A 121,896-nucleotide genomic window follows, 5' to 3' on the forward strand; every position below is an offset into this window, starting at 1 on the left:
TGTTATAAATCTCCTCTGCGCCTTCTTCACAGCCCTGGAAGGTACCGAGTGGAGGGAATGTTCCATGAGACCAGCCGGCCTGCCTGGATCTGACCTGCCCAGAGGAGCCCTGGGCTTTAGATCATGGAGACCATCCTTCGCCTCCCTTCTCCAGAACTTTCGAACCACTTCTGGGATATGTGGCAGACAAGGTCAGGGTTCTCTGTGTTCACAACAATTTTTTGTGTGTCCTGAAGTGGAAAGATATTTTATGACATGGCAGAGCAACTGCTTGTTCTAAGGGTGATTCATGAGCAACCCAACAACCCCATAGCGTGTGTCCTGGCCAAGATAGGGGGAAAGAGATTTTGAAAAATGTCCTGGAGGCCAGAGAGCGGCTGTACGGCTCTGTAGGGCTAGGTGCACTTCCTGCACAAGCACGAGGGCCTGAGGGGGACCTGACACTGCCTGAGTTTGAATCTCCGGATCCCACGTACAACATCCGGGCGGGGCCACTGGAAGTGCAACCCCAGTACTGGGGAGAGCTGTGATCCGAGAGCCAGCCAAGCCCGCGCGCTCCAGAACCAGAACTGGGGAGAGCCGTGATCCGAGAGCCAGCCAAGCCCGCGCTCCAGGACCAGAACTGGGGAGAGCCGCGATCCGAGAGCCAGCCAAGCCCGCGCGCTCCAGAACCAGAACTGGGGAGAGCCGCGATCCGAGAGCCAGCCAAGCCCGCGCGCTCCAGAACCAGAACTGGGGAGAGCCGCGATCCGAGAGCCAGCCAAGCCCGCGCGCTCCAGAACCAGAACTGGGGAGAGCCGCGATCCGAGAGCCAGCCAAGCCCGCGCGCTCCAGAACCAGAACTGGGGAGAGCCGCGATCCGAGAGCCAGCCAAGCCCGCGCGCTCCAGAACCAGAACTGGGGAGAGCCGCGATCCGAGAGCCAGCCAAGCCCGCGCGCTCCAGAACCAGAACTGGGGAGAGCTGCGATCCGAGAGCCAGCCAAGCCCGCGCGCTCCAGAACCAGAACTGGGGAGAGCCGCGATCCGAGAGCCAGCCAAGCCCGCGCGCTCCAGAACCATGAGACTCAGGCTCAAAAGCAAGACCAGGCGGAAGAGCTGCGGAGACAGGACCTGAAGTAACACTGCCGAGTGTGGGCACGTGGCCTCCACCCCAGACAATGCATGGGCACCACAAGGGCACAGATGTGTGCACACCACACACACACACACACACACACACACACACACACACAGGGAGAACACACAGCAGGGCACTGTGGAACTTACTGAGTTGCTGTCCAGTCTCTCAGACCCTCATGGCTCTCATCCAGAGTGGCACCTTCCCCCAGATTCTGAAAATGCCCTGATACCTCACTTCCTTTTTGTCCTGTCATTGGTCACTTCCTGGGAGGGAATGTGCTTTCCTCAAGCTTGTCTGCTGTGGTTTCCAGTGCTCTGCATACAGTGCGCTCTTCCCTGGGCAGCCCGTGTCCTTGTTAGGCAACTGTCCCTGCCACAAAGTTCTTCAAGAAGTCTGTTGCCCCTTTTTTTTTCTGACTTTCAAAAACAACTTTCTCTTTGTCTTGCTACACAAATTCAACATTTCTCAGTCATTTCTCCTCTGTGCCTCAGAACTCTTGTCATTCATTGCATTCTAGGTACGTGTCACCCGTGATCTTTTTGCACAGGTTGATTCCGACCTGGGTAGCCTCCACCTGGTTCATGCATGGCTTGTGGAAGATTAGACGTTAGGACGTTAAGGTTCGTTCTAAGGATTTTAGCCAGTGTATGAGGCTTTCAGTAGCATACAGCATCTTGAACCTGTGTTCTTGAAAACTGGCTAATCTCTCCACTTATTTCTGGTGGATTTGCAGCATTTTCTGTCTTTCAAAGAGTCTCTGGTAAGAAGGTCAGACTTCACAAACGACTGCTCACAGTGGTTATGACGCCATGGCTCCTTCTTGAAACTCAGCCTACATTTTACTACGCTCTGTGTGGTTTCAGTGTGAAACGTCCCTGGGCTGATGGGCTTGAACAATGTTTCCCAGCTCGCAGCACTCTCTGGGGAGGTTGAGGGCTTTGGGAAGTGGAGCTCTGCGGGGCAGGCCTCGAGGGCAAAGCCCCGGCCCACTTCCTGACTGTTCTGGGCTGCTCCGTGACTGTGAGGACACTGTGACCAGCCACTTCTCCGTCCCCTAGCCATGCCTTCCCCACCATGCTGGACTCTATCCCTTTTCAAATTGTGAACCAAAAATGAATTCTTTCTTCCTTAAGTTGCTTTTGTCTGATATTTTATCACAATCACAAGGAGAACCAGTATGTTACAAAATATGGGAAGATGTTTGCTGAAATCATTGCAATCATGACTAGTGTGGTTTCCTTATCGATCCACGTGGCGACAATGTCAACAATGGAGCTGAATCTGGTGTCGGTACTAAGCTATCATGGCTGCATGCCCAGCAGTTTTCTTTTCTAACCAGCAAAGAACATCTCCTGAACGCTTGTCACTGGCACCTTCCCTGACTACCTGTCGGAGCCTCTTTCATCTTGGTAAGGTCCCAGAGAGTTTTTTTAAAAAGATTTATTTTTATTTTTTATTTATTTATTAGAGACAGAGAGGAAGAAAGAGAGAAAGGGCACACCAGAGCCTCTAGCCACTGCAAATGAACTCCAGACACATGCACTATCATGTGCATCTGGCTTCTGTGGGACCTGGAAAATCGAACCTGGGTACTTAGGCTGTGCAGTCATGCCCCTTAACTGCTAAGCCATCTCCAGTCCCCAGAGAGCTTTTTGTTGACTATCAAATAATTTATCTGAACTCACTCCCTCAGGTCCTGTCGGCTGTTCTCAAAGACAATGCCTCCATTTTAATGCTAGTTCTCTGTATGTTAACCCAAGAGAGTGAGAAAAGGAAATTTGGGGGCTATAGTTACCAGGGTCATCTCACCTTGTCTCCTGGGGGAGTGGCTTCCTCTGCAAAATTAACACTGCCAGCTAGACAAGTGCTCTTCCATTGAGCTCCACCTGACAGTCTTTGTCCTCTCCACATCTGACACCCTGAGCTCTCCCCCACCGTTAACCCCACACTCCAATGCAGGCACACCTGCCACAAGAGTGCGTGCTCACTGTGTTCAGACCTTGCTTCTTCTACCCAGTGTTGAGAATGGCTTCCAAGTGTCAGGGAGAATAGAAGGCAGGGAGAGAGGGGAAGAGATTAGCTGTTGGCACCAACATACAGTCACATAGGAGAAAGGCTTGGTGGGTGTACCACTGCTCAGAGAGAGTGATATACTAACAGATGTCACAGCCCCTTCAAATAAAAGGCAACAACGGGGCTGGAGAGATTGCCCCATGGTTAAAGCGCTGGTTAGCAAAGCCTGCTGGTTTGAGTTCAGTTCCCCAGTACCCACATAAAGCCAGATACACAAAGTAGTGCATGTGTCTGGAGTTCGTTTGCAGCAGCTGGAGACCTTCGTCTGCCGATACGCTCTCTCTGTGGCTCAAATAAACACAAAGAATTTTTAAATGCAACAATGAAGGACTTGTAAAAAAGGCATTGTAAATACTTAGGTAGATAAATCTATTCTAATTTGAGCATTATGCATGTATTAAAATATCATGTTACCCCATTAGTTTGAAAAAATTTTATATAAGAAGGAAGGAAAGAAGGAAGGAAGGAAGGGAAAAAGGAAGGAGGGGAAGGAAGGCAATGACTTCAAGGGATTTTTACCTTCAAAGCTCTTTATTTACTGAAGCTGTGCTGAATCAGGTTAGGCTAGCGGGACTTAAACGCGTCCACCACTTCTTTTCCTTCTCTGCTTTCCCAGCATGCCTCTTGTCGGCACCAAGCAAAGGCTTGTTATCCATTCACTGAGCAGAGCCTTTGAGGCCCTACTGTGTGCAGTCTGAGACAAGCACGTGCAATTCAGAGCGGGAGAGCCACGGACGGCGTCTCTGCCCTGGGGGAGGCTACTGCAGCTAGGACAACTGGATTTGCACACGCCAGAAACGACAGCGTACAGTGAGGGGAGGTCATGGGAGAAACAGGGTAATTCAGCCTGGAGTCAGAGTGATGGATGAGGCAGGTGACACGGGACAGGCATTCACCTGAAGGCACCGCACTTAGTCCCTGGATGCTCCCAACGTCCAGGATTCTGTCTGCATCCAGCATGTAGTCACACCCGGGGCCGCCTCGGCCCGTGTTTATCTACAGAACACTTACCTGACTGTGGTCTCCTTTTGGTTTTGTACGGAAGACGTCTGTAGCATTTCTATCCTGCTGCTGGAGCTGCCAGCTCTACCCACGAAGTTTCCCCCTTCCTCTTCAAAACACCAGCTATGCCCAGAAAGCCTGAAGTCGCCTGCTATAATTAGAATTTCTGGCTTTTCTCCCAAGGACACTGGAGGAAACACACTGGGCTCAGAAGTGTGTTTTTTGATGACCATCACCAAGGCCTCATTTATGTGGTCAGCAGATCAATGCAGTGCACTGTGCTCCCTCTGCTTCTGGAGGGTCAAGGGTCATGTGTCTTGGCCCGGCTCAGCCTGGCTGCAGAGGCCCAGGGCCCTCCAAGCTCAGAGAGCCAGGAGTAAAGAAGGTGAGGGGCTGCTGAGGAGAGAAATTAGCTCAGGCTGGTCCTGGTGGGCTCCCTCCTGCTTGGGGAGAAGCCACTGTGTTCTCAGGGCCCAGGAGCCCCTGTCTTTCCCCCTGACCCGGGCCCTACCGAGCAAGGTCTCCTCCTCTTCCTTCTCCCTCCTCTTCTTTGAAATAGGGTCTCACCATGTAACCAAGGCTAGCTTACAAGTGCTAATGATCTGAAGAGCTTAGTCACTATGATACTTGACCTGAGAATGAAGCTCACAGAGTATTATGATGGTGTTAATTACTGTCTTTTAATTTTTTTCCATACATTGTCTCCTGTTATAACCCAGACTGTCCTCAAATTCACAATCCTCCTGCCTCAGCCTCCCAAGTGCTAGCATTATAGGTGCGAGCTACTTTGCCTTGTTAATGGACAAGGCAAACTTCGCTCACAGGGATGGCTGGATGGCCACTCTGTCGTCGACCAGGCATCCTGTCCCCTATTTCCTCATTCCAGGCCACCCCAGGACCTGCGCCTCCAGAAGTCGCCCGGCTGACAGCGTTTCAGCCAGAGCGCCAGGGGACACATTTGCCAACGTGGAAACTTTCCCATTTGCATTCTCCCTAAACATTTGACAAGAATTAAAATTTCCCCCACGGGCACCAATTTCACATATTGAAACCAAACTTTTTCCTTCTTATAGTCTCTGCCTGTCCCAGTCTCGGATTCAAAGGAATGACTTCCTCTGAAGTAAAACCACTTGAGCTCCCCAGCGTGGTAAACGCCGCCCACCCCGGTTTAAATTAGGGGCTGCTGCGCCGGCAGCTCCGTGTTTACTGTTCTGAATGTGTTTCAGACCTGTCACAAGTCATATCCTACCATGGTACCCGGGGCCTGGCCAGGGCAAAGCTTGTTTTCTCTGGAAAAATAATAAAACGTGGAGCAGGGTGCTTTTAAAATGGCTTCTGTTTCACAATTGAAGCTGAGCTTTCTGTGAAGATGTGATTACCCATTAGAAGTTCAAGGTAGGCGAAAGGGATCGAGAGACAAGGGAACAGGGGGCGAAGGTGAAAGGACACAGAGAAGACCAGTGTTAGAGGCACGCAGTGTCCTCTGCCTCGTCGGCTGGGGTCACCCAGCCCTCAAAGTCTGACAGCATGGCACCCCCGAGCTATGGCAGAATCCAGGCCGCCCCCCACGCAGCTCATGGTCTCCCTTCGTGCCGGCAGGGACCGGCATGGCCAAGCACATGTCGGTCATGGAGCCCAGCTGTCCCTGGATGTCAGCAGCTTGTGTCATTTTAAAGACAGGGAGGGCTCCGGGACATCCCAGGCATTTTGTTTTGTTTGTTTTGTTTTTTCAAGGCAGGTCTCACTCTAGCTCAGGCTGACCTGGAATTCACTATGTAGTCTCAGGCTGGCCTCGAACTCATGGCAATCCTCCTACCTCTGCCTCCCAAGTGTTGGTATTAAAGGCGTGCGCCTCCATGCCCGGCTTCATCCCAGGCAGTTTGAGGGAAGTCAGCAGCCTTCAGGAACACAGAACTGGAAATGAGGGGCCTGGGCGGGGGAAAGGAGGGCCCAGGGTGGACTGAACAGAGATCACAGCCATAAATATGCATGTCGAGTAATGTGGGTTTTCAAGCCACATGCTAAAGTGCACACACAGATATATGGTAGCGGGTGTGGGAGACTGTCTCCAAAAGAGTCGTGAGCCCAAAGACACATTTGAAATTTTCACTGGAAACACATGCGCCATTAACAAAAATGAGTGTCTCTTAGAAGAATTGAACCCGCACTTCAGCAATGAGGAAGCTGGCATTTACTCACCATCTTGACGCCTTGGCAGAGGTAGGAGTCTAGAAGCTTTGCATGCACACTTAGTCGGGTGGAGGTTGGAGGGAGGATAGGCAGAAGGGCTTTTTAAATATTTAATGCTTGGTGAGAGTGCACTTACCCTGTTTGGAAAGGGGTTTACTCATTTTATCTTTAACCATGCTCTATGACACACACACAGAGACTTCTGAGATGGAAAGCATTCGTGTGCCCAGTACCCATGTCACAGAAAAGAGCATCTGACCAGTGTCACTCAGTCTGCTTGCAGCCGCAACTCTTTCATCCTTGTTTACTGCACTTTCTAGTTGGTCAATAAAAATGATGACTTATGCTAGAAATTTAAAACAACTTTGTATGCCAGCTTGTATAAGGTGCCTATTCTTTCCCCCTAGTGATGCTCCCATGACGCACCTGTATCCTTCCTCAGGATGTGCCAGGTGCCCGTGTCTTCTCCCCGGCGATGTCCCCACATTGTGTGTGCACCTCCCCCAGACTTGCGGGTCTCCCTCAGCCTTCTGAGTGCAGATCACACACCATCTTCCCGACTCTCTCAATCGCTCCCTCTGCAAATTCTAATGGCACTTGGAGTTCATTGATTTGCTCATATGTACTGAGGGTCAACCAATACTAGGATGTCAGCTCCAAAAGAAACTGGCACTGTATTGGGCATGAGGAGAAATAAATACAGTGGACAGGAATGTCCTCAAAGGGACCTCTTGGCTTCATCTGAAAAAGGCAGGGACAGCTTCCTAAAGTAAGAGGAGCCTAAGCAGGGAACTAACCGACTCATTGACGCTCCTCCTTCATTGTCAAATTGTGATTTTTGGGGGGGGTAACAATTGATATGTTATCTCATTTAATCCACGTCAACAATTCTGAACTTAATGCCGATGGCCCAAGGAACCAGGGCAGTTCTTTGAAAAGGGAAGACAGACCATCACCATCACATTCAGGGAGACTGTTTCGGACATGGTTGGCAAATATTTTGAAAAAGCACCAGACACAAGAGACCTGGGGAGGCTATTGAATGACTGTCAGGTGGTCAGTGAAGATATGGACAGTGACTGGTAGATTTGCGATGCAGGAGACACCAAAAGGCCAGACTCACCAAGGCTGGACAATTTCATTGACTGTGTTATTTCTCTAGGTGTGTGCTGGCTTCTGCGATTTCAACCTGGGATTCCACGGGCAGCCTGGCTGGTTCCAGGAACACAGAGCCCATCAAAAGCTGGAAGAGGAGGCTACTGAGAACACGTGGCCCTCTTTGGAATGCTGGGTTTCCTGTGCAGCTAGCCAGGAAAAGCGGCCAGGTTGGAGCCTGGGTCAGGACTGGGGTAGGACAACACAGGTTTGGGATGGTACAAACATCTTGGCAGCAGTCGCCTTCTCTGCTCAGACACTGCCTTTGCACTCGGTGGTGGGTTTACATCCTATAGGGTTGAGGAATGTCACAGGCTTGTGAGTTACATCTTTACAAATGTTTTACCAACACCTCTAAGGCCGAGCAAACTCTAGTCACTGCCGCATGTGTTGCCCATGTGTGCAACTGTAGAAAGTAACCAAACAATTTGGTATTGGGCTTGTCAGAATATAATCAAAAATTCTGCTAATGACTTCAGCATGAACCCTACCAACCTTCTCAGAAGCAGGGCCGCATGAGCACGGCAGCCAGTCAGGCCACTTGTCTGTGTTCCTTGGACAACCTGCACAAGCTTATCTTTCACAGCAAGGTTTTCTCATTTTTGGACCCTTTGTCCCCAGAACAGTCATCATTATTAACTTTACCAAGAGTACAGTGCTGGGGAAAGAACCATATAAAGAAATGATTTTTAATATTTTACTTTAATTTATTTATTTGACAGAAAAAGAGGGAAAGGGGGGAGGGAGAAAATGGGCACACCAGGGCCTCCAGCCACTGCAAACAAACTCCAGACGCATGCACCCACTTGTACATCTGGCTAACATGGATCCTGGGGCATCGAACCAGGGTCCTTTGGCTTTGCAGGCAAACGCCTTAACCACTAAGCCATCCCTCCAGCCCAAGAAATTTTTGATATGGGGTGGACATTCATTTTGGAGGAAGGGATAGGGTTGCCAGTTAAACTCTAGTGAATGGATTGATTTTTCTAGGCAGTAATTTCCTTGCCTAAAATCACAGCAAGCAGTTCTTCCAGACATACAATGGTGATCTAGAACCATTGCTTTAGCTCCAAGGATGCAACAAATGGGGGAACTTAAAGGAGTCCTGAGCTCAGAAAGAAAAAGTAAGAGGTTTATTAACACTGAAAACTAAAAACACTGGGCTAGAGAGATGGCTAAGGTGCTTGCCTGCTAAGCTTAAGGACCCAGGTTCAATTCCTCAGTGTCCACGTAAAACCAGAAGCACAAGATGGTGCATGTGTCTGAAGTTCATTTTCAGTGTCTGGAGGCCTTGACACACCCATTCTGCCTTTCTCTCTATTTCTCTTTCTCTCTCAAATCAACAAATAAAATTAAAAGAATAACAACATTATTCCTCTTTGATATTTCTCATGTATAATTTCAGCTCCCTTAAGAACCTGCATAGTTGTAGGGTGAGTGAAAGCATTGAAAAAGAAATTAAGTTCTCAAATAGAGAGAATGAATCACTCCTGTGTGGATAGGAGAGTACCACGATGAGAAGTCTGCATGTTTAGATTTGGTTTTTAAATGAAATACGGTAAGCCCCATTTACTATTCAGAAACCCTCATTTATAAAACAGATATCTTTTGTTATTGTTAGTGGGCAGAGGAGGTGGAAACGGGGTGGGATAAGAGTAAAAAATCCCTTTGCTTTGTTAAATAGATTCACTGTAAGTTTCCTCTAAATAACAGCCCGACTGCTGCATTTAATTTACCAAAAAAAATCAATTTTAAACAGAATTTTAGGAATAAAGCCTGTGTTATATGGTGGAAATGTTGTCGGCATTTTAAAACAGAAACAGATTGGGGTGGATTTTCAAGTAAATTTGCATTCCTTGAATAGACTTCTAGGCCAAAGGAGGGCCAGTAGCTTCAGATTGGCTGAGGGTCAGTGTGGGGACAAAGAGGAGGGGTACATGGGAGGGGTGGAGGCAGGAGTGTGGATTGGGTTAGAAACCTGGACCTGACATGGTCTAGATAGTGAGTTTTGTTGGGAGACTGGCTTCAGCCAAGGCGATGAATGAGGGTCCAGTTCAAAGTGCAGGAGACTCCCTGGCATTTCAGCAGCCAGGTAATGCCCTCTCCTCGCCCCGTTCAACTCCCAATTCAAATAATCAAAGGAATGTGCCTCAGAGAAGCCTGCATTAGTGCTTACCTGGCTTCAATAAAACGTGTATTCCAGTTTGGAAAGGGCACAGTGCAGAGGGAGAGCCGGCCCTGCGGCTCCATGCCGCTCTCCTGCAAAGACTGACAAGTGTGTCTTAAAAGGCAGATATGTAAGGGGGAAAAACAAAATAATAATAATGTTGGTCATCTGGATTGAGGAGGTTAGAATACGTTGAAGGTAATTAGGAGTTGAGGGACGTGGGGTAAAAGATCATTAGATATCTTTACAAGACGGGTGGGAGACAGGGAATCGATAGGGTGTTTTTGCTGGACTATGTGATCAGGACTATTTTTGCAGTGCTGGGGGTCCAAAGCCGCGGCCTTGCCCATGCCAGGCTGCCTACCACGGAGATGCGGCTTCCGCCCTTGGCCTTTTGAGACAAGGTCTCTCTATGTAGCCCGTGATTGGCCACAAATAAACCTCCCGCCTCTGCCTTCTCAGTGCTGGGGTTAGACTCAAATATTAGTACCATAGAACATATGGGAACAGAGAAAGGAAACATATAGTATAAATCATTAAGAAAAAGGTGTTAGTATGTTTTGTTTTGTTTTGTTTTGTTTTCCTGAGGTAGGGTCTCACTATAGCCCAGGCTGACCTAGAACTCAGTATGTAGTCTCAGGGTGGCCTCGAACTCACAGTGATCCTCCTACCTTTGCCTCCTGGGGACAAAGGCATGCACCACCATGCCTGGCTTTGCATGGGTTCTTTATAATGTGCCAGGACAAGAGAGGTGACAGTCTAAAATGTGAACACACATACTTTGGTGCTGATAAGCAGAAGGTCTGGAAAACATAGATACCCTTTCTGGCATGGTGTGTTGGTCTGGATTTGGGGTGTACCAAGGTAGGATTGTTAAACAACAGTGGAGAGAGACAATGTAGCCTATGCAAAAAAAACAAAAAAAACCAAAAAACAAAAAACAAGTCCTGTCAGCATTGGGAAGAGAAAGCTTGGGAACTCTCCAAGGTCAGGATGGTTAGCTAACACACAAGGGAGCTGACTGACCTGTCCCGTGTTAATTCATACTTCCTTCTTGGTCTCTGTTCTCCAACGAGGGCTCTGCGGGCTTGCAATAAGGCTTGGAGGGAGGTGGGCAAGGAAAGAGAACCAGGCACACGTGGGACCAGCATGCGGTGGGCATCCCACAGCTGTGCAAAGGTCGAGAGTGAGAGACACAGACCTTCAGAAACCAAACGCTCCATGACAGTGTAAGTCGCTAAAACTTGCAAAAATCTTGAAATGGGATTTCTCGCTGACCCTGGTGGGCAGGATCAGTGCTTTGGTTTCGAGATGTCAAGGAGTGGTGTGACACCTGGGATGTGGAATGTTCCTAGTATTAGAGCTAAAAAGCTACTTCCATCCAAATACAAAATAAAAAATAGAAAAAAAAATTTAAAGTCAGATCAGACAAAGCAATTATCTCAAGAAATATGTATAGGTAATTTAATACATCGCTGATACTGAAAACTTAAAACAGGGGTAATCATGAGCCCTAGGGGTGTAACGTCTACTGATGTCTGGCTAAATGTATATACTATGCTCATCAAACTGCCTAGTAAGAACTTCTCTTAATGTTCATACCCTTATATTAATGCTACTCTCACTTTTGATAGAGAACCTTCTCTTTTCAGATGGCAGTGACCTTGGGATGACTTCAGAAGGCATCTTGGTGCTGGAAAGAAGTGACAGGAGTGCTCAGCAATGCAATATCTCTATCACACCTTCCAAGGCTCAGGGTTTATTGTGGAAGAGGTGGCAGAAAGAATGTAAGAGCCAAAGGAAGGACAGGACTCCTTACAACATGCTCCCTCCAAACACAAAATGGCCTGGATATCTATGACCTCACAGTGCCTGACACTACCTAAACAAGACCATCACAATAGGAGGAAAAGATCATGACATTAAAATAAAAGAGAGACTGATTGAGAGGGGGAGGGAATATGATGGAGAATGGAGTTTCAAAGGAGAAAGTGGGGGGAGGGAGGGCATTATCATGGGATGCTGTTTATAATCATGGATGTTGTTAAGAAAAAATATTTTAAAATAAATAAATACATAAAAATAAAAATTAGTTATTTACAGAGAAAATTGGGGAAGGGGGGAGTATTGGCATGCCAGGGCTTGTCACTGCAAATGAACTCCAGACACATTCACCACTTTGTGCATCTGGCTTTACAGAGGTGCTGGGGAACTGAACCGGGCTATCTTGCTTTACAAGCAAGTGCCTTTAACCCCTGAGCAATTTCTCCAGCTCTCGTATAGATAAATTTTCTCATATTCTATGACTTGTCCTGCATGGCAGGATATTTGGCCATAGTAGCCCAAGGTTCACAGTGCAGTAACTAAAGCAATGCTGAATTCTACAACCTATAACATGCAGACACAGGCAACTCGTGTGAATCAGAATTCAGTTTTTTTTTTTTTCTGAGCTCATTTGCCAATTTCATCCCCAAAAGAAACTAATTACATGCTATTTACAAGACACATTTTATCAGTGTTTATGGGAGACTTTATAGACATGGAGAGATGGAAAAACAGAAGGATGAATGCAGCTATGACGTCCAAATACTAAAAATCCAGCCACATAGCTATAATAATACAAAACAATAGACTCTAAGGCAAGAAATGTTCTTGATAAAGTTCTAACATAATAACTTTAAATTTGTGTACCTTGTTGTGGGGGGCGGCTGGGGAGCTGACTCAGCAGTTAAAGGTACTTGCATATTAAAGAGTTCTGACATGACTTGGAATTTATGGGAGGGGACTGGGGAGATGACTCAGCAGTTAAGGGCACTTTTGCATGCAAGGCCTATTGGTCTGTTAGTCCCCAGCACCCAGGTAATGCCATACACAAAGTGGTACATGCCTCTATGGTCCCAACATGCCTATGGCACTGGGAGGTGGAACCAAGAGATGCCAAAACTCACAAGAAGGCTAGACTGATGTTGGTTTGAAGTAGCAAGAGACCTCACCTCAAAAAAGGTGGTAGAGGATCACAGACACCTTAAGGTTGTCCTCTGACTTCCAAGCATTCACTGTGGCACGTGCATGTCCACACCTCCCCCCCACACCCACATACACCCCTACACACATTTGTAGAAATAAAAAGAGAAGTTGTTAGATCCAGAAGTAGACATGGATAATCCGCAACAATAGTTGAATACTTTGACATAATCACAAGTAGAGACAAACGTGGTGACGCAAATGTGAGCCTCGTCTCCACGCACAGAGCTGCTCATCCCACAAGGACACAGCAGACATTCTTTCCAAGTTTTCACGGAGCATTTGTGAGAGCAGACCATATGTTGGACTCTATAGTCTCCAGAAGTCTCCAAAAATTTCAAAAGACTAAGCACAGAAAATGCCCTTTGGATACCATAGAATTAAACTTGAAATCAGTAATGGAAATATTAGCAGAAAATTCTTGATTTCAATAGCATATGTGTTGAAAAAATTCACAACAGCAGTTATGAGATATTTTGACTGAATAATAAGAAAGTACCTTTTCATAACTTACAAAATTCAGTTTCTGACCAAATATTTTATATTTTCAAGTGAATATCTTAGACAAGGAAAAGGTGGGGCTAGAGAGATGGCTTAGCTGTTAAGGCACTTGCCTGCAAAGCCTAAGGACCCAGGTTCGATACTCCACGTCCCATGTACGCTAGCTGCCCGAGCACTCTGTGTGAAAGCCGCACACGCACACAAGGGGGCGCCCTCGTCTGGAGCTCGACCGCAGTGGCGGAGGCCTGGGCGCCAAGGCTGTCTCTCATACAAAAGTTACGAGAAGAAAAAGGAAAGCTGAATATCAATGATGTAAAACCACTTCTCGGAAAAGCTACAAGTGAAGAACAGTTTAAGCCCAAACAGACACAAAGAAAAATGTAGCCGATGCAAGAAGCAATGACACAGAAAGTAATTAGAACAGAATAACATTTAAAACGAATCTGTCAACAAATATTGAAGCTAAACCTCCAAATACTCTGTGATTTAGCAATTCCACTTCAGGAGTATATACACAGAAAAATAATTTTGGGTTTTTTTGTTTTTTCTTAGTAGGGTCTCACTCTATCTCAGACTGACAGGGAATTCACGATGCAGTTTCTCAGGCTGGCCTCAAACTCACAGCAATCCTCCCACCTCTGCCTCCCGGGTACCCCAGCACGCCCAGCAGAAAGACAAGTTTTTATGTGGTCTGCAGGAGGACATATTGTAAAGCATATTGTAAAGCGAGAATGCTTAGTGTTTGCAAAGCAGTGCCTTTAACGGCTGGGCGGTCTCTCCAGCCCCAGGCTCTCCTCCGCCCCTCCTCCCATATGCACCTCTTACACGGGCATTGCCAGCCCCTGTGAGGCCAAGGGTCGCAAGGCCACTTTGTGTCTGAGAGTATGTTACGCGCTCCTCTCTGTCCTTCGGCTCTCCCATTCTTTCCACTGTCCCTTCCCCCATGGCCTAAGCCTTGCAGGGTATGAGAGAGATGTCTCACTTAGTGAACACTCCACTGTCACTGCTTCTCAACACTATGGCAACTTTTGAGTCACTCCATCTGAGAAGAGAAGTTTCTCTAATCAAATAGTAGTAGTTTCCCCGCTAGAGCTCATGACTTGCCCAGCCATTGGCTTTTTTTTTTTTTTTTTTTTTTTTGGTTTTTTGAGGTAGGGTCTCACTCTAGCCCAGGCTGACCTGGGATTCACTATGGAGTCTCAGGATGGCCTCAAACTCATGGCAATCCTTCTACCTCTGCCTCTGGAGTGCTGGGATTAAAGGCATGTGCCACCATGCCCAGCTACTAATAGGATTTTTCTTTAAAAACAAATCAGTCAAATTATCCTAAATTTTATTCAATGAATATAACTTTTTTAAAAATACTCTCATTTATTTACCCGAACAAAGGGCGAGAGAGAGAGAGAGAGAGAGACAGAGAGAGAGGGAGACAGAGAGAGAGAGAGAGGAGGCAGAAGGAGTGTATGGGTGCACCAGGGACTCTAGCCACGGCAAGCAAACTCCAGACGCTTGCGCCGCTTTGGGCATCTGGCTTTCCTTGGGTACTGGGGATTCAAACGCAGGATAGTAGGCATTGCAAGCAAGTTCCTTTAACCACTGAGCCATCTCTCTAGCCCAACAATAACTTTTTTAAAGGGCTAATGAAAGTAGACTTATCATAGAAATTATTACAAGTACTCTTAAACTTATAGAAAGTGTAAGTCTGGGCAGAGCACACAGGCCAAAAAACCAGAAACTGACTCGAGGCTGAGTAGGGAAAGAGTGGATTATTCAGAGAAGTGTGTTGAGCATTCGAAGAAAAAAGTGAGATTTTATTTCTTTTGGGCTGTTAATTGAGCAGAGTGCTGGCGTTCTCTGTCTAGGTTGGCGACTTTGGCACGTCTCAGTTTCTCTATAAGTGAAGAGCGGCAAGTGAGCTGTCCGCCGAGCTCCCCCTGGCTCACGCAGAGTCGTCTAAGCTGAGACGGGGCCAGCTGGCATTTGTCTTTTTTGAAGCTCAGTTGAGCAGTGGCATTTGTAAATCAAAATAGCAAGACAAAAATAGAAATAAACTTTTTTTTTTTTTTTGCCTTTCTCTCTTGAAAGAGGACAAAAGATGACAGACGGGTGTCTTCCATGCCCCTGAGGACTGTTTGTTTTCAATGGGAAATTACTCAAAATGTAAGAAGGAAATATTTTTCTGAGTAAATAGATTCGTTTACATTTTGTGGCCTGGCTGGCTAAGAAGAATCCGTGCCTTCAGCTGCCTGGACTGAAGTCCCTAGTCAGAGAGAGGGGTTTCTCTCTTCACCAGAATCCCTGTCTTTCCCAAGGGTATTCATCCTCCACCTTCTTCTGAAATTAGATATTTTAAGACACTTGGAATGCAGACAGGGAAAGGAGACTTTATTCTATTGTGATGGATAAGAAAATCATTATGAATATGCAGGCTGCTGGCGGAGAAACATCAACAGTCTCACCCAGCCATGGAAACTGTGTGCTGAAAAACCAACCAGCCAGGCAGCAAGATGTGCCCACTGGTGTAAGAGTGGCATGACTACTATGCCAGTGTAGCTCTTTCTGACGGGGTTGGGGCACTGCTACACAGAAGGCAATTCAAAGCCAGTGCTGTCAATCTGGCCCAAAGCTCAAGGCTGGGAGGTCATGGACCCTAGAGGGAACCTACGACTCTTTCGCCCAATGGACATGTTGTCAAGCTTCTTGGTCAGAGAGGAGCTTCTTTCTGGCAGTGGGCAGTGGTCAATGCAGAGACCCATTACTGGTCAAAGTGCTGAAAATAAGTGACTGTTGAGTGCTATATCATTCACTTCAGAGCCCAGGGGATATCTTGGAAGAGGAGGTGGGAAGAATGTGAGAGAGGAAGGATGAGGAGGAGTGTTGAGAAATACTGTCTTCTGGACATTATTTGGCCACTGAACTCACAAACACTCAGCATCTGTGGTTACCAGCAGATCTGCTCAAGAGTAGTCCAGGTAACACTCCCCACCGATGGCGGGGGCTTATGAGGCCCTGTCCCTGGCTGAGGAGCTTGTGACAGTTAATGGTCCCTGTCGCGGGGGGGGCTCCTCATTTTTTTACAGTGTGTAGCCATCGGTAGGTACCTCCAGCAAATAACCTCTCACTCATGCAGCAACCGTAAGTAAACTCAGTGGGTCTCTCTTCCCCACCCCCACACACAGATACAAAGGTAGGAGGGGGGGCTTGTGGGAAAGAAGGGTGTGGGAAGTGTGAATGAGTAGGGGTAAATAGGGTAATGGGATGAATATGATCAAATATACTAGGATTGGAGAGATAGCTCAGCGGTTAAGACGCTTGCCTGCAAAGCCTAACAACCTGAGTTCGATTCCCCAAAACCCACAGAAAGACAGACACACAAAGGGGCACATGTGTCTGGAGTCTATTTGCAGAGGTTGGAGGTCCTGGTGAGCCCATTCTCTCTGTCTATCTCTTTTCTCCATCCCTATCTCTCTCTGCTTGCAAATAAGTAGATAAAAATATTTAAAACATATTATATACAGGTATTAAAAAGATTTTTTTCTCTTTGTTTAAATGTCAGAGAGAGAGAGAGAGAGAGAGAGAGAATTGCCAGGGCCTCAGCCACTGCAATCAAACTCCAGACTCTTGTGCCACCTAGTGGACATGTGCAATGTTGCGCTTGCCTCATCTTTGTGAGTCTGCCTTATGTGGGATCTGGAGAGTCAAACATGGGTCCTTAGGCTTTGCAAGCAAGTGCCTCAACCACTAAGCCATCTGTCCATCCCAAGAAGAAAAAAAATTAAGTTTACAGTCCCAGCTCTTTATACACTCTTCTGCCTCCTATAGAGAATTCTGTTAGTCCAGAGCCTGGGGTTGCATAATGCACGTCTAAGTGAGGGTGGACCCAAGATGCAGCTGGATGGAGAGGGAAGTGGGCTTAAGGTCTCAAGAAACAAAGGTGGGAGAGAAGAAGGGGAAGGCTGAGCAAGATTAGAGGACAGCAGGCTGTGGCAGGGAGAGGATGTGGGTTGGGGGTGGGGCTCTGTGGCCCACAGTGATTTCTGTGGTCAATCTTGACTGGAAGCGTCCCAGAGAGAGGGTTTGGGATGATTGACTACACACCAAAAGTGTAGTTCCCTCCACATTTCCTGGCAATTTTTTCCCTCTATTTAAGTAAATGTTGGAACTGATTTCATTTATATTTTTCTGTGGAGTGTGGTTCTTTGAATCAAAATGTATGTGCTGAGGTTAGGCCAAGTGTGTTCCAGCCGTATTTGGATTAAGCCACAAAAGCCAAAGGTTCTGTCGCGCTTGGCCCTCTCCTCTCACTTCTGCTGCCAGCCTTACCTCGTCAGTTTTGCCTCACATAAGGGATTTCCTGGTCTGAGCTCACAGGTCTTTCTCTGCAATGTGCTACCCTCCGCTGGTTCCTTGAATCCCAATACAGAGGAAAAGATGCATTTTTTTTTTTTTTTCCGAGGTAGGGTCTCACTTTAGGCTCGGCTGTCCTGGAATTCACTATGTAGTCTCAGAGTGGCCTTGAACTCATGGCGATACTCCTACTTCTGCCTCCCAAGTGCTGGGATTAAAGGTATGTGCCACCATGCCTGGCCCTGAAAACGGCGTTTTTAAAATATCAATTTAGGACTGGAGACGTAGTTTAGCAGTTAAGGCCCTTGCATGTGACGCATAAGGACCCAGGTTCTATTCCCCAGGACCCATGTAAGCCAGATGCACAAGGTGGCACATGCATCTGGAGTTTGCAGTGGCTGAAGGCCCTGGCATGTCCATTCATTCTCTTTCTGTCTCTTTCTCTCTCTATCTGCCTCTCTCTCCTGAATAAATAAATAAAATAAAATATGTTTAAAATGTCAATTTAACTAACCTCCTTTCTCTCTCTTTCTCTTTCCATCTTTCTTCCCTTCCTTCCTTCTTTCCCACAATCCTTTTTCTTTCTCTTCTCTTTTGCTTCTCTTATTCATTATCTCTTTATGAGTTTCAGGATGGCCTTAAACTCACCATGCTCCTGCCTCAGCCTGGAGTTACAGGCATGTTGCCACCATGCCTGGCCAAACATCAGTTTAAAACATGCGGTCAGTATTCTCTCCACCTTGCCCTCACTTGGAGAATCCCTGAAGAAATCTTCAAACACTCATTCCTGTTACTATGACTACAGGATCCCTCATCCGCGGACATTAGGAATTCCTTTGAGGTACGTGAACTACGTAAGCGACAGCGCAAGTCCTCGGTAGTGGCTCCTCGTTTCTCTGCCTCCAAACACTGTTCTTAAAGGGAAGCATAGCAAAGCAGACCAAAAAGACACGTTGTTAGTAATGTGTTATCCACTTAGTACACACACACACACACACACACACACACACACACACACACCCCTAGTAGTGAATGCTAGGAGTGAAAAATGAAGCAGGGATCAGAAAATGTTAGGGTGGCAAAGACCATTGCAATTTTAGAGGTGAGGCTGAGAATGAAAGGCGGTCTCCCCTGAGAGGGTGGCATTGGAAAAGAGACTGGGAGGACGCAGAGGACAGCAGTCACTGAAGTTGGACAACATGTGCATCATGGCATGTGCATATTCTAACACACACAAATTAATAAGTCAACAAGGAAATGGGATTTTAAAAGAATGCCCTGGGCCTGAGAGATGGCTTAGTGGTTAAGGGGCTTGCTTCTGAAGCCTAAGGACCCATGTTGGATTTCTCTCAGATCCCAAGTAAGCCAGATACATAGAGGTGATGCAAGCACAAGGTCACACATGCACACTAGATGGCACATGCATCTGGAGTTCAATTGCAGTGGCCGAAGCCCTGGCGTCCCCATTCTCTCTCTCTCTTAAAAAAAGGAGGGGCAGCAAGGTGGGGCATGGGCTGTCTCTTCCACCCCCTGGAAACTGCTTCTGCTGGCGGGCAGACTTTCGGCAGGACAGCTGAGCTCTGAATAGGCAGAAGGAGCAACCAGCTCAGTTTTCAGAAAGCAGACCCCAAATGGGAAGAACTTCTTTCTTGGTCACTTGAGGGGTCACAAGCTGCTCGGAAACACTGGCAGTTTAGAGAGGCCCGGGGCTGGCGGCTGGGCAGCTGTGACCGTGCTAACTGCTGTAAGCGACCAAATTAACCGTGAGTTTCAGGACAAGCCTTCTCTTGGTGGGTCAAGTCTTATTACAGAGTCCAGAGTTCCAAAAGCATTCCATGAGAAAGGCTCCACTTTGCCGGTGTGATTCTGTGTGCACATGTGGATCCGTGTGATTCTGTGTGCACACGTGGATCCGTGTGATCCTGTGTGCACACGTGGATCCGTGTGATTCTGTGTGCACACGTGGATCCGGGGCACCGCTCCTCGGCTGCCTGCCTTCCCTGATGTCTCTTCTCAGCGTCTTCAAAATACGGTGGCCAGTCACACCTTTGCAATGGGGTGATGCTTACCTACTGTCTGAGCAAAGAAATGTCTTACGCCACGAAAGGCACTTGACATTTTCATTTGTCCTGTTACCACCGGCTCTGGCCCGAGGAACCTGGAGGTTCCAGGCTCTTGATGTCTTCTTCAAAGAGCTGAAAAAAGGGGCAGCCACAAATCCTGAAGCAGTAAGAAGCTGTATGAAGAGCCAAGTGAAAGTAAAAGTTCGAATACACTGCTGAGAGAGGCAAGGGGTCTGAGGGAGAAAGGACCCCAGGGACCAGTTTGTTGTTATTTTTTTTTAAAGAAATCTACAAAAAGGAGGGGTTAGTTGCCCAGGGACCTAGTTTGGGTGCTTCTCTGTTTTGGCTGACAGATATGAATTATACAACTTTATTTTTCTTCTATACATCATTTTCCATGATGTATTTTTAATTTTTTTATTTTTATTTTTATTTATTTATTTGAGAGCAACAGACAGAGAAAGAGGCAGAGAGAGAGAAAGAGAATGGGCACACCAGGGCCTCCAGCCACTGCAGACGAATTCCAGATGTGTGCGCCCCCTTGTGCATCTGGCTAATGTGGGTCCTGGGGAATTGAGCCTCGAACCGGGGTCCTTAGGCTTCACAGGCAAGCGCTTAACTGCTAAGCCATCTCTCCAGCCCAGTACTTTTAATTTTAGTCATATTTGTGTCCAGTTATGAAAAGGTATAAAATAGGGGTTTCTCTGGGGTTACCTTACTGTGTATACACCCCAGACCAGATCAGACTAGATGTCCCCTATCTTTATACTGTAGATATCTTAGAATATATTTGGATGCTGACCGCAGAGGTGCTTCTAAACATTTCTAGGGCAGAAGAGGTTTCTCCTACTGTTTGGGGCTTGATGCAAATGAGGGATCTAGGTTGGTAATGGATTGCTGGGTACATTGTTAGAAAGAGTGTTTGCTACCCAAGTTAAGCAGGTTACTGTGCTTACCTGTGTTGATTTTGATTACGAAGAAAGTGAAGCCATGAAGAAATATATCAGAACCTCACCTATTTGTCAATGAGGAGAGGCTTCTTCATTGAGCTGAATGATAGATCTTAAATCCGTAGGGCTATCTCATCAGTTTTGAAATTATGAGAGACCCGGCACTCTCTCAGTTTTAACATTTGAGAGCCTTCTCAGTCTTAACATTTTCTTCTCACTTTCTTAAATCTAGTCCAGATCAGGAAAGCTATTTCTGTCTTTAAGAACCACACAGTAAATATTTTGGTTTTGAGGGCCATATGGCCTCTGTTGTAGCTATTTAACTTTGCTGTTTGAGCACAAATTAGCAATAGACAATCTGTCCACATGGCTGTGCTCCAGTAAAACTTCATTCAGGGACACTAAAGCTTGCAAGTCATACAGTTTTCATATGTGAAACAACGCCATTGTCTTTTTCTCCTCTATTAATTAAACACCATAAAAGCCCATCTCAGCTCACTAATTTTACCAAAAAGTGGCAGCTTGCATGTAGGTCATCGCTTGCTGATCCCGGATTTCAATAATAAAAAACATATTAAAAAAGCAAACTAAGGTTTGCTTAATGGCATTTATGAATTCCCACAGTCTGCAAAGGGCTTGCCACTGGATGTGAAGTTACACATCTGAATTATACCATTATATTCTAATTTTATCTTTCCATTGTACAGATATAATAGACAAAAAGAAATTTAAAAATAGCTAATAGCTAATTTATAAGAACACAGTTAGGAAGCAGCGAGTCTTGAGGACCACACCATCACATCCACAAGCTGTGAATCTGTGGTTTCAACCACAGCAGAATCACAGATAATCAGAAAACACCGTATTTGTGCTGAACTTTTGCTTTTTTTTGCTTTTTTGTCCTTATCCCCTCAGTAATATAGTACTTGCATTATTTACATTGTGTCAGATATTTCAAGTTTAGATAATCTATAGATTATCTAAAGTATATGAGTGTGCAAAGAAATAAAACATTTTAAAAATAGGGCCAAAGGATCCAGGTTTGATTCCCCAGGATTCATGTAAGCCAGATGCACAAGGTGGCACATGAATCTGGAGTTTTGTGTGTAGTGGCTGAAGGCCCTGACATGCCCATTTTCTCTCTCTCTCTCTCTCTCACTCTTCCTCTTTTCCTCTCTCTCAAATAAATAAATAAAAGTAAAATATTTAAAATATATGTGTGTGTGAGCCGGGTGTGGTGGCGCACGCATTTAATCCCAGCAGAGGTAGGAGCATCACTGTGAGTTGGAGGCCACCCTGAGACTCCATAGGGAATTCCAGGTCAACCTCGAAAAACACACACATATATATGTGTGTGTATATATATATGTATGTATATGTATATGTATATGTATATATATGTGTGTGTGTGTGTGTGTGTAGGATATATAAAAATAATGTACCATTTTATATACAGGACTTGAGTTTTGTATCCTAGAACGTCTCCTATAAGGGACAATTGCATGTATTACCTTCATTTTAATGCAATTTCTAATGAATAATTTTTATAGTTTAATTTTTAATGATAGCAGTGTTTGTTTCTAGAGGTGTAAAAATTGGTTCCTGTAAACTGGCAAGAAGCTGCCTCATCACACCTAGTTCTGGGGACCCCCAAGAAGCACAGGTAATGGAGAGCAGTCTTGCATAGGGGTGTTCTTGCTTCCACTGTGCAGGCACGCTCTGAGGCCCACAATGTTATCCTCCATAACATCTTCTCTGAACCATCAAGACAATGTCTTTGTGAGTCCTGACCATATCGTTAGTGTCCCTTTTCTCAAGGGAAGCATGCCCCAAGTCAGGTCTATGAAATTGCTTTCCCTCAAGATCTTGAGATTCAAAATGAGAGATGGCCAGTTATTTTTCGCTGTGGCTGCAATTATAAGTTGTGCATTTCAGAGCCACTAGGATTGAGAAACAGGACTTGCAGATGAAGGAGAAGACAAGAATTACTGAGACCTACATGAAAATGACGGCTCTGAATGGTACTGACGTGGAAGGGTGTCTTTGGCTTGCCAATTTCCACTTCCAAGCCCCTCATACCCGGTACTTGGTTTATTATTTTTTGAATATATCTCTGTGTATATTTACATAGTAAAACCTTGGGAATGAGAACCCAGTCGAAACATGGAGGTCATTTATGTTTCATATACACCTTGTCTCCCTAGCCTGAGGTATGGTACATGCAATGTTTTTAATAGTTTGTACACAAAACATTTTGGATCGCAGATTAGGAGTGTTCAAACTACAGGCTGTTGTCAACTTTGAAGATGAAGAGACCGAGGTCCAAAGGAGTTAATTACTGTCCTTAAGGTTCTCAGTAAACGGGTGGCTGAGCGAGGGCCAGGCAGTGGCAGTGGCAGTGTGTGCGCTTAAATGCCACACACTGTTGCTCCTCCAGCTTTGCTGGTCTGTGGCAGGAGTTTTCATCCTTACCTAACCTGCCATAAGGAAAAGGCACAGAACAACTTATGGATGGGTTGGGAGGTGTAGAGACTGACTGACGTCTTCTGGGAAGACATTACAGACCAAGTTCAACAAAGGATACATCAAGTCATGAAAAAAAAAAAAAAATGATCCTCTTCAACATTATCCCGGGGTTGCATCTAAAAAAATTCCTTGTAAACTTATGTGGTGGTTTGATTCAGGTGTCCCCCGTACACTTGGGTGTCCTGAATGCTAGGTTCCCAGCTGATGGAGATTTGGGAATTAATGTCTCCTGGAGGCAGTGTGTTGTTGGGGGTGGCCTTATGGGTGTTATAGCCAGTGTCCCCTTGCCAGTGTTTGGCACACTCTCCTGTTCCTGTTGTCCACCTGCTGTTAGCCAGACGTGATGTCCACCCTCTGCTCACACCATCATTTTCCCTGTCATTATAGAGCTTCCCACTCAAGCCTATAAGCCAAAATAAACCTCTTTTATCCCACAAGCTGCTCTTGGTCAGGTGATTGCTCCCAGCAATGCAAACCCTAGAACATTTTTTCTGACTTATGCTAATGAAACTCTGTGTATATGAAATATGTGCAGATCGATTAATTGCCACAGAGGACGGAACATTTACTTTAAAGAGAAAACTCTCACTCTAACATAAGTAGGAGACTGTGGGCCACACTTCTGTTTTCCTTGCACAGGAGTCTTGGGTCTTCGTGCTACTGGAAGATCGTTGGTGGACGGTTTCTCTGTGGTTTGGGGGTTGCTGCTTGGGCAAAGTTGTCTGAGGTAGGTAAGTCTCGGGTTAGGTTATTTTTCCCTTCACAGCCCTCAACCACCCCTTCCTGTCAGGCTCTGTCCTTGGAGGTACGAGCACTGGGGTCTCCAAAGCACGGCTGCCCTCAGCTCTGGCTTCTGGTTGCGTTCAGTGGCCAGCACTGGGGAAGCTGGGCAGTGAGAGAAGACAGTGACGGAACAGGGGACCGTCACGACCTTCTCCCTGAAAGCATGGCTGCATTCTGTCATGGCTGCACCGGTGAGTATCACGCGTCGTGGTTCTGCCTCCATAATTGTTTTTTCTGGGCTTCTACTTATTTATGTTTTTATTTATTTATTTATTTGACAGAGAAAGAGGTGAGAGAGAGAGAGAGAATGGGCACACCAGGACGGCCAGCCACTGCAAACGAACTCCAGACACGTGTGCCCCCTTGTGCATCTGGCTAATGTGGGTCCTGGGAAATAACCTGTGTCCTTTGGCTTTGCAGGCAAATGTCTTAACTGCTAAGCCATCTCTTCATCCTTGTTTTTTTGTTTTTAAGGTAGGGTCTCACTCTAGGCCAGACCGATGTGGAATTCACTATGTAGTCTCACGGTGGCCTCCAACTCACAGTGATCCTCCTACCTCTGCCTCCCGAGTGCTGGGATTTAAGGTGTGCGCCACCATGCCTGGTTTAACCTTGCTTTTTAAATAACTTTCATTTCATTCTTTTAAGAAGGGGCCTTTTGTCTCTTTCCTGGGTCTCAATCCAATCATTCTTTCTATGGTTACAATAATGCATGTGATCTGGTCCTGCCTGCCCGCTCCCTCTCCCCCTGCCATATTGCCCTGTTCCTACTCACTGGGTGTTTTAGTTACTATTGCATCACTGTGACCAAAAAACATGACAGAAACAGCTTAAGGGGAAAGGATTCAGTTTGGATCACAGTTTCAGAGGACTTGATCCAAGGTCATTTGGCCGCATTCATTTAGATAAGACTCCATGGTGGTTGGAACATGTGCCAGAGGAAATTCTTCACTTCTTGGTCAACAGGAAGCTAAGAGGGGGAAGGCCAGGACTCCTCTGACTTGTCCAGCTTCATATATATATTTGAGAGACAGAATGGGTTCACCAGGGCCTCTGGCCACTGCAAGCCAACACCAGACCCAAGCGCCACTTTGTGCAGCTGGCTTACATGGGTACTGGGGAATTGAACCTTGGTCCTTTGACTTTCCAGGCAAGTGCCTTAACCGCTAAGCTATCTCTCCAGCTCTTGCGCAGCTTTCTTAACTTGTTCTCTGCATTACTGTCTCTGGGACCCCAGTCCACAGACTGACACTGCCTACCTTCAAGGAAAGTCTTCCCACCTCAGCAAATCGTCCTTAGCAACACCTTCACAGGCAGCCTCTCGTGCCCCTGGTTACTTTTCTAGGTGATTCCGAATGTAGCCAAATGGACAGTGAAATTGAGCCATCATAGAGGTCTTCTCCTGTTTCGCTCTTCCTTTGTTTCCTTCCTAACACACACATGCACACACACACACACACACACACCCCTACCAGGCCTTCTGTCTATTACCACTCAACTGCCTTTTTCTTGTCATGTGGGTTTGTTTCAAACATTCTCTCAGATATATATGGGAATTCCATACAGCTCACAATTCTTCCCAAACTGATCACATTCTTCCCGTCCATTCCCAGCCCTCCCAGTTCTTCAGACCCCCCCCCCCCCCAGGCCAAGTGGAAATCGTTTTCATTGTTTCTGCTTACTGTCTTCGCACATTGGAAGGTCAGTCTATTGAAGACAAGAACAACCCCACCTCTTGGCTTCTTACATCCAGCATCCAGTAGGTGTTCAGTAATTATATTTTAAGCAGCAGTGGAATTTCAGTAGTAAACCCACATCCACCTTATCGTTAACTTTGATTCGAGTGTTTTCATGAAATATTTCATGCGACCAGTAATTCAAAGAATTCCCATTCCATTTTGTTCCCAGAAAAAGCGAAAAACCCAGAGCGCTGTGAGCCCGCTGCGGACGCCTGCGGCTCCTCGCAGAGAGAGCGCGCTGCCCGGGCCAGGGCGGCGCAGAAGGCGGTGGTCTGCTGGAAGTAGCTTGAAAAGTATTTGTGAGCAGCGTTTTTCTTAGTGTGCACAGCTTACTGGGACGTAGTTATTCTAGAGGTGCCGTGCAAGGCCTGCCACGCCCCGAGCAGGCTCTCCCTGAGATAGCTCAGAACGACTTCCAAGCCCTCTGGAGGAGTGCTTTTGCTAGAGAGCACATTTCGCAGTTCCTGACTTGGCCGCATTTGCTCGGGGAGGGTCCTGCTTGTCTGCCCGTGGCCGTGAGCGGGGCTTCCTGCAAACCCGCCCGTTACGAGCAGGCTGTGTGTGGGAAAGCCGGGGTCCCGTCTGCCTCCGGTCACCGGTGGCCAGCTGACCTCCGCAACTTTACCCAGGTGTCGTTGTGAAGCACGGTCCGCCCACAGTCGTCGGCTTGGGAGTCTGTTACTGACGTGACCCTGAAAACAACATTGGGAAGGATTTCCCGAGTGTTTTCAGTGTTCTTTCCCTATTGATCCTGATGTGGCGGAGTTGATGTAACAATGTCAGACTGTGAATGGGGCCAACAATATTACCCAGGTTAACAGACTTAGCTACTGCACCCTGAGCCTGTGGCCCAAATGCATTTTCCACAGGAGCCTCAGACTCACTGCATTCCACCAGCCAGGGCTCTCCAGACACACCATTAGGCTTATATAAATTATATCATTTTTATTATATTAATGCGAGATGATGTACTTGAGGAATGGGTCATGTGATCCCAGAGGCTGAAAACATCTATGAGAGGCTTTTGAAAGCTACAGACCTGGGGGTCATGGCGACGCGGGCTGATCCAGTTTGATGGCCTCACAGCCAAGGACGCCAGTAGAGTAATTCTCCTCCTGAGGTTGAAGGGCTGGAACTGGGAGGAAGGGAGCTGGTGTAATTCCTGGAATCCAAAAGCCAGAAAGACTGAAGGCCAAGGTGAGCGTGTCCTGGCTCCAGGGCAGACAGACAGGAAATTCTTTTCTCTGCCTTTTTGTTTGATCTGACTCCCTGGTCGGCTGGATAGCGCCTCCACATTGAGGGCAGGTCTTCGCCACTTCCACTGACTCACACATTGCAGATGTACCCGGAAGTACTGCTTTCTGAGTTTGCCTGGATATTCCTTAATTCAGTCAAGTGGACACCTGGAGTTAACCACCACACTCATCCAGCCTCCCCCAACCCTGCTGACTGGTTTACATTCAGCAATCGCTCCTTAGTCCTTTTCTCATTCCTGGGCACACAACTCCACAGGACCTCAGGATCATCCAGGTTACCCCTCTTTTAACATCCCACATCTGGTCAACCCCTGAATGCCGTAACTCTGCCACTATCCAGCCTGGGGGGCTTTGTTCTCTACCAATTGACTATTGCCCATAGCCTTCTCAGTTTTTTTGGGGGGGGGGGTGGTAACTGTCTTCTCTGAACCATTCTACTTCCTGTCGCCATTGTGATTTTTGCTAAATGCAATGTGGGGCTATGACAGCTGCTCACTGGATGCCTCTTTATGCCTGGAGTCCAATCATATCAGCACAGAAGATTCTGGTAGATTACTCTGGTGTCATATCTCCCAGATTTCTCAAAAAGCTCCCACTCTGCCCCACAATTCTCTGCCCTCTTTCCCCTGCCAAGTACGTAGCGGTTGCCCTTGGCTTTCAGGCCTCTGTTCATGCACTCCCTCTACTTTTGAGGCTGTCATCCATGTGTACCACCTCTGTCCCCATTAGCGTCATCGTGCCTGCTGTCTCCCAGCGTCCTCATGACGTGCCTTCACACAGGAGTCTGGAACCACCACAGCCACGAGCTAGGTGACACGCCTCCTTTAACTGCATCTCCTGCCTGTTCTATCCACTCCTGCCTAGTCCTCATTATGTCGTGGGAGTGTCTCTTGTGCACCCGTCTTCCTCATGGGAACATGGGCTTCTTAGGACTCGTGTTGTGTCATCACAGATATGCAGAGTCCCTGGCTGTGGCAACTTTGTAGGAAATAGAAAGGATCTTGACCTTTGAGCATACCCCCGGCTTCAGACATGAGGGTGGATGGTGAGGCAGAGAAGGGATGCCCTCAAGGAGTACTTTTGGGCCTACACAGCCTACACCCCCAGACAAAGGCAGCGGCTCCCAGAGAGCTACCTTGGGGGCTGAGATCTTTTCTGAAGTGGTGTTGCACTTACCTTCTCATTGATGACATGAAACACCTGGCCCAAAGTAGCTGATGGAAGGAAAGGGTTTGTTTTGGCTTCCAGTCTCCAGGGGAAGCTTCATGATGGCAGGAGGAAGCATGGCACGAGCAGAGGCTGGGCATCACCTCTGCCACAGCAGGTGGAAACAGCAGCAGGAGAGTGAGCCGAGTTCTGGCGAGGGGGAGCTGGCTACAACACCCCTAAGCCCTCCCCCAACAACACACCTCTAATAAGGCTGCACCTCCCAAATTACCATCAGTTGGGGACCAAGCATTCAAAACACATGAGTTTATTGGAAAGTCTGACTCAAACCGACACAAGTGTTGAGGGTCTTCTTTCAAGATGTCATCTTCTAGGAGGCTACATGGATTCCGCTTGACGTGACTACAGCCATCTTGAGTTGTAACCATCATGATTGCTCCTGAGTGACCTTGTTTGGTTTCCCCACACAGTTTCCTCTGCAAACTATAAGCAGACAAAGCCAGGAGAATGACATGTGGAGCTTTTCAATCAGACACTGACACCAAGAATAGCCCTGTATGTGCATTCTTACCATAAACCAGGTACGCTCCATGTTGAATAAACCAGGTACGCTCCATCTTGAATAAACCAGGTACACTCCATCTTGAATGAACTCGCTTTTGTTCAGACCAATAAATGCCTTTATGACTTCTCACTCAAATCCCATGGATTCACCTGGTTTTGTTTACACCCAGGACCATAAGACCCTATGTAAGCCCCAACAAGCTGCACTTTGTACAGATCTCAATCTGTCTGCCTCTCTCTGATCTCATGACCCTTGGGGTTGTATCTCATGCCACGGGACTGGGTTGAGAGGAATATGTGGGCGTCAGTCGATATTGGGCACTATGAAGATGGAGCATCAAAAGCGGCTTAATCTAAATGAGGGTAGCTGGACTGGGAGTCCTGAGAAGGCAGCTGTACCACGCAGGGGTCACCTGCAGCTGCTCTGTGCTCAGAGAGGCAGGCCTGGGAGTTGATGGAGCAGCCTGGGCCCTGGAGGAGGCTCAGACGGAGTAGCTGCTGCCAGAAGAGAAGCTTGGCTGAAAGGAAAGAGGCGTCGCACTGCCAGGAGAGCCCACATCCTTTCCTCACCTGCTCCGTTATTGGAGCCTGCCAGCTTAGATTGTAAGGCACCTTCTGAAGAACATCCCAGAGGAATTCTTTCAACACACACACAGTCAGCATGGAATGCTGATTGTTCAAAAAGGAAACAAGGCCGAGGCTGTTTGCTTTGCTCCTGGCCAGCTCCGCGTCCAAGGCCGTCTCGCTCACGGGAGGCAGCGGTGGAGGCTGGGAGGAGGGGAAGGTGCCTCCAGCTCTCCCGGGCAGCCTGTTCCCCGTGGCATCGTCATCCTCACACTGGCCGGTGGGCTCCCAACCTCTGCAGGGGGCCTGGCTCACCGTCTGCCCATCTCTCAGTTCTCAAGTCTTGAGGTGGTTGCCTGTGTGGGCCACCCGCCTCCTGCATACCTCTTTACCCAGTTCTCTGTTCTATAATATCCTTCTTGAAAATATCCAGTGTTTTTGTTTTCTTGGTTGAATTCTGACTCACATAGTACCTAAGGGGAAAAACATCCCTTTAATGTAATAAAAAAACTATTCAAAATCAAACAGAACAGACTTTTTAAAGAATTTATTGCAGAAAGGAAATCCAGTGTAGGCACTATCTGCCATTTACTTCATAAAATTTAAGGAAAAGCTGGACTCTGTGAAATAGGGTGTGTCATCAAACTGACATTTTTAAAAACATGAACTGGGATAATGAAGGAATGTTATAAACTACAAGGTGAAATAAAAGACTTGAACTGATAACAGGATAGGAGTTAGCTTTCTATGTAGGCAACAAAGGTGAGATTCTGTTGAGAGTTACAAGCCAGTCAGCTCAAAGACACACCCACACCCACAAAAACCACTCAGTCAATAACCCTTGCAGATAAAACCAGTTGGGAAAGGAAATGGACAAGGTAGTCACATGTATGACCACTCCCCTGGTTAGGCTAGTGGCCTGGGCTCTGCTCCCTAGTTGGGCTAAAGGGACATGCATGGATGTATAGGGTGTGTAGGCCCCTCACTAGCTCAGACTGAAGAGGCTGGCTCACTTCAATAGATCTAGAGAGACATCACCCACAGCCAGCACCGTGCCAAGAGGCACGAACTTCTGGAGCTCCACTGATCTCCACACACCTCAGCACTGGACTCCAAGAGTGACCCCAGTGACATGCCCCCTGTAGCAGGAATCTGCCTGCTGGCGGCTCAAGAAGGAAGTTTAATCAAAAATGCCCGAGTCTATGGGGACAAACATTTTAACTACCACATCATTGCAATCAGAAAGCAAAAAGAGAGACAGAGATGACTGGAGTCCCAAAGTCTCCTTGAAGGGCACACCCCAGTGACCTAATTTCCTTTCACTACGCAATGCCTCCTATAGGGCTCACAATCTCCCACCTTCAGGCTGGTGACCAAGTCTTCACAGTGGAGCCTCTGGGGGACATTAAAGAGCCAAACCGCAGTACCTGGGCTGTACGCTAGCACCCGCACACCGTAACTCCCCTTCACTTCACAACTAAGCAGCCAGCTTGCCTTTGACATCGGGAGTGCAACCAGCCCATGGCTCTCCTAAGTGCAGTGGACAGCATGAGGCTCTCTAAGTGACACTGTTGACCACAGGTGACTAGAAAGTACCTTCACCCCTTCCTGTTACAGGAGCTCAGAGCCCGGTTTATCCCAGAGGCAACCATTTTTAATTCCTCTGAACTTCCAATAAATTAACAATGTATATAATTCCTTCATTGTGGGTGGTGGATTTTTAAAGTTAGGAGAACCAATTACAGACAATACTTTCATAGAAAAAGCATTGTGTATGGTCTGTATATCTTTGTCTTTCAACGCCTACCAAACCAAATTTGTATTTTCAAAACATCATCTCAATTTATTTTGATACAGCCAGTCATGACCAGGTTTTAAAACTACTGATTTCCTGGTTAACAGCAAAATTGAAAGACTGTACCACCTGGTGGCAGCATATCCCACTTGCAGCTCGCTCTCTCTCTCTCTCTCTCTCTCTGTGTGTGTGTGTGTGTGTGTGTACACACACATGTGTAAGAGAGAAAGAGAGACATGGAGTTAGACTAGTTATTGACTTCATTTTTATTGAGTTCATGCTATTGGACAAAAACTTAAAACTTATTATGTCATAGTTTGAATAGATGGTCCCCAATATATTCAGTGTTTTATTAGTTGTAGTTTGCATTGGTAGCCTCTTGGCTGGAGGTCACTGGGTGGATCTTAAGGTGTGGTGGTGGGTTTCAGATTTCAATCTAAAGATATTCAAAGTGTGCCTGCCTGGAGTTCCTGAAGTGTTCCGTGTGGCTTTTGGCTTGAGGTTTCTCTCTCTCTGCCTGGTCCTATAAGAGCTGGTCAGCTTCTTCTGCCATTATGGAACTTCCCTTAGGTCTGTAAACTTCAATAAATATCCCTTCCTCCATAACTGTGCCTGATGTGGAAGTTTATCTCAGCGAACCTGAAGCTGTCTGCTACAGAAGTTGGTACCAGGAGTGGGGTGAGATGAACCTGACCATGTGGATGTTGATCTTTTGGAACCTTTGTTTTGGAGGAATGGGCATGGACTTGGTGCTTGCAACTAAAGATGGCTTCTGGACTGGCAAGCCAAGTTTTATGAACTATTCTGATCAGAGTTTGAGAATGCTAAGTGCAGACTGTATTGAACTTTGATGCTTGGCTTATGAGCTTTCTAAGGGGAAGGAAAAACTGCAGAGGACTTTGTTGGAACTGGGCTACTGGCATAAGGGCTGGCTGCATCCTGCTTCCCAGGCTCAGAGAGTTTGGTCAAGGTTAAATTTGTAATGGATTGATGTGCTTGGCTAAAGATGATTGGAATGAGAGATTTAAGATTTTTAAGCTGGAAAACTTCAAGCAAGTTAAAATTACAGGCACTCAAAATGGTCTTAGGTTACTGAACCTACTATTATTGTCAAACATATTAGCAATTTTAAGGAAGATGGCCCAACTGCTTTACATTAAAACAATGGAAAGATGCCTGAGAAAAGACTATCATAGAAATGCAAACCCTTTGGGAAAGAGTTTACTGGAAAAGGAACCTGCTTTTCAAGGTTACAATTTATTTCAGCCCTGAATTAAGAATATGGCTGTGGGGCTGGAGAGATTGCTTAGTGGTTAGGCACTTGCCTGTGAAGCCTAAGGACCTCGGTTCGAGGCTCGATTCCCCAGGACCCATGTTAGCCAGATGCACAAAGGGGCACATGCATCTGGAGTTCGTTTGCAGTGGCTGAAGGCCTTGATGTGCCCATTCTCTCTCTCTCTCTCTCTCTCTCTCTCTCTGCCTCTTTCTCTCTCTGTCTGTCGCTATCAAATTAATACATAAAAATAAACAAAAAATTAAAAAAAAGAATATGGCTGTGTCCTGCACACCTGGTATTGGTTGCAGAAGCATGAAAAATGAGAGGCATGGTGTGAAATGCACATGGTTCCAGGAGCCACTGCTGGTATGTGGCATGAGGCAGGGCCTGATGTCCTGATAGGCTGAAAGAGCTTTTGGGAGATGGACAATGGTTTGCATGAAGACCTGAACACATTTTGGATATACCAAGACTATGCAAGGGCTACCATAGAGTGCACTGTTGGCCTGGGATGGAAGTTCTCCCTGGATACTCTGCCCAGTTTGAGGGGCAGAATTGGAAAATCTGGAGACTGTCAGTCTCTGGTTATATTGAACTTGAACTGCAGAAGTTTGATGATTGCTTGATGGTGGCTGAGTTTGCATTGCTTTAGTCTCTCCTTGCTATGCATTATACCAGTTGAAAATGTGTACTCTGTGCCTTTATATGTTGGAAGTATTTAACTTGTTTGATTTTATGGGACTTACTATCTTAAAGTGGTCAAGACTGTGGGGACCTTTGAAATTGAACTGAGTACAGTTTACGTTTACATTGTGTGATGGTTATGAATCTATTAGAGGCCAGGGGAGGAATGTGGTAGTTTGAATAGATGGCCTCCAATATATTCAGTGTTTTATTAGTTTGTAGTTTGCATCTGTAGCCTCTTGGCTGGAGGTCATTGGGTGGTTCTTAAGGTGTGGTGGTGGGTTTCATATTTCAATCTAAAGATATGCAAAGTGTGCCTGCCTGGAGTTCCTGAAGTATGCTGTGTGGCTTTTGGCTTGGGGCTTCTTTCTCTCTGCCTGGTCCTGTAAGAACTGTTCGGCTTCTTCTGCCATTATGGAACTTCCCCTAGATCTGTAAGCTTCAATAAATATCCCTTTCTCCCTAACTGTGCCTGATGTGGAAGTTTATCTCAGTGAAACTGAAGCTGTCTGCTACAGATTGCAAGTGTTTTGGTCAGGAAAAAGGGGGCCATTAAGTGAATTGAGCAGGAAAAGGCAAAAGAAATTCCAGCTTCCATCATGACAGGTGGCCAATACATACAATTAGAAGAAGAACAGTCTTCTCCTTGTTGAGACCACCTCCAGTTCTGCTATTCCCAAAGACCCTCCTGTTTAGGGTCATGCTGACCTCAGGACTCACCACATTAGGACACTCAGTCACACTGACACCTTGGTGAGAGTACTTTCCTTGGTTATGTGAAAACAGTCTTCCACCATGCCTCAGGAGACAAGTGTGGAAAGCACCAAAACATAGTGTCAACCTGAAAGGTACTTTGTGGCCCATAGGTTGGTCATAGCCCTGCTTGGCTCTTTCTTGTCCAATCAGCCATATTTTGATTCTTACTTACATACTCTCCTTAAGAAAGTCATGGGTTTCACACACTCATCATTCAGAAGTGGTTCTCTCCACATTAGACCCTGTGATGTCCAGACCCAGAAAGTATAACTTCTATCACATTTCCTATGTTTTAAGCTTTTTCCATGCACATTTGTATGTATGTGCACATATGCATATTCAAATACATACATATGGGTACATGTGCGTGTGTGTACATGCAAGTGGAGGCCAGAGACTGATGTCAGATGTCTCTGTCGGTTGCTCTCTGGTTTATTCCCTGAGATAGGTCTCTCACTGAACTAGGAACTCAACAACTCAGCCAGACAAGCCAGTCAGAAAGCTCCTCCTGCCTCTGCCTCCCCAGTGCTGGGATTACAGGAGCACACCACCACAACTCGGCATGTTCAGTAGGCTGCTGGGGATCCAAATTCATGTCTTCATACCTTTGTGACAAGCACTGCACTCACTGAGTCATCTCCCCAGATCAACACCTGCCGGACACTGGCCGGGCGCTGGGTTAAAGCAAACCTAAACTGTCTGACACGAAGGCCCCAGGCTGTGGACGGGTCGCAGCAGCCTCAACCCCAGTCATATCTCGGGGACCGGACCACCAGGGTAGCTCTTCCCCCAATCCTTGAGGGTTGCAGTGGGCCAGGATCCTCCCCCCATTTTGGGAGGGTCACAGTGAGCCTGGACCCTGAGATCTGCAGGAAATAAGGTCACTCCCTTTCCAAGCATGAGATACCTGGACTTTCAGATAAGACTTAGGCTTTGCCCATAACTCTGTGACCTTTGGCCAGTTGCCTAGGAAATGGCTTATCTTCAGACCCTAGATCACCTGGCCCACCATTGCCTACATGCTGGAAGAATGTCCCCATAGACTAGCAACCTTTAAATCTACCGATCCCCTTAGGGTCGTTTTCCCACCCTCAGATGCTTATAAACACATTTCACTGACAATAAACTGAGAACTGTTCACTGGAACTATCTCCCAAGAGTGTTTCTCTCGTCACACATGCACCACCTTGGTCTCCATGGTTTCTGGGGACACCTTCAGGGAAACCGCAGTTGGCCCAAAGCAAGAACCCAGGAACCCACAAACACTAATCCTGATTGTCAGCTTAACTAGACTGAGAGCTGCACAGGGAATCTGTGAAACAGACCTTACCTCTAGGCGTGTCTGTGTGGGGTTTCCAGAGACAGGTGGTGACAGTTCTGATTAACACAATGGGTTAATCAACTTGGTAGATTCAGAATTTGAGTAAGTGACGGGACTGTGGAAGGCACGGCCCAGGAGAAAGCAGGAACTGGAGTTGGTCTGTAAAGGGTATTCATTGGTCCTGACCTCTTTTCATTTCTTTTTTTCTGTTTTCTGGATGGCACAAGTGAACAGATCTCTTGTACCATGCTCCCTCTGTCATGATATTTCATCTTGCCTCGGGCTCAGAGACCTGGTGTCAGCCTTGGACTGAAATCCCTAAAACTGTGAGCCAAAATACATATTTCTTCCTTTAAAACTGCTTCTCTTAGATATTTGTCACAGCAACAGCAAGCAAAAACAAATCTAATACATAGGTCCAGGCCCTTGGCTCTAATATTCTTTTTGAGCGGCTTGAGCATTTTTGCAAAGTTAGCTCAGGAATGCACCATTCTTCCCATAAGAGCTACTTACCACTGGAGGTACAACCAGACCCTTGTACTTTCAAGAGGAAGACTTTGTGGAGTCCAACACGAACCTGCTCGTTTTCAGGCCCCAGGATACTTGAATATGGAAAAGAGGAATTTCCATAAAGTTTTCAAGCCTGGAGTTGGGTTTGCTTTGTGTGTGTGTGTGTGAGTGTGTGAATGTGGTTTTGTTTGTTTTCAGCACCAGCAGCTCTTTGAGCTTAACTTGGAAACAAAATGGCAAGTAGCTGCAGAAAGAGGAAAAAGAGAAGAAAAGGAAAGTAGAGACAGAGGGAGGCCAGGCTGCACAGGGGAGAGAGTCGAGGAGAGGCGCGGGGCTCAGCTCCGTGACCTTTGCGCTCTCCGGTGATAGTCCAGCGACGACAATGGCAGAGCTTGCTGGAGGCTCGACGTGACTTCAGCGCGGGCAACACACAGCCTGCTCTGGGTCAAGCCACCCGTAGCTTCCTTCTGGAAAGAGACGCTAAAGCCTTTCTGAAAGGCCTTAACCAGCCAGCTCAGTGGGCACACTACTCCTCCACTGCTCAGTCGCCAAAGTCTGGAACATTCTAGATAATGGTACGTATGGTGCATGGGCATGTGCAGCCTTGCAGCACACACACATTCACCTGTGGAGGCCAAAGTGGAACATTGGGTGAACTCTTCATTGCTTTCTGCTTGGTCTTCTTTGGAACCAGAGTCTCTTTTTACTAATTCTGGAGACTGGGGGACTAGGAAGACTCTCAGGTTTCTGCTCCCCTGAGGGACTGAAGTGACAGGCAGGTGTGGTCATGCCCAGCTGTTCCTCATGGGATCCGGAGATTGGAATTCGGGCAGTCCCAGGCCCCACGCTTCTGCACGTAACCACTGAGCTGTCTCTCCAGCCTTCATGCTTTGTATGCCTGAGCAGTATCATCATCTCTTTTGAAGCAATGTAATCTTTCTTATTTTGAATTCCTTTGCAAAGCTACAGACTATATAATGACATGCATGAAGCCACGGCTTCTACCCAGAATCTGACCTAAGAGCCGAGGCCTGGGTTTTGCACATCTCCCAGCACTTCAGGCGGGGAAACACAGGTCCTGCCTGCAGGGAGCCAGTCTTATGGGAGCACTCTTGCTCCTTTAAGAGCTGACCTTGTTGGCTTGGACAGACTTAGAAGGGTGACCTCGTAGTGAGGTGACTATGTGGTACAAAATTGTGCAGTGTCCATTTTAATCTTTGCCTATACCTTAAAGGAAAAGAAAATTTTCCTAATTTGTGGTTATTTACAGCATTATAAGTCAAGCAAATGCCACAAGTTGCATTTATATATACATATCTATATAGTAAATCAGCCTTAAATAGTTAACCTCTCAACACAGCTTATAAAGTACAGCTTGGCAGTTGTTAGGTAATTATGGTTGCATTGACTGTCCTTTGGGGAGCTAGGGTATCCAAAAGGCAGAGGTGGTCAAGGCTCCAGTGATCAATGGTTGGCTTGTTGGTTGAAGAGATTTTATAGCACACATTTAAGCTTAAACTGCCTGTGAGAAAGTGAACAGGAAATAGAGGTTATCACTGCTTCATGGCTACTCCATTCATTATTGACCTCAGGGGGTATCGGGACACTAGAAGTTTAGCCTGAAGCTATGTGAAAGAGGAAATCCTCTGTAGGAATGTGTTCCTGTCAGAGACAGCAGGAGAGAGTAGACCAAATCTAGTAAGGATGCAGAAAGCAGTGTCAAGGTGAAGGAGAGCTCTTGCAACATAAGCTTTGGGACAACAGAAGATTTCCCTGGAGACTTCTGGCAGTGTGAAGTTGCGCTATCCAGCCTTCAGTTCCATCTTTGATAAAACCGGGCTTGGGGGGCTGGAGAGATGGCTTAGTGGTTAAGACACTTGACTACAAAGCCTAAGGACTCAGGTTTGATTCCCAAGAACCCATGTAATCCAGATGCACATGGTGGTGCATGCATTTGGAGTTTGTTTGCAGTGGCTAGAGGTCCTGGCACGCCCACTCTATCTTCCCTCCACACCCACCCCAAATAAATAAATAATTAATAAAAAACCCAAAACTGGCCTTGAACCTAACCTAGGAAGAGAAAGAATGTCCATCAAGGGCTAGGGAGATGGCTCAGGGGTTAAAGGCAAGCAAGTAAACCTGCTGGCCTGAGTTCAATCCTCCCCAGAACCCATATAAAGCTGGATGCAAAGTGGTGTGCATGTGTGTAATACCAACACACTAACGCACTCATAGCAAAGGGAGACCGAGCCAGTAAGCTCATGAAGCACAAGGGTCCAGCTAACCCGGTGCACCAGGTAGCAAACCAGTAAGACCTTGTCTCCATAGAAGATGGCAGGGGAGAACAAAAGCGGAGGCTGTCCTTTGACCTCAGTGGAATGTGCGTGTCCCCCACAAACTGACCAACTTGGGGGAGAATCGAAGAACTGAGGCACATCACTCTAAAGATCAGTGAATCAAAGTCTAAAAGCTCCCTCAGGAGACAAAGACACAGGAAAGGGAATGAATCCCCATAGGGGGCTAACCTCATAGCCCACAGCCAAAAGAGAAATGGGGCTGAAAGACTTACTTTCCATTACTAAGCAGCAGACTCAGTGAGGTAGGCCTGATCTGGTCTGCAATTGCTGACCTGAGTCAACTGCACACAGACCTAACTTGAGAATGTTGTGTGTGAGTCACTGTGCGTGCCCGCCGTGGGACCTGCCTCCAGCACATGCACAGCAGACATGGTGAGAAGCAAGAGCATTCTGCGAGTCTGTAGCACGTGCGTACAGAGAGACCGGCAGGGGCACCGAGCCTTCCCATGCCTGCAAGAATTCTTGACCAAAGAATACTGTGATCTAGGTCAGAAGGGACACTTGGACAGTTAAAAAAAATAAAAAATAAAAAAGGAAAAAATCAAATAGAAAGCAAATGAAGAGACTTGATGCAAAAGCAGTTTTCTGAGAACATTTCTGACAAATATTACTTTCTAATCCCAAAGAAGTTAGAGAGGAAACTGACTTAGAAAAGTGAGTTCAAGGCTAGAGAGATGGCTTAGCAGTTAAGTTGCTTGTCTGTGAAGCCTAAGGACTCATGTTCAACTCTCCAGATCCCACATAAGCCAGACACACAATGGTGAGGCATGCACATGTTTGCAAATGTCCACTAGGTGGCGCAAGCATCTGGAGTTCAATTGCAGTGGCTGAGGTCCTGGTGCATCAATTCTCTGTATCTCTATCTCTCTTTTAAATTAAAAAAAAGAAAATTAAAAAGTTGAAAAAAAAAGAAAAGTGGGTTCAAGGTAGCACAGAGTCTGAAAAAATAAAAGTGAGCTTCCTGAGGACAAGAAAGAAGTAGGAGGTCATTAAAAAAAAGAAACAAAAAATGAAAATAAAACAAAGAAAATCTGATGCAGCTGAAAACAAGCATGAGAGACTAACACAGTGAACTTCACTGGAATTCTACCGCCCTTACTTACATTTCTGAGTCCCTAACACCCAGAGCAATGCCTGGCTTATACACAACAAATAATAGTGATGAGCCAAATTGGTAGTTTTGAGGAAGAAAAAGAGAAATTAGAAATTAATTTAGAGCTAAAAGTTGTTATCTGATTTTTTTTTTTTCATGTTTTAGCTCCAGGATACAAAGAATGACCCAGAATTGCCCTTAAACCTATTCTGGGGCTGGAGAGATGGCATAGCAGCAGTTAAGACATTTGCCTGTAAAGCCAAAGGACAACAGTTCAATTCCCCAGGACCCATGTAAGCCAGATGCATAAGGTGGTGCATGCATCTGGAGTTTGTTTGCAGTGGCTGGAGGCCCTAGCATGCCCATTCTCTGTCTCTCTCTCTTGCTTTCTCTCTCTGTCTCCAATTAATAAATAAAAATATATATTTAAAAACTTATTCTGATTAAGTTACTATCCTTTTAGTATATGAAGAATTGTATCTTGCCCCATCCAGGCAAGAAAAAAGGAAAAGCCATCAGAGAGTGTAATGGGGAAAGACAGGCCACACACCTGTGTAGAGGTGCCAGTGTCCTCCAGGGGCAAGACTTCTGATGGCCGAAGCAAGAGCCAGATTCACACATGGCATCAAGTACCAGAAAGGAAAGGGAAGCAAAGATAGCTTCGATCCAAAGGAACATAGCATTAATCAGATCATCTTTAAAACAAACATTTAGAGGAAATGCATTATTCAAAAGAGAGATGGCTTAGTGGCTAAGGCCCTTGCCTGCGAAGCTAAAGGACCCAGGTTTGACTCCTCAGGACCCATGTAAGACAGATACTCAAAGTGGCACATACGTTTGGAGTTTATTTGCAGTGGCTAGAGGCCCTAGCATGCCCATTCTCTATCTGCTTCTCTCTCTTAAATAAATAAAACAAAATTTTTAAAAAGATAAATCACTTGGGCTGAGGTGATGCTCAGTGGTTAAGGCTCTTACCAGCAAAGCCTAAGGACCTAGGTTCAATTGTCCAGTGCCCATGTAAAAGCCAGAAGCACAGAGTGCTGGAGGCCCTGGTGCATCATCACCCATTCTCTCTATCTTTCTCTCTTCTATCTGTCTCTGCTTGCAAATAAATAAATAGAATATTATTTAAAGCCGGGCGTGGTGGCACACACCTTTAATCCCAGCACTCGGGAGGCAGAGGTAGGAGGATCACCGTGAGACTTCGTAGTGAATTCTAGGTCAGCCTGAGCTAGAGTGAGACCCTACCTCGAAAAAAAGCAAACAAAAATATACTATTTTTAAAAACAAATCATAATAGAGACCCAATAGGGATATCATAATGAAAGGACTGCCAGTAAGCATTAAACCCAGTTTGAAAACTAAGTCATTGGTTTCAGAGAATACTTTAAATAGCATAAATATTAATGAAGTAAAGTTAGGGGAAGCATTTTGGTTTGTTTACTGAGCCAGGATCTCATGTTGCCCAGGCTGGTCTCCATCTTGCTGAGTAGCAAAGGATGACCTCACACTCCCTCCCCATCCGTCTGCTCAGCCTGGAGCGCTGGGGTTACAGGTGCGAGCCACACGCCCACAAGTTTTTAACTGATACGCGAGACTAAGAAGCACAAGAGTTCTCATTCTTCCTGCTTTAATATACACACAGCAGCTAGTACTTGCGGCGTGGGGCTCACGAACTCAAGGAGGAGAGACGAGACGGCACATCTGAGCTGTTCTGCCCCTCACAGCCCGCTCGGGCACAGTCACCCCAGGAAACCGCTGGAAGTTGTCAGGCTGAGCTAGTGGGCTTGAGCCCCATTGGGCCTTGCCAGAAGATGGAGGGTGGGAAGATGTGACGGGGAGCGGGAAGGGGAGAGGGAGGAAGGGTAGGGAAAGGGAAGGCAGGGGATGGGAGGAGAAAGAGAGAAAGAAAGGAGAAGAGAGAGGGAGATCATTTTTCTCTGCCCAGAGCAGATCTAGGGATGCTGTGGAGGGGGCATCACAGTGACCCTCTTCCTACAAGAGCAGAGAGAACGATTGACCTGTGAACACAGAGCTGGCGGGAAGGCAGCATTGGGCGGCATGCGGACATGACCCTAGCAGAGCCATGGGCCAGGGAGCTGAGCCCTGCACTTCCTTCCTTCTGAGGTCGCACAGCCTGGGATGTAGAGGGACGCCTCTTGGTGCTCTCCAGAGACGACAGGTCCATCTTCTGATCGCAGGGGCTGGAAGAGTCTGCTCCTCCCTGCCTTCAACGCCCCGGATTTCCATCACCGATCAAGACGAATCTGGGTTTCAAGTAGATGACAGTCTCCAACACGCAACCAAAACAGCAAACCTGAGACCCAAAGCCAGGATGCTCTACAGAGACAGAGCTGTTTGAGGCAAATTATCACAAACCAGACAGCAGACAAACTAATACAGAGATGCATCGGGGAGATTCCATTGCAGCATGACGTCAGACTTGCTTCTGGAGGAATTGTAAGTCTCAATGAATTTCAAAGTAGGCCCTGGCTTTTGCCACTGCTTGTTAAACCTACTTGGAGTAAGTAGAGAATACATTCTTTTTTTTTTTTTTCCTCTTTTTCTTTTCTTTTCTTTTCTTTCCTTTTTTTTTTTTCCTTTTGGTTTTTCAAGGTAAGGTCTCACTCTAGCTCACACTGACCTGGAATTCACTATATAGTCTCAGGGTGGCCTCGAACTCATGGCAATCCTCCTACCTCTGCCTCCCCAGTGCTGGGATTAAAGGCGTGTGCCATTGCTCCTGGCTGCACTTGAGTTCTCTAGTGAGGGCAAAGTCCTGCACATACGTGTGAGCACACACGCAGCCATCTGAGAAAGGCCTCACTTAAAATTGAATAAGTGGCTGGGGAGATGGCCCAGTGCATAAAGCACTTGCAACTCACGCTGCAGTACTGGAGTTCAGTCTCCCCCAGATCCCACATAGAAAGCCAGAAACTATGGTGGGCTTCAGTACTCCCTGCATGCTGATGGCAAGGTAAAAGGTGGAGGCAGGAAGATTTCCCCAAAGCTTTCAAAGAGTGCAGTAACAAACAGGGTGAAATCTCAGCCCCAGAGTGACATCCACACAGAGGAGGCCTGCCTCAAATGAGCTGGAAAGGCAAGGACTGACCTGGACACGTTGTCCACGGACTGTCCACCCCCCTGCCAACCACACTCTCATATGCAAATGAAAAATGCACACACACAAACACAAACCATTAAGAAGGACAATGGGAACCCTTGAGTAGTCATTAGCACACACTGAAACCACAAATCAAATCACAATTAACTTATTAAGTAAAGTCAATAGATTTAATAACTATTTTGCTTTCATATTAAAAAAATCAAAACCATAAGGTATCTCTGTAAATCTGCCTACTGCCTTATGGAGTGCTGAGACCTCTCATACTCTCCGTGGGAGATGTGAGTCTCTTACCACCAGGAAGGAAAGCTGTTGGGTAACATTCTTCCAAACTGAACTTAAGTGCAAAAGCCCATGTCATATTCAGCAGAAATGCATACATAAGTCCATCTAAAGGAGTGTGCAAGAATGTACTAATGATTATTCATCATAGCCCCAAATAGGAATATTCCACATGTGTAACCATAGTAGAATGCATGCATAATATGCGGCGTATTTACATAGTGATGCCGTAATGCTCCGCCATGGGCAGAACGGAGGGCTGCTATATGCAACCAGGTGGGTGGATTTCAGAAATGCAATATTGAACAAAAAAGCACATAAATAGGCTGGCTGTGGTGGTGCACACCTTTAATCCCACCCTGAGACTAACATATCAAATTCCAGGTCAGCTATGGCTAGAGTGAGGCTCTACTTTTAACCCTCCCCCCCAAAAAAGACTGACACAGAAATACAAATGCAACACTTCGCTTTTATGGGGTTTTGCAATAGAATTCTCTGGGAGCTGGAGAGATGGCTCAGTGGCTGAGAACACTTCCTGTGTACGCAGGAAGGCCTGGGAGGTGGCTGAGTCCGATCCTCAGGTCGCACACTAGCAGCTGGGTGTGGCTGGGCATGTCTGGAACCTCACGGGTACGGGGAACAGAGAGAGACAGTCACGAGGGCTTGTGAAAAGAGTGGCAGCCTCTGGGATCGGGAAGAGATGGCTCAAGTAAGTGAAAAAAAAGGGATACCTGATTCTCCTCTAAGGTAACAGGGGACAAGCACACCCTGCCCTAGGCGAGTGCATGGGGTGCACACACATGTGCATGTACCCCCCCACACACACAACACACACAACACAGTACAAAGACACACACCACAGTACACATACACACATACAAGAAAACAACTTGATCTGGGTCCTGGTTATGCAAGTTTATTCTCTTTATAAAAATTTCTTAAATTGTACACTGTGGTTTGTAAAATTTTCTTATTTTACAATTTAATAAAAACATCTAGGAAGAATTCAACATCCATTTATCATAAAATCTCTTAGTAAATCTGCCTCACGACAGACCTTTGGCGTCAGTAAACATCCTAAGCCTGATTTTTAAAAATATATTTTTACTTATTTATTTGCAAGCAGTGAGAGAAGTGAGACCGACTGAGAGAATGGGCACACCAGGGCTCCGGCTGCGGCAAACATACTCCAGATGTGTGGGCCCTTTTTGTGCAGCTGGCTTTACTTTGGTGCTGGGGAATAGAACTTGGGTCCTTAGGCTTTGCAGGCAAGGGCCGTAACTGTTGAGCCATCTCTCCAGACCCTCATAGGCCTGATTTTGTTGCTGCAAACTAAGAAGGCAAACAACATGTGCTGGCCGTTCTAACCCTCAGCTCACACTGCCTTCCAGGGCAGAGCCAGCCCACCCCCGCCAGCAGCCAGCCTGGTCCGCCTGCTCTTCCTCGCTGTTTACTGGCCTCAGGTGTGCCTTCGAGTGGGCTGAGTTTAGAGGAGAATGCATGGTTATTGCCACTGCTGGGTTACACATGGCAGCTGGGAGAAAGAGAAGGAATCCAGGCTCCAGTTGAGGCTCTCTTCAGTCATCATTAGCAGTGTGGAGGCAGACAGGGGGCAAGGGAATTCTTGTGACCCAACTGAGGGAGGCGACAGCACATGCTATATATTATTTTATTTTTTCATTTTTCCTTTTGTAATTTTTTAAAACTTTAATTAATCAATTTCTTTGTGAGAGTGATGGGGGAAAGAGGCAGACAGAGAGAGAGAGAGAGAGAGAGAGAGAGAGAGAGAGAGAGAGAGAGAGAGAGAATGGGTGCACCAGGGCCTCCAGCCACTGCAAACAAACTCCAGCTGCATGTGCCACCTTGTGCATCTTGCTCATGTGGTCTTAGGGAATTGAACTGAGGTCCTTTGGCTTTGCAGGCAAACACCTTAACTGCTAAGCCATCTCTCCAGCCCTTTCTTTTGTAATTTTATGAGAAAGAGAGAGAGAATTGAAGTGCCAGGTACTCCAGCCACTGCAATTGAACTCCAGACATGTGTGTCACTTGTGTGCATGTGCGACCTTGTGTGTTTGCATCTCCTTTGTGTCTGGCTTATGTGGGACCTGGAGAGTCAAACATGGGTCCTTAGGCTTCACAGGCAAGCGCCTTAAGTGCTAAGCCATCTCTGTAGCCCACATGCTTTATTTCTGATTGCATGCTTGCTCTCCCTCACCTTTGCTCTGTATTATGCTTTTCTGTAGGAAGTTCAACGTGATGGTCATGAACACATCTTCCTAGAAGGTCTCCCTAACTCTGAGACAACTTTCAACTTTCACCATGTCACTACCACCTCCCCGTGCTCCCAGAGTGCCAAGCAGCTCTCATCTCTCATCTTCTACCCACGTTTCCATTTCTCATAGGCAAATGCTACCTGGAGGAATTCTCTATGGGACGGTGCCTTCTGTTTTTTGAGCGCCTGTTTGCCCAGGCACTGCGGTAGACATTCAACATGCCGTGCATGATTGCAGCTCCCCAGTGAACTCCAAAGCTCGTTTTCTCCTACTCTGCTGATGAAGAAACTGAAGGAGCTTGGAGCTTGCTGTAGTGAGGGGAAGAGCTATTATCCAAGTGCCATAATGAAGTCTACTCGTTTGCATACTAACTAAAAATGTTAATTAAAATTCATGAATGCGGACTGCAGAGATGATGGCTCAGGGGGTTAAGGTGCTTGCCTATAAAGCCTAACAACCAGAGTTCCATCCCCTAGTACCCATGAAAAGCCAGCTGCACATGTGTCTGGAGTTCATTTGCAGAGGCCCCGTATACCCGTTCTCTTTCTGCCAGGCATGGTGGCACACGCCTTTAATCCCAGCACTGAGGAGGCTGAGGTAGGAGGATTGCTGTGAGTTAGAAGCCAGCCAGGCCAGAGACTACAGAGTGAATTCCAGGTTAGTCTGGGCTAAAGAGAGACCCTACCTCGAAAACCAAAACGTAAATAAATAAATAAAAAAATTCATGAATGAGCAAATGGAAAAAGGAATGAGCTACTGAAAGAAGGAAGTAAGTAAAACGTGGTTGTTATAATTATGTATCTTAACATTCAGTCACACAGCCTTTTCTTGGGGGTCTCGACATGTGGGGATCTGAGGTGATGAAATTCAACGCTGACACAGGCAGAGGTCCCACGGGGCTTCCCTCATGACCCAAAGAGGGTGGCGACGCGGGGACCCTCCCGTGCCGCTGTGTCTCCACTGGATCAGCTTTCAAAGGAAAACAAAACCCATATGATCATTGACTTCTGGAAATTAACCTTTATTTTAAATTTGTCCACAACTCCTGGCAGTTACTAATTTTAATTAAAATACAATTGGCAAAATAAAAGAAGAGAGGTAATTCTATTTCTTTATAATATAAATTATGAGTAAAGTTCTCTCAGCTGCTGGCTCAGCATTGTTCAAGACTTTTAAAGGGCTCGGGGGACTTTAAGTTCCAGAAAATGTTAAAGCAGCAAAAGAAAAAAAAAAAGTAGTTGCCATTGGAGACATTGCCCAGCGTGTGCTAACTGTAAAACCTCTGTGATGTGTTTGCAGGCTAGCCTCCAAACTCTGGCTGCACAGACATCATGTGGGTAGCTGGCCTATATTGTTTAGTGCTCATCACAGAACGAAACAAAACAAAAATTTAAAGATGGCAAAAGTGAATCATGACTAATTCAAATAAAATACAACCGGCATTCATTTATCTAATTGCAATATGTAAAAACAAAACACTTTTATTAAAATATTTTCATACCAGAATAATTTACCATAGTATGAGAAAGAATGAAGTATTTGTCTTTAGTTTTCATTCAGGTGTTCACATTTTGGCAACATTGTTTTGTATTGATTACCAAGTTTTCTTCCTGGAAAATGACTTAAGGATACAAACCGAAAGAACTGAATACTTCATCTGCTCATACAGTCATAACTTACATATATTGCTTTGCACCTCCTGTTATTGCAGACGGCAATTTAGAAAACAAAGTAAAAATATATATACAAAATATTTTTATATCAAATTATCTTCATTACACTAAATAAACCCAATCCCCACCCGAGTGCTATGTCACATGAAAGTGTCCCACAATGTCTATCAAGACTGGTTCTGTCCACATAGCAGCCAGAGAAGCTGTTGGCCTTAAAAGCATTTTGCAAAATAAAGAAAACTGTCAGTACATGGTTGCATTACTGGCTGTCATTCACACTTGCAAAAATGCTTTCCAGGCTAAAAAAAAATTACAAAATAGATTACATACTTGAAAAAAAAACACCATAAAAGAACCCAATCTTTTTACTTCTCTGTTGCACACTGTTGTATTTGGCATCCCCACTGTTTATTTAGGTATCAAGTCTTCCCAAGCTTAGTAGAATATTATCATTTGATTGAAAATGATACCCTTTCTTCTCGATAGTGATTATTTTCACTCAATGGTAGTCTAATTTAGAAACAAAATGTTCTTTCTTTCAATGCATGATTTCACTTAATTTTTACTTGAATGTCCTACTTGGCAAAATTCAGTGACTGTTCAATGTTTTGTTTTCCATATGTTTTAAATTGAAAAATCAATTTTATGCACATATATGTATATTCACACAGATACAGTTCTCTTCATTGTCTTGTTCTCATTGTAATACAAATTGTCCATAAGCAATTGTGCTTTGAAATGAACCAAATAAAAAGCTTTTAGTTATTCCAAATGAAAAAGAGTTTCCATCACAAAGAAACACTTAACCATAAAGCAAACATGATTATGTTTTAAACCTAAACTGTAGTTTAGTTTTACACAGGGAAATTCTCAGTTATTTATGTAATAAGGCTTTAAGACAATCGTCAGCAAAACTTCAGAAAAAAAGAAAATCCAAAATACTTGTCAAGGGCGTTGGGGTGTTTCCCACAACTGCTTGCAACTTTTTTTTTTTTTTTTCCTGATCACAATGTACTCACTGAAAATTTAAAATAGTTTGAAGAATGTCTTCTGAAATGTCCACATCGTGTGGAGGACTGCCCGTTTCATTTTGGAAGTTGGTAACATATCAGATTCCCAGGCAAAATACATATATATAAAGTTCCCACCGTTGTTCTGAAAAGCCCAAAGATCAATTTCCAGGACTGCAGACTTTTTTTTAAAGGATCACTTCATCTGGGCTGAACAGATTTCCAGGTTTTAGCGAGTGAGTGATGGACGGTATTTCACGGGCTCCCAGCCCTTCTGGTTTCAGTCCTGAAAGGTCTGGGGCTGCAGGAATGGGGCATGCAGACTAGAAAGCATGTGGCGTTGATTGTTGAGGCACAGCTCTCCCACTCTGCCCACGTTGGTGCTGACTCTTTGGAAGCAAGGCACTTACTGTAATGGCAATGCAGATGTTTTATACATAGTTTGAGCAACATAAAATAAGTTAACATTATTGATTAAAATGAGTTTTATAATTTATGTATCTTTTATAGAAGCAATTAAATGATATACTTAGGATAACTGAACATAAGAGGTCTCATTGGGAATCTGCATTGGCTCTCAGAAGGAGGTTTTATGAGACGGACACACAGCGTCGGCTGGACTGGCTGAGCTCTAAAATGGCTGCACGATTGGCACCTTGACCGTCTTGACTTCTGCTATGTGAGAAGACTTCTGAATGATGCAGCTGGTGGTCGCCTGCGCTTTGTCTCTTCCTTGGGCCAGATTTGTTAAGGCCATGGCTGCATTGATCTCTTTCCAGTACGTGTCACCCTCACTTGGCCCCTTTCTGTTAGCTGCGCTGAATTTAAGCAAGAGTGAAAGGAAACGATCAAATTTACTGTAGTCGGCACTGAAAATGGCATTCCTGCCAAGCATGAATGACAAATAGAAACTGTTTTGCTCACCTGCCACCTTTGCTGGAACCGATTTCCAGAGTGTCTGCAAAGAGAAGTAAAAAATCGAATAAAATTCATCACATATGCCTTTATTTTTCTTTCTTTTTTTAACCTTTTCTTTTATTTATTTTTATTTATTTATTTGAGAGTGGCAGACATACACAGAAAGAAAGAGGCAGAGAGAGAGAGAATGGGTGCGCCAGGGCCTCCAGCCACTGCAAATGAACTCCAGATGCGTACGTCACCTTGTGCATCTGGCTTATGTGGGTCCTGGGGAATCGAGCCTCGAACCAGGGTCCTTAGGCTTCACAAGCAAGCACTCAGCTGCTAAGCCATCTCTCCAGCCCCTATTTTTCTTTCTTTCTTTTTTAAATCTTAGGAGTCTTATCATTAATTGTTAAGAATAATTTTCATATGCAAAGATGTTTGAACACTACTTTAAAAATGTCAAGTAGTTTATTATATTATGAAGAGAGAGAAGGAGGGAGAGAGAGAGAGGGAGAAAGAATGAACTATGGGCAGATTAACATGCCTTACAAGGTGTCAGGTTTTTTATTTTCTGAAGCACAAAATAAAGAGGATCCTGGAAATTGTTGAGGGTACCCCAGGTTCGATATTCGACAATTCGATAAATGTTAAAGCAAAGAACAACAGAGAAGAGTGGCTCCGCGCTGCCTCTGGTTAGCTCACAAGACTCACAGACATGGCGTTCCTGACACATCAACAAGAACAGCAAGTACGGAGGCTCCCCTCCCAAAGCCTCTGGCCTCGCTCCTGAGCAAGTGACGGCGGGCCGGCTGGCATCTGCACTCCCACCCTCGGTGACCATTTGCTCTCCCGCGCCAAACAGCAAAGCCTCTCAACACCACGGAAACATAATGAAAGACAGAAACGAGTTCTTGATGTTGACAAGCAACTTGGGCTAGAGGAATACGAGGAACAGAACAGTGGACCCACTGGTGTGCGAGGTGAAGAGGGGTGACCTGCCAAAACAGCAGGCAAGAGGTGGGAGTGGGGCAGGGATCCCCTCGGTCAGCGCAGGAGGCTGAATCCAGCCCCCATCACCCCACTGCCATCACCTCCCAGTAGCTAGGGGACAAGGCAGCCCGGCGCACAGAGGAAGCACGGGGACACTGCTCAAGGTCCTCCTCTCCTCTGATGACATTTTCAAAACGGTCCTTTGCTGCCTTCATCTTTCCTTTCCTTTTCCTTTCTTCCATCCAATATCGCCCTGTACTTTTTGTCTGTGTGTTTTCTCTGTGCAGTACTGCTTGATTTCCAATCCTGAGCTCTCAAGTGTCATAAAGCAGCTTGACATGAAGTATAATATAACTTGGGCAACATGCCCCATGCCAGAGATGGATGGCCAAAAAAATAGATGCATGACTGTGCAGATAATGTGGTGAGGCATCAATGCCCCCTGTGCAGAAAGAAAGAGAAGAGGGACAGCCCACTCACAGGGAAGGCTGCAGGCGAAAATGGCTCACTGTGAGCTATTTTCACAAACCTTCACCTAAGGAGCCAAGGGACTTTAAAAAAAGAAAAAAGAAAGGCAAATAAGCAAAAAAGAAAGTGCATAAAAAAAGAAATGATGATGTTGTAAAGACCCACGCAATGTGTGTCATACCCTAAATGAAACAATAAAAAAGTTAGATTTATTTTGCAAGAGATAGATGATCAATAGATAGATGATAGATAGATAGATAGATAGATAGATAGATAGATAGATAGAGAATTGGCATGCCAGGGCTGCAGCCACTGCAATTGAACTCCAGATGCTTGCGCCACATAGTGGGCATGTGGGACCTTGCGCTTGCCTCACCTTTGTGCGTCTGGCTTATGTGGGATCTGGAGAGTTAAACATGGGTCCTCAGGCTTCATAGGTAAGTGCCTTAACCACTAAGCCATCTCTCCAGCCTAAAATATTAGTTCTTTCAGTTTCTTCTCATTGAAAACTCGGGGAGCATTTTTTAGGATTTGGAGGGCTTTGAGGAAATATTTAGATTTGTGGGAAACTGCACTGTTATTGTCTAGCGAGCTGTCAGCCATGGTATCTTCTGCGTCTGCTGGGTTGGCCTGGATGTGCAGCTCAAAGACTGCTGCATTTGATAATTTGGCCTCATAAAACCACTCATGCAAATGACAGAAAGCAATCATCATTTTTAGTCTGCAGAGCTCCAATAATCCTAATTTATAGACTACCTCCTCATGCGCCAAACACTCTTTGATGGGTTTTTCATCTGAACTTCTTGAGTGTTAGTGACTTTGAACATGGATAGCATGCCCCTGCGGGCTCCCTGAAGTCCTTCTTTGTTTAGTTCTGTTGTCTAAAACCCTTTGCTTGATTGTGACGGGAACGCAGCGCTACCAGAACAGAGAACAAGTGGAGGGCTTTGTTTTGGAGAGGGATATCCGGTAACAGTGGACGTTTGAGAGAGAAAGAGTGATGGCGGGGGGAGTGAGTTTTAGCTTTTGCTCATTTTGCCCACAAATTGCAACAATTCTGTTGCCAGAGTGAAGCAATTGGTTATGGGATATTTATTCAATGGAAAGATTTGGCAGATGCAGCATAAGTTCCATGAAGCTTGAACGACATCAGGGAGATAACAAAACACAATTTAGAAAAGCCCATGTAATTGATGCTCCGTTTCACAAGTGATGCTGGCCCCATTTATGAAGGGACCGGAACCCCATTTCCTACCTGACTAGTCAACCTGAGGGCGGTTTACTGTGCAGACACAGGGGCAGCCTATATCTGCCAAATCGTCATGAGATGCAGGACCCCAGGATGACTTGGTGGCACAGACCCTGCACAGAGGGTGCGAGAAGGCCGTGGTTCTGGCCCATGGGAGCCACGTCTCCCTCAGATGTGGAGGAGCCTGTGTGTTCTGTAGTTCCACAGCACTGGGTTTTGGCTGGAACGTTCTGTAGCCAACTCCTTGAACTTATGCCACAGAGAAACAAGTTTTCTGTCGCCAACTGTGAAATTATAAAATTCAGCCTACTCTTGAGTATATGTTGTTTTACACTTTGGTGCCTGTGAAAATACCTTTGAGATGTAAAAATTCAGACTTTCATCCCCCTTTGGCCATTCTTAATTAGTTTGACAAATCTGAACAATGTTTTAGGCAGTATGCAAGCCCGAATTCTGTCTTTTATTTCAAGGCATGTGGACACATTCAGTCAGACAGTAGAGACTGGCTCTGACCCAGGGGCAGAGTCTTCATACCATGGAACAAAGAGCCGAGCCATCTTTCATCTCTAGTCACTGCATGTCACAAAGCCCAATTACAAGGTTTCAAATCAGCCACAAAAATCTATCTCCACTTTGGCTCACTGTGTGCAGAGTTTAAGAAGTAGTCGGTCTTCAGGGGCATGTACCCCATTGCTATTGTTTGAGGGTTGCCCGGTGACTCTAGGGTGTCACACACCCACAGCCTCCTCCGGTAGATCGACAGTTCTTGTTCCCAGATGAACCCACAGAAGGAAGCCCACAGAGGGGCCTCCCTTTACTTGGAAACATTTGTGCTTTTTCAGGAAAGCAAGCTCTCTACAGATCTAGTCATTTGGGAACTGTATTTTTCTACTCATGATGCTGAGATGAAATCTGAGATGCCTCAACTATTTTAGAGACAGATATCATTTGAGGACAAACTCAGAAAATTTACAATCTACTCCTAATATTTTTTTTCTGATTTCCTTTGAAATAAAAACTTGCTGACTCTTTTCAAGTTCAACTGGTTTGTGTCTTTTCAGTCCATGATAAGGATTTAAGGAACAGGAAGAGAGTTGTTTCCACCACTGGTGGTTCTGAGGCTCAGGTCACTTCTGCCCCCAATGGCAGGTCATCTCACGGGTTCCCTCCAGAAAGTGCACCAGAGGATCCAAATACAACTAATGGGAGAAGGAAGGATTTTGAATGCTGTTGAAATAGAGGAAAAGCAACAAGCCTGAGCTTCTCTGTGCTGTAGGTTCCTTGAGACATTCATGAACACGCACAGACTCAACAGCTGCCTGACCCACGTTTGCTTGATGGCATCTCTTACTCTGCAAGTAGCCTGGCTCCGCCTCCCCAGAGTCTACAAACTCCGAAAATCAGCTATGCTGTCAATTACCATAAAAGCAACTGGTTGGCAGGGACAGCTTACTGAACCAGCCAAAAGAACATGTTTTAAGACCAAGCGGTGGGCGGGGGGGGTGGGGGAGAAAGAAAGAAAAGAAAGGGGTACGTAGTTAGGAAAATCTTGGATGCTGTAAAATCCAAACCATGTTGAAATTTGAAATGGGGCTACCCTCTTCAGCTTGGAAGTGTGTTTCCTTATAAAGTAAAAACAGAGAAACAATTATGAAAAAAAAAACAACAGTTTTATGGCCTCTTGAGATGTGCAAGATCGATCTTGACAAACGCCAGTGAGAAGAACACTGACTCTACTATGTATTCTTAAAGTAACATTTGTCACCCTATCAAGAGACAAAGTCATAGCTGAATCTTTCTTCTCCAGGATGTAGTGTTCAAATTTAATGACTAATCCTAAAGTTGGGAATGCTTTTCAAAAGTGTTCCACAAAATAGGACTCATACCACTGCAACGTAAGTGAAAATTAAGGAAGATTAAGTATGAGTCTTTTTTAAATTAAGTAATCCAAAAATCATATGACAGATGTTTTCCTAAGTTGATGGGAGAGAGTTGAAGAAAAGAGGCTCTTGGAATTATGCAAAACGTGGCAAACAAGTGAGACATCATCCGTCAGGAAGTTCTGCCAGGAGGAAGACAAGGTGGCCCGTGGGACTAGCTGGGTGGGCGGAGGAGCGACCCGCTTGTGTTTCCGCGGATCGAAGACCGTATTCACTTCACCTAGCAGAGCCGGCCGGAAGCTCGAGGAGAGACGAAAACTCTGGGGTGTCTGTGGGTGTCTGAAGCAAACCTGAGCTCCGGCTGTCTCATCACCATGCTTCCACACACATAATCTCTTTGGAAACTGTTAGTGGTGACAGCCAGGGTTTGGAGGGTTTCTGATCATAGAGGTGCAGAATCCTGAGACACAAGTCAGTTTTGGGAGTCATTCACAAGGATGGAATAACTGATAAGAAGAAGGCAGCAAGAAGAGAGGAAACTGTGTTAACGTCGGTTACTCCACACCTGCAGGATCTGAGCAAAAGTACCAAGCCACCACCTTTGGGCTAGGTGCTCCGGATCTTGACTTCCCTGTGCCGGGAGATATGGCTAGGTTCCCCCACACACCCACAGATAGCTTCCATGGTGACTCTACCTTTCATTGTGATTTTGCTCATTTTCTCTAAAACGAAAGTAATAGAGGTTCATTGTGGAAATAAGGTAGAAAATGGAAATGAAAGTGTGTTTGGGGTCAACTGATAGCAACATTTGGATATTCTGCCTTCCAGACAAATATTATTCATACGTTTTCAATGAGGTTCACTGGTTGGTACACCACTTGTAGCCCGCTGTCCTCACTGAGGTGCCCCTTGTCTCACCCCATGTGATTATAAGTGGGCAGTAATCTACTGTCAGAACCCCTCATGGCTTTGGGTTTTCCTGTGAAACAAAAACAGCTTGAAGGAATTCAAAATCCACCTCTACCTAATTTCAACTTCAATATCGAGACAAAGAAACAGAAAAGGGATGTTAAGAGAAGTAAGTGTTGTCATTCTTGACAACTACTAACATTTGCTGAAAGCCTTTCCTTTTGTCTGGTACTAGGCCAGGTACTCTACCAAAATTGTCCAGTTACATGGTGACAACGGAGTATCACCATCCTTATTCACAAATAGTGCTTGTATCTTAGAGGTTCTAAGACTTCATTAGGAACCCAGATAGAAAGCAGGAATTGTGAGACTCATTTCTGGGTCACTCAGCACTGAAGGTCATGACAGTAACTGCAGAATTCCACTATCCTAGTATTTCTGTGGGTGGAGGCCATAGTGAACGGCTCACACAGAAAGCTGGCGGAATGATACTATGCCGAACACCTGTTCACCAACATGCATGAGTCCCTGAGGTCAATCCCAGCACAAACAAAACCCAAACAAAACACACACACAAATGGATAGAGACAGATAGGGAAAGAATGGGCATGCCAGGGCCTCTAGCTGCTGCAAATGAACTCCAGACACATGTGCCACCTTGTGCATCTGGCTTACCTGGGTCCTGGGAAATTGAACCTGAGTCCTGTGGCTTTGCAGGCAAGTGCCTTCACCGCTAAGCCATCTCTCCAGCCCCCACAATCAACCCTTTTTGCTAGATTTTGCTACAACTTTAGGCAACAATCCAATAAGCTTCTTTGTTTCCTCTGTATGATATAAGCTGTGATTGAGAGATCTGTCCAAACTACAGTCCAGGGAATCAAAAGCAGCTCTCCAAAGAGCTTCCTCGGGCTTTACACAGAGATGTGATGGCTCTATAATTTCACTTCTTTAGACCAGAGTGAATTAGTAACCCCTGGACAGCTGTTATTGCATCACTTTCAGAGGAAATTTTTGTGGCGATCTTCTCTTTGGGCTATTTAGAGCTTTTAAAAAAAAAATATTTAATTTAATTATTTATTTATTTGATAGAAACAGGGACAGAGAGAATGGGTGCACCAGGGCCTCCAGCCACTACAAACGAACTCCAGACGCATGTGCCCCCCTTGTGTATCTGGCTTATGTGGGTCCTGGGGAATCGAACCTGGGTCCTTTGGCTTTGCAGGCAAGTGCCTTTACCGCTAAGCCATCCCTCCAGCCCTATTTAGAGCTTTTGAATAAGTAAATCATTCTAAATGATATCATCCCAAAAAGGAACAAAAAAGAAATCAAAACAAAAAATAGCCAGCAATTTGTCACACTACTTATCTGTGAATGACTAAACTGCTCCTTATAGCTTCCCCCCTCCAAAAGGGAGTTCCCATGTAAAACCTGGGTTTGACAGGACCCGCCTGCTTCTCAACCCTGGCTACTAACCAGGCTGCTGCCTATGGTGGGCCTGCCGTGCCAGGATTTCGAGAGCCAGCGACTGGTGGGGTGGAGGTATTTGGAAACCTTCTATAGGGTGAGGATTAGGAAATAAGACCTGGCTCATCTTTGTGGATGGATCTAGTAGTTCTCTTTTGCAGCACACTAGTCCAAATATCCATCCCAGGATCTTAAAGAATAGTGGCTTCCAAAATCATTTAAGAGTTTGAGGAAAAATCTTTCCAAAAATGGAGCCAGTGTTTCCCCTAAGCCATGGCTTCCACCATCTGGCCAGAGTCTTTTCCTTCCCGCTACCTCTCATGTGGGCTGGCTCCCGCTATGGGTAACGATGCCCAGATGTTCTGGGTCTACAAGATCCCCACCTTCAGCTGCCTTTCTGTCAATGCGTCGTCTGCTTTAGCTCAAGCCATAAAATAAAAATTAGAAACCCACACCCCTCTATGTGGGACCAACGGCCAAGAGCTCCCTGTCAGGACGGGGCACGGTGACATGTCAGAGCCCCAGTGTCGGCCACATTGCCAGCACGGCCATACCAAACACGGCGGCACCTGCCCGTGGGCCCCTGGGGCGGACCTGTCAACGTGGTGCTTGGCTTCCTGTTCCTAAGGAACTGTAGCCTTGATGGTTTTTCTTCATGTCCAGCACTGGACCTGAGGCTGTGACTCCTTGAAAATCCCCATTGTCTTTGTTTTGGCACAATGCATCTCTATTCTGCCCTTGTGTATTTGGGCTAGCAGACTAAAAGCACAGGAAGAAGGATTTGTAACTTAAAAGTAACTTCTTAGAATAAACAGAATACCATCCAATGATAATGTTTCAGTTCACTTACAGTCTTTCCCACCAAACATATTGAGTGTCGCTAATGCTAAGTTATTTTGCACAGCCCCCTCTTGCAAGACTGGTCTTCTGTGATCACAAAGGCCCCACCCTCGAATGCTTTCGGTCTGAAATTGCACTTTGAGAATTAGAAGATAGTCTATGGGAGGAAGGGGTTGGTGGGTGACCAGACGTAGGATCTGAAAGCAGTCGATCTCTTTTCTGTTCTTGGCTCCTGGTTTTTGCATGAGGCTGTTGTAGAGGGAGCCATAGAGGCATCATGGTGCAGTGGTCAGTGCCTGGGCTCTCAGGCTGGTCAGCATAGACAGACCTCACTCTATACTCAATGTGAGGGCTGGCGAAGTCTGGACTTCTTGCGTTTCTACTTTGTTGCCCATAAAATGCATGGCAGACTCACGGGAAGTTATGAGGAACACATGAAAATATTTTGTAAAACACGAGACGAGAGCTTGACATATTCATCAAACACTATAAGGGCCTTTTGTGAGTAAAAATTAACCTCTTGTCTAGATATATTTTTCTACATCTAGTACACAGAGCTAAATGCAGTCACTTGAAAACTTAGCATTGTTTCGAGATGCAATATGCAAACCATTGTGTAAGGCAAAAAATTAGAGCTGGGCAAAATCTGACTCAGATTAATGGATTAAGTGTGTGGAATTGTCATCTTCAAAGACAAAATGGTGTTTCTGTGCAAAGCATCACAACACGCCAAGACAAAGACCATTGGAGCCACATGAAAGATCCACCAACCTTGAGGATCTGGTGGTTTTATTACCACATTTTCTCAAGGGAAACCTTAGAGATGATACTCCAAATCCCTCACCCATGAAAGCTGGGTTTCCGGCCAGCGTCTTAGACAATGACTTCTCAGCCATGCACGAGTAATTTACTTCTGAATGCGTCTGTGTTGCAAAAAGTACTCATTGTCCATAAAAGTGCTGCTGCGTGCAAGCCGGGCAACTGGTTCTGAAACCCGGATGCACGTGTTGTGGTTGAATCTAGCCCTTATCTTTGTTCCTGCCTGCTGGCGGTCTCCTCTAGATTCTGTTCACAGGACAGGGGCTTTTGCTCTTAGGACAAAGTTAGCAGCTGACAACTGCAGTTCTGAAAGGCCTATGCTGTTTAGTAATGAAACAGCTGAATGGTGTTAAGCTATAAAATTCTAATATGGCTTTCTTCAGCAAAAAAGAAAAAAGAAAAGCATTTGAAATGGAAAAGATGTGCATTTGTAACAATCTGGAAACTGGCTCAAAAGTTTGGTTCTCTTTGCGTATTGCAAATACTTTGGTATCTGCAAAACCATCAAAAAGTACTTTTCCTCTGACATCTGAACCCCAGCGTATCTTTTCCCCGGGTCACATCATTGCCTTGCTACTCAAGTTACCATCTCCAGAAACGAGCCTGCAGGCGAGGAGGTCTGGATGCGGAACTTGTCTGACTCTGTTAGCACCAGGAATGACATAATAAAAAGATGACATTCACAAGCATCTTGGCTCCTTCAGGAAAATAGCGAATGACAGTTACTCTATTTACAGTTCCTCTGCTGCAGTGATTATAAAAGAAAAAAACATATATATATGCATGTTGGACACATGACGGGCACAACCGAGGACACTTGTGCATTTCAAATGTGCTTCAAAGTTCTTGGTGAACTTGAAGCTTGAAAGCGGCCTTGGTGTGTCAGTGTCCTGCATTCACGATTTTGCCTTCGGGTTCTGAAGTTGCCTGCTTTTGAGTCAGAAACGGTATTCACAGCCTCAGCAGGAGTGAAGGTGAGAAGATCCCTGCCGGCAGCGCTGGGACAGGAGGTGAGATCAGCCGCCTTGCCTATGGGAAGGCAGCTGTGGCTGGAGGGCTAGTAGCCAATACTTTAGTGGACCTCCTATGTCCCATTTTGACCAACAGGACATTGAAGAACGCTTGTCCACTCTTGAGTCTCAGCAGAAGGATCCACTCCAAGTTTGGCCCAGGGATGTCCATCCCAAACCAAGCAGACATGAAAGCCTCAGAAAAGGGGGAGAAGCCATCCTTGTTTAATCAGAACCAGGCCTGGGTTCCCAGTGGCAGATTCTCCCCCCACCAACAAGGTTCTTTCTGGCTGATTAGAGCCATGGAGGGGGGGGGGGGAGTTGACTGGTAAAGGATGAAGTGGTAGGATTTGATTCTGCTCTTGCCTATGAATTCAGTAAATATATAGTCATTACATACTACTCCTAAATACCTGTGCTTAACATTTATTTATTTATTTTTTTTGAGGTACGGTCTCACTCTAACCCAGGCCAACCTGAAATTCACTATGTAGTCTGAGGGTAGCCTCAAACTCACAGTGATCCTCCTACCTCAGTCTCCCAGTTCTGGGATTAAAGGCATGCACTACCATGCTCAGCTAATATCTGTGCTTTTAATGCATGTGTATGTGTGTGTTTGCATCAGTTAAAAATAAATTTCAATGTGCTGGGGAGATTGCTCAGTTCAGGGCACTTGCTTGCAAAGTCTACCATCCTGGGTTCACTTTCAGTACCCATTGAAGTCAGATGCACAAAGTGATGCATGTGTCTGGAGTCCATTTGCAACACCAGAAGGCCCTGGTGAGCCTATTCATTCTTTTTCTCTCTATCTCCATCCTTCCAGTCCTTCTCAAATAAATAAATAAATAAACAAGTACATAAATGTTTAAAAATATATTTCAATTAATGATAGGTTGACTAAATCCTAATACAATTATCATACTGTACCCATAAATATGTACATTTTTATTTGTGATGTATCAGTTAAAACTAATTTCAAGGGCTAGAGAGATGGCTCAGCACTTAAGGCACTTGCCTAAAATACCCAATGTCTGAGTTCAACTCCCCAGTATCCATGTAAGCCAGATTCACAAAGTGGGGCATGTATGTGGAGCTCATTTGCAGTGGGTGGAGGCGCTGGTGCACCCATTCTCTCTCTCCTTATCTCTGTCTGCTTGCAAATAAATAATGAAATTTTCATAAAATGTAAGGAGTGTGTGACTTAGACTTGCAAGTATCTCTTTGAGAGTGGGTACCAAACACATTAAATAAAACACACCAGCTGCTTTACAATAATTTGTGTAAGGCACAGAACTTGAATGAACTAGCACCATAGGGGGAAAATGAGCAGATATTAAGCAAATTATTTATGTATGCTTCGTCAACATCCCATGAGATGAGACGCCAGAGCTGGGGAGATGGCTCAAGCACGAGGACCTGAGTTCAGATCCTTAGCACTCATGTAAAAGAAGAAGACAGACCAGGCTGGTGTGGTGGCCTGGGCCTATGTCCCTCGGGCTTGCTGGCCTGCTACTTTAGCAAAACTGGTGAGCTCCAGAGTCAGTGAGAGATGTTGTTTTGAAAATAAATAAATAAATAAAAAAGAAGGTGGATGCCTGGAGAGATGGCTTAGCGGTTAAGCGCTTGCTTGTGAAGCCTAACGACCCCGGTTCGAGGCTCGATTCCCCAGGTCCCACGTTAGCCAGATGCACAAGGGGGCGCACGTGTCTGGAGTTCGTTTGCAGAGGCTGGAAGCCCTGGCGCGCCCATTCTCTCTCTCTCTCCCTGCCTCTTTCTCTTTCTGGCTGTTGCTCTCAAATAAATAAATAAATGAATAATACATATATTTTTTAAAAAGGTGGAGAGCAATTTAAGGAGCCACCCAACAGTGACCTCTGGCCTTACACACACACATACACAAAACACATGTGCACACAAACAATGTTAGTAGCACCACAACTCCTAGGCTACTGTGAAGATGGGTGAGGGGCTGAGGAGAGCGGCTAGAAGAGCCTAGAGGGAGTGTGGGCCTCAGTACTGTGATTCCCGCCACGCCAGAACTCACCCGCAAGAGCCAAGGGCTGCCCCGAGTCCACAGAGTTATCAAGCCTGCTCCTGGCTTTCTTTTTCTTTTCTTTTTTTTTTTTGGTTTTTCTAGGTAGGGTCTCACTGTAGCCCAGGCTGACCTGGAATTCACTATGGAGTCTCAGGGTGGCCTCGAACTCGCAGTGATTCTCCTTCCTCTGCCTCCCAGTGCTAGGATCAAAGGTGTGCGCCCCCACGCCCGGCCCTGGCTTTCTTTGGTCACACCTTAGGGCTCCAGCGCAGCTGGGGCGTCTTACAGAGAAGAGGATAAGACTCATGAGGGACTTCCTAGGGCCCGGATCCCATCTCTGGGGCTGGCAAATGCTGTTCAGGGTTCCTAAGGAGTTGGCCAAGGGGGACCCTAAGAGGCAAATCATTTTATGAAGTGGACTGCTTTTTAGGAAGAGGGATGTTTTTAGGGGAAAAGAAAGTTGCTGAAATTCTTGAGGCCTCACTCAACTGTAGCAACACAAGGCAATGTTCAAAATCATTGTTGGTTTCCTAGTGTTCCAGCAGGGATCAACTACTGGCCTTGAGGCTGTGCATAACACACTAAGTTCCTGATCCTATTTTGAGGCAAATAGCAGACAAAACATTTTTATAAGAATATAGTGTTCAGGAATGGGTAACTTCAGCTTTAAAAATACTCCTTACTATTGTGTCTTTACTTAAACATGGACATAATAGTACTAAAAATATTATTTGGGGGTAAGGCAATTGACTTTCCTTGCATAATTTTTGCCCAATTATAATTTTTACTATGCTGTGATATATGATTCAGAAAGTCATTAGTAACACAAGCTTCACAATAAAGGAGTCTAGGATTTTCATTATACTACAGAATGCTAAAGAAAATCAATAACTCCCCTTCCAGTTGGCAATAAAAAACTCTTTTAAGGACTTTATTTTATGTGTTGAAAATAAACATGTTATCCCGGCTCCCTACTGTGATGCCAGACCCTTTATATTTGTAAGTTTCTTATTATCTTGTTTTATCTTTCCTTTGGGTAAAAAGGTGGCAAATAGTAATACACGTGGGGTAGGTTATCAAAAGCTAATTCTTCACCCCAATTTGAGATTCTTTGCAGGATAGAATAATAAGCTTTTGTAAACTAAAGTAAACTTGGTTCTGGCTGCATGCAGTAGAATGTTCTATTCAGGCCTTTCCCCAAAGGATGGAGCACCATCTCACTGTGTGTTGATGGAGTGATAAAAAGCATTGCAAAGAGGGATGTTTTAATCTGTAATTTTCATAGCAGATCTGAGAGGCAGCTGGAACGATGTGGTTGTAAAGAGGAGCAGGGATGAGGAGAATTACATAGAGTGCAGAAGTTCAGCCTGGACTTCACTGTGAAGATGGACTGAGAGGGTCCTATAAGGGTTGTTGGTAATGTTTTTGCCTCTGAACTTGAGTGAGACGTTTGCTATGGTTTGAATGGTCCCCTCCCCCCAGAGTTCACACTGTGGAAATTTAATCTCCAATGCAACAGTTCTGGGAGGTGGGGCCTTTAAGACATGACAAGTTCACAAGGATTGATGCCATGTCTTGGGAGGGGGTTAGTTGTTGGTGGTGTGGACTTCTGATTACAAAAACAAAAGAGGAGTTGCTTGTCTTCTGGCTTTCTCACAGTCTCTTGCCCTCTTGGTTCCTGCCCCGGGATCATACAAGAAGCCCCTTAACAGATGCCAGAACCCTGATACAGAACTTTCTAGCAACCAAAACTGTAAGAAATATCCTTTTTTTCTTTACAAGTTACCCAGTCTGTGATAGTCTGTCAATCAAGTTGTCCACAGTGACCCAATCAAATCTCCTATAGGTTCCAGCAGCAGAGTCAGATGGGCCATTCTATGCTGGGATCATGACTTCCAGAGGCCTACCAGAAATCAGAAATGACAGGCTAATTCAATAAGACTCCACATAGCAATTTTAAGAAATCTAATATTCATGAGAGGCATTTCTGTGGCCATTACAAGACATTAAAAATACAGTGTTTACACACAAATCAAAGGAATTGTAAAGAAGGGAAAGATGGAGCTTGGGAGATGGATTAGCCAATGAAGTGCTTGGCATGAAAGTGCAAAGACCTTAGTCTGGATCCCTAGTTTACACATCAAAGCCCAGAACAGTGGTCTGTAATCCCAGTGTTGGGAAGGCAGAGACAGGGGACCCCTGAGACCTGCTGGGTAACAAGTCTAGCCAAATGGGTGAGATCCAAGCTCAGTGAGAGAAACCATCTCAGAAACAAAGTGGAGAGTGACTAAGGAAGAACTAGGATGTGGCCCTCTGGCTTCCTCATGCATACACACACACATGTTCACACACACCCATATGTGTGTATATATATGTGTGTGTGTGTGTGTGTGTGTGTGTATGTGTGTGTGTGTGTGTGTGTGTGTGTGTGTGTGTGTGTATATGTGAAAAAAACAGGGAGAGGAAAGAAAAGGCAAACACCCTTACGATTTTAGATTAAACACAAATGAAAACAACACAAAGGGAACCAGAAAAGGAAAATGGGGGGGGTTGGTGAGATGGCTCAGTGGATAAAGCACTTGCCATACAAGGGGACCTGAGTTCACAGCCCCAGCACCCCACTGCTGCTGGGAATGGTGCTGAATGCCTGTGACCCCAGCATCCCAGAGGCAGAGAGAGGGGGTTGCCCTCTAAAGTCAGTAGGAGGCTCTGTTTCAGTAAGTAATGTGGAGAGAGATAGGCTTCTGGCCTCCATGCACACACATGTGCACATTAAGTGTACTCACACAAATAGGAATATACACACATACACACGTACACCAGAGAGAGAGAGAGAGAGAGAAAGTAAGGACCACAAGAGCAAAGGACACAAAACACATGCAAACGGAACTCCGTGACTGTTAAGGAAGGTGAGCAGATGGACACTCTACAGTAGAACAGTCCGTACAAACCCTCCCATGCACATTTACATTTATATTCACAGGACTTACATATATAAATGTACAGCAACTGCCAAGTAAAAAGCGCTGTAGATGTCACATGCCATTGAAAGGAAATATATTTCACAAAGAAGAAGGAACTTTTTTTGTACTACTTAAAAGTCATTGATGGGCTGGAGAGATGGCTTAGTGGTTAAGCACTTGCCTGTGAAGCCCAAGGACCCCAGTTCGAGGCTCGATTCCCCAAGACCCACGTTAGCCAGATGCACAAGGGGGTGCACGCGTCTGGAGTTCATTTGCAGCAGCTGGAGGCCCTGGCTCGCCCATTCTCTCTCTCCCTCTCTCTTTCTCTGTCACTCTCAAATAAATAAATAAAAATAAACAATTTTTTTAAACAAAGTCATTGATTTAAGCCAGGTGTAGTGGCACATACTTTTAATTCTAGCACTTGGAAGGCAGAGGTAGGTAGATCACCATGAGTTCGAGGCCACCCTGAGACTTAGTGAACTCCAGGTCAGCCTGAGCTAGAGTGAAATCCTACCTCAAAAACAACAACAACAACAAGTCATTGATTTAGTAAGAAACAGTATATGTACTACTTTTTTTTTCTTTTCTTAAAAAAAAAATTAGAGAAAGCAAGACCTCAGCCACTGCAATCAAACTCCAAATGCTTTCTCCTCCTAAGTGGGCATGTGTGACCTTATACTTGCCTCACCTTTGTGTGTCTGGATTACGTGGGCTCTAGAGAGAAATTGAACATGGGTCCGCAGGCTTTGCAGGCACGCACCTTAACCACTAAGCCGTCTCTCCAGCCCTACTACTTTTTAAACTAGGAGTGATTCTCTGGCACTCTATCCTTTTTACCCTTCACCATACCTTTTGATGACTTTAGAGAGAATTGTAATTTGTAAAAAAAAAAAATTTTTATTTGACAGAGAAAGAGGGAGAAAGAGAGAGAATGGGCACGCCTGGGCCTCCAGCCACAGCAAACAAACTCCAGAAGCTTGCGCCCCCTTGTGCATCTGGCTAACGTGGGTCCTGGGGAATTGAATCTGGGTCCTCTGGCTTTGCAGGCAAGTGCCTTGACTGCTAAATCATCCCTCCAGCCCAAGAATTATAATTTTTTAAAAAAAATTATTTATTTGAGAGAAAGAGGCAGAGAGAGGGAGAGAAAAAGAGAAAGAATGAGTGCACCATGGCATCCAGCCACTGCAAATGAACTCCAGACACATGCACCACCTTATGCATCTGTCATATGTGGGTCCTAGGGAATTGAACCTGGGTCTTTGGCTTTGCAGGCAAGCTCCTTGACCACTAAATCAACTTTCCAGCCTGAAAATCGTAATATTTTTTTAAATTAAAATTTATTTGTAAGGCAAGAGAGAATGAGTATGCTAGGGCCTCGCCACTGCAAATGAACTCCAGATACATGCACCACTTTGTACATTTGGCTTTACACGGATGCTGGGGAATCAAACCCAGACTGTCATGATTTTAAGGTTCTTACCTTTAGCCACTGACTTCTCTCTCCATTCCAGAAATGTAATATTTTAAACACTTTTGTTTTATTTTATTTATTTATTTGAAAGTGACAGACAGAGAGAGAAAGAGGCAGATAAATAGAGAATGGGTGCGCCAGGGCCTCCAGCCACTGCAAATGAACTCCAGACGTTTGAGCCCCCTTGTGCATCAGGCTAACGTGGGTCCTAGGGAGTCGAGCCTCAAACCTGGATCCTTAGGCTTGACAGGCAAGTGCTTAACTGCTAAGCCATCTGTCCAGCCCAAGAAATGTAATATTTTAATGATTACTGAAATAATGCATATTATCAGCTTTAAAATAAATGGAGAGAGAGAGGTCTATGCCAAAGAAACTCCAACAGGACAGTCAGAACCAACCCATCTATCCACACATTCTGGACTTGATGGTAGAATATAGTCTACACATACTTCAAAATTAAATTTCCCAATCTCACACCCCCTGCCCCCAGACATCAGTAATACATTGTGAGTGAGCAACGAGAAGCAGACAGCAATTCTGCCTTGAGTCAGGGAATTATTCAAAAGAGCCTGGCCCTCACTCGCAGGAATAAACAGACTACATAGTCACAGAAGCACAAACACATGGTCATGTTTGTGGGTAACAACAGCCAGAAAAATCACACACTCCTTGCAAGACTACCGAGTGCTTGCAGACACGTGTCCCATTCCCAGGGGAATCTAGTAGCTCTGGTCACATCTCCACCACTTGGGAAACAAGAGGAGTCTGCACAGGCCAGCACTGGATTCAGGGCAGCAGAGCTTCTCAGGAGGAGCCAAGAGCTGTGGGGGCCTGCACCTAGAGATGCACCCCGGCACCCGGCATGACATCCCCTACTGTGCGGGCCGAAGCCCAGCTAGCGTCCTGCGGGAGTGCGCCGCTGTGCCGTGCCGCTTGGAGCAGGAGGCCTCTGTTCCAGACGTTACCAAGCCGCGAGTTCAAGCCCCCGAGCAGCGGAGTCCTCAGCATGATTGCAGAGCACACGTAGGGAAGGAGGCTTTGTAGGAGAGAAAACAATTCCTCACATGTTCCAAACGCTAAGTAACTAGGTACGTTATCCCATGGATTTTCAGTTTACTTCAGGAGGTTTATAAAAGTCATCTTGGAAGACAACTTATTAGTCAAATTGCTTGGGAAACTGTGTAAGAATGGAGAGGTCAGGAAGCAGTAAGAGGAGTCCGGGTGGGATGATGCTGAAAGCGTCCGTCCGTCTGTCCGTCAGGGAGTTACAGCAACCCCCCATGGCCCACGGCTTCTGGGGCCGCAGTTTCAGTCACCCACAGTCAACCTGCTCCAAAACAAAACGCATGAATTGGGAAGTTACAAACATGAGCACTTTTGTATGCTTCAAATGGCACATGGGTCTGAATAGGGATGCAACGTCCCCCCGACCCGCCTGGGGCACGGCTGGTCCCCGCTTCCAGCATGTCCACACCGCTAGTTGACCTGGCATCGGGCACGTGGCTGGGTGGGACCAGATCATCCCAGTCCTGGCTGGACTAATCCTGAGTTCACTTTACAACAGCGCTAGTGCCCAGGAGAAACTGTAAAATGCTTCCTTCGTGGGCAAAGGTGAGAGCTGAGGGGTGAGGGGCTAGCGGTGAGGGAGAGGGGGTGGTGGGGGGAATGGATGGCTCAGTTAGTAAGGCGCTTGCCTTGCAAGCATGAGGATCTAAATTTAATCCCCAGAAACCACGTTTCTTTGTTTGTTTGTTTTTATAAAAGCCAGGCCTGGTAGCAAGTTTACAATCCCAGCACCGGGGAGGCAGACAGAAGGCTGCCTGGGGCTCGTGGCCTTTCAGTCTAGGGTAATTGGCAAGCTCCAGGCTAGTGAAAGGATTTGTCTCAAAGACAAACAAACAAAAAAACAAAAGTGGAAAAAGTAGATGGAGCCTGAGAAACAGAACTTGAGGTTGTTTTCTGTCTTCTGCACACACACACATGCACACCTCCCATGCAAACACATATGCATCTGCTCACACACAAACCTGAAGACACACATGCACACATAGAAAGAGAAAAGGTGAAAGTGATATTTTGTTATAGCGTATTATTGTAATTATTTTTTTAAAATTTTATTTATTTATTTGAGAGCAACAGAGAGAGAAAGGGGGGAGAGAGAGAATGAATGGGCGCGCCAGGGCCTCCAGCCACTGCACATGAACTCCAGACGTGTGCGTCCCCTTGTGCATCTGGCTTACGTGGGTTCTGGGGAATAGAGCCTCAAACCAGGGTCCTTAGGCTTCACAGGCAAGTGTTTAACCGCTAAGCCATCTCTCCAGCCCTTATTGTAATTATTAATAGTTCTTTTGTTAATTTCTTACTGTGCACTTATAAATTGAACTTTTACCGTGGGTATGTAGATATAAGAGATACATTCTACATATAGAATCCATACTTTAAAAAATATTTTATTATTCGGGCATGGTCGCACATGTCTTTAATCCCAGCACTTGGGATGCACAGGTAAGAGGATCGCCATGAGTTCGAGGCCACCCTGAGACTACATAGCGAATTCCAGGTCAACCTGGACTAGAGTGAGACCCTACCTCAGAAAAAAAAAAAAAAAGTATTTTATTTATTTATCTGAGAGGCAGAGAGAAAGAGAAAGAGAGAGAGAGTGGGTGCTCCAGGGCCTTCAGCCACTGCAAGCGAACTCCAGATGCCTGTGCCACCTTGTGCATCTGGTTTACGTGGATCCTGGTGAATTGAACTAGGGTCCTTTGGCTTTGCAGACAAGCGCCTTAACCACTAAGCCTTCTCTCCAGCCCAGGGCCATGCTTTGGTCCATCTTCTGAGGGTCTCTGAACATATTGCTCATGGATAAGGGGGCACTACTGTACTTTGCAATGGGAAGCCAGAGGTCATGACTCATTGAGAAAGTACTAGTCCATGTGTTTTGTGTCCAGGAAGGCACAAAGAAAGAGAATATCAATTACCTCCCTCAAGATGTTCCCAATGGAATGCAAGCCTCTGCTTGGTGTATCTGGAGTCAGACGAACCTGTTTACTGCTAATGAATGCAAAGTGTGACTGTGTGGTCACTATAATTACTCCTCAACAATGGCATACTCAGGAAAATGCAGAGGGTTGACTCCCACTTCCTCTGATTTTTGAGGCTTGGGTTAAGTAGTACTCTGGTCTCTCTCTCTCTCTCTCTCTCTTTTTGTTTTGTTTTGTTTTGTTTTTCAAGGTAGGGTCTTGCTTTAGCCCAGCCCAAGCTGACCTGGAATTCACTATGTAGTCTCAGGCTGGCCTGGAACTCACAGCGATCCTCCTCTGCCTCCCGGAGTGCTGGGATTAAAGGTGCGCCACCATGCTCAGCCCTTCATATTTAATTATGTCAAATGGGTATGAGATTAGCAAGTAATTCAAACAGCTGTGAAAGTTAGAAATTCTTGTAAGACACTGGGCACGCAGTAAGAATGGCTCTATGATCATACCTGCTGCTGTCCCAAACTTTTGATGCCTGTGGACGACTTGGAAAGGAGCACAGCAGTTCCAAACAGCTTCCGTGCCTGAGCTGCCTGAGCCATGTTATGTCTACGATGCCGGCCTGGAAACTTCTCAAAAGGACAGGACCGCATAGTTATGGAAGCGCTAGTTTTGCGACGGTTTGGAGAAGGTCACTTCGGTTGGGTAGCAGACATAATATGCAACCCATTAGGATGGAATCTCCACTGACGGCGAGAACAGCGCGCTGAAGCCGGCCCAGGCTAACGTCGCCGCTCATCTGCTGCTCACTGTCGGCTTCAGGCTCGTCAGAGTCCCGGGCCCAGCATCATGCAGATGTGATTTGATTATATAATCGTGTTTGTTTTTTGGTATTAGGGATTCAGCCTTGGTAAGCACTCTACTACTGATTTGCACTCCAATGGGAGTGTTTCACTCTAATTGTAGAAATTTTTTTGTTTTTTTTTTGAGGTAGAGTCTCGCTTTCTAGTCCAGGCTGACCTTGAATTCATAGCAACCCACCTACCTCTGCCTCCAGAGTGCTGAGATTAAAGGCATGCGCCACCATGCCCGGCTTGCAGAAAGTTTTAAATATGAAGATCCTAACTGAAGAGAGAGAGAGTACGGCAGATGAGCTCGAGTGATGCCCTTTGAAAACTCCCGCTTCTCAAAAGCTGCCTCTCTAGGAGCTCCTATGCAGAACTAATTCACGGGCCAGGAAGAGCCAATGGGTGAAGAGCTTGCTGCGATGTTGGGGCTGCAGAAACCATGTCGAAGCCTGATGCTGGAGCAGGGCCTGTGATCTTAGTTGATGGCAAGCGGGGAGGTGGAGACAGGGGATTTTCGGGAGCTGGTAGCCAGCTGGCCTGGTGAACGAGGGAAGGGGTGGACAGCAATAGGCACGAGAGTCTGCCTCAAACAAGGCGGAAGACAAGGCCCAGTGCCCAGGATTACCTTCTGCCTTCCCCACGCATGCTACGGCATGGGCCCATCCACATTCGCTCACGTGCACACACACACACACACACACACACGAAGACACACAAATGTAAAAAAAGAACAAATTCACTAGTACAGCCTGCCTTTCATAGAGAGAAAATAACTCTCTAAGACATACATACCTAAAAGGATTCTAATTGTACCACTGTTTTCTATCCTATATTAGTGTTCCCAGTGTTTCCTGACTATGTGCAAGGATGGATGGACTATCAAATGTGCCCAACAGCTTATACATGGACTGACAAGTCCAAATTTCTTTGCACTGCCTGATGCATGGGAATGTTTGACTTCCCTTGGAATTTATTTTCCATTTGGTGTTTTGGGAAAAACATGTACAACCACATTATAATCAATTCAAACTTATCCAAGTGAAAAGCAAATGGTCTTTTTGTGCATGTCAGAAAAAATATCTTTATGCATAGATTTTTGCCTCTCTTTTCTTCTCTTTTGGTGTAATTAAGGGTCAAGGCATCTAATACAATTCATGGTAATAATAATGAAGCATTTTGCAAGTCACAAACATGTTATTTATCTTATCTCTTCATTGTGCAAGCTGGTGCGATTTTCCAAACATTTGTGGACTGGGGTAAAGCTCAATGATAGAGGACATGTCTAGTATGAGCAAGGCCCTGGGATTGGGCCCCATCAAATTTCATCTTCAACTGTGGAAATAAGACTCAGAAAAAGCTGACTGGAAGATGAAAGACCAAGGTGTCAATAAACAATAGGCCTAGAACTGGCAAGCAAATCTATCAAGTGCAATTGAATTTTCTCCGTGCTGTCTTCATTTATTTACTCACAGGTACATTGGTTCACTGAGCAGACATTCATTTATTTTTCTCTTTTTTTCCCTTTAGTAGTTATGTACATACTCACTGTGGAAATAGCCACATTGGTACCATCATTAGCCTCTTCCCTGTCCTCTCCCTTCTGAAGGGACCCTTATTGGGGACCGTGGGTCATGCATTGTGGGGGTAGCCATCAGTTATGGGGAAGAGGCAATGTCTCTGTGCATAAAGTCCCAATTTGTGACTCTAACAATCTTTCCACCCTCTTCCACGAATTTCATGAGCAAACATTTATTGAACGCAGGCCACTTTCATTGAGATCCCAGCCACCGTGATAGGCCCTAGAAATAACTACAAAAGCTGCTCATTCTCAAGCAGCTACCCATTTAGCCAGTGAATGACAGGCTCTTGGTCTAGTAAGATCTGCGGAGGCTGGAGCTATGGCAGGGGTCAGGGGTCATGAAAGAGGCTCTGAGAAGATGACGTCCTTGAGGCAGAGGGCAAACACGCCAGTAGAGCTCCCAGCAGCAAGCCTGTATACATACCCATATACCCAGCTGGTGTCAGATCTGAGTGCCAAGGCATGGAGACGATAGATACGCACACCCTGAGGCACAGAGGAGCGGGGTTTGTAAAGGGAAGGAGATATCCGTGCTCGTTCCAAGAGGAAAGAGGGGTGCTGTGGTGGTGCAATGTCACAACACCTTGGGGAATCTCTCCGATGGCTTATGTGCAGGGCTAGCTGGAAATGGACCAAGAGGGATGTGGGCAAGAGGAGGAAGGTGGGCGCTATCTTGAAAGTGCCAGGAGACACTGGGGGTCTTTTACAGAGACGTGGTCACACTCTCTTGCACTGGTGTAAGCCTGGATGCTCCGGAGGAGTAACAGGGGCTCTGGCAGGGTGTTAAGGGAGACGAGGAGAGCCCTGGACTCAGGAAGCAGCATGGGCGGAAAGGCTCTGAAGAGAGGGGACGGCTAAGTGAAGCCGCAGCTGCGAGCAGGAGGAGAGAAGCTGATTTGTCCCTCAGGCTCCCTCCTTGGAGACAGGGTGATTGGCAGTGGCAACCCCTGCCTAGGGGAGGAAAGGAGAGAGGATGGGGTTCCCTCTGAAGCAGGCAGCACAGGAAGCATTTGGTTTCTGTATCTAGAGGGGTTGAGGCACCCTGATGTCCACTCAGAAGTAAACGTGATGCTGGAGCACGTTAGGACATAGTCGGATATTTTCTTCTCAAAGTTTTCCTTTGTGGAAATCTAGCAGCTTATAGGAAAAGCTGAATGAATGAATGAGCAAACAGTTGTCCTGAAGAGTAATGTCTTACTAGATAGATCTAAACATTTTCCCATATGTTCAGCTAATATTATTCAACATTATTATTCTTTAAAAGTATAAAATAGAACATCTTGAAAGATGAATTATTTAAAAATCTATACTAGTCACATCTATCTGGCTGACTGCCAATCAGGAACTATTGAAAAGTGAGGAGTTTCAAAGCAAATCCCATCTTTTAGCAAAGCTCTCACTTAAAGCATCATCTTTTGGCATGATAATAGGAACTTTGCTTCCTCTACAAAGTGCCCTTAAAAATTTAATATTGGATTCTATTTGTGACTCATGCCTTTAATCCCAGCACTTGTGAGGACAGAGGTAGGAGTATCCCAGTGTGTTCAAGGTCAGCCTGGGACCCCAGAGTGAGTTTCAGGTCAGTCTGCCTGGGTTAGAGTGAGACCCTACTTCCAAAGGAAAAAAAAAAAGCAGATGTTTTTGGTAGCTGAAAAGAAATAAAGATGCATCATTTTTTGTTGTTGTTGTTGTTTTGTTTTGTTTTTCAAGGTAGGGTCTCACTCTAACTCAGGCTGACCTGGAATTCACTATGTAGTTTCAGGGTGGCCTTGAACTCATGGTGATCCTCCTACCTCTGCCTCCCAAGCGCTGGGATTAAAGGTGTGCGCCACCACGCCCGGCAGATGCATCATTTTTTAAGAGAAGAATTTCTACTACACACAAAAAGTCAACGACAATGCAAAGTGCCTTCCCTACTGAACACAGATGCCTCTTAAAGCATGGGTAAGTCAAGACCGTTCATTTGCTAGTGGCATTTGGAACAACAATTGCAATCTGTTGAAACGGCACAAAGACAAAAGGAGAATATGTTTTTTTTTTGTTTTTTTTTAGAGAAACTCCATTGAGTTGGATTCGACCCCAGCTTACCCTGACAGGGATAATCTTCATTTGTTCTGCATCTACATCTAAAGATTAGAATATAACAAGTTTCTAATGATCACCTGCCAATTTGAAGCAAAAGAATCCTTTGTTTCCACTGAAAGCAGACTGTAGTAAAAAGAAAAGAAAACCCGCATTCTCAAGGTCATATGCCATTGGCAAAGCTCAGAAACACAACAACAAATCTTGTAGTGCAACTTGCTTATGTTCGGCTGTGTTTACTTAGACTTAACTCGACAAAGTCTGCCTCCGATTATGCAGAGCCGTCGTCTGCCCACAGATAAAGGGAGGTTACACAAGCCCTTGGAGGGAATGGCATTTGGCCTCCATAATTTTGGAATAATTTACTATGTGTCCTCAACCTTAAAAAACCAAAATGATTCACAATATGTTTTGGGGATTGAAACATAAATATTTCATTTTACAAAGGGAGCCGTCTCCATGACCTTTATGAGATTTTCGTGATTTACTCTCAAAGCATGGGGCCACTTTGGAAGGTGTGGCAGGGCTCTGAACCAGGGAGTTTCAGGCAACATTTATTTCAGCCTTTTCAGTAACCATCAAGATTTCAAAGAATTTCTATAAACAAGCTGTCACTTAAAGAAAATAACTTTCCATCAATTTTTGCAGCACGTCTCCAGAACATGCACATGAAATAAGAGGGAGGCAAATGGTTTCCAGAGACCACGGCGTGGCGAGCTGCTTACCCTGTGGGGAGAGAGCAAGAGCTCCCCTCCCCGCTGCATCTTACCCTACATGCAAAAGTTTGCTTTCTGAGTAACGTAAACCATTTCCACTACATAGGATCTGTTCCTAATTAGCTAAGAATTTACGCTGGCCCATCACAGTTACAGTGCCTGCTGTTAGATTTATACAACAAACGATACGCGTGGCTTCCCCGTCCCCCCCAAACTGAGACCGGAGCTGGGGCTGGGATGGATCGATCCATCAATCACTGAGCACACGCGTCGCCGTTTCTGTTAGCAGCTAGCACAGGAGAGAGCACGCAAATGAGACACTCCTTGGTCTCTGAAACGTATCAAATGAGAAAAAAAAGCATAAATTGAACACAGACGGTTGTTTCCTTAGTTGTTCACTTTAATTTATCCAACTGTAGAGTTTCTTTGTACAGAAACTAATGCATTTCCTGCTCTCTCCTGCTGTACCAGTAAGTCAGATCTAGACATGAAGGCTGTCCAGTGGTTAGGGTACCACAGCTGCTCCCTCTGGTAAGCCCGTTGAGTGCTGGGTTTGCGGCTGATCCATTTAATGGCCGATTCGGTTCATGCTTTCTAGTGTGGCTTTTCCCTCTCTTACTGAATTCGCTTTGACAAGTCCTCTCTCAAGCAAATGCACACAACAGCATTACTCCCATTGGGTCAACCACTGCTCATATTTTAGTGTGAGGCTTGCCCAATGGCTGGCGTGTACCTGATGGCATCGTCCCATGGTCCCACGGTTTGTCCCCCCACCCCACCTTTCCTTTCAGAGATGACTTTTGCATACATATGTATTGATAAGAAAACACTGCATATATAAATATGGGAGTATATGAAAGATCACAGATACACATGTCCAAAAGAAGGAATGTGTTTTCAAATATGCATGCCCTTAAGGTCAACAAACAAATCTGTACCATGTGCCAGAGTCTAGAGCCTCTTCCTCATGTAACTCGCCACAAGAGTGTCCATTAAGGCCTCATTGGCTCTTTAAAAAATATATTATTTATTTATTTGTGAGAAGAGAGAGAGAGAGTGTGTGTATTTGTGTGTGTATGGGTGAACCAGGGCCTCTTGCCACTGAAAATGAACTCCAGACACACTCATCGCCTTGTGCATCTGACTCTAGGTGGGTCCTGGAGAACTGAGCCTGGGTGGGCAGGCTTTGCAAGCAAGTGCTTTTTAAGTACAGAGCCATCTCTGTAACCCACAGTTACCCCAGACCAGCAGATTCCTCAGATTTGTGCTACCGTCACAGAAACAAATCCAGGAAAACGAGGGAGTGCAGACTTGTCTTGTGAAGCCTAGCCATGTGACAAAGCCACCAGCAGCCCAGCCGGCAAAGTGGGAAGGCTGCGGGGTGGAAAAGCTCACTTTCCCAGTGTGACACTGCATCCCAGAGGAGCGGGGGGGGGGGGGGGGGAGTTACCAGCCATAGGAAGATGCCGCCTGGCACCGGATGACGGGCGGGCGGAAGCAAGGGGGGCACTCAATCCATACAACTCAGAGTAACTGTGCCCCTCAAGTGGGGTCCCTTGCTGGCTGATTTCTCACAAAGGAAAAGTTAGTTATCAGACTGGTTCAGGATAAAAAAAAAAACAACAAAAACCAGCATAGAAGCTTGTTGTAAAAGCTCACTCTTAAAAAGAAACACAAAGACCCCGTGTGCCCAGATTATCTTCCATTTAGTCAAGGCTATCGTGAAGTAGCATTATGTCTGTCTGAGAAGGAAGAATGTTGCAGTTCAGATTCAGAAGAATCAATAAGAATAGGCAGTTGAGGCAAACTTATATGATTAGCTTAATGTTAACCATGTTAACATAAAGTTGGGGCAGAGGTTATAAAAAAAAAAAAGAAGAAGAAGAAGAGGGAAAACTTTCCCAACAAAAATTTGAGAAAATTCCTATAACTTCTGGTTTCATTTTTCCCAGAACTGAAACACCACAAAATAACAGCACCCCACTGCGCTCACTTCCAGCTCAGTCAGGAAGCACCGAGATACGGAAACATTTTTCATTGCACTTTTTTTTTTTTTTTTAACAAGAAGGTGACCAACATTTTTTTTTTAGCCTTCCAAACAAGCTTCAGGTTTGGAATATGTTTTGGTCAAATGTCAACAAAGGAATTTACTCATCGTTCAAAAAACACTTTTTCTTTCCAACCTTGGAGCATATGTAGAAACTGTGTGGTGAATGGAATTACAAAAAGGTTCACAGCCACAGAGGGAAACCCAGTTTTCATAATTCCTAAAAGAGAATGGTATCCTCTACAGGAGGAAGAAGAAGAGCAAGGAACATTTGCGGTACCGTGGACCCACTGCTTTCATGACCACTACCATATTTGAACCACACAGTAGCCCTGTGTGGTAATTTTATTTAATTTAATTTATTCACAAGCAGAGAGACAGAGAGCGAGAGAAACAGACAGACAGAGAATGGGCATTCCATGGTCTCTAGGTGCTGTAAACAGACTCCAGCTACATGCACCACTTTGTGCATCTGGCTTTACATGGGTACTAGGGAATTGAACCTGGATCATTAGGCTTTGGAGGCAAGTGCCTTAACCGCTGAGCCATCTCTCCAGCCCCTTGTGTACTATTTTTATTTCCCTCATTAATAGAAATTAAAATACACCAGGGAAGTTACATAACTTATATAGCATTTCACAGTTAGTCAGTGGTAAAGGAAAAACTGGAAGCCAGTTCTTCAAAGGCTAAAACCATAATCTCAGTGGTGGTTCCGGGGGGCGGGGGGGGGGGGGCAAGGACAAAACTGAAGCACTGAGCTCACTTCCTTACTTAATGGGGTAAAAGAGAAAGTGTTGCTGCTAAATTTAGGGGAGGAATTGCAATCAGGCAGAGAGAAGGAGGGAGGGAGGGAGAGACAGAGGAGAGAGAAACTGCTGACCCTCAGAGCAAAAATTAGAGAAAGGGTGGGGGGGCTAAAAGATCACTTTTCACAAGTGATATGATTGCACTGCTAAAAAAACACAAGAAAACCAAAAAGCTATCGGAATGAGAAACAAAATTTGTGGTTGTAGCAGAGTTCAAAGCTTGTAAAATACCTAGTCAGAAAATGTCATAGAATAAAGGCTCGGCTGGTAGCATGAACACAATAAGCAGTTCAGATCCCCAAGAATGGCTTAAAAAGAGATGGGCAAGACTAACACACAGCGCCTTTACATAGTACTACCTGCCACAAAAGACATGAACAGCCAGCCAGACTTTCGGATTAGATGTTTCTGGTTTTCTTTTTCTTTTTCTTTTCTTTTCTTTTCTTTTCTTTTCTTTTCTTTTCTTTTCTTTTCTTTTCTTTTCTTTTCTTTTCTTTTCTTTTTTTTTTTTTTTTTGAGGCAAGCTCTACAGACTGGCTTTTTTTTTTTTTATGAGAGAGAGAGAGAGAATTGGTGCACCAGAACCTCAGCCCCTGCAATCAAACCCCAGACGCTTGTGCCACCTAGTGGGCATGTGCGACCTTGCACTTGCCTCACCTTTGTGTGTCTGGATTACGTGGGATCTGGAGAGTTGAACATAGGTCCTTAGGTTTTGCAGGCAAGTGCCTTAACTGCTAAACCATCTCCCCAGCCCTAGCTGTTTCTTTATTTAAAAAATCTGTTTTCTATAATTAACTCATAAACATCACACGATCCAAATAAAAATAACAAAAGGGTTCACTTTTTAATTGGATAAGTTGTATCCAAAGTTAGTATGGAAAAATAAACAAGCAGGAACAGCTAGGAAAACTCTGAACAAATCAAGGGAGACTAGCATAGCCATATATTAAACATTCTCTGAATTCTTGGTCACTAATCAACCCAGTGTAAGAATGGAGCATGAGTAAGGAGAAAAATCAATTGAGGTAAGTGGAAAGACATGTTAAAATATGGCCCCTCCAACATGAGAAGGAAGAAACAGTGAAAAATAAACAATGGCAGGATAACAAGATAACTATCTGGAAAAAAACAAAGTTGTATACATTCATCATATCATATTAGATATTATGCATCTATAAGACACATTGTATATAGACTGAAGAGTTCAGATAAAAGTTGAGATGATAGAAATATTAGAAGAGAATTTAGAATGTGGCATATAAAGTTTTTAAATGAAGAAGTCCTGTCAGTTAAAATGAAGGCATAAAATATTGTCATTAAAATTACATTTTTATTTTTTTTAGAAAGAGAGAGAGACAGACAGACAGACAGACAGAGAAAGAGAGAGAGAGAGAATTGGCGTGTCCGGGCTTTAGCCACTGCAATCGAACTCCATATGATTGCGCCACCTAGTGGGCATGTGCAAATTTGCGCTTGCCTCACAGTGCATCTGGCTAATGTGGGATCTGAAGAGTCAAGCATGGGTCCTTAGGCTTTGTAGGAAAGTGCCTTAACAGCTAAGCCATCTCTCCAGCCTCAAATTACATTTTTAATAATTATACATGGGGGTGAAGCACAGTTAAAATTAAATGTATAAGGGCTAGGGAGATGGCTCTGAAACAGTGCTACACAAGCATGAAGTCCCAAGATCCTCTGATTCCACATCATCCACACGCACAGTGGTGTCTGCACACCTGCAGCCCTGGTCTTGTGGGGAGTGGAGGCCAGCGAATCACTGGGCCTCGTGAAAACTGCAGCTCTGGGTTCAAAGAAAGACTCTTTTAAAGATACACACACATGAGTGATGAAGGACATCCAGTGTTCTCCTCCAGCCTCCACATACGTATGCACACACACCAGCATATCACACACACACACCCCACATACTACACACACATTAAAATTTTGTATTTACATAGCCTTTAAGCTTTTTTTTTTTTTTTTTTCAAGGTAGGGTCTCACTCTGGTCCAGGCTGACCTGGAATTACCTATGCAGTCTTAGGGGTGGCCTTGAACTAATGGCAATCCTCCTACCCCTGCCTCCCAAGTGCTGGGATTAAAGGTGTGCGCCACCACGCCTGTCTGCCTTTAAGTTTTAAGGTATATATGTATTCTTATAACCAACATGACTAAATATTTGTTATGAATATATGAGCTAATATGTCTTTAATAAAGTACTCTTCATAATTAACAAAACTTCATCAACAAGAGTCCCTAGCCCAACAATATGAATGCATGCACAAAGAACATGGCATTTTGAATTACTTTCAAACACGGGCAGATGCTCATGCTTTTCTTGACCAATCAGATTAATGAAGTAATGCATGGATTTAGTGAAACTGTCCACAGGCTGGGTGCTGTCGTCCGCTGTCCCTACTGGAGGGTGCAGAGTGGTACCAGAGTCACAGGGGTCCATTTGTACCTGGGATTGGGCACTGCGCAGCTGTAGAACAGAACATGGTCGAGCTGGGGAGATGGCTGGGCGGGAAAGATGCTGCGCGAGCACGAAGACCCACGTTCGGATCCGCAGCACCTATGCAAATGCTGGGCACACGCTTGGAACCCCAGAGCGGGGGCAGGGGTGGAGACAGGAAGATTCCTGGAGCTTGCCAGCCAGCTGGTCAAGCCAAGTCAATGAGCTCCAGATTGAATGAGAGGTCTCAAAACATAAGGTGGAGAGTGAATGAGGAAGACTCCTGATGTCTACCTCGGGCCTCGGTACATGCGTGCATACACAGGTGCACCCCACATACATGCACATATCACACACATGCAGAAAAGACAATACGAACACACTTCTCCAACACACATTATAAGATGAAAAAGAGGTTACTTTTAAAGTGTGAAACTATGCAGTTTTCTTATGGTTGGTATCTAGGGAAAATTCAAACCATTATCAGCAGATTTTTTGCTGGGTATGAAATAAATGTTCTGGCCATCACAGACCAAACCAGAGGCATACATGATCCTAGCTTATCAGCAAACTGTATGCTCTAACTAGTTTTGATGAAAGATTTTTAATTGCAGTAAAATACACATAAGACTTATTTTATCCATTTTGAGAGAGTGACATTATGCACACTCATGTTGTACAACCACCAACACCATCCATCTCCAGAAATTTCCAGTTTCCCAAGCTGAAACTATTCCTAAACATTTCCCCACACAAGTCCCTGTCCACAGACCCTGCAACACCTCTTTTTTGTCTCTATGAACGTGACTGAGGTAGATACTTCATGCAAATAGAATCCTGCATTTGTCATTTTGTGAATATACTGTATAGAAAAACCCAGTTTCCTACAGCATTCTTTTTTAAGAAAAAAAGATTTATATTTATTTATTACAGACAGAGACAGAGAATGGGCACACCAGGGCCTCTAGCCACTGCAAATGAACTCCAGACACATGCACCACTTTGTGCATCTGGCTTACATGGGACCTGGAGAATTGAACCTGGGTCCTTAGGCTTTGCAGGCAAATGCCTTAACCGCTAAGCCATCTCTCCGGCCTACAGCATTCTTATGAAATCAGACACACCTAGGATCCTACAGTGGAAAAGTGGGACATGTGGTATGTCTTGATTTGTGACCATCTACTTAGCTTCCTGTCCAGAATCTCTGGCTTACGAGGGCCTCTTGCTCCAGATTCACAGGAGGTAACTGATCCTCCGTCTTATCAGCTCGCCTTCAGCTACTGCTTCCGAGTGAGAAGGGGCAGGCTGGGGGGGGGGGCTCACAGCACGCGTCAGTCAACAGTGCTAAGTTCCCTGCTCTGTGGACTTCTGCGAGAAGGCTGGACAAGGCTTGCATTCAAGTCTCACAATACTCAACAAATAAAGAACGACAGAAATGTAACAGCATATTGAATGCATTTTAATATGAAAAACAATGAGTAATGACCACTTCTGAAGGACTCGCCCAGAGCTACTCAACATGTGCTCCACACACCCTTTCAGGAGCGCATCAACCTCCTTCTTGATGCTCCCTCACTGCCACCTGAGGACTCTGATCCCAAAATGGACTCGTTTTTACATATTCTCCAATCTCTCCCTCTTTCCCCGTTAGTTTGCTTTCTATTTAATGAAATCAACTGTTTGAATATCCTTTTCTGTACCCTACTAAGAAGATTAATTTTTTTTTTATCCTCTAGATTTTTTCCCCTATCAATATTCTGTCTTTCTACCTCTGAGTTACTGTTGCTTCTTACAATTGGTAGGTAATTAATTCAGACCTTGTTCCTGTTATGGCTTTTTTCTTTTTCAAAATAAGATCCTCTGACTTTAGTTACTTTGTTTAATAGGTTGGTTCTCTGAGACAGGGTCTTTCTACTATATAGCCCAGGCCGACCTTGCACTTATAATCCTCCTGCCTCAGCTTTCTGAGTTATGAGATTGTAGGCATGTGCCACCATACCAAACCAGATTCTCTAACCCTTATACCAAAGTAGATTTACTTGATCCATACTCAACTATATTACACTGGAAAGTAATGCATAATTTTCCTAAATTACCAGAATGTAAATATTCAGTGGTTAAATTAAACAGAAGGCTGGGAAGATAGCTCAATGACTCACAGACATGAGGACCTGAGCTCAATTCCCAGAATATCTGTAAAAATGTCAACATGCTGGCATGCCCAGTGCTGGGAGGTGGAGAGAGGGGTCTCCGTAGCTCACTGGCTAGCCAGCCTACCTCACTGGGGAGCTCCAGGCCAACGAGAGAACTTGTCTGAAAAAGGCTGGAGAGATGGCTTAGTGGTTAAGGCATTTGCCTGAGAATCAAAGGACCCAGGTTTGATTCCTCAGGACCCACTAAAGTCAGATGCACAAGGTGCTGCATGTGTCTAGATTTCATGTACAGTGGCTCAAGGCCCTGATGCATGCATTCTCTCTTTCTCTCTCTCTCAAGTAAATAAAAACAAGAGAGGGGTGCTGTTGCTGAAGACGAGTCTCAAGTTTGTCCTGTGATCCCCATGCACAAATGCACACTCGTGTGTACATAGTTATGCACACATACAGGCAACCAGACACACAAATACACTGACTTGTACACAATATCGACAGGATGACATGGGCTGGAGAGATGGCTCAGTGGTTAAAGTGCTTGCCTGCAAAGCCTAAGGAGCCATGTTTGAGAACCCAAATCCCACATAAGCCAGATGTACAATGTGGTGCATGTGCAAAGTCACATGTGCACACAGGGTGGCACACATGTCTCGAGTTCAATTGCAGTGGCTGGAAGCCCTGGCACGCCAATTCTCTCTCTTTCTTGCTTACATTCTCACTCTCACCCTCTCTAATAAAAAAAAAAAAAAGCCAGTCTTTTGGGCTTACCTCAAAAAAAAAGAGGTGAATCAAATGCCTTTGACCCTGCCTCCCTGCCCGAGTTTTCCTATGAAGAAAGAAAAACAGACAAATGTAATCATTTTCTTTTTTATGTGTGCGGATGTTTGTGTGCATATGGAGGCCAGAGATTGACATCTCTGTCTATGTCTTCCTCAATCACTCTATTTATGTTATTTACTGAGGCTTGGTCCCTCCCTTGAACCCAGGGCTCCAAGAATCTCCTGTCCCCACCTCCTGAGCACTGGAATTACAGGAAAGCAACCACACCAACCTGACCTTTGGGTGAGGTGCTGGAGATCTGAACTCCAGTGCTTTAACCACTAAGCCTTCTTCCCAGACCCAGGAAGTCTAGTCTTGATACACTTAACTAGAGCAGACAAAATATGTTCAGAGATGTTCCAGGGATTCAGCCTCATGATCGTGAATCCTCCCCGTCTTGGTCATTCAGAAAACCAGCTAGGGTCTCCAGGACCTTGGAGGGTACTCCAATGCAGGGCCCAGTGTGGACAGGAACTAAACTCCAATTATATATTTCTATATTTTTTTCAACACTACTTTGTAATTGGCAATGTATATAATAACATTTCTGGCCTATTCCTCAGTCTATACTCTGTTTTCTATCTTCTCTTTCTCCTTCCTCTGTCCCTCACTCTTTCCACAGTTACTGACTTTAATTTGTTTTAAATTTTTAATTAATTATTTATTTATCTGAGGGAGAGAAAGAGAGAGAGAGAGAAAGAGGCAGATAGGTATAGAGAGCATATGGATGTGCCAGGGCCTCTAGCCACTGCAAACTCCAGACGCACGTGCCATATTGTGTATCTGGCTTATGTGGGTCCTGGGGAATCGAACTTGGGTCCTTTGGCTTTGCAGGCAAGTGCCTTAACCTCTCCAGCCCCTAGGGAAGGTGTGATGGATTGAATCTGGAATGCCCCTACTTTGTGGCACTATTACAAAATGGAGCCTAGTTGGTAAAACAAGGTTCCCTGAGTGGACCTCGGAAGGCCACACTCAGCCCTGCTTCTGGTTCGCCTCTGTTTCCTGTCAGCTCTCTGTGAACTAGTCACTGCTTCATGGCCACTGTGCCCTGCCTTCCCACCATGGTGGACAGAAAGCCTTTGAAACAGTGAGGCAAAATAAACCCTTCCTTCTGTATGTGGTGTCTGTCAGTTTTGTATTTTGCCACAGTGACAAGCAAAGTAAGTAAGGCAGCACGCAGTGGTCGTGCACGTTGGAAGGTCCAGTGAGACTTCACCACATGCATGTAGCTTATGCTGATGAAAGCGGGGCAACCGCCCTTTCCATCCCTTTCCCATTGCTTTGCTTTCAGAGTTGTTGTTTTCTCTTCCTCTAGTTCTTCGTCACATTCACAATAGGTTATTATAAACTATAGACATAGCAGAAAAAATCCTCCTAACTAAAGCAATTTAGTGTTCATTACTACTGGTAGCTGAGAAGATGGGGATAAGAAGAGGAGGGTAGATAACCAATCCCACAGCTGGGCTGGAGAGATGGCTTAGTGGTGAAGCACTTGTCTGTGAAGCCTAAGGACCCGGGTTTGAGGATCAACTCCCCCAAGACCCACATTAGCCAGATGCACAAGGGTCACACACATCTGGAGTTTGTTTGCAGTGGCTGGAGGCTCCGGCACACCCATTCTCTATCTGTCTCTATCTGCTTCTTTCTCTCCCTGTCTGTCTGTCACTCTCAAATAAGTAATTAAAGAAAAACTTTTTTAAAAGTCCCACAGCTCCGTGGTGGCGCACGCCTTTAATCCCAGCACTCGGGAGGTAGAGGTAGGAGGATTGCCATGAGTTCAAGGCCACCCTGAGATGACAGAGTTAATTCTAGGTCAGCCTGGACCAGAGTGAGATCCTACCTTGAAAAACCAAAAAAAAAAAAAAAAAAAAAAAAAAAGTCCCACAGCTCCTTAACAGCTGTACTTAATGGTAGTATTTCTTTCTTTTCAAAATTTTTATTTATTTATTTACAAGAGAAAGAGACAGAGAGAAGGGAGGGATGAATAGGCATGGCAGGGCATCTAGCCACAGGTAAATGAACTTCAGACGCACATGCCACCATTTGCATCTGGCTTATGTGGGTACTGGGGAATCGAACCTGGGTCCTTATGTTTTGCAGGCAAGAGCCTTAACCGCTAAGCCATCTCTCTAGCTCAACAGTGCCAATTCTAAGTCATCTCATAGTTATAAATATTTCTTTTTTAAAATATATTTTACTTTTCTTATTTAGTTGAGAGGGGAAAGAGAGGGAGAGAGAGAAAGAAAGAATGGGCGCACCAGGGCTTCCAGCCAGTGCAAACAAACTCCAGATGCTTGTGCATCTGGCTCACATGGGTCCTGGGAAATTGAACCGAGGTCCTTTGGCTTTGTAGGCAAATTTGATAGATTCTAACTCAGTTATATCATGTTGTTAAAGTAAGGTGATCATAGTATTTTTTAAAATGTCCACTTACGGGTCAGAACGAGAGAACATGATTAAATGACAGGGCTCCTTCCAGAACAGAAGCTCCATCAGTGGGAAAGGGAGACCTCTTACAATATTATTTCACATTTGAATCAAATTTAATAAAGTATCTCAAAAGCCTCCTTAAAAAATCAAAATCTACTTAAAAATCCTTAATCGGAGCTGGAAAGACAACTTAGTGCTTAAGGAGCTTGCTAGCAAAGCCAAGGACCCAGGTTCAATTACCCAGTACCCATTTAAAGCCAGAGGAACAAGATGGTGCATGCATCTGGAGTTCATTTGCAGTGGCTAGGAGACCCTAGTGCACCCATTCTCTCTCTCTCTCTCTCTCTCTCTCTCTCTCTCTCTCTCCACAATAACTAACTACTAAATATTTTAAAAAACATTTATCATGTTCTTTTTAAAAATTTTCCGTATAGTGCATGCATTTCCTATAAAGTACAAGAGCCAGATGGTCATGAACTGAAGTTGTTCTTGTTGGATTAATGATTTTTTTTTTCTAGAAGCTTCCATGCCACCCTGTTTCTGGATTGTCTAAGTGAAGGGAATGAGTAGGTCTAGGAATGCAGGCTCCCCTAGACCTCCCTCCAATCACCAGATCACCAGTTCTACTCCAAAGAATTCCAGTAAAATTCTAAACTTATATTAAGTCCAGGGAGAACTGAAATTGCAAGTATCTCCAAATGTATTTCCAAACTGGGGATGGAGGAAAATGGCTAAGTTTTAGAAAACCACTGAAACCCCTAAACTCATAAATAGACATAGGTGAAGAAAATAAATTCAATGTCACAAGTCCCTTAGTAAGAGGGTGAAAGCTATAGACTACATGACCTTTGGTTTGCTTAGCAACTTGCTGGTCGCTTGAGCAGGCAAAGACTAGGAAGGGAGGCTATAAACCTGGCTCTGCTTGGAACTGCAGGGGGGCTGCGGGACCAGAGAGGACTAGAAGTGAGTGGGAAGGGGTGGGAGAGGAGAGGAGAGCGAGTCAGATGCCGAGAGGCTGTGTGGGGTGCAGCAGGCGGTGGGGAGAGTCCCGTGAGGAGTGGCTCAGGGGTGCTTCAGACAAGTTGGGTACAGGAGAAGAAGACCAGGCAGATATGCATTTTTTTTCCTAGAAGAGAATCTACAGTCTTTCATCTATTTTTTATTTAAAGTTTTTGTTTATTTTTTTTGAGAGCAACAGACACAGAGAAAGACACACAGACACACACACATACACAGGCAGAGAGAGAGAGAGGGAGGGAGGGAATGGGCGTGCCAGGGCTTCCAGCCTCTGCAAACGAACTCCAGACGCGTGCGCCCCCTTGTGCATCTGGCTAACGTGGGACCTGGGGAACCGAGCCTCGAACCGGGGTCCTTAGGCTTCACAGGCAAGCGCTTAACCGCTAAGCCATCTCTCCAGCCCTCATCCATTTTTATAAAAAGCAGACCATGTATGACAGAAAGAACAGTTAAGAGTCACTGTTTTCCAGGGTGTGCTATAAAGGATTTCTCTGAATACACTTTACCAGGATGGAAACCACTGTAAAAATATGAAGAGCCTGAATCAGGAGCAGAGAGATTTTGCGTCTCTTTCTGGTTCTGCCATTAAGTAGCTGGGCTATAGCAGGTCACTCCCTCCCACCCCGGAGAACGTGGGAATAATTATCCGTACTTTTACCTCATAGAGTCATAACAAGGATCAAATAAAATAACAGATGTTCACGCAACTTTTCAGTCCATAGTACAACACAATATAAGATATTATTAGATCTAACCTGGCATTGGACTTGCTAATCAAATACCAGAATAGTAAGTATAAAAATGAACTTAGTAAAAATATTTCTACAGTTCCATCATGGAGACTATCCCCTTTTCTTGCCATGATAAACAATGACCATCTGCTTTAAATGGTATTTTTAACTGTACATCCAACTTCTGGAGTTTCAGTGCGTTCTTGCCTTACTTTCTAACTTCTGTTTGTCGCGTTTCTTCCCCCCGTCGGTGAGCACATTCCATCTGCGCAGGGGGAGGGGCGAGGAGTTGGGGAGCAAAGGAGGTAGGGCTTGCTTCCCTGCATGGAAGTTGGCGTGACTGTGACCTTATGCAAGGGTGACATCACTCATAGGTAGAGCCCAAAGAGAGGAGAGCCACTCCAAGAAACCTCAAGCAGATTCATCTGGGCCCACAACGTGCAGGAGTTCGGCTCTTCTGCTACAGAGGTAATCTGCAGCCTGTCTGGCACTAGGAAATCTAACTGCAGCCTCTGTGGTTTAAATAAAATGTATCTACAGCAGCTTGGAGCCACGTTCGAAAATATTCCATGTTATTTTAGTTCAAGGACAAGCCTTTAAAATTAAAAGAAAACCTTGGCTTTAATTATAGATTCAGAGTGAAAGTGGTTTTGAAGGAGTGTGATTGAGTCTCAACATTGGGGAAGACATATGAATTTTTTATTAAATTAATCCTTCTCTTAAAATCACAATCTTCATTGCTACAGGAAGATCAGAAATTGAGAGGGCATGTACAGAGCACAGTCGGAGACAACATTTTTGTGGTTTTCAAACTATGATAGCCACAGTTCATCCACTCACTGCTGCATTTCCCAGTGATTTTATTTTCGTTAGGTTTTGGGACCAGGATAGTGTTTTCATAGGCGTTACTGCTGACACAGTGACAGACCTAATAAAAGGCAGTTGACAATGCTGGTTCACCCTAAGTTAAAAAAAACAAAAACAGAATCTTGGAATCTAAACTTAGAAAACATACCAGTTGTGATCTACTGTTTGTGTAACAAAGCTTTCCCTGCAGGTTTTTTGTTTTTTTGTTTGTTTGTTGTTATTTTTTTGAGGTAGGATTTCACACTGACCCAGGCTGACCTGGAATTCACTATGCTGTCTCAAGGTGGCCTTGAACTCATGGAGATCCTCCTCCCTCTGCCTCTCCAGAGCTGGGATTAAAGGCATGTGCCACCATACCCAGCTTCCTGCAGGGATTTCTTTAATAGCTTATTTTTTTAATTTTAATTTATTTATTTAAGAGAAAGAGGGAGAGAGAGAGAGAGAGAGAGAGAAAGAGAAAGAGTACCAGGGCCTCCAGCTACTGCAAATAAACTCAAGATGCATGTGCCCCTTGTGCATCTGGTTTATATAGGTTCTGGGGAATCAAACTGAAGTCCTTTGGCTTTGCAGGCAAGTACCTTAACCACTAAGCCAACTCTCCAGCCCCTGCAGGGCTTTTTTTGTTGTTTGTTTTTTTCAGGTAGGGTCTCACGCTAGTCCAGGCTGACCTGGAACTCGCTATGTAGTCTCAGGGTGGCCTCAAACTCTCAGTGATCCTCCTACACCTCTGCCTCCCAAGTGCTGGGATTAAAGGCATGCACCACCATGCATTTTTTACAACACCAAAGGTCTGTCCTTGAAGCTTGATTTCATTTAAATTTTTTGCTTTAAAAATATTTTGAAAGTGCCAGGTGTGGTGGTCTGGGCTAGCGTGCAACCCTACCTAGAAAAACCAATAAAAATAAATAAATAAAAAGAAATAAATTCTAAACGTGCTGGGTGTGGTGGCACATACCTTTCATCCCAGCACTTGGGAGGCAGAGGTAGGAGGATCGCAGTTAGTTTGAAGCCACTCTGAGACTACATAGTGAATTCCAGGTCAGCCTGGCCTAGAGTGAGACCCTACCTAGAAAAATTAAAAAAAAAATAAAAGAAATATATATATAGCCACACCTTCATTTCTTAGAGTTTACACAGAGTGAAGTAGAAGTCTAAAGTCACATCCACCAGTAGAACAATAAGCAAGCTAACACCTCAGTCCCAAGCTCCAGGAGTGACCCTCGCCCGGCCTGTCGCGGCATCATGTGGCACAGGAAGCAATGTGACTGCAGTTCTGTTGTCACCTCGACAGGCTCCCCGCCTTTGTCAGTGAGCTGCTCCCCACTGGGGGCCGAGCTCCCTGGCTCTGCGTGACCAGATTGCCAGGCAACCGCATCTCTACCTTCCACAGTTTGGACTTCATAGCCGCCTGGAGCATTTTCTTGGCAGCTGCATGGCCCCTTCCGGCTCCGCTGTCAGTACCCTGGATTTCCTCTTTTCTTTTCAAAGATTCTAGGTCCCCAGCCGGGACTCTGAGGCCCTCATGGTCTATAGCTTCCAGCGCCCACATAGGCTATGAAGGCGGAGGCAGAGGTAGGAGGATCACTGTGAGTTCGAGGCCACCCTGAGGCTATGCAGTGAATTCCAGGTCAGCCCAGCACAGAGTGAGACCCTACCTTCAAAGCACAAAAGGAAAAAAAAAAAAAAAGAAGAAGACGAGGGAACCGCGTGGTTGGTCCTCGCCTTCCAGAATGTCGAGAGCATGAAGCTGCTCACAGGAGCCACGGGGTCGCCCTTAAAACCCGAGCACGCGTCCGTTCCGAGACCGAGCTCCCGCGGGCACGGGAGCGAGCGGCGCCGCGGCGCGGGGCGGGGAAGCAAGCGCGGAAAACCCGCGGCTCGCCAGCACGTGGGGGTCTCCATGAGTGTTTGTGGACGTCAAAATGCTCTCTACTCGACCTGCATTCTCCACTCCCCAGAGTCCTTTAGACCACCGGGAATCATCTGGCCAGCTTGCTTGGAAATACGCTGGTGGTGGTCTGTTGTGCAATTGCACGTCCAAATGCCTACTTCATGAAATCACGTACACACACACACACACACACACACACACGCACGCGCACACGCGATATCCATATACTCCAAGGATGTATCCGAGCATTCGTTTTACAAGCCGCAGACGCTGCTACAACGCAAGGGCGGAGTCCGTGCTGTGAACTGCTGCAGTCAAGGCAGTTGCTGGTCTTGGAGAAAACGGGGCAGACCGTAGCCTATTTAAAGATCGTTACCATAGAAGTGGCACCGTTGGTGTATGTATGTTGACAGGGCGAGAGAATCAAAGTTCTTCCTGAAGGAAGAGGGGAAACGCACAGGGAAATATTCCGAGGCCAGTTTACCATGGCTCAGACACAGAAGTGCTGTGAAATACTTAGCTGGGCCTGTGCGTCAAGCAAACCAGCAGGGACTCTCCACAGCAATTCTCTGAGTCGAGACAATGCACAGTATTGTTAGGGAAAAAAATGGGGGAAAGGGGAAACAAAGCAAGTATATTTTGGCATTTTCAAAATTAATCAAAGAGCGTCTTTTGTTGTTGTTTTTCAAGGTAGGGTTTCAGTGTAGCCCAGGCTGACTTGGAATTCACTCTGTATTCTCAGGGTGGCCTCGAACTCACGGTAATCCACCTACCTCTGCCTCCCAAGTGCTGGGATTAAAGGCGTGCGCCACCCCACCCAGCTCCTCAAAGAGTTTTGGATATGTATGCATATTATTATGCTTTAAGCATCATTCTTTCTTTTCTGTTCTTTCACTATTCATGTATGATTTTAATAAACTACATTTGTGGCACTAGCTTAAAATCATTAAAGTACAAAAGAATAAACAAAACCTTGGGAAGCATATGATATTTAATGCTCCATTTATTGATAATTTTGCTTGAAGGAAAGATTGGCAAAAAGAGTGGAATTCTTAGCTCCTTGTTTTTACTTAAAAATTCCCACCAGTGCTCACTCAAACAAAGAACTTCAAGTTTTCCACTGGAAAGTCAAAAAGAAAAGCGAGTTTCTAGCACGTCCTGCCACAGGCTTAACGACGGTAAAGCTGTGTCCATCCACATCCCAGCCACACTTCAAGTGCTGCATTTATTAGGAGCACAACTGCCAAGTAACACTCCATCATAGCATTCTCATCACAGACATGTTTACTTAATTCAATTTTATTAAAACATTTCTTTAAGCACTGTAATTCAGGAAGCATCTCTTATCAGAATGTTTCATGCTTATGCAGATGAGATCTGGGGGTAACCTTGTGGCAGCTCTTGTTCCATTCAGGAGACAATGACTCTGAATTTATTATGCCTTGACATTTTGCATATATGCAAAATTGTGTGTGTGCACAAATTCTCACTAAAAGCCATGAGAAAGAAGGAAATTTTTGTTGTTGCTTTTGAGGTAGGATCTCACTGTAGCTCAGGCTGACTTGGAATTCACTCTGTAGTCTCAGGGTGGCCTTGAAGTCATGGCAATCCTCTTACCTCTGCCTCCCAAGTGCTGGGATTAAAGGCATGCGCCACCATGCCTGGCTTGAAAGAAGGAAATATTTTTTATGCTAAAACCATTTATTAAAAGTCTATGATATAGAACTCCCCTTTAAGGTAGTGCACTCAACAAGTTTGATTCATTTCTCCTTCAAACTGCCATCAAAATTAAAGAACGTAAATTTGGAAGCTGGCGAGATGGCTCAGTGGCTAAGGCACTTGCCTGCAAAGCCTAAGGAGCCGAATTAGATTTCCCAGTACCCGTGTAAAGCCAGATGCACAAGGTGTCACGTGCATTTGGAGTTCATTTTCAGTGGCCAGAGGCCCTGGCATGCGCATTCTCTCTCTCAAGTTTATAAATAAAATTCTTAAAAATTTAAAAAGAATGCAAATCTAAAGTCAAATACATACCTAGCAGTGCTTGGAAACCAGCAAAGTTATCGATTTCAAATCAGAAAAGTCGAGAAGTTTATGGAAGATAAAATTCATATGGCCTCGCATTGGTGGAGAAATTGAAGCAGAGAGCCACAACTCAAAGCAGAAGAAAAGTCGAGACACTCATGGGAGATGAGCCTCGGATGGCTGCGGTTGGCGGAGAAATCGCAGCAGCAGCCGAGGAAGCAGCCTGTGGTCAGGCGGGAGCTGCTTCTCCCGGCGGGGTGCAGAGGATGCGGCAGGCAGGTCAGAGCAGAGGCTCATGCTGGGGGCACGCACGGGTCTGCCTACAGGGCAGCTGGCGGAACAAGGCCCGGTCTTTCCTGCCTACCGGGTCTATCGAGAGCTTTCTGGGTCACCTGGCTGCAAACACTCTTTAAACAAGTCAGCGGGCCTGTCGAGTGTGGAGTCCTAGCCCAGGCGTTCAAGCCATTAGGAGTTGCAGAGGGCTTGGGGTGCCTGCTTAGCGCACATGAAGCTTTTGGTTCCATCTCCAGCAGGGAAAAGGGAAAGAGAGGAGAGCGAGAGACAGAGAGGAGGAAATGGGAATATAAATACAGAGAAAAGCTTCAGTTAACTTCTAATCTCTCCAGGGGTCGCCACTGCTACGACAAAGGAGTGGTATTAGTCTTTCACCACTATGACAAAATACAAGAGAAACTCAGCTTGCAGGGAGGAAAGGCTTGTTTTGGTTCATAGCTTCAGAGGCCTCAGTTGGTTGGCTCCACTGTTGAGGAGGAACAAATAAATCCATTCTCCTGATGGCAGCTCGGAAGCCAGAGAAAGAGGAGAGGGGCTCAGGATCCAAAAGTCACCTTCAAAGGCAGTCTCTGATGGCCTAATCTCCACCCGACCCCACTTGCGTCACCATCTTCCAGTAATAACACTACAGATTAATGACCCTGTCCTTCCCACATAGGCCTTTGAGGGAATTAAGATGTGCACTATTCTCAGAGAATACAAACAAGGTACCAAAAGGCAAACGATAATATAAAGTTGATTAACAGAATAGACTGGGAAAAGCTGAAGCCTAAATGAGTAATTTGGGAGATGAAGTTATAACTGTTTAGAAGAAAAATAGGAACCATGTAAGGAAAAAAATAAAGAGAGAGAAATAGTGCACTAACATCCCAGATTATTTTACAGGTGAATTCTTTCAAACTTTCCAGATGCTAAGAAGAGCTAATGTTTGTATCATGAAAAATTTTCTGGGGTAGAAAAAGATGAAATACCTTCTAATTTATTCTATAAAGCTAGCATAACTCTATTTTTTTTTTTTTTTTGAGGTAGGGTCTCACTCTGGTCCAGGCTGACCTGGAATTAACTCTGTCATCTCAGGGTGGACTTGAACTCATGGCGATCCTCCTACCTCTGCCTCCCGAGTGTTGGGATTAAAGGCGTGCGCCACCACGCCCGGCTTCTAATATTTTAATTGTGGGAGAGATCAAGAAAAGTACAGACAAACCTCACTTGATAAGTTTAATGTAAGATTACTAAATAAAATGTTAGTATGGGCTGGACAGATAGCTCAGAGTTTGTTTTGTTTTTTTTTGCCTTTTTTTTTAAATTTTTTATTTATTTATTTGAGAGCGACAGACACAGAGAGAAAGACAGAGAGGGGGAGAGAGAGAGAATGGGCGCGCCAGGGCTTCCAGCCTCTGCAAATGAACTCCAGACGCGTGCGCCCCCTTGTGCATCTGGCTAACGTGGGTCCTGGGGAACCAAGCCTTGAACCGGGGTCCTTAGGCTTCACGGGCAAGCGCTTAACCGCTAAGCCATCTCTCCAGCCCAGCTCAGAGTTTTAAAAGCACTTGCTTGCTTGCAAAGCCTGACAGCCTGGGAACAGTTCTCTAGTACCCATGTAAAGCCAGATGCCCAAAGTGGTGCAGGCATCTGGAGTTTGATATCCATTTGTGAAAAGAAATCAGATAATTAGCTCATATAATTTACAAAAATAAGCTATGAGTAGATAATATACAATTAAATTTATAAAAATATTAAGGAAAAAAATGTCAAAGTGTATGTGTACAATCCGGGCTACCTCTTTCTAGAACAACATACAATGCAAAACAGTGGCAGAGATAACCTCTTTTGGCTTCCTAACCCCTCCTTGGGGCCCAGTGGCCTCTTGGGGCAGGGTCCTTTATGCGAAGCCATGAAGAAGGCTTACTACTGTTACTTCCTTGGTGCCCCTTTGATGTGTCCCTGATCCTGTTTCTTGGAGCTCAAGTTATGTTTCTAATACAGACTATATGACATATATTTATCTGTGACTTTCTTCCTGGGCATTTCCCAGAACCACAGGTTGTCAGAGGCATATGACACTCAGATCATCTCACCCCACTGCTTTACAGCTAAAAGAACAGAGGCCCTGGTGAATACAGGAACTTACCTTGGAACACAGACCCAGCAGCCAGCCACTCTGGTTGAACTGGGCTTCCTTAATTCTAAGGCATTCTCTCTGCTCTTTCCACACATGAACTGTTGTGGCCTAATCTACACATAGAATATAGTTGTTGAGACAGGCAAGGAGACTCACTGGAGCGAAAATCTGGGCCCAGCACAGTCATTTTCCAAACCACCATTGAAGCAGGAATTTACCTATAGCTAAAATATAGATTTGGCTTGTAAATGCTTCAGTGGAGTTTCTCCTTGGTCCTTTTGAACTGTCATTTTTATGCAAGCAGCCAAGAGGCTAGAAAGGTGAGCTAGAGCGTTGCCTACTCCTGTCCTCTGGCTTCCTCACAAAACTCCTCAGCCTACCATCAAGTCGGTCCCCTGGGGAGGGGGAGGCAGAGAGGGTTGCACCTTACACCATGAGATGTCAAAGTTGAGCTCTTTATGCTTTTGTAATAAGAGGAAAGTGGTTACAACTATAAGCTAAATTTTACTGCTTCAATCACAGTAACAGTGAAATACTTGTCAAGATAGTTGGGAATTACCATTCCAGATGATTTATGTTTATACTTTCTTAAGCAAAATTTAAGGGAAAAAGAATATATTAAAACAAATCTTCTGAAAGAAAAAGTATACAGGTTAGATAATCTGCAGTTTCCATGTATGAAAACATGTCAATTGGGGCCATATTTCTTAAAAGAGCTAAAGTGAAGGAACCTGGAAGACATAATAACAACTAAAATAAAATCAACTACACTACTGACACTGTTGTGAAAAAAATCCTGGATATGGCTGAACAGATTTAGCAACTCAAAAGAGAATGAAAATTAAAAAAAATCCAGCAGATCCAACCAAAAACAAACAAGTGAACATTGAAAACAATAATAGACCTCAGCCTTGGCTGCTAACTCCTGGGGGCTGTGTGGATCCCAAGCAGTCTCGATAGCATAGCCACCAGCTGGGCCCAGCTAAGACATCACAGCAAAGGCACTTGGCATCTGACAAATTCTGGCCGGAGATTTTTACGCTTAGATATGTAAGAACCAGTAACATTTAAGGAATCCTCGCTCTTTCCAGATAGCCATCCCCTTGACTTGAAGCCATGTGGTAAATGATCCCAAATACCACTTTGCCTTTTAATGCATCTGTTGTCTAAATCAGTGTAGAAAATGGAAGGACAGCCTCTGAGTTTTGGCCCTCAGCAAAAGGGTACATTTTAGTATCATAATGACAGTCTTGGCAGAACAGGGCATTCCTACTTGAAATGTCTCTGCTATACTGAGATTTGTCCACCATAACCTGTGTCTGGCTCGACTGGAGGGACAAAGAGTTCCCCGTGCCCAGACAGCTATGTGAAGACTTAAAGAGCCTTCTGCTTCTTGACAGCCTGCATGAATGGCTGTCTTTGACTACCTCGTAGTGTTCTAAGAGGTTTCATTTTCATTTGAGTTCTTTGTGTTTCCATTTCAATTTTACAATACCAAAATATTCCTCTCTGAATCATTACTTTATAAATATTTGTTCTTTTTGTTTAAACAAAACTAATCAAAGGTAAAAATTTGTTTCATGACATATATTTGAACACATTCTTTCCACTGGAGAGTCACAACCTCTATCAATGCAGACCAAATGCTCCAAAGTCAGTGAAAGGAGACAGGGCTCTTTTGGGGAAGTGGGTATATTTGTCTGTGGTGTGCATGTGTGGTACATGTGTGTACCTGTGGGCACATACACGTAGAGACTAGAGGTTGAAATCAGGAGTCTTATTCGGTCACTGTCCGTCCTCCTGATTCTTGGAGATTGAGTCTCTCACTGAACCTGGAGCCCACAAATTCAGCTATACTCGCTGGCCAGTGAGCCCCAAGGATCCTCTTTCTCTGCCTTCCCAGTGCTGGGACTACAGACATGCGCAGCCGTCCCTGGTATTGGATGCGGGTTATGTGGATTTGAACTCAGGTCCTCATGCATACACAGCCATCCCTGGGATTGGATGCGGGTTATGTGGATTTGAACTCAGGTCCTCATGCACACACAGCACCTTATCCACTTAGCCATGTCCTCAACCCCCCACAGCAGTTTTTAACCCCAACCACAGTCCAGTGATTCTAGAAGGCATGACGTACTACAAAGAGCACTGAGCAGTGCCCCAGTCCAAGAGACAGTAAAGCCCTCCGTGGTGTTTTTCCTTAGGGCCCAATCACAGGAGATGCTCACAGTGAATCAGCCCGCGGCGTCTCGGGTATCTCGCATTGCTCCGTCATCTACTGGACTCGGAAAAGTAGCTTATGATTCACTTTTATGACTGGGAAGATGCAAAATTGATGGAAGCAGATGAGCACTGCTGTTGTTTAAGACTGAGGTTAACGTTATCTCCCCTAAGCCAGTCTCCTTGGCTCTATGATCACTCAGATTGTTTTTGACCACTTCCTGGCAATGACTTCTGTCTCCAGTGGTGCCAAGACAAATGGAAAATGTCACTGGCCATTTGCAAAAGTGACTGTGTTATCTCACACATGTGTTCAATGTCTACCACTACTACGAACATGCACATAAGTGTGAACCCCAAAGAAATCTTTTGACTGCCATTATGAACAACTAGAGATCATCTGCAAACCATTCCTATTTCCCTAACCTACACACTTATTCTAAGTTCTCAGAAGCTCAGCATTAATGATTTAAGCCTTTTTATGCAAAAGTCAATTAAGCACTTGAAGTTGCAAAGATCAATTAGATTAAGCACCTCATATCCAAAAGGCACTTCTCAGTGCCTGTGTAGCAGCCAGAGCTATACCCTCCTCTATGAAGTATGAGACTGAGTTGGAAAATCTTTAAAAAATTGGCTGCTAAATGCATAAAGTTCCCTGCTTTTGGGCATCACCAGTACAGTAACACTAGGGATTTTTTTTTTTTTTAAGAACAATCAAGGTGTCACAGAGGAAAGGGAGAAAGACTCACTATATACCTGCTATTTAGACATGCCAACCTTCATTTAAACTGAAAAACCAAAAAAAAAGATGTTTTGTGAAAAAAATGGATCAAAATAAGCAAACATATTACTGTGTATTTGCTTCCTCAAAACTCACAATTATGAGTGATATAATTCATTAGAGAAATCAAGCACACCAGGATTCAAAATTAAATGAAGCAAAATGTACAGGACTAGAAGAAGCCACATATTTATCCTGAATAAAATTTGTGTGACATCACCAAGAAAAAGTTTGACACTGAAAAATACCAGTTTAATTTTAGAAACACAGTAAGAAGCAGAATTTTAAAATGTACTATTACCAAGGAAAAGAAGGGAGGGATGAAGGGAGAGAAAGGCAGAGAGAGGGAGAGTCGATGGGAGGGAGGAAAGAAGACCAGAAGACCGGCCACGTCCATGACAAGTAAATACAATGTCCTCTTCTCTTCAGAGACAGCAACAATATTTTGATACCATTTTAAAGCTCAGGGGCCGGGGATTTCAATGGATCTGTGATCTTGTCAGGATGTAAAGCGTTTATGAGCCTAACTAACCTTATAATTGGTAGGAATGATTGATTTCTATTCCTTATACATAGAAGAACAAAATAAATAATTCTTATTCCACATTTGAACTTGGCTTGATTTTTTAGTGACTTATTTAAAACCCCAGGAAATGAAAAGTCTCTTAATGGAAATACCGAGACAGTATTAGATATAGTGGTATAAACAAGCACTTCTACGAAACTGCACCAGGAAGTGACTGATGCTCTGGGGCCAGTCTGAGATGCGCTGAGCGGCAGAAAACCAGTTACGATGGGCTTGCTGGCAAACAGCACGGAGGGCGTGTAAGGGCACAATGGAGAGAGGCCTCCGCAGAGCCAGTTTCATGTCAGAACAGTGATTTTCAGTACGGAAAATACAAAAACATGGATGTGCTCTTTCCTCTCACACATAAAAGAGAGAGAAAGTATAAAATTTCTGCATCAACTTTCTGTTTGCAGCATGCACTTAAGAAGTCAGCATGGTGGGCTGGAGAGATGGCTTAGCGGTTAAGCACTTGCCTGTGAAGCCTAAGGACCCCGGTTCGAGGCTCGATTCCCCAGGTCCCATGTTAGCCAGATGCACAAGGGGGCACACACGTCTGGAGTTCGTTTGCAGAGGTTGGAAGCCCTGGCGCGCCCATTCTCTCTCTCTCTCTCTCTCTGTGTCTGTCGCTCTCAAATAAATAAATAAATTTAAAAAAAAAAAGAAGTCAGCATGGGAGGGGAGCTGGGGATGGCACCCAGAGTCTTGTACGTAATAGGCATACGTTCCACCACTGAGCTCCACCATCAGCCCCCAAAAATCACTGTTAAAGAGGCAAGGCTTTATCTTGGGGTTCTTGTTAACCCTGACATAAAAGTGGCAGAAGAGGTTAACTGAACAGGTCTAAGCCCGTGTTTTGTTTCTGAAGTCAAGTACAAGCGGTGCATTAGTGAAGAGGAACAGGAATCGCCAGCTCCACCCACCTGATAGGCTGTAAAGTCAATAGAGGGTTTGCTCACCTTTTCAGTTTATCATCCATGCATTTCCCTAGAAGTTCTTCTTTTAACTTGAAATTGAGTTAGTTTCATTTTATAATCTCTTAGACATTGCATTGATTTAAGCTTGATTTTGTCTAATCTTTCCCTGCTTTCAAATGTTAATTTTCCTAATTTAATTTTTTTACTTGTTGAAACTTATTCGGATTTCTTTTCTTTACCTGTCATGTTGATAGAGGGCAACACACAGCTGTGCACATTAAAGTGTCTTTCATAGCCAGGCGTGGTGGCGCACGCCTTTAATCCCAGCACTTGGGAGGTAGAGGTAGGAGGATCGCTGTGAGTTCGAGGCCACCCTGAGACTCCATAATGAATTCCAGGTCAGACTGGGCTAGAGTGAAACCCTACCTTGAACCCCCCCCCACACACAAAAAAAGCGTCTTTCATAATTTGCAAAACAGACTAAACCATTAAATACTAATTCATTCACTTAGCAAATACTTATGCACCAAGTATGTGAAAGGCACCATGCTTCAACTAAGTGTTACAGATCATATAAAAATTAAATTAATATAACACCATTTTAGGGTCACTAGAAACCTTTAATACATGCAAGGCAGGAATAATCAATGTCAAATGGAAGGACCATGGCTGAATTTCAAAAATCATTTGCTATATTCAGACAAATAAGAAATCAGCATTGCAAACTCTCTCTGTCTTCAATATTACAATGTAAAAGGGCAAATATATCCATATCAAATCCAGCTCTTAAAAAGCTGTACATTGTCTAAAATAAGCTGTCACTTTGAATTTGTTTATACACCATGCAGCTGTTGAGGTTGTGAGATCTAGCATCTCTTATTTTGGATTTCTTTCCCCCAGGCTCTCACATGATCCCAAATAATCAAGTAAGGTGAATGAAAAGCTCTTCTCTCTCTCTCTCTCCTGCAAATCAGACTTGCAGTTCTTCATAGTGAATGAAACATTAGTGTAATGCCATCTACCTTTTTAAATTTTATTTTAATTTTATTTATTTATTAGAGACAGAGAGAGAGAGAGAGACAGAGAGAGAGAGAGAGAGAGACTGGGCACACCAAGGCCTCTGGCCACTGCAAAAGAGCTCCAGATGCATGCACCACCATGTGCATCTGGCTTATGAGGGACCTGGAGAATCAAATCTGCATCCTTAGGCTCTGCAGGCAAGCACCTTAACTGCTCAGCCATCTCTCCAGCCCCCATTTAACTTTTTCAAGCAAGCCTATAAATCATATGTAATTTCAAAAATCAACTCACTTCAAATTCTAGAAATGAGCTATGTGAATGTATTTTGCCATCAACAAATACTTATTAAGAATCTACAGACTTCAAAAGGGAGCTTCAGTTTGTCTAAATCTGTAGACATCCCATCCAAGGGTCCAGTGTTTATATACCTTATTTCAATAAACACTTTGGACAGTCCCCCTTTATAAAATCTTCCAGGGAGTCATTGTTTTTTACTCAAAGAAGTTAGGGTTCTGTTAGTAGTAAGGACTGAGGGGACTAATTTTGAAAGGTAGAATAGCTTTACAGAATCCCTGGTGAGCTGGGAGAGAGGGTGTAGCTCTGCTGTAGAGCACTGTCCAGCTGCTCAAGGCCCTTGGTTTGATTCCCGGCACTGCAAGAGAAAAGGAAAGCACTAGATGGAGGAAGTATAGAGAACAGAAAGCAAAAGTTATCAAAACACAGCCTGAAAGAAATGTTTAGAATCATGTTTACCAGAGCAGAGAGTTCTATATGTGTAAATTTGTACTTTAATTTCTTATTCCTAGATGGTGTTTGATAGGTGAGGAGCAAGATGAAAAATTGGATAAATGTTCAAGCATCCTTTAAATATTTTATTTATTTATTTATTTGATGGAGGAAAAGGGGTTGGGGGAGAGTGGGTGCACCAGGGCCTCTAGCCACTGCAAACCAACTCCAGACACACGCACCACCTTCTGTGTCTGGCTTATGTGGGTCCTGGGGAATAGAACCTGGGTCCTTTGGCTTTGTAGGCAAGTGCCCTCCAGCCCGAAAAAATTAAATTATTTTTTTAACAAAGAAGGTCTGTCAAGGCTTCTGTTGCCATCTTTCCCTTCTTTCTTTTGGTTCATTCATTTGCATATATTTCACAGATGAGTGCGCTGGGCCCGAGCCCAGAGCTTCCTGGAGCCCATCTGTGGCTGACACAGACATCCTGACCTGTGAATGACCACGTGCAGGCGGTCCTGCTTTTTGAGGAACCCAGAGTACATTGCTCCAAAAAAAAAAACAAAACAAAAAAAAAAAGGGATACCAGAAGTTAAGTGAAATTCCAGACTGATTCAATGGTTTGCTGACCTCATGAGGACACCTGGACCTTATGACTGATACCAGCCTAAGTGCTAAAACACAGGAGTGTGCAGGCGGGGGAAGGCCGCAGACAGCGTCTTCTCCTGAGGGCCATCCTTAGCCAAGAACACAAATGCTTAGAAATGGCAGCTGGCCGATGTCATCCTCCTCAGCCTTTCTCATACTCCCCAGCACTTCTTTCTTAGCAACACAAATGTCTAGTTTCCTCATTTGGCTCCAGTTCTCGAACTGTGCCAGAAAACTGAAATGGCCCCCACTTCTGACAGTGGCTCAGGCACCAGGTGAACAGGCGCTTTCTGCTCTCCATTAAAAGTCTCCATTGATCCAGGGCTATTCACCTCCTCTAGCAAGGGCTACGCTAGCCTGATTAATTCATGCTAACATCGAAAACAGCGCTAGGGCCTGGATATTTCTTCTACACCAGATGTGTCTAATTAAGACAGCTTAACACGATGAAGTTTAAATATTTAGCCTCTTGGGAGCAGGTTACATTTAGGAATTCCATACTGGCAGTGGGGCTCAGAAAATAACTGAATGTGCTAGTTACTTATAAGTGGTTCATTTGTGAGCTGTGAAGAGCACACACACACACACACACACACACACACACACACACACACGACTTGTTCTCAAGGCAAGTAGAAAAGTAGAAGTTAGTTTTATTTCATGCTTGCCTGATTTGTGCCTTCACAGCACACTTCTAGGAAACTGCTCTCAATCCTTCCCTAGAGAAGGAAACTTAATAGGCTTGGCTTTGAGGTTAAAGCCACATTGAAATATAAGTTAGGCAAGGTGCTACTGAGCACTTACTCTGTAAGGTGGCAGGGATAGTCGCATATGGAAAGGAGTGAGATAGCGGAGGGAAGCATGGTGGCTCCTTTTTCCTGACACCACAAAGCTACCTGGGTACCAAACGCAAGGGTGTCAGCGGATAACAGAAGTTCACCCCCAACCAAGCATCTAAGAAGAAAATGGAACCCTGTTTTACATGTCCGGCTTCTTTCCATGGACACACTGAGTCCTGATTTCCTCAAGGGTTAATTGTTTGTAGAAGCAATGATGTTAGGAATCTGACCAGGTGTAACGTGTAACTGTTAGAAACGTGTCAGTCGGTAGTTACTGAGGACTACTGTACCTCTAACGCAATGTCAAAGGCTGCAGAATATGGGGAAATCATGTTTGTGTAGAATCAGTAAATGTTATATTTTGTAGTTTCTAGTAATATCTTTTTCTTTTAATTTTTATTTATTTATTTATTTGAGAGCGACAGACACACAGAGAAAGACAGATAGAGGGAGAGAGAGAGAATGGGCACGCCAGGGCTTCCAGCCACTGCAAACGAACTCCAGACGCGTGCGCCCCCTTGTGCATCTGGCTAAAGTGGGACCTGGGGAACTGAGCCTCGAACCGGGGTCCTTAGGCTTCACAGGCAAGCGCTCAACCGCTAAGCCATCTCTCCAGCCCTCTAGTAATATCTTAAATGAGGAGTGTCACTTCATAATTCACAAAGCTTTGCCCTCCAGAGTTTTAATAAGAACAGGTGAAAAAGAATTCAGCGATCCATTAGTCCGCCACATACCCAGTTTCATTTTGCTTATTGATTCCATAGGCTTAATGAAGTGTCTTCTTAGGTGGCAGTTCACGTACAAAAATTAGTAGATATGCTTTCTTAGCAAAAATAAATTAGTAGCTGGGTGTGGTGGCTCACTGGGGAGGCAGAGATAGGAGGATCCTCTTGATTTAAAGTCAGCCTGGGCTAGAGCGTGAGTTCCCTGTCAGCCTGGAATAGAGTTAAGCCCTGCTTCAAAAAACAAATAAAAAAGGATAAATGGGTAAATTGTACTTAAATACCTTCTTTGAAAAACTTAGTCTTTCTACCACTCCTGTAAGGTGAGAGTAATGGTATAAGTTAATGGCAGACTTTGAATTTTTTTTTTATTTAGATGAGGAAAGAAAGACATAACCAGATGGAACTGAAAGAATTCTGAGTAAGCCTGTATGCCAAAGAAAACCATAGCAGCTGCTCAGAAACTATTTCTACTATTTACACATGCATGTTAACCCAGCTACAGCGGCAGCAATGCCGCCATTCAGACCTTCTGGAAGACAGCCATTAATAAATGTTGGCCTAAACTTAGCACATCACTGTTAAGCCATCAGTTTCTTTCTTAATTCTCCATCCCTACAAATAAAAAATAAATCAGACTGTTCTTTTTAAGTGTACACACATGCATATAAAGCCAAAAAAGTTTACATGTCTAGGTTGATCTCTCGCTGGTTGCATAACCAAAACAACTCATAGGTTTTATTTATAAATAGAATTTGGCAAATGAACAGTCCTCAGTATGGACCAAGTGCATTTGGAATGCTTTAATAAAAACAAGCAGTCAAAATATTTAACTTTGAAAGGCATCAACTACAGACACGCTATTTCTTCTGATTTTTATTTTGTCACCTTTGTGTGGAAGACCCAACACATTGGTAAATTTCATAGGCATCTGACCCTGTTTTACTGGATACCATAAATAACTTTACAAGAAAAATTGTTATTTAAGTTACTATTTAACTTACCTCCTTAATTTCATCTTTCCCCCAAAATATTTGTTGTATCTGTCTATGTACATTTGTATTGCCATAATTTTTTCCAGTTTTGAGTGGTTTGCACGGCAAGTATATTTCAGCTTTTTTTCTTTTCTCAGTACCATAGATAGAAATTTTGACGTTTGTGATATTGTAATATGGTATGGGATTAGATTACTATTAACATTTATTTAAATGGATATATTTGCCACAAATTTATGTGTATAAAATGTATAAAACATGGGAATTATTTCATTAAAGTTTGAAAAGAAATGAAAAGCAATGGATTTACCAAGTTAATCCATTTTAGGAATTGAATTTATTGGAAACCTGATTTTTTCCTGAATTATTGGTCAAACTTTTCTTTCTTTTTTTTTTTTTTTTTTTTTTTTTTTGCTTGTTTTTGTTTTTGTTTTTTCAAGGTAGGGTCTCATTCTAGCCCAGGCTGACCTGGAATTCACTATATAGTCTCAGGGTGGCCTAGAACTCATGGCAATCTTCCTACATCTGCCTCCTAAATGCTGGGATTAAAGGCATGCACCACCACATCCAGCTGGTCAAACTTTTCTTATTTACAAATTTATAATTTATATGTACAGCTAATATTGATTCATTTCATGCACACAAATACAAATAGCATACTACAAAGCAATTGTGCTTAATATTTCTCTTTATTTTTGAACAACCGTTTAATAACCATGTATTTATTTCTAGATCTCCTTTATCATTTCCCATTTTAATTTGTGACAATTTTGGCTTATTTACTATTTCCCTTCAAACTTTTGATTTAGTTATCATATTTTTTAGTTTTCCGTTTTACCTATTTAACTTTATTTACTTATTTATTTTTATTTTATTTATTTTTTTTGTTTTTCAAGGTAGGGTCTCACTCTAGCCCAGGCTGATCCGGAATTCACTATGGAGTCTCAAGGTGGCCTCAAACTCACGGCGATCCTCCTACCTCTGCCTCCCAAGTGCTGGGATTAAAGGCGTGCGCCACCATGCCCAGCTTAACTTTATTTTTATTCTTCTTTTGGCTACCTATATTTGAGTGATCTGATTTTTTTCCTTCCTCTGAAAATATCATTAAAGCACCAGGTTAACTCCAATTTCTGCTCTGATTCCATTATTCAGTTATTAATATACAGTTTCGTCATTTTCCTTATTGGCCAAATGGCTTTTTATTTTAACTTCTCAGAGCCAATTATTCCATGTGAAGCTGTTTTTGTATTTCTTTGTGCTTAGAATTGTTTGTGTGTGTGGCAGTTGGAAGTGCAAACCAAAATTGATGTTGGTTTTAATCTTTAAGAATGTGTTGACACTTTCCCGAGCCCTCAGAGCTGGTGTCGCTGTCCACACTTACAGATACTTCAAAATGAGATTCATGACTAAGTAATCTTAAGTTCGTATTAAACCCTCCAAATTCAGGCTCCTTTTCAAACCTTATTGTTTACATATCAAGCTCCCCAACATGATGAGTATTAATGTAGTCACCGTTGCATAGCATCTGTGAATGGGGGCTGGTATATCTTATCTGCTCAGCAAATGGTGCATGGCCGTGGGGCAATCAAAATCCTTCAGAGACGCTCCTCCTGGCTCTTGTGCAGGTTCGGCTGTGCTGCCCTGCTGGGGAAGAACTACTGAGTGCTCCTGGTCTGACTTTCCTCTACTGAGTGCTCCTGGTCTGACTTTCCTCTACTGAGTGCTCCTGGTCTGGGTTTCCTCATTTGTGGCATAGAGTGGCTGGGCTGGATGCTTTCTGATGCTGTTTCTAGATCTAACATCAAAGCGCATGTGTTGGCATTTTCAGGAACCATGTTCCATCTATACCAGATGTAGGTCACACTGTGCTACTATAAATATCCCTCAAATGTTCCATGCTTAGAACCATAAATAGAAATTTTGACTTTTAAGATAGCTTAATCTGGTTTGGGATTAAGATTGTCCCTTGTTCCAGAGCAACCTGTTCAAACACTATTTTTGTTAACATTTTAAAATTTTTTATTTATTTATTTGTTATGAGAAAGAGAGACACACACACAAACAGAGAGAGACAGAGAGAATGGGCATGCCAGGGCTTTTAGCCTCTACAAGCAAACACCAGCATGTGTGCCATCTTGTGCATCTGGCTTATGTGGGTCCTGGGGAATTGAACCTGGGTCCTTAGGCTTCACAGGCAATGCCTCAACCTCAAGCCATCTAAGCTGTCTCTCCAGCCCTGTTCAAACACTTTAAAAGCAAATGTCTAACAGCTAAAATCAGGCAGAAACGTTCACCAAACCTGCTACTCCACCTTACCATTTTGGACAGATAGAAACTAGCTCATTATTTCTGAAATTAATATAAAATTTCAAAGCTATGTATTAGCCCTACTTATACTTTCCAAGAATTAAAGTAAATATTCCAAAGTAATTGAATCCAAACCTATATATTTTCTTCTTACAGAAAACTGGCATTTGTATTAATCTGTACTTATTTCTCATTACTAGTAGCAATAAAAGTATGTAAACGAGCAAACATAATAAAAGCACTTGCATGATTAGCTATTGTGGTGGTTTGAATAGAATAGATGGCCCCCAATATATTCAGTTCTTTATTGTTTGTAGTTTGCATCTGCTGGCTACCTGGCTGGAGGCAATGTCACTGGGTGATCTTAAAGTGTGGTGGTGGGTTTCTGATTTCAATCTAAAGATATGCAAAGTGTGCCTAGCTGGAGTTCCTGAAGTGTGTTGTGGCTTTTGACCTTTAGGCTGGTGCTTCTCTCTCTCTCTACTTGGTCCTGTGAAGGCAGGCCAGCTTCTTCTGCCATTATGGAACTTCCCCTGGATCTGTAAGCTTCAATAAATCCCTTCCTCCATAACTGTCTGGCTGGAAGTTCATCTCAGTGAACCTGAAGCTGTCTGCTACAGCTATAATCCAGAACATTCCTCCATTATAAGAGTCATTTAGAAAAGCAAAATATATACCATTTAATTATTGTTATCATAATGATTACAATTATTAAGAATGAAAACTCTCAGGCTGAGATGGCCAAGTAGGTAAAATGCTTGCCACACAAGTATAAGGGCACGAGTTTAATCGCCAGTACCAACGTATAAAATGTAGGGTGTGTTGTTGCCCCTGTAATCCCAGCACTGGGGCTCACTGGCCAGCTACTCTAGGCAAATCAGTGAGCTCTAGATTCAGCAAGAGACTCTCACTCGATGAATCAGTTCAGAGCAACTGAGGAAGAAACTCAACATTGGCCTCTGGTCTCCACATGCACATGTGCACATGAACATGAGTACCCGCACACACATCCATGCCCACACACATACATGCTCACACACCATACATACATACACATGCAAAACAGAAAAAGTGAAAACTCACCCTTATTAAATGGAAATCTCACAGAGTCTATCTGACCATCAAATGTTAGCAAACACATCAATTGTCAATTTAAAACAAAAGCTTGAAAACAAAATTATGGGCAATCTATGAATAGAATGATGTGTTTGTGACTGTCACGCGGACCCCCCCCCCCCCCCCCCCCCCGCCTGCTTTTGTCTCTGTTTCACACGAGGTGGCCCAGTCACCACAGCGAGCCGCGCGGACTTACCAGCACGGTAGACAAAGTTGCCTTCATTTTCTGATGATGATGGAGACACAAGTTCTTCCTCAAACTCATTGGAGCTAAAAGATCCCGAGTGATTTCTCTGCCGTGCCTTTCCCATCAAGGCAGTGTTTGTGGCCATGACATGTCTCAGAGAGTCGTTAAGGTAACGGTTCAACAAGCTGCTCTTGTACTTGGGAGGCGACACGTAGTCTTCGGCGGCCCGAGACTCGGGCCTCCCTCCAGTCTGCATCGCCGAGCTTTCGGCCTTCATCACGGGGTGATGACCGGGGGTGCTATAGCCCCCTTCGGTTATGTGGTTTCCGGAAGGATTTTCTCCATCTGAGGGGGAAAATACCATTGGTAGTTGCACATCCTTTTCTCCAAACACAGTCACACCTAATTATTCAAGATACACATAAAAGCAAGCATGCTATGTCTAAAATTATCTTGGCTACACGAGATTAATTTATCAATTTTTAGATAAGTAGTAGGTAGGAACCTATGTAATCGTTCCCTGACGTGTTTTAATTGTGGCGAAGTTCACAGAAAATGCTACTCTGACGTGGCAAATCGATCAACAAGAGGAAACGGTCACAATTCTGTTACTCCTTGGTAGAGTTATAAAAATAAAGTTACCACGGGCAATAACAAAGAAGCCCCTGTGGCTATCACATTTTGGGGGACCCGTCTTGAAAGAGCCCCCGTGAGTTAGCAGGGCGCAGAGCAAGGGCGGGGCGGCTGTCGCACCTTCGGAGCGGGAGTCGCCGCTGCTCACGCTGAGCCGCTCGGCGTTGCCGCGCACGTACTTGTTGTACAGCTTTATTCTCAAGGCCCAGCTTAAGTCCGGCTGCCGGACCGTGTTCTTCAGCCGGCGTCTAGCATTTGCGAACCAGTTTGACACCTAGAACGGGATGGGTTTTTCAATTAGTCAAAATATTGAAAGGTGACTTATTCTGCAGTTACTTTCTTCTAAAAGATCCATGCTCTTCTCTGTGCTTATGGCCATTAGATTACCTCAGAACTTAGACATGCCAGGCATTCATACCTGTGTATGCCTTCAATAAGCATGCTATGGGGATGCTGGTAAAATTTCTTAGTCCACCAAAAACTTTTAGTTAGGCCAAGCACAGTGGCTCAAACCTGCAATCCTATTGAACTCAGAAAGCTGAGACGGTTGGTGTCCAGTTAGGGCCAATTTTGCCACGCTTTTTCTCAGATTAAACATTTCAAAGGGCTGAAGATGTAGCTTAGCCATCCTGGGTTCATTACTCAATTCCTAATCATTTTTCCCTTTAAAATTTTTTTTTATTTATTTGAGAGAGGGGCAGATATGGGGGGGGTGTGAAAGCAGGTATGCCAGGGCCTCCAACCACTTCACACAAAGTCCACATATCTGCACCCCTTCTGCATCTGGCTTACATGGGTCCTGAGGAATTGAACCAGGGTCTTTAGGCTTCGCAGGCAAACACTCTAACCACTAAGCAATCTCCCTAGCCCAATTTTTTCCTTGTTAAAGATATTTTTATTTACTTATTTGAGAAAGAGAGAGAGAAGGACAGACAGAGCACAGGCTCCAGGGCCTACAGCCACTGCAGATGAACTCAGGATGCATGCGCCACTTTGTGCATCTGGCTTTACAAGGGAACTAGGGAATTGAACCTGGGCTTTAGGCTTTGCAAACAAAGTCCTTTAACCACTGAGCCATCTCTCCAGCCCCAATAGTTTAAGTTAAGAGGAAACCCTGGAAAAGAAAGTAGTGCACTGTACAAATAACTGATATGAGAAACTGTGGTAAGTGGGAGAAAAGGTACAAAGCAAGGCCAGGTTTGGTGGAGGACATCTGTAGTCTCAGCACCATGGAAGGCTGCAGCAAGAGAATCCCTTGAGTTCAGGATTTGGAAACTAGTATGGACAACATGGTGAAGCTTTAGCTCAAAAAAAAAAAAAAAAAAAAAAAGATATAAGTAAGGAAACAAAGATCCACAAATACTGTGAGTGGGGAGGTTAAAGATGACATTGAGTCATCCCACCTGAGTAACCGAATAAGGTAGCACAATTGCGAAGAAATAAAGCGTGACCTTCTGGAGACGAGCTGCTGTGTTTGGTGTGAGGCATATTCAGGCGGAGGAACCAGCGCCGCACACAGAGGAAGGTCCAAGTAGCAAGTGAACGGTGGACCTGAGCGCTGAGGCGCGTGGGAGAGCGACGGGCCGGAGGCAACGGCTGAAGTTGTGGGAAGGCAGAAGGAAGAGAGTGAAGGGCCAAGCTTTGGAAACCAGTTAAGGATTTGGGGTTATTAAGACCGGAGCTAGCAAAACAAAGATGCAGCAATCAGAGAAGAGGACAGAGAAAACACCCACGCACTGCCTGTTTGGAGCCAAAAGGCGATGCTTCTTAAGCACAGAGGTGGGTGATGTTCCCAAACATAAAATTACTTCCATTCGTCTCGCAAGGTGCTATTGTGTTTTTAGAAGCTAAAATGGTACTTAAATTTTTCTCTAAAATAGCAGGATATTGTCATTGTATAGTGGTGTTATTTTTTTTTTATTGTTTTGGTTTTTGGGGATAGGGTCTCACTCTAGCTCAGGCTGACCTGGGACTCACTATGGAGTCTCAGGGTGGCCTCGAACTCATGCTGATCCTCCTACCTCTGCCTCCCGTGTGCTGGGATTAAAGGCGTGTGCTGCGTCTCCTGGCTTAAAAAACAAACAAACCTGAAAGGACACTGTTTTTCAAAGAATGAAATATATCAAGATAATAAGTCTATCTGTGGATTTGTTCCAGAACATAAACCTGTGTTACTGCGTGTTTTCCCTCAAAGATTCTTTTTTTTTCCCCCAAAGAGTTACACTATCTAAGTATGGGGTCTCCAGACTTTATTCCTAGCACTTCAGAAACTGAGGGAGGAGAATCACCATGAAGGCCATTATGGGCTACAGAGTGAATTGCAGATTAGTCTAGGCTAGAGTGAGACCCTGCCTCCAAAAAAAAAAAAAGTTCTAAATACACCGCTTTTGCACGTTGCTCAAGTCCTAATTATTGTATAAGAGTGTAGTGATTTCTACTTTAAAAAGAAAAAAAATTACATTTTTCCTTCTGTCCTTATGACTAACATGTGAGTTTGTCCACATAACAAAGAAACTGTCCTTTCACCCTTGTGGGCAATGGAATACTATGTCACCGCGGTACTGTAAACCTCAGTCTGCACCAATTTCTATTTCAGTCAAGCTCAGTTATTATTGCTATGATTCAGTCTGGCTTCAAAATCCCAGGCATTCCATCTTCTGCAAATAGACAACTTTCAGGACTGTTCACTCAATAAATATGTAATGAGTAGCTATTGTATACTCATCATGATGTTAATTGTGGGGACTTAAGAAGACCTGTCTTCAAAAAGGGAGACTATAAAACTCCACAAACATTATGTACCTCCTGAACCCCCAAAATAGCAATGATTAACTGGGGTACATGGGTGACCATTCACTGTGGAAGGACGAAGTGGCTGGTCTCTTTCTGCACTGCATTTCTCACCTTTCCTCTGGCTTCTACCACTCAGCGTTGACATTTTCATCCAGTTCTCACCTCACTACTAGCCAGTTTTGTCTTTTATAATTTTTTTAAAATATTTTTATTTATTTGCAAGGAGAGAGAGAGAGAAAGAGATACTGAGAGAGAGAGAGAGAGACCCACAGAGAGAATGGGTACACCAGGATCTCTAGCTACTGCAAATACGCTCCAGACACAGGCTTTACGCAGGTACTGGGGAATCAAACCTATTAGGCTTTGCGGGCAAGCACCTTAACTGCTGAGCCATCTCTCCAGCCCACTCACCAGGAGTTTTTACGCACTCTTCTTTCAAACTTTTCCACATTTTATCTTGCTATCTTACATGGACCTTGACACTACCATCAAGGTCAAATGCTGATATATTTTTGACTTCCTCAATTAACTTCTTCAAATCTTCACTCACATCCTGTTGTTCTATGACTGGGAAATACTGGGAAAAGACCTGGTTTCCTGTTCTAAATCTGCCAAAAATACACCACATACATTCAATGAACTCATTCAGCTTTGTCTGGATGTTGAACACTTTACCTAGGGGCGTCATGTAGGTTTTGCTCAGTGAGAGGAGTGGAAGTGGAAGGGCACTTGCTTGGCGCACACAACGCTCTAGCCTTGATCCTGAGCATCAAAAAAGCCACAAGCTCCCCATCTGCCAGAAGATGGATTATACGATTTCTAGTGCTCTTGCCAACTCTAGAAACGATGACCTGTGAATACATCCCTTTGCTGGCATATTGCTGCCAATTCCCTTTACTGAGTTATCCACCTGCCTTCTCCTCTCACCGCTGCTCTCTCCAGCAACGGACCCGGGTGACCACCTACTTTCCTCAGCTCTCTCTCTTCCATGTCCTCTCCCATGTCACAGAAGTCAACTCCAAACCTTTCTGTTCCTTTCTTTTCTAAACAGCATTTAATTCAGACTGAATTAGTTAAATTTTTCACTGATCTTAACTAACTTTCATTATACCCACAGTGCAGTCTAAAAGCCAAGTTGTGTGACAATTCACATATTAAAAACATAATAATGCGCACATGAGAGTGGAGGCCAGAAGAGAACACTGGCAGTCTTCCTCCACTTCTCATTGTGTGTATCCCCCTGAGATGGAGTGTCTCCTTGAACCCAGAGCTGTCGTTTTTCGTCAAACTGACAGACCAATGAGTCCCCAAGATGCTCTGGTATCCACTCCTGGGGAATCAGACTCCGTGAATCAGGCGTCATGTTGTGCCCACTGAGCCATCTCCTCAATCTTTCAAAGTCTCTAGCATACTATAATAGTGAACACTGGGAGTTTTCCAGAAAGATTTATGACATTTAGCATATGATATTTTCTTTCTTAATTTTTATTTTACTCACACACACAGAGAGAGAGAGAGAGAGAGAGAGAGAGAGAGAGAGAGAGAGAGAGAGAGTGAGAGGGAGGGAGGGAGGGAGAGAATGAGTGGGTTAGAGCCTGCAGCCACTGCAAATGAACTCCAGACGTATGCACCACCATGTGCATCTGGCTTATGTGGGTTCTGGGAAGTCAAATCTGGGTCCTTAGGCTTCACAGGCAAATGCCTTGACCACTAAGCCATCTCTTCAGGCCAAACATAATATTTTCTTTTTTTTTTTTTAAATAAAGATAGAATTTATTTTAATTATATACAGATGCATACAGAATACAAAATACATTGACATTCAACTTCTATTTATCAACTAGAAAGTTATGTATATAGTATGAACAGCTATAAGGAATCCTAAAGTTACCATTTTCTTTCTTTGATCTGAAGTCTTCCCACAAATGAACTTGTCTTACCAACTTATGCTATGGCATTTACTTCCCCTCCACAAGAAAGCTGATCACACCACATATATCTGGCAAGTATCTTTAGCTTAAAGGACACACAATGCTGCAAAATATTTTTATCATTTTTAAAATATCACCAGCAACACTTTATTCCATTTATCCAACATCTCCAATCTTTTCTATATTATTAGTGACCTGAAAATGGAAATATATATACTATAAATAAATATAATATTTTCTAGCATGATGCCCTAAGTTTTACTGTCACCAAAGCTGCTAAATATATGTCCTTTGGTAGTATTTTATTACCAGAAATTTACAGTACAACCCAATAGCTGGATACAGTCCAATATCCATTTGCAGTAACTCCTGCAAACAGCAGACACATCACAGGTTAGTAAACTTACATAATTATCTTTCAAGTTTTTCCTGATGATTTAATGTAAACTACTTGTTTCACTGTCAGTAAAAATACATGTTTGCATTTTCTATGCTTCACTATGGATCTTTAACAATGTCATTTGTATTCGCTATAAATTATGTTTTCCAAAAAGCAGGCCTCACTAACAAGAGTACGTTCTGGAACAGCATCTTCATGTGAGATTCAGGGCGTTAAAAACTCCATAGTTTATAGTGACAATTTAGAGAACCAAACATCTTGAAGCTGGAAGAGAAAACTAAGTCATTTCTAACCTGCCCTAATAGAGGTGTTTACAAAGGAATCACTGTAGTAAACCCAGAGGGAAAAACTGGGATCTGTCCTCCTTCAACAAACTAAGTCTTGGTTACTGAGTAGACATATTGAGTACCTTACTCCCATATGCTATAACACTTAGATTAATGTGCAAAGGCTGTTCTGAGATTTTGTTGAATATTTGACAGTTGTTACAAGCCTTGTGATTGATAAGAGCATGCCTATCTCAGCCTAAGTACTAAGCTACTAGCAAAACAAACAAAACAAAACAACACAAAAAGAACTATATCAGGGGTAAAAATAAAAACAAAAACAAAAACAAAAACAAAAACAAAAAAAAACACCCTTGTAACAGTGGTTTTAATCAAATGTACATGAACGTATGGCAGAAGTCTGAAACTCGTATACAAGAGGAAGAAGTAAAAGTAGCCCATCATCATGCCTTGCCACACTTCATGTCCTGCACTAACACAGACCACTTAGCATGACTCCACAATGGTACAAGCAGTTCATACTTTGAGAATACAAAGTAATTTTTTAAAAAATTTTTTTTTGAGAAAGACAGAAAGCATGGGTGACCTAGGCCCTTCTGTCACTGCAAAGGAACTCCAGGCACATATGCCACTTTGTGCATCTGTGTTTACATGGCTATTGGGGAGTTGAATCCAGGTCATCAGGCTTTGCAACCAAGCACTGGTAACTGCTAAGCCATCTCTTCAGCTCCAATTTTCAACCTAAGAGTTCATGACATTCTTTAGTCGTCATAAAGATATTTTGGAAAGTTGTGTAGCAACAATACTGGTATTTCCCCACAGGAAGCTGTTCACTCTCCCAACACTCTGGATAGAGTGCTCTGTGGAAATTGCTATGCTATGGGGACCCTGTGAATGAGACATGATTGCTCTTCTCAGAAAGACTGACTCCTTAGGAGACACTTATTCACTGGAAGATTCTGACTCATTAAAGTCTAATTTGCATGAATCAAAAGCTTTATTCAGATCACAACTTTATATTTTTCCCCTGAAGTGTAAAGTATTTACATAACTTATGCAGTGTTCCATAAAGTCAAAATTTACTTTGGACATCTAATTCATATTTGACTTACAAAATTTCTCTCTATATAAACAGGCGGATGGCTACATGGGTATATATGTATATAATACGTAATATATTTACATAGATACAACATTGTGCATAGTTAAAAGGAATAGACTTAAACTGGATATAAGGTACTTTGATGGTAATTATATACATTTCACCTCTTCCTATTTGTCACCTTAGAGTTTAGGAAAACAACTTTATTTATGGCAATATTTGGAAATCATTATTATACAGGTATCATTTATAGAAATAATCTTTGCCTCATTTAAGAATTACGTATTTTTCATCAATGCTTCTATTATTTTCTATGTCTTAAACTGTACATTACCATTTCTATGAAAGCTGAAGTTGTCAAACCTCCTTTTCAGTAATTCTTCCAGAATTTCCTACAGAGATTATTGGCTAAAAACTTCACTTCCCTCAAGATAACTATTTCTCAGTTAATAGAAAATTAAAACACACTAAGACAACTCTGTTGGTGTTATTTTAGACTTCTGATTTAGATGCATAGATGGTGATGATAATAAAATTCAATCAATATTGAAGACTAACAGGGGGTTGGAGAGATAGCTTAGCAGTTAAGGCGCTGGCCTGCAAAGCCAAAGGACCTTGGATCGATTCCCCAGGACCCACCTAAGCCAGATACGCAAGGGGGCGCACACATCTGGAGTTCGTTTGTAGTGCCTGGAGGCCCTGGTGGACCCATTCTTTCTCTCTCTGTTTCTCTCTCTCTCTCTCTCTCTCTTGTCTCCCATTTCCTCTCCATCTTCCTCTCCCTCTCTCAAATGAATAAAATAAAATACATTAAAAAAAGAATTACATATTTTTGTGAACTTTTATTTTCTGAGCACTTGTATCAAAGAAAGAAAACAAGCTTTGAATAAAAATTTTATGTAAATTCAAAAAGTGTAATAGCTTTATCAAGAAATAAATGTAAAAACAATTTCTATTTTCACTCAAGCTATCATTTCAGCTACCAAATACTTAGGGTTTTGTATTAAAATTATAAGTACTTGCAATGCAGCTAAATAAAGCTACTGTGTAAAAATTTACGTCTATTCCCTAATGTCAAACTGAAAACCGCCATAATTTTGTACCTGCTTCTGCTTTATGTATGAAGGAATAGCAACAAAGCCATATAATCAGACAAAATAGTGCAATGTCTTATTGCTGACATCAGTTAAACAATCAATAAACTCTTAAGTGTAGATTCAGAATAACTCGGATACATGTTTAATCTGAAACTGGAGTATTAGAGCTCAATTACTGGGTTCATTTTTCTGATTGTAATAACTCATTTAGAAACTTCTTGTGTTAAACAGGTATGAAGCCAAGACACTAAGTTAATTTTTGCCATCAATGGTATAGCAAATTACCATCAATATAATTTCCTGTTAATAAAAAGGCAAACAGCTGTTTTCTCTAAAACTCTGCTCTGAAAAATAAGCAGAAAATATATGTAAGATTTTAAGCATTGCTACAAGCCAACATTCATGCTTTGTCAAACTTTCCAACAATTTCTAAATGGAATTTTACATACCATGGAAAGTATTTTCTACTTTATCTGATGTTTTTTTTTAAATCATGTGAAACTTTCGCATGTGCAGCCACGTGGAGCTACTGCAATGTACAAAGTTTTCCTGCACATCCTGCCCTCATTCTCTTTCCAAAATACCTTTCTTTTTACATGTATAAAAGCTCATGACTCCGTGTTTAGTAGAGCTGTGGTGTGATGGGAAAAACATGTGATCTGGAATTTATTTCCCGTCCTTCTGCCCTTTCCCCAAACTTCCATGCACGTTGGTTAGATTGTCTGTGCTCTCCGGATGATTGCTGCTCTCCAACAGCGCGTTTGGGGAATGACAACAAACATTGTGCTCAGGAAGTCTAGTGAAATACCCATCCGTGGGCTGGAGAGATGGCTTAGCAGTTAACACGCTGGCCTAAGGACCGGGTTTGACTTCCCAGTGCCTACGTAAGCCAGGTGCACGAAGCGGTGCATGCGTCTGCACTGTGCAGTGGCTACAGGCCCGCTGTGTCCATTCTCTCTCTCAAATGTAAATTAGCGGATAAAATATCTTTTAAAATATCAAATCATGTTTTCTCACTAGAGAAGAAACAAGCTAGTATCATTTCTCTGCACTTGACAAAAGTAAACCAACCACCCAAAATCTGGAATTCTTTCCTCGACTCAGTAGAAACGTAGCAGTAGCAAAGTGCTGGGAATTTCAGATCAGAAGTCTTCAGGTTTCAAACAAACAAGAAACACGGGCTCTAAATGCCCCTTCCTGCTTTTCCACCTTCTGGACACCTACCTCTGTAAACCATGGTAATTTCTAGTCAGTCTGTCCTTGAGTTTAATATGGAGGTCCCTGCCCGGCCCTTTCTAAGGTCCTCAAAGCTGGGTCCTGGACCAGCATTTTCCAGCATCACCTGGGAACTGTTAGCCATGCAAACTGTCAGCCCCACTCCAGACCTACGGAATAGGGAGCTCTGGGGCAGGGCACAGCCACGGGCTGAGCTATTGCAGTCCCCAGATGGCTCTGGTGTGCGCTGAAGTCTGCAAATCGCCGTGGGTAGCGCCACCTGTACCCATCGCGGCCTCGGAATCCAGAATCCCAGCAGCCTCCTCCTCCTCCTCCTCGCTCCGGAAGCTCGACTTTCCATTTCTCTTCCCCCAAATATCACTCTGCACCCCTCCTCCCACCACGCCCATCCTCCGCAGCTCTGTCCTGATGCGCCAGGCCGAGAAGAACCCAGTCATCTCCTTGTCGGCAGCGCAGCCCGGCACCTGCGCCCAGTCTGCTCACCTCGCGGACGACGCTCGAGCCTGGGGGCCCGCCTCTCGGCCTCGGGGGGCTCCCTCCATCCTTCCTTCCCCAGGGAGAAGCAGACCCCTGGATGGAGGACCTCACCCGACCTGGGCGGATTTACCTGCACTAGCGTCATCTGCGAGCCGAGGGCCAGGAGTATCTTTTCGGTCTTGGTGGGGTACGGGTTGTCTCGGTGCTTGTACAGCCACTGCTTGAGGGGCCGCGCCATGTCCTGCAGGGCCTGTCGCTTGTGCCTCACCTTCCCGCCGCTGGGCCGGGTCCTGCGACCACGAGGGTGGGGGTGGGGGGAGGAGAGGAGGACGCGGTGAGCGGAGAGCTTGGGGACCCCCAGAGGAGACACTCCCCACTGCGATGCGTGTCTGAGGTCGCAGTCCCCAGCCGGGAAAGAATGGACCCCGAGCAGCCCACCCACCCACCCCGCCGCGCATCCCAGGGCGTCTAGCTAGCTCCCTGCTGAGTCCCACAATTGGAGCCATTCAAGAAAAAAGGACGCCCCACCCCCCCCCGCGCGACCCGCAACCCCGGGTGGGAGCATTGGTTCCTTGGGAGCATCCCGGGGGCCTGGAGGCTCAGATGGCAGTGCAGTACCCTCCCTGCCCGGGTGATCTGGACCCCAGTGGGCCAAAGATGGGGACTTGGGGAAAGAAGGTCACGTGGTTTGAAAACTGTTCATCCAACTGCAGATCTGGACCCAGGGCTAACTGCGACCCCGTGCCCTTGAGAGGCCCTGGCCTGAAGGGTGGGTTGCGCCCGTCGCTGGCGAGCCGAAGTTCTCCCTGCCCGACGCCCGGGGCTTCCAGTGCCCTGCGTCGTGGGCAACGGCGGCGGGAACCAAGCACGGGCTGATTGGCTGCCTCGCCTCTCTCTGAGCTCTGGCCTATGTCCTTGGATCCTCTGAATAGAGGGAACTTTCCAGAGAAAGCCTTGTGCCAACGGAACAGAACCACAAAACCACCCTAGGGGTCGTTTCCTTCCTAAAAGGAGAGTGTGGAGAGAGACCCTTCCGCCCCGACAGGTCAGGGTCAAAGCTCTCAGGAAAAGTCTATTTCTGGGGAAAAGCCGAGGTAACCAGGAGCCGGGAGCCGCCCGGGCCCCGGGCTGCGCTCCCGGGAGACTCCGGGAGGTGTCGCCGCGCGGCAGCCTGCGCGCCCAGCCGCCCTGGGAACCCTGTGAAACGCAATTCCCTCCGCGGCGACGAGCAGAACCTTCTTGGGAGACCTAACCTCCCTTCCACTGACCAGCAACGCCGCAGGACGAGCAGCTGATGCAATCGTCCAGGTGTCACCCGGCCACGACGGCCGCCCCTCCCCTGGCGGGCCGCTCCGGGCGCTGCCAGGACCTGGCTGCGCGGAAACTGCCCTCGGGCGCCCGGAGCAGCTGGGTCCCCGGCGCCCGCGGTCCCTTCCCGCCGCCAAACCGAAAGCTGGAGGTCCTGACGGGCTGCGCGCGGCCGGGATGCCCGGCGAGGAGTCAACCTGACCTAGTCCCAGTCCTGGACGGAGTCAAGACCGTGGCTTAGGACCACCTGTGACCAAAGGGGAGATCCCCCACCTCACCCTCAGGCCTGACCTGAGACTCTCCGACTGTCTGGCTCTACCCTGTCGCTGCGCGTCCTATCTGTCCCCTTAATCCGAAGAGGAAGGGTGGAACTACACTGAGTGTCCACGTCCCACCGGTAGCGAGGACGGGCGCCCACTCCATCTCCAACAAGCCTCTTTGGAACTATCCTAAGGAATTGGTGCTTTGTGTATTGACAAGTTACACCCTTAAAAAAAAAAGGACGCGCAGACCTGGCCCCTGGGGAGGTGACGGACTCCAGACTTCCCATCCGCAGGCCCACAGTTTGCACTCAACCCCCACGCCGCTCGCCACCCCCAGGGACCCCCTCCCCCCAGATCCAGATCGTGAGCATACCCGGTCCTTCGGTGTCTCAGGCCGAGGTTGTCCTTGAGGAGCGGGCTATCAGGAATGGCCAGCTCCGGCCGGGCGTGCGGACTGTCCAGGACGCCGCCGTAGGGCCGGCCACCTCGCTCCCGCTCAGGGGCCCCTCGGTCTTCGAAGAGGACGGCGCCGCCGAGCTTGTTGAAGACGATGGTGTTCATGGTGCGAGCTGGCGGGGACGCGCGGCGGGGCCGCAGCGCCTCGGGGCCGGGACGCCAGGAGCTCCGCGGCACGGCTCGGGGTCTAGGAGATGAAGGTGCATTACGTTAGCCCGGACAGCGCTCGGATTCTGCGAGTCCGGGGACCAGAGCTTGGCGGGGGCACGGGACTGCCGAGCCAGCCGAGGGGCGGAGCTGAATCGCGGCCTCCGGACCAGGGAACGCCCCTCCCTCCGCACCTGCCCACGTCCACACCATCCCAGGAAAAGTCCCGGCCCCCCTGGCCCCAGTGATCAAGATCCCACCCCTCCGGGAACTCCAAATTTAATGAATTTATCTATGGACATAAAGGATTCTCCAAAGCAACATTTGGTTCTCTGGGAAGAGCACCTTCCGGACAAGCAAGGGACAGCGCGAGTTCTTTAAGCACACACACGAGTTCTCGAGTCGGGGTTGGTACAGGGGATAGATCCGGAGTGATTTGAACAACTGCACCCGCAAGGCCGAGTTAACATGCCCCAGGCCGCGAAGTGAAAGCATGCCATGCTTTCTAGCTTCTGGATGGTTTGGCTGTGACCCGGAGTGCTTGCTAAGGTCCCTGGCTAGCAAGGGAACGTCAGGAGCGGACTCTACAGCTGGACAGTTAAGTTGCATCAGGACGAGTGGACCACATTCTCCCCCAAATCTTCCTGTTACTCTTATCCCTTCCTATGTCTCTGGGGTCTCGGGCAGGTCCAACGCCCCAGGTCCTAGGGATTAGTTTGCAAACTTCTCCAGCGCGCACGACTCGAGGATCTCGAAGCCCATTTGAGTGGCTGTCAAAGTGTCAGGCGCCTAAAACAGGAGACAGCCACCTATGCGCCTCTGGCACTGTGGTTAACCGGGCGTGGTGTCGCCTGGAAACCTCCGCCGTGAGCGTGAGGGTTTCGGGGAGCAAGGCTGAGCGACAGCCGAGCAGCCTTAGGACATCCCCGAAGCGAGGGATCTCCCCGCCTGAGCTGCCGGGACGGTGCTACCAGCCCCCTTGCACGCACGCACGCACGCACGCACGCACACACGCGCGCATGCACACCCTGCTCTGCGGAGTGTGGAGCCCTATGCTCGCCACCCCCCCTCTCGCCCGGCTCCTCCCTCCGGCTACCGCACCGGCGGCCACGCACGACATTTAGGACCATGGCCACAAGCAACCAAACGACGACCACAGTCATGATTCCTTTGGTAAGCCAAGTGACACCTTTGGTGCCCGCCGCGTGTCCCCCCATCACCTCCCCAAGGGCCTAGTCCTGGGTGCGCACAGGTACGTGTCCCGGGTGTGCGCACAGTCTCGGGGATGCGTCCAAGCCAAGTTCTTCGCTCGCGGCCCCTGTCCCAGCGATTCAGTGCTACAAGCGGTCCTTCAGGGCCGCGGCACCTCTTTTCCTTCCCATCCACGTCTCCTGTACGCGCCAGCCTGCTCTTCCGTGAGAAGATGCGGTGACATTTGTCACCTCGGACCTTTTCCACACAAACTGCAACTACAAGCCACCCAGCACGGTCGGGGTCTGCGACAGCAGGCGTGTGTGCGTGCGTGTGTGCGTGCGTACGTGCGTGAGAGAGAGAGAGAAAGAGAGAGAGAGAGAGAGGGAGGGATATCTGCCTTTCCTAACTCCACTTGGGCTCCCGCGAGGTGTCCCCAGCTCCCCATCTCGTCCCCTGTCCTCCCCTCGTGCCCTGAGCAAAGAAAGGAAGCGGGCCCAGGTAGGCTCGCGGAGACCCTCGCGCCAACCTTGGCCACCGCCGGGGACGCGTCCCCAAGGGACTGCAGAAAACAGCGGGGGGAAAAAGAGGAAGTCCCGAGAGGAGGTGGGGAAAGGCTAGCGAGAAAACCCAGGAGGGGACACCACCCGCGGCTTCGGGGCAGTACCTGCGGCTCCGGGGCCCGCAGCTCGCGGCAGGGCGGCTGGCTGTCGCCTGCGGGCTACACTCGCTCCCATCCCCGCCGCATGATCCTCCCGCGGGCTGCGACGGGCTCACCGCTGCCACGGCCGTCCGCGCGGCTTTATTTACCCAGCGCGGCGCGCGCGGCCCGGGCAGCGGGATGCCGAGGTCTTCTCATGTTTCCCGGCTGCCCGGCCCAGCCGGCGAACATCCTACGGGCGCGCTATCCATGTTCCCGGGCCGGCGCAAGGGGGGAAGCGCCCGCAGCCGCGCGCGCCGGGCCACCGTTAACCCCTGCGGAGGAGCCGCCGCGGGCCGCGCAGTCCTCAACCCGGCCGGCGCACCGACCCCGGGGCCCCGTGGCAGGGATGCCAGTGGGCCACGGCCTGCGCGCCGGGGACGGTGATCCGAGGAGCCAGCCCGGGTGCTGGGGCTCCGGCTCCGAGAGCCGAGCGGCTGCGGCCATGCAGATCTCGAGTCCCAGCAGGACTGTCACCGCGCGCGGTTAGGCGGCAGAAGGACACTCCACTTGCGACGGGCCATTAATTTTACCCCGGATTAGCTGGAGTGAAGTTAGAGGATTTGTTTTTTATTGATTTATTTTTTTTCGCCCTCCCCTCCCCGATGTCCAGGCTTCTGCGGTCCCGGCTGTGTCGGGCACACATGGGCTCGGAGATGGAGATAGGCGCTGAAGCGGCAGGGATGGGGAGAGGAAAAGATGAGGCCAGGCGGACCCAGGATGCCCGCGCGGCGGTGCCCGCCAACCCAGGTGCGGAGGAGGTGGCGCGCACACGCCGGGTCTGGCGTGCACCCGCAGGGATGCCAGTCTGGAAGCATTCGGAGCTGGGACACCGGGAAGGAGAAGGAATGGTCGTCCCGTTCCCTGCAGGATGAGACTTGGTAACCGACCTGCAAGCTGGTCTGGCAGCTCACGGGACTCCGAAGGCTCTCCTGGTGCCCCGACGCCTCTCAACCTCCCTAGGGGGCGGAAGCAGATTCCCCCCAACCTGAAAGAAACAGCACCACGTGTCCCCTTCTCCCCTGACGACGACGGCGCTGAGGTCGTGGCCCAGGTAAGCTTCTGCCTGCTATGTGGTCTAGAATACACGTATGTATTTGAGGATCACAAGCTCGAATTTGCCAATCCGACCTTCCCAGTGACAGCAAACCATGTATGGCACAACCTAATTCGGAAAAGGGGGTGCGTGTGCTCCCCCCACCCGCAACTCCGGCCAAATTCGAAATTCGTCCTTGGGTTCGTCGGGAGTTTGGGGTCTGTTAAAACACAGGGGCACGCCTTCCGGTTTAGGTCATCGGTTTTCCAGCAAATACGCCTCACAACAGAGGCGGCGGCGGTAGCTGACAATTCCTAGTCGCGAGAGCCGCCGCTGCGGCGTGTAGGTGTCGGATGCAGAAGACCACCAGACTCCCCGACGTCAGCTGTGACCCACCTCGGCGCGCATTCCCACCAGCTCTTCAGCTGAAGCAACAAGCACACACGTGGTTGCAATTTTGTAATATTCTCTGGCTTATTGCGCTGTAAATGCTAATAGAAAGTAAATTAACTGTGATGTTTTGATATCTCATTGTATTTACAAAATTTTAAAATCGTAAGACACTGAATGAAGATATATTGAAACACAAGGTTTGTTTTCTTAAAGCCAGAAATAAAATATATACAGCAATTATATTTTCTCAAAAATATCATTCTATTTGATATATACATACACACACACATACATACATACATACATACATACATATATATGCATATAGATAGATAGATAGATATATGTTATATGCTTATGTGAAGGCATTGGAAAATTAACATGTGATCTTTTCTGTAGACTATGCTTTCATGTTAGAATTCATTTTAAAATGAAAGAATAGAGGGTCCATGTTAAAAATGAAAGTGTGGGGAATCCCTCTCTAATATACAAATGGGCTCTTTCATAGAAAAAGTTCAGAGAGACCTTTTTCAGGTTGATCTTCTCTACAGGGAAATGTCTTCCCTGGTAACTTTCAAAAACGTTTATCATTATTTACATTTCACTTCTTTTCTAAATTGAATTTTACTCGGATTCTCATCTACGAGATGCTGTGGCTTTAGCTGACAGTACTGTGAATGGGAGGAGAGCATGCAAAGTCACGCAGTTTTAGAGAGCAGCGTGAGAGCATCGAAGAACACGGTGGTACTTCATGGAAGATGGTCCTATGTTGGGAGGCTGGGGGGGTGGTCAGCTCAGAAGTCATAAAACTTGAGCCCTCAACTCAATTTTGGTTAATTGAATGTTGGGTTAGCTTGAATTTACTAAAGTGTAAACTGACGATAATGTTTTCCACAAACTTCATTTACATATTATTATGGTATTTTTAATGTGAAAGCAATATATTTCTGCTGCTAATGTGTGAAAGATGTTAAGTGAGAAAATTTGGCAGAAATTCATTAGACTTATAGTATAGTTACAGTAGAAAAAAAAAAGGTTTATGTTTAGTATTTTTCCAGGGTACCTTGACATTTCAATATTAATGTTGGTCAAGGTGTTTGAAAATGAGTGTTTTTAAACTTCCTTTCCTAGTTGATGCTTATGTACACAGTGGTATAAAAGAGTAAGTCTATGCTCACATGTTTTAAGGTAGTAAAGTCATGGACACT

At 45.2% G+C, this 121,896-nt stretch overlaps 1 protein-coding gene and 1 long non-coding RNA gene across 4 annotated transcripts; one reads left to right on the forward strand and one right to left on the reverse strand.

Moving 5' to 3' along the window:
* Positions 1 to 47,349: 47,349 nt before the first annotated feature.
* On the reverse strand, positions 47,350 to 117,416 carry Mkx (mohawk homeobox). Of its 3 annotated transcripts, none has more exons than XM_004668135.2 (6): positions 117,139 to 117,416; positions 115,325 to 115,484; positions 105,992 to 106,145; positions 105,248 to 105,583; positions 48,271 to 48,304; positions 47,350 to 48,164 (listed from the first exon to the last, which is right to left on the reverse strand). In XM_004668135.2, the coding sequence occupies exons 1-6, from the start codon at positions 117,324 to 117,326 to the stop codon at positions 47,978 to 47,980; spliced, it is 1,059 nt and encodes a 352-aa protein (XP_004668192.2). In that variant the 5' UTR covers positions 117,327 to 117,416; the 3' UTR covers positions 47,350 to 47,977. The 3 variants fall into 3 exon arrangements, with proteins under 3 accessions (XP_004668192.2, XP_045007133.1, XP_045007131.1); XM_045151198.1 differs by having other exon boundaries at positions 48,021 to 48,159; positions 117,139 to 117,364; XM_045151196.1 differs by lacking the exons at positions 47,350 to 48,164; positions 48,271 to 48,304 and adding an exon at positions 98,163 to 98,350 and having other exon boundaries at positions 117,139 to 117,364.
* A 987-nt stretch (positions 117,417 to 118,403) lies between these two features.
* Positions 118,404 to 120,917, forward strand: LOC123460833. The gene is made up of 3 exons (XR_006637235.1): positions 118,404 to 118,541; positions 119,873 to 120,313; positions 120,550 to 120,917. It is a non-coding gene; the product is annotated as an uncharacterized LOC123460833 (long non-coding RNA).
* Positions 120,918 to 121,896: the final 979 nt, after the last annotated feature.

The sequence above is a fragment of the Jaculus jaculus genome, chromosome 5 (genome assembly GCF_020740685.1).
Source record: "Jaculus jaculus isolate mJacJac1 chromosome 5, mJacJac1.mat.Y.cur, whole genome shotgun sequence".
Lineage (NCBI taxonomy): Eukaryota > Metazoa > Chordata > Mammalia > Rodentia > Dipodidae > Jaculus > Jaculus jaculus.

Excerpts from the sequence above, each read along its gene's own strand:
- Mkx (XM_004668135.2), bottom strand. The coding sequence starts at position 117,326 with ATGAACACCATCGTCTTCAACAAGCTCGGCGGCGCCGTCCTCTTCGAA. Across the intron at positions 106,146-115,324 it reads CGCAGATGACGCTAGTGCAG|GTGTCAAACTGGTTCGCAAA; the intron begins GTAAATCCGCCC and ends ATCCCGTTCTAG. Across the intron at positions 105,584-105,991 it reads CGGCGACTCCCGCTCCGAAG|ATGGAGAAAATCCTTCCGGA; the intron begins GTGCGACAGCCG and ends TTTCCCCCTCAG.